Raw genomic sequence first — 129,941 nt, forward strand, 5'->3', positions numbered from 1 at the left:
ATATTACCAAAGAGGGTAGAGAACTCAGGCTTAGAATTCTCATTTCCAAGGTGAACTTATTCCAGCATTTCTCATAGCTCAACAAAAGGCCTGGCTGTGCATTTTAGAACATAAGCCTGGACAATACAGAAGTATCTCTAAAAACTCAGTTGGCAAGCTGCAGTTGTATTTTATTGTTTGATTCAGCAGCATTGCAAAATTGCTTAAACAAATTTAAGGTAAAGAGCTTCAGAATTTCTCCTTTCAAGGTTCAGCAGGACTGGAGAAAGAAGTATTGAAAATAGTAGCGTCTCTGTATGGCTATAGAGCTGATCCCAGTCAACTCTGTGCCTTTCGGGGGTTACTGCCATCAGAAAAAGGCCATGACTGCTTGTCAAGATTCCTTTTATCTCCAGGTGCTCACCAACATCTAGTAGAATGAGATCTCACCACAGTTTATTAGTGATCATCCACATCTGTGTATTTTTTTCCATCACTGAGTCCAAGGTAGAAATATCTGAATCTATAAATGGTCAGATTAACCCCCGTGAATGCCTCCAATAGTAATGATTTCAGTAGAATTGTATTGTTATGATGAACACTTTTACACACAGAAATCCCAAATGATCTAAAATGATCTTTCTGTAGAGTTTAACACTAATGATTCCTTTCATGTGGCCTTCATGATTTTTTTTACTCTGAGTAGCACTGTAAAGGGAAAAACACAACAATTAAAACTGCTTTGAGATCCATGTTAGAAATAAATGGAATGTGTTTCTTTGTGACTATAATACCTAATAAGAATTAGCTGCACATTTTTCATTCTTTTGGAAAAAATGGTTTCCCTGTGGTGCCCAGCACAAGGGCAAGAGGCGATGGGCACAAACTAAAACACAAGAGCTGCCGTCTGAACATCAGGAAGCACTTTTTCACCATGATGGTGCCCAAGCAGTGGCACGGGTTGCCCAGAGTGGTTGTGGAGGCTCCATCCCTGGAGATAACTCAAAAGTACCTGGGCATGTGAGGTGGGTTGACCCTGGCTGAGGGCCAGGTGCCCACCAGAGCTGCTCTATCACTCCCCTCTTTCATTAGACAGGGGAGAAAAGGTACAATGAAAAAAAACCTTACGGGTCGAGATAAGGACAGGGAAAGATCATTCTCTAATTATCATCATGAGCAAAACAGACCGAACTTAAGAGAGGGAATTCATCTTATTTATTACTGAGCAAAACAGAGTAGAGGAATGAGAAATAAAACCAAATCTTAAAACCCCTCCCCCCACCCCTCCCATCTTCCCGGGCTCAACTTCACTCCCGGCTTCAACCTCCACCCCCCCTCAGCGGCACAGGGGGACGGGGAGTGGGGGTTATGGTCAGTTCATCACGCGGTGTTTCTGCCGCTTCTTCATCCTCAGGAGGAGGACTCCTCTCATCGTTCCCCTGCTCCAGCATGGAGTCCCTCTCATGGGAGACAGTCCTTCACGAACTGCTCCAGCGTGGGGTCCCTCTCACGGGAGACAGTCCTTCACGACCTTCTCCAACGTGAGTCTCCTCCATGGGGTGCAGACCTTCAGGAGAAAACTGCTCCAGCGTGGGTCCCCCACGGGGTCACAAGTCCTGCCAGCAAACCTGCTCTGGCGTGGGCTCCTCTCTCCACGGATCCACAGGTCCTGCCAGGAGCTTGCTCCAGCGCAGGCTTCCCACGGGGTCACAGCCTCCTTCAGGTGCCTCCACCTGCTCCGGCGTGGGGTCCTCCACGGGCTGCAGGTGGAATCTCTGCACCCCCTCATCCTCCCTCCATGGGCTGCAGGGGGACAGCCTGCTTCACCATGGTCTTCACCACGGGCTGCAGGGGGATCTTGCTCCGGCGCCTGGAGCACCTCCTCCCCCTCCTTCTGCACTGACCTTGGTGTCTGCAGATGTTCTTACATCTTCTCACTCCTCTCTCTGGCTGCAAAAGCGCTCTCTAACTGTTTTTTTTTTCTCTTTCTTAAATATGTTATCACAGAGGCGCTGATGGTCTCGGCCTTGGCCAGCGGCGGGTCCGTCTTGGTGTCGGCTGGCATTGGCTCTGTCAGACACAGGGGAAGCTTCGAGCTTCGAAGCCACCCCTGTAGCCCCCGCCCCACTACCAAAACCTTGCCACGCAAAACCAACACAGCATGGTCCTGGGCAGCAGGGGGGTTGGACCAGCTGACCTCCAGAGGTCCTTCCAACCTCAACCTTTCTGTGATGCTGTGATAAAGAGGCTTTTCCAAAAGCGTATGTAGACACGGCTGAAGCCACCTGTTGCCCATTATCCGATGCATGCCTGCCTATGAAGAGGAAAATTGGATTTTAAAAATGAGAAGTGCTAATGCCTCCAGTAGTTAAATGCCATTCAAGTCCAAAAGATCTCAAGATGTGCTTCTGAATTTATTTTATGCAAATTTTTGTGGGCCTCTCCGTAATGAACCAGGAAACACAGATCCCATGTCTGTGATGTGTGTTTAAGACTGACGTTGGTATGTTCTCCGATTTGGGGTATGCAGTTCATGCTATAGTGTCATAATGACCTTTTCTAGTCTTAAAATTCTGATTTCTTGAACTAGTACTTATGAAGGTGATGGACAATTCATAGCTGCTGAATGATCACAGGCTGCTTTAAAGAATTCTCCGTGAAGTTGTCTGTAACGTTGAAGAGGGTAAGCAGCAACAGAAGCAAGCCGGAAGAATCCATGTTTTCTCTTTTCCTCTGCATGCTGCTGGTAGACTACTTTTACGTTGAGCAAGATAATTTATGCATGCATATCAGATGGGAGGGAATTGCATACACCTGGGAGGGGATTTTTTGATTGTGCAGTGGATAGATGGAGGCGGTTGATAATTTTTGATTGCAGAAGGGTGTTGCAGACAGGGACGATGATGAAAAACGTAGCAAAGCAGCAAGAACGCAGCACAAATTTGTAACTTTCCTCCTGAGCTGGTGGCAGAAAAAGGGGAAGGGCAGGATGGTCAGAGACTGACCACATAGCTAAGCTTCCAGGTTTTGCCTAGGGGGTTCTGTATGTAAGGGCCACCCGTAAAACATTTTGGTAGAGGTTGATAGGGGAGCTGGGGAACAGACAGGAAGCTGCGGTGGATCTCGGGGTAGAGAGACTGTTGCTCGTCAGATGGTGCCTGGGGTGCCCAGACTTCTGCCTAGCTCCAGCTTCCACATTTACTTCTTTTCAAAGTGCGGTTGGCCTAAAATGATGTGTCCGTTAACCTTGCCAGCTGTTCCTGCAAGTACACAGAGGTGGCCAAGAGATTAGGGACGTGTTGTCTCTGGTTCCTAAATTGATTCTTCGTAGTGCTCGAGAGCACTTGCTCTACAGTTATTTCAGTAGAATCGTATTGTTATGATGAACACTTTTACACAGTGAAAGAGAATAGGACACAGTTATTAAAGATGAGCAACAAACCCGGACATTTTAGTCACTCAGGTTTGCCATAGGGAATTGAGGACAGGAGTTACAGCAGCCTTTGATCTACCTGAAGTTGTGAAACCGAGCAATTTCAAGTGAGTTTGTCCTTCCCTGTGGAAATGCAGCACTGATCACAAAGCAAGGTTAGGAGTTTCACATTTCCGTCCCCAAAAAAGTGGGTCAGTGAGGATGTGGGCGGTTTGGATGAACCCTACAGATCTCCGGCTGAGACTATGGACGCTGGCAAAATGGCAGCCTGTGTGTTCTGCAGTGAGTGTGAGTGTAGAGGTTAAGGTGAGCGTGCATGTTGATTTGAAGTGATTTATTTCCAAAGAAAACAGGGCTGTCTTTTTTTTAGCCGTAGGTGATGTTAGGAGGTGCAGGTGAGCACATTTATTTACTTTAGGAACCTTGATCTTTTCTAGCCCAGTTGTGCTGTTGCAGGCACCTGAGCTACCTCTTTCTCAAGGTTGCTCATGGATTTTACGTGAGCTTTTGTTTACAGTGCAGATGGAGTTGACAGTGAACAGGAAGAGGAAGGCAGGAGGTGGAATTTGAATAATGAAGGGATGGAGCCTTGATCCTAGGGTAACTTTATCGAGCACAATGAGCACAGTCACAACAGGCTCTGTCTTGCTTAACCCGTAGTCAGATGTCTCAGGTTTATTTACAGTAACCACCTGACTTTGGCATAACTCTGACGTGCCCAGAATGAGAACTTAGTGAGACTAAGGACTGTTCAAACACTCACACAGGTGATGGTCCAAGTGAAAAGACTTGTCTTGGAGAAACTACAGAAATGCTGCAGCTTGCTAACCGAAGGTGAGACTTTTCTCTAAAACTGAGATTTGCGGAGAATTTGTATAGTCTTGGGATAGAAAAACACCCTTGTGTGCTATAGTGAGACGTAGGTACGTGGCAGCTACGAAATGTCATAAAAGCAAGTCCAGCAAATAGTCTTCTTGCAGTCCTCCTGGAAGCTCCGGTGAACCTTTATTTATGTTGGTTCACAATAATCACGGTGATTGTCCAGCTACATTATCCATCAGAAATAATGAGGCTTTTTCATACGTTTTTGGATCCATTTTCAAGGATCACTTCCTCTGAGCTGAAGAATGATCCGTTCCAATGAGCAGGAAGCCAAGCAAAGGTAGGAGGAGGCCTACATGGATGAACGAGGAACTCCGGACAAAAAATCAAGCATAAAAAAAGCAAGTGTGCAACTATGGTGGAAGAAGCAACAGGTGACCCAGGAGGAACAGAGACATACTGCCAGAGAGCGCAGGGATGTTTTTATGGAAGCCAAGGCCCGCCCGGACTTGAATTTAGAGAGGGACGTGAAGGGCAACAAGAAAGGTTTCTACGGGTAAATCAGCAGCAGTAGCATGACAGGGGAAAACATGGGCGCACTGCTGACTAGCAGGGTTCCTGGTGACCAAGGACATGGAAAAAAGCTGAGGTACCCAATGCCGCCTTTGCCTCAGTCTTTACTGGCAATACTTGCCTTCAGGAATCCCAGGCACCTAATCTCATTCAACATATAAATTCACATGTAATGCTGACCTAGTTTAACACTTTGAGCTCTCAGCCCTTACTGGAGCTTAAGGCGGGTAAACTAAGTCTCTGATAGGCCCTAGCTAAATCCTATTTCCTATTATATGTCTTAACATGCTTGATAGTCCAAACAAAATCCCAAGGTGATTTCTTACCAAAATTCTCTAATCAAGACGTTAGGTGTTTGGACTGGAAAAAAACAAGCAACGTTATACTTGAAATACTCAACTAAATTATTAATTTGTCACTTCTATGTTTTATTCCCTGGACAGGCACATGCCAAATAATAGGCATTCATTATCTTACTGAATAGATAGATAGGATTCATTATCTTACTGAATTCCGCTATCTGAAAGGCATCTAGTCTCAACTAATTAGTTTAATAATTACTAGTTAAGAATTATTTAATAGTAACCAGAATTTCCTGAGAGGCATAGCATATTCTAACATTACAATGGTTGACCATGAGCTAGAAAAATACTAGGTTTTGTGGGGTTTGGGGTTTTTTTTAATTTCTGCCTTGTTTGATCTGCTGACAGGGAACGCCTAGGTCAGAGTGCTGTGCTGTCAGTTCCTCTCAGCCTGCGGCCCCACGAGTCACCGATTGCAGTGCCAAGGGACACAAGGATGGGAAGCCGATGCAGACTGCATACTGCAGTGGTTACCAGACTGCAGAAACTTGCACAGTGGGCTGCGCAAGTTTAACTCCTCTTTCTTTGAGGGGTGGATGGGACCAAAACTACTCTGTCAGAGCGGAGAGCCCACTGAGATGACAATGGCATTGAGGTATTTCCAGGTTAAAAGATGGTAGTGGTGAATCCACAGGCATTGCGTGTCTGCCATAGGTGATAAGTGTCAGAGAAACAGTCGGTAACGCTAAAAGCACCAGCGCAACTGCCAAGAAAAATCCTGGTATGACATGGAAGTGGTTTGGTGTCAAGAACTAAAATACAATTGGAAGAAGGCAGACAGGATGGATACATGAGCACATACCTTAAGTGCAGCGTGAGTCCCAGGCCTCACAGAGACTGCGGGCGAGATAAACTGACATTTTTTTAAGGGCTTTAAAAAAATGAACCAAAATTAATAATAAAAACTATCCTGACATACAAGTAGGACAAGGGAACAAATGCCAGGATGAGTTAATGAAGCGTGTGCGTGCAATCAGGCCCATTGAGGACATGGAGTGTGCTGTAACTAATACACCAGCTTGTTGGCGGGAGGTGAAGGCCAGGGACAGAGCTCTGTGTACTCATGAGGTTAAAACGATTCTCCATTCTTGAGTACCTGTGGCACAAGAAGAAAGTCTGAAAGGACATACAGACTGTCAGTCGAAGAGGAAAAAAAACATGTGTGAAACATAACATAGCTTTTGAATAACAAGTCAGAAATACCTTTCTTTGATTTTTCTTACCTGTCCTGTTGTCCAAGTTGCATTAGCAAACCTACCTACATTGAGGTGGTTTGGAGAAGATGCTGCCCTCCACAGGAGTTGTTTTTCATCCACTGAGGTCTACAACACTGGTCCTCCTCTGCTGATCCCACTGTGATGATTTTTGGGGTTGTTTTTTATCCATGCCCCCACTCCCCCAAACACTGTAGCCTGTGGCTTGTTGCCTTGGTTCTGCAGCCTGCTCAGCCCATGTTTCCCCAAAGAGCCCTGGCTGCTGTGCCCTCAGGCATGGTGATCTTGCCTTGCAGATGTTCTTCCTCCCTGTGCCAGGGAAATCACTTCCATGGAACTGACTGAGAGGCGTTGTTCCTTTTCTTCTATTCATAGTTGTCTTAAGGACACCGCTGTTGCTTTATTTGTACTTATGTTGTGTTTGTTATGCTTGCTCAGTAGTTTTTTAGCTCATCAATTCTTCATTCTGTTCAAACTAGTCAAAGGCCAACACAAATAACTCAATGCACTGGCTGAGTTTAAGTTACAATAACAATTAGAGCGATATGACAGTCATTACAACAAGGTGTTGCTAACAACGGCGTTGAGTGTCTTTCTCGAGAATTTATCCAGAATTTCCTTACTGTTCCTTTATGATCTTGTTGTATGTTTAGCAAGTCATTTTCCAACTTCATGGTATCTCAGAAATTCTCTGGAACTTCACTGTTTCTGATGGTTTTGCAGGGACAAAGACAACGCGTTTCACTATTATTACCCTTTCCACATGTAACAACACGAGAAAGTGAGAAACAGGAGTGGTGCGTTGTCGGATGTGCTGTTTCCCTTTCTCTTGCCCTGCCTTCTTGAGCCAAACTTATTTGCTGTATCCAGGGAAATAAGATCTTCCTGAAGAACTGCAATAAAAGCAACGTTGTTAAATTCAAGTTCCCTTCTAACTTTCTGAGAAGTAAAACCTACTTACAAGTTTAGCGAGGCAGGCAGGAATCACATGAGAGTGCCAATTAACACAACATGCGTTCTTAGCTGCTTACAGTATCCAACAGGGTCAGAGCCTTACACAGCATCAAAGACAGCCTCAAATGTGCAACCAGGTATTCTGGGGATGTTCACAATTCCTTATTTCTTTGAGGGTTAGAAAGAACCATCTTAACCTTCACAGGAGCCCTTAAAGCACTGTACTTTAAAAACGGCCTGGGTTCTAGATCGGCTGGAGCTCTTAAAAATTACGTTTAATTGTAACTGTTAAGGTGCTCGCTACAGTCCTCAATAGTGGATGTGTCTAGTTGGAATTCAATCCTTTTTTTATTAGTTGATATTTAACTAGCCACTGACACAATTCAGAGTTGCATAAATAAAAGACGAGAGCCATTGTTGGTGGATCCCCATATTCTTCTATCAGACAACACAGGAACCTGGACCACATGGTCCAGATTCCTGTACATTGCCCCACCCCTGCTTGAATCAAGAAAATTCATGCCTTGCATCTTTTTTTCCTGACACTAAATGTAGAAAACCACATTGCAGCCACTCCTTTGTAGTGTAGGTCTACTTAATTTCCCTTAGCCTCTAAGTTTCTTTATAACAACTACAAGAGAACAAGACAATGTCAAAGGTCATTTTTGTGTAAATGCCTGCTAGCGCTAACAGCCTCTCCAGCCCAAAAGTTCCTTTTTATTCCAATTCCTTAAATCACTAATCCAAAAAAAGATAAAATATACAACACATCCTTTATTGACCCCCAGCAGTAAATAAAATAAGAGAACTGAAGATTGTGTCCAGTACCTCAGGATACTTGGCAATCTTGGCCAAGTCTCCTACTGTCACATTACATGAATCAAGCAGTGGTGTGTATTCTGGGATTGCATAGATAATCCTTCTTGTGTTTAGAGAGACTATAAAGAACAAAATTAGATAATAAAAATTTTTTCTATTTTAAACTATAGCCCTTTTACTACTACTGCTTCTTACAGCAGGTAATGTCATAATCTCCCTATGTTTCAGAACAGTTTGTGGTAGCTTTTCATTTACTTCAGAAAAAACTACTTCAGATTATATTAAAACTAGTTATTGAAATGATTCTGAACTGGGAAAACTTTTATCAAAAGGTACCCAGCTAAAGTTGACTGTACATCAATATTTAGCATGAGGTAAATCAAGTATTATGTAATACCATGCTAGAGGGTCTAAATTAAGTATAACTGGATTTATAGTTGTCGACCAATCACATGAGACAATATTGTCTTAGCAGAAAAACACAGAGGAAAAAAAGGACTCTCGGTTCAAATAAATTGAAAAAAACATACCTTGAAATCTGACAGCAATAAAATTAAGGCAAAACCTTACATTTTAATATGAAAATAATAGCCATAGCATCACAAAATTCCGAGTTGAACTTGCTATCTTGCATGTACACGTACAGGAAGTATGCAAGAAGTCCTGTCCATTCTGATTCTAGTCTGTGATAGGAGGGTTTACAACATATTATTACAAAACGTCCATCTCTAAAAGTGTTTTGCTATCATTCATATACTTCAGCTGAAAGCATCCATTTACCAAGTGTGAAAATCTTACTTCTAGAAGCACTCGTGTATTCTCTGGAATCTCACAAGTATCGCAGACTGTGCTTCCCTGTGTAGATTCCTTATCCTGTAGCACTGGCATCCTATGGGGATGTATTAGCTAATGTATTAGTTCCAGTAACTAATCTAATTTTAGGATTTGCTATCAGCAGCAATCACTTTGGGTTTTCCTCAGTGTATTTTCTATATCATTATCTTCTACTTCATAAATAAAATCCAAGAAATATCTACTCCTTAGAGAACATGTAAAATAGTTAAAGTGTGCCTGTTTAATTCCCAGCTTAACCAGTGATTGCTATGTGATAGCTATCCAGACCGAGTAAAACTAGTTCAAGAGAGACCTAACATTTTAAACTAGAGAAAGCAGAGGAACCCCCTACAGCTATTTTCTGTGATCTCTGAAATGTGTGCTGTGGAAGATACTGTCCATATCAAGAATTCTATTAAGATCTTACCTACTTTCCCATCTTAAATGTGGCCTTTCTATCCTTATTAAAAAGATAGACCAGAAAAGCCCCTGAGATATATATGCATCCTCTGTGCTGTTCATTTACTGATTTTGCAGCCTAGATCTTCACTACTAACAGACAAAAAAAAAAAAAAAAGCTTTGTAAACGTTTAAATATTGCTGACAGCTGTACCATTCCTTTTTTTTAAACACAAGTATCCAGGGAGAAAGTTACCCTGGGTGTTATTATTCTCTGTTTAGGAAGAAAATAAAATGAGAGAAGTGAAAGATTTACAAATCCTCCATGGAGTGTATGAAGACCAGATACAGGAGAGAAAAAGAAAACCGTAACAGTAGTGTGTTTGTGGAGCACCTGGGGCTCATCACTCTGACCAGCAAGGAGAGAGGAGACAAGTTTCATAAGCATTGCATGGAAAGGACGTGAACTCATCCAACCATGAGAGAAGAGGTTTTGATTGCAGTTTTTGGAGGAGAAAGCAGTCTCTGCATTTTTTGGAAGGTAAGAGGAAATGGATACCTGCATTTGGAGCATACTCTTTAACTCTCTCCTTCCCCTGAACCAAGTGACATCCCCACTGCTCTCTGTCCCCAGATGACTCACTGAGAGGGAGGCACTTGCTTGGGAGAAGGAGTGAAGGACATAACCCTTCAGGAAGACATGGTGTGTGCAACTCATCCTCTCCCCACTCACTTCAACCTGCTTGCAGGCTCACCACCTCAATGGAGAGCCCCACAGTGAGCATCAGTACCCCTTTACTGAGCACCAGCACCTAAGGTCTGCTCTCTGCCCCTTTGGAAGAAGCCCCAGGGGGCCCCACTGGCTCAAGAAAGAGCCAAGAGCTCATCCCCATGCCAAGAAACAGCTGCCACGACCATGGGTTCACCATGCATTTGCCAAGGGGGAATCATGCTTGACAAATCTGATACCCTTCTATGATGCATGACTGGATGAAGGGAGAGCAGTGGATGTTGTCTACCTCGACCTCAGCAAGGCTTTTGACACTGTCCCCCATAACATTCTCATAGGTAAGCTTAGAAAGCGTGAGTTAGATGAGTGGACAGTGAGGTGGGTTGAGAACTGGCTGAATGGCAGAGCTCAGAGGATTGTGATAAGCGGCGCAGAGTCTAGTTGGAGGCCTGTAGCCAGCGGTGTGCTCCAGGGTCAGTACTGAGTCCAGTCTTATTCAACGTATTCATCAGTGACCGGGATGAAGGGACAGAGTGTAACCTCAGCAAGTTTGCTGCTGATACAAAACTGGGAGGAGTGGCCAACAGACCAGAAGGCTGCGCTGCCATTCCGTGAGACCCGGACAGGCTGGAGAGTTGGGTAGAGAGGAACCTAATGAAGTTCAACAAAGGCAAGTGTAGGGTCCTGCACCTGGGGAGGAATAACCCCAATCACCAGTACACGTTAGGAGCTGACCAGCTGGGAAGCAGCTCTGCAGACAAGGACCTGGGAGTCCTGGTGGACAACAAGCTCTCCATGAGCCAGCAGTGTGCCCTCGTGGCCAAGAAGGCCAATGGTATCCTGGGGTGCAATAAGAAGAGTGTGACCAGCAGGTTGAAGGAGGTTATCCTCCCCCTTTACTCTGCCCTGGTGAGGTCACATCAGAAGTTCTGTACCCAGTTCTGGGCTCCCCAGGTCAAGAAAGACAGGGAACTACTGGAGAGAGTCCAGCAGAAGGCTACAAAGATGATGAGGGGACTGGAGCATCTCTCATATGAGGAAAGGCTGAGAGAGCTGGGTCTGTTTAGCCTGGAGAAGACTGAGAGGGACTCTGATGAATACTTACAAATATCTAACAGGCAGGTGACAAGAGGATGGGGCCAGACTCTTTTCAGTGGTGCCCAGTGAACTTAATTAGTTCAGCAGTTTCAAGGACAAACCCACATATCTCCAGAACTACGGTTCTAAATTTATCCAGACAGCCTTCACTTAAATGCAGATGGGGAAAGGGGAGCCTAAGTATTTCTTATTCAATAAAATAAAAATGGGGAGGGGGGGACCCTGAAAATCTAACTATTGGTTGCATTCTTTCCCAAGACTATACAAATTGTCCGCAAATCTCAGTTTTAGAGAATAGTCTCACCTTCGGTGAGAATTTTCTTGATTCAAGCAGGGGTGGGGCAATGTACAGGAATCTGGACCATGTGGTCCAGGTTCCTGTGTTATCTGATAGAAGAATATAGGGATCCACCAACAATGGCTCTCGTCTTTTATTTATGCAACTCTGAATTGTGTCAGTTTAGCAAATCCTAAAATTAGATTAGTTACTGGAACTAATACATTAGCTAATACATCCCCATAGGATGCCAGTGCTACAGGATAAGGAATCTACACAGGGAAGCACAGTCTGCGATACTTGTGAGATTCCAGAGAATACACGAGTGCTTCTAGAAGTAAGATTTTCACACTTGGTAAATGGATGCTTTCAGCTGAAGTATATGAATGATAGCAAAACACTTTTAGAGATGGACGTTTTGTAATAATATGTTGTAAACCCTCCTATCACAGACTAGAATCAGAATGGACAGGACTTCTTGCATACTTCCTGTACGTGTACATGCAAGATAGCAAGTTCAACTCGGAATTTTGTGATGCTATGGCTATTATTTTCATATTAAAATGTAAGGTTTTGCCTTAATTTTATTGCTGTCAGATTTCAAGGTATGTTTTTTTCAATTTATTTGAACCGAGAGTCCTTTTTTTCCTCTGTGTTTTTCTGCTAAGACAATATTGTCTCATGTGATTGGTCGACAACTATAAATCCAGTTATACTTAATTTAGACCCTCTAGCATGGTATTACATAATACTTGATTTACCTCATGCTAAATATTGATGTACAGTCAACTTTAGCTGGGTACCTTTTGATAAAAGTTTTCCCAGTTCAGAATCATTTCAATAACTAGTTTTAATATAATCTGAAGTAGTTTTTTCTGAAGTAAATGAAAAGCTACCACAAACTGTTCTGAAACATAGGGAGATTATGACATTACCTGCTGTAAGAAGCAGTAGTAGTAAAAGGGCTATAGTTTAAAATAGAAAAAAATTTTATTATCTAATTTTGTTCTTTATAGTCTCTCTAAACACAAGAAGGATTATCTATGCAATCCCAGAATACACACCACTGCTTGATTCATGTAATGTGACAGTAGGAGACTTGGCCAAGATTGCCAAGTATCCTGAGGTACTGGACACAATCTTCAGTTCTCTTATTTTATTTACTGCTGGGGGTCAATAAAGGATGTGTTGTATATTTTATCTTTTTTTGGATTAGTGATTTAAGGAATTGGAATAAAAAGGAACTTTTGGGCTGGAGAGGCTGTTAGCGCTAGCAGGCATTTACACAAAAATGACCTTTGACATTGTCTTGTTCTCTTGTAGTTGTTATAAAGAAACTTAGAGGCTAAGGGAAATTAAGTAGACCTACACTACAAAGGAGTGGCTGCAATGTGGTTTTCTACATTTAGTGTCAGGAAAAAAAGATGCAAGGCATGAATTTTCTTGATTCAAGCAGGGGTGGGGCAATGTACAGGAATCTGGACCATGTGGTTCAGGTTCCTGTGTTGTCTGATAGAAGAATATGGGGATCCACCAACAATGGCTCTCGTCTTTTATTTATGCAACTCTGAATTGTGTCAGTGGCTAGTTAAATATCAACTAATAAAAAAAGGATTGAATTCCAACTAGACACATCCACTATTGAGGACTGTAGCGAGCACCTTAACAGTTACAATTAAACGTAATTTTTAAGAGCTCCAGCCGATCTAGAACCCAGGCCGTTTTTAAAGTACAGTGCTTTAAGGGCTCCTGTGAAGGTTAAGATGGTTCTTTCTAACCCTCAAAGAAATAAGGAATTGTGAACATCCCCAGAATACCTGGTTGCACATTTGAGGCTGTCTTTGATGCTGTGTAAGGCTCTGACCCTGTTGGATACTGTAAGCAGCTAAGAACGCATGTTGTGTTAATTGGCACTCTCATGTGATTCCTGCCTGCCTCGCTAAACTTGTAAGTAGGTTTTACTTCTCAGAAAGTTAGAAGGGAACTTGAATTTAACAACGTTGCTTTTATTGCAGTTCTTCAGGAAGATCTTATTTCCCTGGATACAGCAAATAAGTTTGGCTCAAGAAGGCAGGGCAAGAGAAAGGGAAACAGCACATCCGACAACGCACCACTCCTGTTTCTCACTTTCTCGTGTTGTTACATGTGGAAAGGGTAATAATAGTGAAACGCGTTGTCTTTGTCCCTGCAAAACCATCAGAAACAGTGAAGTTCCAGAGAATTTCTGAGATACCATGAAGTTGGAAAATGACTTGCTAAACATACAACAAGATCATAAAGGAACAGTAAGGAAATTCTGGATAAATTCTCGAGAAAGACACTCAACGCCGTTGTTAGCAACACCTTGTTGTAATGACTGTCATATCGCTCTAATTGTTATTGTAACTTAAACTCAGCCAGTGCATTGAGTTATTTGTGTTGGCCTTTGACTAGTTTGAACAGAATGAAGAATTGATGAGCTAAAAAACTACTGAGCAAGCATAACAAACACAACATAAGTACAAATAAAGCAACAGCGGTGTCCTTAAGACAACTATGAATAGAAGAAAAGGAACAACGCCTCTCAGTCAGTTCCATGGAAGTGATTTCCCTGGCACAGGGAGGAAGAACATCTGCAAGGCAAGATCACCATGCCTGAGGGCACAGCAGCCAGGGCTCTTTGGGGAAACATGGGCTGAGCAGGCTGCAGAACCAAGGCAACAAGCCACAGGCTACAGTGTTTGGGGGAGTGGGGGCATGGATAAAAAACAACCCCAAAAATCATCACAGTGGGATCAGCAGAGGAGGACCAGTGTTGTAGACCTCAGTGGATGAAAAACAACTCCTGTGGAGGGCAGCATCTTCTCCAAACCACCTCAATGTAGGTAGGTTTGCTAATGCAACTTGGACAACAGGACAGGTAAGAAAAATCAAAGAAAGGTATTTCTGACTTGTTATTCAAAAGCTATGTTATGTTTCACACATGTTTTTTTTCCTCTTCGACTGACAGTCTGTATGTCCTTTCAGACTTTCTTCTTGTGCCACAGGTACTCAAGAATGGAGAATCGTTTTAACCTCATGAGTACACAGAGCTCTGTCCCTGGCCTTCACCTCCCGCCAACAAGCTGGTGTATTAGTTACAGCACACTCCATGTCCTCAATGGGCCTGATTGCACGCACACGCTTCATTAACTCATCCTGGCATTTGTTCCCTTGTCCTACTTGTATGTCAGGATAGTTTTTATTATTAATTTTGGTTCATTTTTTTAAAGCCCTTAAAAAAATGTCAGTTTATCTCGCCCGCAGTCTCTGTGAGGCCTGGGACTCACGCTGCACTTAAGGTATGTGCTCATGTATCCATCCTGTCTGCCTTCTTCCAATTGTATTTTAGTTCTTGACACCAAACCACTTCCATGTCATACCAGGATTTTTCTTGGCAGTTGCGCTGGTGCTTTTAGCGTTACCGACTGTTTCTCTGACACTTATCACCTATGGCAGACACGCAATGCCTGTGGATTCACCACTACCATCTTTTAACCTGGAAATACCTCAATGCCATTGTCATCTCAGTGGGCTCTCCGCTCTGACAGAGTAGTTTTGGTCCCATCCACCCCTCAAAGAAAGAGGAGTTAAACTTGCGCAGCCCACTGTGCAAGTTTCTGCAGTCTGGTAACCACTGCAGTATGCAGTCTGCATCGGCTTCCCATCCTTGTGTCCCTTGGCACTGCAATCGGTGACTCGTGGGGCCGCAGGCTGAGAGGAACTGACAGCACAGCACTCTGACCTAGGCGTTCCCTGTCAGCAGATCAAACAAGGCAGAAATTAAAAAAAACCCCAAACCCCACAAAACCTAGTATTTTTCTAGCTCATGGTCAACCATTGTAATGTTAGAATATGCTATGCCTCTCAGGAAATTCTGGTTACTATTAAATAATTCTTAACTAGTAATTATTAAACTAATTAGTTGAGACTAGATGCCTTTCAGATAGCGGAATTCAGTAAGATAATGAATCCTATCTATCTATTCAGTAAGATAATGAATGCCTATTATTTGGCATGTGCCTGTCCAGGGAATAAAACATAGAAGTGACAAATTAATAATTTAGTTGAGTATTTCAAGTATAACGTTGCTTGTTTTTTTCCAGTCCAAACACCTAACGTCTTGATTAGAGAATTTTGGTAAGAAATCACCTTGGGATTTTGTTTGGACTATCAAGCATGTTAAGACATATAATAGGAAATAGGATTTAGCTAGGGCCTATCAGAGACTTAGTTTACCCGCCTTAAGCTCCAGTAAGGGCTGAGAGCTCAAAGTGTTAAACTAGGTCAGCATTACATGTGAATTTATATGTTGAATGAGATTAGGTGCCTGGGATTCCTGAAGGCAAGTATTGCCAGTAAAGACTGAGGCAAAGGCGGCATTGGGTACCTCAGCTTTTTTCCATGTCCTTGGTCACCAGGAACCCTGCTAGTCAGCAGTGCGCCCATGTTTTCCCCTGTCATGCTACTGCTGCTGATTTACCCGTAGAAACCTTTCTTGTTGCCCTTCACGTCCCTCTCTAAATTCAAGTCCGGGCGGGCCTTGGCTTCCATAAAAACATCCCTGCGCTCTCTGGCAGTATGTCTCTGTTCCTCCTGGGTCACCTGTTGCTTCTTCCACCATAGTTGCACACTTGCTTTTTTTATGCTTGATTTTTTGTCCGGAGTTCCTTGTTCATCCATGTAGGCCTCCTCCTACCTTTGCTTGGCTTCCTGCTCATTGGAACGGATCATTCTTCAGCTCAGAGGAAGTGATCCTTGAAAATGGATCCAAAAACGTATGAAAAAGCCTCATTATTTCTGATGGATAATGTAGCTGGACAATCACCGTGATTATTGTGAACCAACATAAATAAAGGTTCACCGGAGCTTCCAGGAGGACTGCAAGAAGACTATTTGCTGGACTTGCTTTTATGACATTTCGTAGCTGCCACGTACCTACGTCTCACTATAGCACACAAGGGTGTTTTTCTATCCCAAGACTATACAAATTCTCCGCAAATCTCAGTTTTAGAGAAAAGTCTCACCTTCGGTTAGCAAGCTGCAGCATTTCTGTAGTTTCTCCAAGACAAGTCTTTTCACTTGGACCATCACCTGTGTGAGTGTTTGAACAGTCCTTAGTCTCACTAAGTTCTCATTCTGGGCACGTCAGAGTTATGCCAAAGTCAGGTGGTTACTGTAAATAAACCTGAGACATCTGACTACGGGTTAAGCAAGACAGAGCCTGTTGTGACTGTGCTCATTGTGCTCGATAAAGTTACCCTAGGATCAAGGCTCCATCCCTTCATTATTCAAATTCCACCTCCTGCCTTCCTCTTCCTGTTCACTGTCAACTCCATCTGCACTGTAAACAAAAGCTCACGTAAAATCCATGAGCAACCTTGAGAAAGAGGTAGCTCAGGTGCCTGCAACAGCACAACTGGGCTAGAAAAGATCAAGGTTCCTAAAGTAAATAAATGTGCTCACCTGCACCTCCTAACATCACCTACGGCTAAAAAAAAGACAGCCCTGTTTTCTTTGGAAATAAATCACTTCAAATCAACATGCACGCTCACCTTAACCTCTACACTCACACTCACTGCAGAACACACAGGCTGCCATTTTGCCAGCGTCCATAGTCTCAGCCGGAGATCTGTAGGGTTCATCCAAACCGCCCACATCCTCACTGACCCACTTTTTTGGGGACGGAAATGTGAAACTCCTAACCTTGCTTTGTGATCAGTGCTGCATTTCCACAGGGAAGGACAAACTCACTTGAAATTGCTCGGTTTCACAACTTCAGGTAGATCAAAGGCTGCTGTAACTCCTGTCCTCAATTCCCTATGGCAAACCTGAGTGACTAAAATGTCCGGGTTTGTTGCTCATCTTTAATAACTGTGTCCTATTCTCTTTCACTGTGTAAAAGTGTTCATCATAACAATACGATTCTACTGAAATAACTGTAGAGCAAGTGCTCTCGAGCACTACGAAGAATCAATTTAGGAACCAGAGACAACACGTCCCTAATCTCTTGGCCACCTCTGTGTACTTGCAGGAACAGCTGGCAAGGTTAACGGACACATCATTTTAGGCCAACCGCACTTTGAAAAGAAGTAAATGTGGAAGCTGGAGCTAGGCAGAAGTCTGGGCACCCCAGGCACCATCTGACGAGCAACAGTCTCTCTACCCCGAGATCCACCGCAGCTTCCTGTCTGTTCCCCAGCTCCCCTATCAACCTCTACCAAAATGTTTTACGGGTGGCCCTTACATACAGAACCCCCTAGGCAAAACCTGGAAGCTTAGCTATGTGGTCAGTCTCTGACCATCCTGCCCTTCCCCTTTTTCTGCCACCAGCTCAGGAGGAAAGTTACAAATTTGTGCTGCGTTCTTGCTGCTTTGCTACGTTTTTCATCATCGTCCCTGTCTGCAACACCCTTCTGCAATCAAAAATTATCAACCGCCTCCATCTATCCACTGCACAATCAAAAAATCCCCTCCCAGGTGTATGCAATTCCCTCCCATCTGATATGCATGCATAAATTATCTTGCTCAACGTAAAAGTAGTCTACCAGCAGCATGCAGAGGAAAAGAGAAAACATGGATTCTTCCGGCTTGCTTCTGTTGCTGCTTACCCTCTTCAACGTTACAGACAACTTCACGGAGAATTCTTTAAAGCAGCCTGTGATCATTCAGCAGCTATGAATTGTCCATCACCTTCATAAGTACTAGTTCAAGAAATCAGAATTTTAAGACTAGAAAAGGTCATTATGACACTATAGCATGAACTGCATACCCCAAATCGGAGAACATACCAACGTCAGTCTTAAACACACATCACAGACATGGGATCTGTGTTTCCTGGTTCATTACGGAGAGGCCCACAAAAATTTGCATAAAATAAATTCAGAAGCACATCTTGAGATCTTTTGGACTTGAATGGCATTTAACTACTGGAGGCATTAGCACTTCTCATTTTTAAAATCCAATTTTCCTCTTCATAGGCAGGCATGCATCGGATAATGGGCAACAGGTGGCTTCAGCCGTGTCTACATACGCTTTTGGAAAAGCCTCTTTATCACAGCATCACAGAAAGGTTGAGGTTGGAAGGACCTCTGGAGGTCAGCTGGTCCAACCCCCCTGCTGCCCAGGACCATGCTGTGTTGGTTTTGCGTGGCAAGGTTTTGGTAGTGGGGCGGGGGCTACAGGGGTGGCTTCGAAGCTCGAAGCTTCCCCTGTGTCTGACAGAGCCAATGCCAGCCGACACCAAGACGGACCCGCCGCTGGCCAAGGCCGAGACCATCAGCGCCTCTGTGATAACATATTTAAGAAAGAGAAAAAAAAACCAGTTAGAGAGCGCTTTTGCAGCCAGAGAGAGGAGTGAGAAGATGTAAGAACATCTGCAGACACCAAGGTCAGTGCAGAAGGAGGGGGAGGAGGTGCTCCAGGCGCCGGAGCAAGATCCCCCTGCAGCCCGTGGTGAAGACCATGGTGAAGCAGGCTGTCCCCCTGCAGCCCATGGAGGGAGGATGAGGGGGTGCAGAGATTCCACCTGCAGCCCGTGGAGGACCCCACGCCGGAGCAGGTGGAGGCACCTGAAGGAGGCTGTGACCCCGTGGGAAGCCCGCGCTGGAGCAAGCTCCTGGCAGGACCTGTGGATCCGTGGAGAGAGGAGCCCACGCCAGAGCAGGTTTGCTGGCAGGACTTGTGACCCCGTGGGGGACCCACGCTGGAGCAGTTTTCTCCTGAAGGTCTGCACCCCATGGAGGAGACTCACGTTGGAGAAGGTCGTGAAGGACTGTCTCCCGTGAGAGGGACCCCACGCTGGAGCAGTTCGTGAAGGACTGTCTCCCATGAGAGGGACTCCATGCTGGAGCAGGGGAACGATGAGAGGAGTCCTCCTCCTGAGGATGAAGAAGTGGCAGAAACACCGCGTGATGAACTGACCATAACCCCCACTCCCCGTCCCCCTGTGCCGCTGAGGGGGGGTGGAGGTTGAAGCCGGGAGTGAAGTTGAGCCCGGGAAGATGGGAGGGGTGGGGGGAGGGGTTTTAAGATTTGGTTTTATTTCTCATTCCTCTACTCTGTTTTGCTCAGTAATAAATAAGATGAATTCCCTCTCTTAAGTTCGGTCTGTTTTGCTCATGATGATAATTAGAGAATGATCTTTCCCTGTCCTTATCTCGACCCGTAAGGTTTTTTTTCATTGTACCTTTTCTCCCCTGTCTAATGAAAGAGGGGAGTGATAGAGCAGCTCTGGTGGGCACCTGGCCCTCAGCCAGGGTCAACCCACCTCACATGCCCAAGTACTTTTGAGTTATCTCCAGGGATGGAGCCTCCACAACCACTCTGGGCAACCCGTGCCACTGCTTGGGCACCATCATGGTGAAAAAGTGCTTCCTGATGTTCAGACGGCAGCTCTTGTGTTTTAGTTTGTGCCCATCGCCTCTTGCCCTTGTGCTGGGCACCACAGGGAAACCATTTTTTCCAAAAGAATGAAAAATGTGCAGCTAATTCTTATTAGGTATTATAGTCACAAAGAAACACATTCCATTTATTTCTAACATGGATCTCAAAGCAGTTTTAATTGTTGTGTTTTTCCCTTTACAGTGCTACTCAGAGTAAAAAAAATCATGAAGGCCACATGAAAGGAATCATTAGTGTTAAACTCTACAGAAAGATCATTTTAGATCATTTGGGATTTCTGTGTGTAAAAGTGTTCATCATAACAATACAATTCTACTGAAATCATTACTATTGGAGGCATTCACGGGGGTTAATCTGACCATTTATAGATTCAGATATTTCTACCTTGGACTCAGTGATGGAAAAAAATACACAGATGTGGATGATCACTAATAAACTGTGGTGAGATCTCATTCTACTAGATGTTGGTGAGCACCTGGAGATAAAAGGAATCTTGACAAGCAGTCATGGCCTTTTTCTGATGGCAGTAACCCCTGAAAGGCACAGAGTTGACTGGGATCAGCTCTATAGCCATACAGAGACGCTACTATTTTCAATACTTCTTTCTCCAGTCCTGCTGAACCTTGAAAGGAGAAATTCTGAAGCTCTTTACCTTAAATTTGTTTAAGCAATTTTGCAATGCTGCTGAATCAAACACTAAAATACAACTGCAGCTTTTTAAATTTTAGTACTACATTTTCATCTGGCAATAAATAACATTTCCCAGAAAGGCTAACTTGTAAGATGTTCTGTTTCCTCCAAGGATAATCTCTCATGTATCACGTCTGCAGGCTTATTACGTACCCAGGACAAAACTGGGACCTCTTAAGAATTAATACAGAGTTCTCATCAGTTGACCAGTGGCAGGTTTGGGGTTATTGGACTGTGGGGGAGTTGGCATTATGTACTCCTCTCATCATGAGGACAAGAGTAGAAACCTTTCAGTTTTATTAGGACATGAGCCATTGCAGAGTACCTCTTCTTTACTGAATGCATTACCACAGGATGCAGTAGACCTACAAAGGGGAATAAGCAGCACATCAGTAACTCTCACCAGATGGCAGCACACGCACATGAACACACTGGGATGCAGTAGCCAGAGAATTTAAAAAATAAATAAATAAAAAAAAGGAAAATATGTTCTATTCCTCTCACCTCTCAGTTTCAGCGCTGCTTATGAGGAATCACATGCATTGTTTCTATCATGCCTTTTGCTATTACCACGTTACCTTTTCCTACAGAAATTCCCATCATTAAAGCAAAGATTTGGCATTCTGCCTGTTTCATCTGCCCCCAAAGGTGTTTCACTGCAACACTTCATTTACATACTCAGCTGAGAAATACTGCTAAGCCACTTGAGATGGAATTTTTCTATTAAGCCTATCTCACTAAGTATAATGTTTTATAGTTCACAAGGATTAATAAAGTGGGTCTAAGGAAGTATTGCTTGTAATAAGCCACCGAAATTGCCTATTACACAGTTGCCCCTCTGTTTAAGTACAGCTTAAAATAATTTTTTAGTTTAAGCATCCCCTTATTTTCCCCAAATCTGCCACTTTTTTATGGCTACAATTGATTGTCTGTTCTTCAGAGGATGACTGGATATTACATGATCTTCAAATCACTGAGTGAATAGTGAAAAGATTAATACTTTTCCATATACTGCTTTTGTATTCATGTATTTCATGAATGCAATCACATACCATTAAAAGCTAAATTAGTTATTATTAAGCATGACCGCACGACAGAAGAGACAAATACATTTTATTTCATTTCTGCATTTATTCTGAAACCACTGACCTCATTTTTAGGACTAAAGATCTCACAGGTAAAAATAAGAGGAAAGGATGAAACACAGGTGCCATAAATCAGTAATTCAAAAGCATTCTTCTGCCACACAGCGAAAGAAACCATATATTATATTTTGCTGTATGAAAAATTAATGAAGAAATTGTATCCAGGATATGAAGTTATATTTTGGATCAGAACACAATCTAGATCATCAGTTTCCTTTGATCTCTAGTTTTTGGTTAAGAAAAACCCCAAAGACCTTTCTTGTACGGCTTTTTGAAAAACTAATGACAAAAACCAGGAAAATGCAACTTGCAGTTAAAGACAAAAAATTATGTCCCATGGCTTAGGAGATTTTAAACAGAAAATGACCAAACCTACATTTGCTTTGTGTTTCATGTACCTTGTGATAAACCTGCTCAGAAGTATTATTAAAATGAAATTTTCATCCTGCTTTAAGTCAGTTTGTTTTATGAATAAACTCGTCTGCTCTAGGTCAAACCTTTAGCTTTTTACAAAAACATTAACATATTCCAAACTGTGTTTTAGTACACTTACACTAATCTTACAGTGTTGCAAAACAAACATCTGAGGGTTATCTAGAAGACAAAAGTAATTTTTAGACTAGTTGTAATACCTCTTCCTCTGCAAGACTTCTAGAAATACTTAAACATTCAACACAACGAACTTATGTAGCTGATAAAGACCATCTCCTCTTTCATGCTGCTTTTCAGACTGGTCAATGATCTGCTGAGAATCCACCTAATAAAAGAAGCAACATGAAAGTCAGAAGGCATTCTTAATACTGTTTTCCCATATCACATAGTTAAAGAAGAGTTCTGAAGAGTTTTGCCAGTTTCAAACCATACAGGCATTTCAGTTCTAGAGGAAAAATCCTGATCCAAGGCCCATACATTAACTTCTTATAAAAAGCCAAACACCAATATAACTGAATAGGAAATTACCTTCATAATACCAAGGATAACTGAATTTGGAATATGAAGACACTTTGGCTTAAGGCACTCTAACCCTGCAGTGAATGTGTACTAGAAATACGTGCCCTTGGTGCTCATTCACTGTTCTCATCTTTTCCAGAAGAGAGACCTAAATCTCTCATTTATGTGCCTCAGGGTGGGAGAGGCACAGGGAGGGCATGTGTAGAAATCTTACTGCTGCACTCAGTAATTCCTTGCCTCCTTTTAATTAAGAAAAGGCACTTGTTCGTCAGGAAATGTAGCAGACTGCAGAAGCCCTTACAGAAAGAAGGGTAAGATTTCTAACAGAGTAGGAAGCTAAGCTTTTCAGCTTTTGCAAAACCCTCCTGGATTTCCAGAAAACTGCCCTTTTATCCGATCCCACCACATTCATTCCAAAGCAAGCCACGTTTCTGTCTGCTTAAAAGGAAAAGCACAGCACCACCTAAAAGCACAGCAACCCAAACCAAAACTAAAATGTACTGCATTCAGATAAACCCTAAACAAGAAAAGTGTATCAATCTTTATTTTAGGCCACAACTGCTTAATAAAAAGAATACAAAATTTTAACTTCCAACAAATGTAAAGCTGCCTTCACAATCTCAACTTAAAAATCATGCAGTGTTCTGTTTGTAAAGGCTAAATATTTGTATAAACAAAATTAAAAAAGAAAACACCCAAAAAACTAAATAAACTCTACAAAAATAGGGTATCAATGGAGGCTGAACACAGCAGTTCTTATGCCTTAAATTTGACTCCTTCTAGTGCTTTCAGTATCTTTGAATTTTTTTTTTTTTTTTTTAAATTTTTCTCCCCAGGCTCCAAAAAGACATCCTTCCAAATGAAATTCTCCCTTTGACCCTTCTTAACTAACTGTACTGGGGTACTCTAAGTAGTCTTTTTAAGAAGAAAACCCCTGTCTTTATACCCTTACCTGATTCCATGCATATGGCTTCTCATACCAAGTAGGAACAATTATATCTCGAGGTTTTGATTTGCAGATTAAACTGAAATTACATAAAAATAACCTTAATAAATACACTTGTATTTGATTAACTATAAATACAAAGGAATTTGTATATTTGATATAACTGGGCATTTACAAGCTGTCTGTGCTGAAGGAAATCTTGAATTTCCTTGTTAATCTCCTCTGATTTGTTCATGTCTCTGTATTTTGCCTTGCTAGTATATGTGAAGTGTATTAGAATGTACTTTCTTTTAAAGAAAATACTGTTTGAGGTTTGGGTTTTTTTATTTACAAAGAACTAGAATTTGTAACTGTCATTTATTCCGTAAGTTTTATGTATGCTTATTCATTAGAACGTATAATACAGCTATTTTTAGGGTATTTGGTTTTGCATGATAACTCCATTACGATAGATTGTCTGTCTGCTCCAGTTATTTCCTCAAGCTACGCAAAAGTACAACAGTAGTAGACTTTAATTAATTCTGTCGAGATGTGTTTTTCAAACACACATTTTAGTCTTAAGTAGTGGTGACATGTTGTAAATACAATTAGCTTTCAAAAAATGGAAAAAAGTTATGAAAGACTGTTCAGGCTAAATTTTTACATATTTACTCTTATTAATAAAAGGTTAGTGGTTTTTTCGAAGACATAAACCAAAGTAGAATCAGAAAAAACATATTCAAAATGAAGAACGATTTTATACAAAAGACGACATCACAACAATAACCAGATGATAAAAGAGATTGTCTCTTCCTTCAAAAAGGTTTAAAAAAGAAAAAGGCCTAGCTTCAGGGACTTCAGAAAAAGAATCCAGAATAAAAATACAGAATAATTACTGAATTTGGTTTCTTGATAGCATAACCCTGTGTGTCTCTACTGCAGAAAGATACAAACTCCTGAAGAACAAAAATCCTGGAAGGCTGACGAGAATGACTGAGTCAGGCAGTCAGGACTGACCGAGCTGGGGAAGACTGCAACACTGAGAACCTGCGCCAAGGGGCTGCTCCTTCCCTTCCTGTCTGGACAATCAGCCCAAAAAAGGGTCCTGAAACAGTAGCAAGTATTCACATGTCTAAAAAAAATAGTTGTGACATTTTTGTGTCTTGAATTTAGCACGTAAGTGGTAGTGTCCAAGTCTGAGCTCCTGTTACTGTCACAGTCACCTCCAGAGAGGTTTTGTGGTTTTGCTTCTTTCTGCCTATCCACTTTTCTTGACTTCTCCCTACACTTAATACCACACGAATCACACAAGCCATCTTCGTTCAGCTTTGAAGTCTAAGCAGGGTACTACATGGCAGCGTCCAAAGGCAGTGCAGACACCAACTGGCCTGAGGTACTTGGACACAAACAGGGAATTAAATACTGCATTGGCAGTGTGCTCAACAGCTGGTATTTCACCAAGATTTTTGCAGACGTGAAGCACAAACAGCTTGCTGTCAGCCTGCACTGGTGCTCCTTGAGTTGAAAGCGCAAGCAGCGTGCATCTCTGCGGTAGAGCCTTTGTGAAGCTGTACCACCACCTTCTGGAGGCACACACAAACCACTGCAACAGCTGGCTCCAGGCTGCCCTGTCTCAGAGAACAGCAGCTGACCCACTGGTGGCATGCGCAGCGTAGCATCCAAACCAAAAACAATCACCTTGCTCCCTTGTCACATCCAACATGTCTGCTGGTCAGCTAACATATAAAAGGTATCGCCACATCTTCTGGCAATTGCCTCTGCTCTTCTAATTTCATTTCTGGGTAAGGCTGACCCTCCCCACACTTGTTAATTTATTATAAAATGCACCACACTAAATTTTGTTTCTCAGGTTTTGGAAATAAGAAGTATGGGCACTTGCTTTCAACAGAAGGCATTATAATAGGTTTTTCACAGCTGGGAAAAAAAGATAATCAACTGAGCTGGTACATTCAAAAACATGCTTAACACCTGAAAACTCAGCATAAATAGCTGTTCTGATATTAATTTTGATAACCTAGGGTAAGGACAGTTACGCTTAAAAGCTTCTGATCTTTATCAGCATGAAAAATTGCCTCACTTTGGCTTACAGTTACTTTAGAAAAGCTCTACTTGCTAAAAGGTCCCATTTCCTAGAGATACTAAAGAACATAACATAGCTCTTATTCATAGCTGAGCCAGAGCTCTTTCTGAAATTGACTCAGTACAGAGCTGGGTAAGGATGAGAAAAGCCTAGTGATGACACAGACAGCACCGAGATGCACACTACATTTACAAACAAGGGAAGTTTTTTCACAGCACGCTCAGCAGTGGCAGGCATCACGAGGAGCTGTTACAGGGATACTTCATTGAACTGGGTCCCCCAAACACTTCCCACACACTGCAAGCTAAAAAAATTCTCGAGACTGCCTGTGCTGACTCACAAAAGCCTTTTCAGAACCACTGCTTCAGTCAGGAGAAGCAGGGAGGGCTCCTGGAAAAAAAATGCAGGTGTCCTTACTTCAATTCCTACATTAACCTGGGACTTTCCAGCAATGAACTTGGCCAACACCTACCCTACACGGGTCTACTGAGGGAGGAAAGGCAGCACAGACAATTCAAATTTAATCAATAGGGAGAAAGAATTCTAAATCCTTCTGCACTCTTATGCCACTCTTATACTCTTTATTAGCTTTGTCCTGGGTGCACAAAGCAAAGGTACATCAGAACTGGTATCCTGCAGAACAGGTTTTACAGTCTAGGTTTTATGACTCTTGAGCAATCAGGCTTCCCTGAAGAACCAGTGCTTCCACAAGACGTATAAAGTTGTTGAATACACTGCTTTATAAATAAACAAAGTAAATGAAATGCATCATTAAATGAGAACATATATTATTCCCCCAAAGCCTAATCTGAGCTATGCTTCAAGCAATCATTTATATTTATTTTGGTTTTTTGCTAGAGACTATGAAACAGAAGATCTTATTTCTACAAATTTATTACCATAGAAGTTTCTGACGAACGTTTTCCTGCAGCTGCATCATTCTCTCTTGTCCAGAACACAGTGCACATTCACAGAGCAGCTTATTAATGGCTGTCCTTAGGATGTTTATCTGTAAAAATACCAGTGACCGAATATAAAGCACTCCAGCACTAGTTGTGTATTATATTATACTGACATGAAGGTGGTCATGGCACCCATACCAAACTTCAACTGGAGTATTATTAACATGAGCAAAACCATCTGAAGCTTTAGAAACACTTCTTCCTTCAGATGCATTTCTGCTGGTCAAAGACATTGACGTTTAGCCACTTTGATATCACAGTCTTTAAGGTTACTCAGATATGCCAGAAAACATACAGGCTATCACTTGCCTGCATTTTTTCCAACACAGAATTCCTTCTGTAAAAGTTTTAAGGATTTTCTCTGTCTGTCCATAATTTTCACATGCATAACAGCTTGGTGTTACCATTCTGGCTAAGGTACCATGAATACAGACATCACACACACCAAGTCGGTGCTTTTGGAAAAAGAATAGCTCACAAATATGTGCCCCAGCATGTCCACTGTGTCCTTAAAAAGCCTCTGGAAACCACTGGTCATCATCTAATGTACCTGCTCTACACAGAACTAACCAGGGCATGTGAGGTCCTTCACAGTCTAAAGCATATGTCAAATCCAAAGCACAGGTCAAATACAGCTTACTGTTCTGTGTAACAGAGTATATGTACATACTTCCCTCTGATAGATCTCTGCCTACAAGTTGCAAAAAAAGCTGTCATGAGGAATACAAGGGGTTTTATTGGTTGGTTGGTCGGTCTGCTCTGGGAGAAGTAGCTTGATACAGGCAATTTATCAGAGCTGTAAAATCAAACTGAAGATTGCAAAGCAGTAACGCTAGGCAGATCAGGAAAACCCACAGTAATCCTAAAAACTAACAAGTATTTACATCTGATTACTGCATAATTGATGCTTCTGTTTTAAAAAGAGTACAATGTATTGTTCTATAATATTTTATTTTGTTCAAAGTGTATGGAGGGGGTAACTGGTTTTTTTCTGATAAGAATCCAATGTTATAAACAGGTAGTACACTAAAAAAAAAATCCTAAAACCACAGCTTAAAACAAGTTTTCTTATTAACTCTAAGAATTAACAAGCTCTGATACACTGAATTCTACTTAATTCCTACTATAGCAAAAATTCTTCTGCATGTTTTACCTCTGATATGTCTTCCACTCCAAAATGGACATCAAATGTCAGCTCCATGTCATTTTCTGGAAGCAGTGGAGCCCCACAAGTCTGACTCCAACCCAAACCACACAGAACACCAGTAAAATACTTCCCACTTTTATCAGCCCTATACAAAAAAGAAAGAAAACAGTCTTGCCTAGAGATGAAGAAACTAAACTCACATGAAGGCAGGCTGAAATGAATTTGTCTAAGCCATGCCAAGCAAGATACAGGTGTTTTAAAGAAGCTAAAATAGTTGAGAGGCATTCACACCTTGTCATACTGTTTTTTAAATATAGTGATGAAACAAAACTCAAGTTGTGGTTAGGAAAACATATAAAACTTAAAAAGAAAATCATACATATATAAAATGAAACTTTAATTACAGAAAGCTAGCTTCACTATGTTGAAATGACATACAGATGCAACAATGTACAGATACAAGAATTTAAACAACACACAACAGTAATGCAACTATCAGAACTCAGCTTTTACAAAAATCATGCAAGTTCCTCTCCTCACATAGATTTAAAACTTGCCCAGTTGTACAGTTCATCTTCCTAGGCTTCCAGCATGATTGTCAGCAACTGTACTGCATTATCGTGAGGGAAGAGCCTGCAGCACCAATTCCTAACTACATGAAATAAGTTATCTTAGATACATACTGATAAAAGATACCAGAATCACATGAGCAGGTAGAGAACATGATAAATGCTGAAAGCACAAAAACACCCAAACAAACAAAAAAATCTGTGACCAATTTGTGAGGGTCCTAAAAACCATAAAAGAACCATCACTTTTAAAAACACATGAATACCTGAGTTCTATAGTGGGAGCAAACAGCATACTGAGGAGCGCAAACAGGCCAGGAATAGGAGGCATCAAAGATGTTTCCTCTAAAATCACAGCAGATCCTGTCACCAAATTAAAAAAGAAATTAAAAAAAATAAAATCAATAGAGCATCTAATGAAAATGAAACCTCAAAAAGGTGTAATGTACGACTACAGTGATATATTTATGTCTAGAACTATTCACACAGAAACAAAAATCTAGAGAAATTGTCCAAACATTTTTATTCATAGAATCACAGAATGGTTTGGGTTGGGAGGGACCTCAAAGACCATCTAGTTCCAACCCCCCTGCCATGGGCAGGGACACCCTCCACTAGACCAGGTTGCCCAAAGCTCCATCCAACCTGGCCTTGAACGCTTCCAGGGATGGGGCATCCACAGCTTCTCTGGGCAACCTGTTCCAGTGCCTCACCACCCTCATAGAGAAGAATTACTTTATTCTTTATTAAGCATTACCAGTTGCATTCGCTGATAAAGAAGCAGCAACCAACAATTGCTGAAAGCGATCTTCTGGAGCATCATGGACAACAACAGAGTTTATGCTTTCCTTTTGAATAATAGCATTTCTGGGGAGGAAATAAGAAATATTTTCAACAATAAAAAACCAAACCCCATACAAACACGTAAAAAAAGACTTCTTTTAAATTCATAGTGCAACCTCAATGCATAGCAGTTACTGAGATTACCTGAATACCATTTAGCAGATGCATATAATGGTTAATAAATAATCTCACTGTAAGAAATTAAAGCACCTTTAAAATTTCACGTAGCAAGAGTATGCATATTAATGCAATTCAGGTCTGACTACTTCAGTCCTTTAAATGAATAAAAATTCTGTAAAAATCTGTAGAGTAACTAGTATGTTTTTTGTCTATTTATCAAAAATAACAGCTGAGAACACACCTACATTTCACAGTAAAAGCCTTCTCATACCTGAACTGGGTTACTCTAGTCATACTATAGCATTTCACCTCATAAGGACAGAACGGGCCAGAAACTGTTACCTTCAAAAAGAGAGAGAACAAATGATATTCTAGTTAGCCAGCACTCAGATCTCTCCAAATGAAAATCCTTTATAAATGAAAGCCAAAACGCATTTCAGCATGTATTGAGTAACACTGAATTGATAAACTGATAAACAACATTTTCATTTCTAAATTAAACTTTGCTTGTTGAGGCACCTAAACAAAAATAATGTATTTTCACAGGCGCTGGGGATTCACAACTTTCCTCTGGCTTAAAAACCACAAGTTCAGACTTCACAGAGCACCTAACAAAATCAGGTCATGTTTGTTTACATGAGCAGGTCTTTAATCTTGACTATATCTCACTTTTTCATAAAGTGAGTAGTTAAACAGGATTACTCCTCTGGGTAAACTGAGCACGATTAGGTGCTTGAAAGCCTGAAATTTTGTGAGGTCTGAAATGGGAAAAGAATTACAATGTAGACAAGACTTAACTCCTAATCAGAATGCAGAACAGGACACACCTTCTTGTGTTTTATATTCCAGCTTAGTAATGACTAGATACCTCAAAATTCGTAAGTAAGAATAAATTCTGAGTTTTGAAAACATACTGTTTCATTATTATCAGTTATTGGAGTGCTGTTTAAATTTTCTGAAAAACTGATAGGGTTGTAATCTTGCTTTTTGCTGTAGTGTATATAACAAAGAGTATCACATACGGAAATACAGTGTTTGGTTCTTCAATTTTATCTTTGTTCTGCTGCAGTTCGAAGTTCTGCCTTGGAGTGTGTTAGAAGAGTTGGCTCACTTGGCTCTTAGGCTACACTTCAAAACTTTGATAATAGCTGCAATAGACTCATCTGCAATTGTGGTCACATTATGGCTTTCTACCAACAGAAGGTAGAATGCACTATGGAAGGCAGCAAGTGTAGTTTGGATATTAAAGGTACTTTCAGTTTTCATCTCCATTCTAACAAAGTGGAAGCAGGGTCATGTAACGACATGACAAAACTGACTCTCCAATTACCTTATGGGTTGGTGCACCAGATTTATTGTCAGAAAACAACTTTAACAATCTTTCAATGAGATACTTCTCCTCTCTTGAAGATACAGGCATTTTGTCATCTTTCTTTACTTCGTCCAAAAATAATCCCTTCAGCAAATCATGGTTTTGCTACATAATAATGGAAGAGTGTTAAAACCATGAAACAGCTATGTTTTTCAAAAATTTTACAAAAAAAGCCTCCTACACAAAGAACATGCATACTCGCATACAAATACAAAAACCAATGTTCTTACCACCTTTCAGATTATATAAAACATAAAAATGGAAGACAGTTAAACCTACGAAACAGTTATGTTTTTTAAGTTTCAAAAAACAGTGGAGCAGCTCAATTGATGCCATCTCCTGGGAAACACCTCTTTAAAAAGTGTCTCAAAGCAGCAATGCTTTTGGCCAACAGGTCAATATGAATTATGCACACACATAAAAATATATTGTCCCATTCAAGTATTAACCTTGCCTAATCCTATAGCATTAGTCAAGACTTCAGCTCAACTTCTGTCATGACTGAAGTCAGGACTTCAGACAGCCTGAGCCAAAATAAATTAGTATAAAAAAAAGTAGAAGCTACTTAATCAATACATACTTGTGATTCATATGATTCTTCTGCTAGTTCAGCATAACATTCTTCAATAAGAACATCACGAATATTCACAAGCTCTTTGCACCTCGAGTAACGGAAAACATCTACATGCAGAACACCATGCACAAGTGAATACACCTCCACGAGAAGAGTATAGCCATTTACTAGTGAAGCAAATCTCTGGGTAGCACTGTAACTCCACCATTCCCCACATATAAGAGATTTTGCAGATGGACGCATCTTGCACATCTTGAATTCTAAAGCCTAGAGCAAAAACATTGAAAACAACACTTGCCTGACTACAGAATCAGCATGAAAATCTTTCATCTTCTCAACAAACTGTTTGAATTTATAAATGACTTCCTAATTATCACAGTGGCTTATGTAAATTCCCAGGACAGCTGTAAAGCTACTGGCATAATTCCTATTCCGTCGTTGCCAACTCAGCTACACATTACATCTCATATCACTTCAGTATTGTACATAGTTGCTAATGAATCATAGCAAACAGAGCATAAATAAAAGATAATTAGGTATTAATTCACCATCCACAATGAAATCTTAGGAGTGTAGCGATGTCTACTCTGGAAAAAAACTTTACAATCCGCAGGTCTTTTCAACTAGGGTAACAGAAAACTTGGCAAGACCACTGCAGCTATTCTATCCCTGGCAGGCAAGGGTAATTAAGTTCTCATTTAACCCCTTTCCACAATCACTATCTGTGATTGTGTCTTTGAATGAATTTACAATAGAAACCCTGTGGGTTCTTCTAGCCGGTTATTAAAGGATTAGGCCTGAAGCGGAAATACATTTCTCTCTAATACAACTGAAGAAAAAACAAAAAAGGATGCTTCTTGCCAAAATTAATTCTACTTATTTTCTTAAAATCAATTATGAAAGAAAAACAAACAAAATTAACCCTGTCAAGATCTAATACTAAGAAGAGATAAATAAAATAAAACCATACTTCTGCTGGTTCATTTCTCATTTTCATCATTAAACACTTCAAGGTATACAAGTTAGTATGATGCACCTGTTTCAATTACCTTCAAAATATCTGAATGAAGACTGAAAAGCTGAATTTCAGGTGAAGTCTCTAGTTATTTTATTTGTTACTATAACATATCTCAAGAAAAGAAATATACCTCAGGAGAAGAGGATTTTAAACTAAAGTTGCCAGGGGAGAGGAACCTCAATCCATCCCCCTCCTGCCAGCTTGATGCCAGTGCCAGCAACAGAAGCCCAGAGCCAGGAGAAGGATCACAGGTCAGCAGGAGAGCACCTGAAGTGCAGCACAAAGGAACACCAGCCACTCCAGCCAGCCAGTCAGCTTCATCGGGGGCCCAACTTCAATGCCTCTATGCAAACACACGTGGCATGGGGAATAAACAAGAGGAGTTAGAGATGGGCACACACCTGCGGTGCTATGATCTCACTGGCATCACAGAGATGTGGTGGGATGGCTCCTATGACTGGAGTGTTGGGATGGAAGGGTACAGGTTCTATAGGAAGGACAGGCAGAGGAGACAAGGAGAGGGTGTCACCCTCTACATCAATGACCAGCTGGAGGGCATGGAGGTCCACCTGGGGACAGAGGAGGAGCCCACCGAGAGCCTATGGGTCAGGATTAATGGGAGCACTGGGGCAGGGGACATCATAGCAGGGGTCTGCTACAGGCCACCTGACCAGGGAGACCGAGCAGATGAAGCCCTCTATAGGCAGATAGGAGCAGCCTCACGCTCACAAGCCCTGGTCCTTATGGGGGACTTCAACCACCCTGACATCTGCTGGAGGGACAACACAGCTGAGCGCAAGCAATCCAGGAAGTTCCTGGAATGTGTCGATGACAACTGTCTCCTCCAAGTGATGGAGGAGCCCATGAGGAGAGGTGCCATGCTGGACCTTGTTCTCACCAATAAGGAGCGGCCTGGTAGGGGACGTCAAGCTCAAGGGCAGCCTTGGCTGCAGTGACCACGAAATGGTGGAGTTCAAGATCCTCAGGGCAGTGAGGAGGGCACACAGCAAGCTCACTACCCTGGACGCCACAAGAGCAGGCTCTGGCCTCTTCAGGGATCTGCTTGGTAGAGTGCCATGGGACAAAGCCCTGGTGGGAAGAGGGGCCCAAGACAGCTGGTTAGTATTCAAGGGTCACCTCCTCCAAGCTCAGGAGCGATGCATCCCAACAAAGAGGAAGTCAGGCAAAAACACCAGGAGGCCTGCATGGCTGAACAAGGAGCTCCTGGACAAACTCAAACACAAAAAGGAAGCCTACAGAGGGTGGAAGCAAGGGCAGGTAGCCTGGGAGAAATACAGAGAAACTGTCTGAGCAGCCAGGGATCAGGTTAGGAAAGCCAAAGCCCTGATCAAAATTAGTCTGGCCATGGATGTCAAGGGCAACAAGAAAAGCTTCTATAGGCATGTTAGTCATAAAAAGAGGACGAGGGAAAATGGGGGTCCCCTCCAGAATGAAACAGGCAACCTGGTTACCCAGGATATGGAGAAGGCTCATATCCTTTTTTTTTGCCTCAGTCTTCACTGGCAAATGCTTGAGCCACACTGCCCAGGTTGCAGAACACAAAGGCAGGGACTGGGAGAATGAAGAACCACCCACTGTAGAAGACCAGGCTCAAGGCCATCTAAGGAACCTGAAGGTGCACAAGGCCATGGGATCTGATGAGTTGCATCCACAGGTCCTGAGGGAACTGGAACTGGCAGATGAAGTTGCTAAGCCACTCTCCATCATATCTGAGAAGTCCTGGCAGTCCAGTGAAGTTCCCATTGACTGGAAGAAGGGAAACATAACCCCCATTTTTAAGAAGGGAAAAAAGGAAGACCCAGGGAACTACAGGCTGGTCAGTCTCACCTCCGTGCCTGGCAAGATTATGGAGCAGACCCTCCTGGAAACTATGCTGAGGTACATGGAAAATAAGGAGGTGGTATGTGACAGCCAACACGGCTTCACTAAGGGCAAATTGTGCCTGACAAATTTGGCGGCCTTCTATGATGGGGTTACAGCGTTGGTGGATAAGGGAAGCGTGACTGACATCATCTACCTGGAATTGTGTGAAGCATTTGACACTGTCCCACGTGACATCCTTGTGTCTAAATTGGAGAGCCATGGATTCAATGGATAGACCACTCAGTGGATAAGGAATTGGCTGGATGGTCGCACTCTAAGTGTTGTGGTCAATGGCTCAACGTGCAAGTGGAGAACAGTGATGAGTGGTGTTCCTCAGGGGTCGGTATTGGGACCGGCACTGTTCAACATCTTTGTCAGTGACATGGACAGTGGGATTGAGTCCACCCTCAGCAAGTTTGCTGATGACATCAAGCTGGAGAGAAGGGATGCCATCCAGAGGAATCTTGACAGGCTGGACAGGTGGGCCCATGAGAACCGCATGAAGTTCAACAAGGCCAAGTGCATGCAGGTTGGCGCAATCTGAAGCACAACTACAGGCTGGGCGGAGAATGACTTGAAAGCAGCCCTGAGGAGATGGACTTGGGTGTGTTGGTTGATGAAAGGCTCAATATGAACTGGAAATGTGTGCTTGCAGCTCAGAAAGCCAACCGCGTCCTGGGCTGCATCAAAAGAAGTGTGACCAGCAGGTCGAGGGAGGGGATTCTGCTCCTCTACTCTGCTCTTGTGAGACCCCATATGGAGTACTGCATCCAGCTCCGGGGTCCCCAGTACAACAGAGACATGGAGCTGTTGGAGCGAGTCCAGAAGAGGGCCACGAAGATGATCAGAGGGCTGGAGCACCTCTCTTATGAAGACAGACTGAGAGAGCTGGGGTTGTTCAGCCTGGAGAAGGTTTCACGGAGACATTATAACAGCCTTCCAGTACCTAAAAGGGCCTACAAGAAAGCTGGAGAGGGACTATTTATAAGGGCATGGAGTGATAGGACAAGGGGTAATGGGTTTAAGATGAAGGAGGGGAGATTTAGATCAGATGTTAGGAAGAAATTCTTTACTGTGAGGGTAGCGAGGAACAGGTTGCCCAGAGAGGTCGTAGATGCCCCATCCCTGGAAGTGTTTCAGGCCAGGTTGGATAGGGCTTTGGGCAACCTGGTCTGGTGGAGGGTGTCCCTGCCCATGGCAGGGGGGTTGGAACTAGACGACCTTTAAGGTCCCTTCCAACCCAAACCATTCTATGATTCTATGATCTCCTATGTATTTGTCCTGTAAATTATAGCATAGCAGAGCAGGAGCTTTGATGGTAACTGTACACAAGATATCTGTCACTGCATGCACACTTGTGCCATGCAAATGAGATACTATGCTGCCACTTACCTGTTGTGGGAGCAGCTAAGTTTAAGCAGAGAACAACAGATTAAACTAGTCATTGATAGTTTCTCCTCTCTGGTTTGTTTTCTACGCTGTATAAACTGCTTCATTTGCTCAGAGGTTCTTCAGACTAAAGCAAAGCTTATCTACTGCTCAGCCTGTTAGTCCTGAGCTTTGAGTATATAAGCAGGTAATAGAAGAACCAGAACAAGAATCTCCTTCTAGAGAGAAGTTCTACTTCTCATAGAGCTGATGGACAGCAAAGAAACTGATAACCAGAAACAACAAGCAGCAAAAGGCAGCTGTTAAGAGCTATTTCCTCTCTCCTTCCTCTGTTCCTGTGATTACAGGTAGAAAATAGATCCCACTGTGCTGTCCCCACAGAAACATGACTAGTTCAAACATTCAGTTAAAAAAAAATGAATACAACAATGTTTTTTACATCCAGTCATCAGCAAGTTCAGCCTTTTTTTTTTTTTTTTTTTCCCCTCCCTTTCCTCTCTCTAGCAAATCCCCCTAAAAGAAAAAAGGCTGGGTAACATTGCTCTACAAGCAAATACAATGCAATTCAGTTACACACAAGAATTACTGCTCTGTGCATACACATCTGTGGAAAACACTTATCCACCTGTTAGTGAAGGCAGTTTGTAAGTATCCACATTAGCAAAATACGTATTACTTCATTACTATTCTAAAAAAGCATTATGATTTGAAGTACACTTCTGTTCGCCAGATCAGACATGAAAATATCTATTAAGTAACAGCAAACAGCATCACCCCTACCTGGAAAGGAAGCTCTCTAACACAGCTTGGAATCTCTTTTAATTTCTTTAAAGGCACTTTTGATCTATTGCCATAATCCACAAAAAAAACCTGGAAAAAGAATCAAGAGCATCTGCAGAGATTCCACAACATTAAAAGTGCTACTTCTAGTGGCAAAGAAAGTGGCAACCGAAGTTTAATTATTAAAGTACAACACAATCTTATCAAGTGAAACGCAAACAAATTCAGAGTCTGGAAAACATGCAAATGAAGTCATGTGAAAAATAATAGGTCAAATTTTATCATGTCTATTATTTGATCCCTTGGCTTAAACATCCGTTGGTCATGCAAATAATCTACATCTAGAAGAGGCAAATTTCTCTGAAAGGCTCTAATTCTCTAAATCTGTATAAGCTTACTTCTTAACAGTGAGTGATACTACCTAATAATTGCTTTTAGATATTCAACTGCTAACATGGATTGGGTGACTGTTTATAAACGCAAAACAAAAATGATGATATTAGCACTGTTATTCACTACTTCTCCATGACTTTAAACAGATGACAATGTTAAATATTCACTCTATAGTGGTGACACCCAGCTATATTAAGAAATCAAGAAATTCAAAGGAGGAAAGGGCAGTGTAAAGGCCAATCTTACAAAAATAAAAAGCGTCCTTAACGGCTGAAAAAAAAAAGTATTGGACTGAAAAATGAATACCAATCTCAAACTGTAACACTAAATTCCATTACTGACCTTGGCACAAAAAGCCAAAATGTTCTGATAAATTTGCTGATGATATAGAACTCAGCAACATAAACACCAATACCAAAAAAGATCACACTGAATGGATGTGAGAACTCAACAGGAAGGAGAAAAACAAATGGTATTAAGTAAAAGATCATATCCTTTAGAATTTTTAAAAATCTCTGCTATAAACGCTCCATTATTATTTATAGATTCTAATTAGTTGTAAATTACCAAGGAGACAGAACTAAGTATAAGATGACAAGAGACAAGAGGTGGCCCATGCAAAAAAAGCTATGAAAAGGCAAATGTGGCATGTGCCACACAAAATATTTTTGAATGCAGAGGAGAAACCCTGTGTTGAAAGAGGAATACTAGCATCATTACATAAGCAAAGGCAGAACTGTAAGTATGGGAGCATACATAATTCTGCTTCAGAAAACTGAGGTCAAAACAAAATAGAGCGAGATGGAGACCAGGTGAACAGAGAGTCAATGTAGTATGTGAAGAGATGAAAATGAGTGCAGCTTGCTTCCTTTAGCAAAACAAAGTCCAGGAAGAAACAGACAGACAAACTGTAGGGGAGGGGAAAGAGGAGGAAAAGAAGAAAATTTTGTAAACCACGGGAAGGAACAGTGGCAGAACTAGAATCTTCGACGAATTGGCCATGAATGACTGAAAACTGCTAATACAGTGGGGGCAAGAAACTTACTTTCCAGATGGGTCTCAATACATTGATGAGGAGGAAGTGATGGGGTTGCTGCCAGCAATGCAGTACTGGACTCTGATCTAGGCACTCCTTACCACATTTTCAAAATTACTGGAGGTTTTAGCCTTTATTTTGCTTCGCTCTGCTTCAGCACACAAGACACTTTAGTGTATCAACAACAGCCTCTCAATTTAATACTAAAATATTCCTGTGTTCTGAAAAACAACTAATTCATCTATTCTGGCCACATTCTATTAAGGTTTTATTTTAGTTCTATAGATTTGTTTACTGGAATATTTATAATTATCATGAACAACAGTGCTTTAGCTCCCAAGATTGTTAACCCAATTACATCCTACCAATTCAGTATGACATAACATATTACTGTACCTCAGCAAAATCTCCACAAACATACAGAATACGAGCTCTATAGTATCCTCTGTTTTCCAGCTGAGTGAATGGTGCCAGACAAACCAACTCTGGATGTGGAGACACTGGCAAATCCATCAGGTTCTGGTAGTTAATTTCAGCAGTTAGAGCCTGGAGTACAGTTCTATTTTTTTCATCTATCCTGTAACCCCAGAAGTGTCCAACTTCTACTATCTGAAAGTAAAAAAAATTAGACAATATCAGATTTCATATTGTTTTATTCTTCTACATCAAATACAAACCAGATCTGAACAAAATAAATGAAAGCACCCCTACTCCTGACACACACATGGAAATGTTCCCATTCTGCAATAATTCAGTGAAGCATTTTTCACTCATAATTAGATGTTATTTTAAAATGTTTATTTGCTGTGCAACTGCAATATACTTTCCATCCAGATAGACCCTGATATAAGCATTATTAAAATACAGAAAATTAAGAAAAGACTGCTTCCATTTTTCTAAACCAAATTATCACACAGAAAATACAAGCGATACAGTTGTTTAGACAGATACATACAGATATGGTGCACTTTTCTTATTAGTGAAAGAATACCAGTTAGCTACATCTATCAGCAAGTCGGCACTGTTACTGTTATGATTAGCCAACCTTTAAAGAAACTGAAAAGAACACACCACTATTTAAATCAAACCAGATAAAATAAGTCATCTTTTCAAATGGATTACTGAACTTATACTATTTCTGACCTTATTACTGAATGCTCATGATAAAAAAGAATCTTTATTTACAATATATACAATCATTAAAGCTGATGTATTAAACAGAACTGGCATAGCTAGCTAAGTGATTAGAATGCGTCCGATCAAATCCATGAACAGTTTTGATCCAAGAGACTTAGCTGAATTAAATGAAGAAATACTCTCTTCTGCACTTGCAAAACACGTCACTACAATGAAGATCTGTTTTAGTACTTCAGCCTATAATTTCCACTAGCTCAGTAGTTTGGATTTTTTTGATTACTATTTTTATTTCAGCAGCATATATATTGCTTGCTATTACTCAATTTGTTGAGAAGATGATAGTTAACACAAGATTTAAAAATTCTCAGCTTCAGAATTCAGAAATATTTATATGTACATATAATCTTCCCCTAACACTATCTTTTATGCATGCAATATTTTTGCAAATGAGCATGCAATACCATTAATTCATCTCATTTCTCACAATACGGCTTCTGAAGAAAACTGCCAGTTGATAATAACCAGGTAAATGGACCAAATACCTACTGATTCTCATTTCTATAGCGTACGCAAATATTCTACCTCTCCCATTAATCCTCTTTACATTTATGCCTACTTCCAGCTAACATTTACTGTCAGTGAATCCCACAAATGTTGTCAAGTTTCGATGTTTGAGATTTATTTGCAACATGCAAGTACTGTTTAACAAAGAACTACTAAAAATTAGACCAAGAATATTCTCCATATCTCTTATGGATACCTCTTTTCTAGAAACATTATTAGTGACCATTCTTTTAATTTAAGGCTTGTCAGGTATTCATCTCTCCAAAATTACCTAGGTACCGATTTATTAGATATGACCTACTTCAGATGTAGTACACTCATACCTCTGTTATCTTGATTGACAGAAGGCGATTTGGGATCATCTTTGACTGGTGTAAAGTACCAAATGAGATTTCCACAGGCTCCACTGTCTGCTTCTGACAATCCACATTTACTCTGAAAAGTTTATAGAATAAAGATGACAAATACTCCACTCACAAGCATTAACTCAAGAGTTCAAATCTTTTAGCTTTCATTTCCTTCCCAGGTTGTCCCTAAGGCATGCTTATGTACTTAATGACTTTTATTTAGAAAAATATTAATTCAATTAGAACATAAAACGACCACGCAGAAACAAAATACTACAGAGAAACTGTTTGGATTCCATTGTGACAAAACACAGGAAGATACATACCAAGAAGCAACATCAATTTATTAGAAATCCAAAGAATTAAGGTTAAATAGTGAGGCTTTTTGCTATGCCATGCCTTCTAAGCTTATTTTTTTTTCCAGCCTAGGAGACTTCTTTCTTGAGTTCCTCAAGAATTAATTTTCACAAAGATCTTAAATGCTGTTTTGGGCACAGTGAAACTGCTAAAACGTTTTATTAAAAACTAAAGTACAATCAAGTGGAAGTGAAGTATTCACCTGCACTTTAACCTTTCCAGTTTATTCCTGCTGTCCTATTTTGGATTTCTTATTTTAAAATATTTAATGGCTGCAAATCAAGTCAGGAGCTAGGCAGATTACCATTTTAGCAAGTTGCTTATATGACCTGAAGCTGAGAATCACATACGGCATATAACAACACTGAAACCCACGTGCCAGATTTTTCTGGCAAAAGCGGATGTGGACCAAAGAGACTCACTACATCGCATTCCTCATCAGTATTTTCTATTATGCCTCCCCACCCTGTGTTGCCAGATTTCCCCCCAATTTCTGTTGTTATACTCCTCCTCCTCCCTCCCTTTCTTTTATGCTCCCAAATGCCACTTATTTTGGTTCTAGCAAACCCACATTGACTCTAACATGAATAGAAATTACTGCGTACATCCATATTTCTATATGCCAAAGGCAAATGGACTAGAACCTTAAAATAAAAATATATATATATATATTCCAAGTGTATACTTGGAATTCTCTTAAACAGCAAAACACCTTGAACTATAAAGAAATATTTAATTTCTAGTCCTGCAAAAACATTCTGCTTATACAAAGTTTACACTTTTTTTTTTCCTTTAACCTAACACATCTTCCTTGGTGACACTTCCAAGGAAATTCTCACTGAATGCTGCAAACCTTATTGCAACTTCACACTGCAAAGACACCCATTTTCCATATGCAATACAATTACCTTAGAGATTCCACACCTGCAGCTCTCACATCTTGCAATTGCCTTTCAATATCATCTGGATAATAAACATTCAGCTCAAGAGGAATTTTCAGCTGTGACATCTTGATTGACAGGTACACTGCAGGAAGAATCTTAAAGCCCTCCATTGGATTACGGGAGAACTCCACAAAAGCCCTATTAAAAAAAAAAAAAAAACAACCACCAAATAAAATTGCAATAAATACTTCATGAGGAATCAAAACCCCACAAAAACCCCATGAAAGCCATTGTTTCTTCTCCCTGTCGCTATCTGAGCAGGCCAGCAACCAGTAAAAAGTAGGTTCTTCACAGGCTTTGCCTATTGCTGTTATGTACCTTAAAACTTTAATTATGATGATGGTTATAAGAAAACTTTCTAACATTCTCACAAGCACATACCAAGTCTACTGAGCATATTGAATACAGATAGAAAGGATGTGAAAATATACGTGAATAAGACTTAAAAATTGGCAAACGCGTAAGAAGGGCTACATAAATTCACCTTTGGGCAGTTACAAGGTGAATTGCAAGGTTAGCCAGAAGATTAGCTATAACAGCATTTTGTGCAAAGCCATCTGACTGTACAAATGAGCTAAATTTAGCATACAAGTTAGAATAAATACAGGCAGATTGGCTGCAGTTAAGGTCCACAGTTAAACAACAGAAGAGACAAAAAGAGAAGGCTGTCTCTAACTCAGCTAGTTTATCTAATGTTATTCCAACCAATGCATATCAAACTTCAAAACCACCTTTCTTACTCTAGCCAATACATTAACAATAAATTACTGATTCCAAAGAGATGAGAAGAAATAAACTCATTTTGTCAGTGCACCATTGACAAAGAAAGAAATTGATTACTAGATTCATAACTGAGAACATGAGAAAGGCAGGATTTTATACTTACTTTGATCCATCATAGGCAATAGATTTTACCTGGCCACACTGTCTAAACAGTGACTGCAACTGTTTATGGTATAGATATCCATAGGGAGGAACATTCTTCAGCTATTAAGAAAAAGTTAAACATTCAATTATTTTAATGCATTATTAAGTTCACCTAAATAGTTAACTTCTTCCTTCACCTGAGCTGCAATAGTGATATATAATCTAAATCCCAAATTCCAGAAATGCTATATATTAAGTTAAAAAAAAAAAAATCTCAAAAGGCAATAAGAGTTTTGCTGCTAATGTTGCCCTACTGCCTCAAATCAGTAGATGTATGTTTTCCTTAACTACAAATGAAACAGCTTCATTTGTAATTATATGTATGTATTTGATAATTTTTCCTAGAAGCTGTCTAGCATCCATCTTTCTGCTTGTAACAGAAAAGCAATGAATTGCTATGTTTCCTTGTCCACCATTGGGAACCTACATCCTTCTTAGGGATGACAAAGAGCAACCTTCTGGTCTTTCCTGTGTGGAGGAGTAGCTCAAATGTTAGGTGCTCTCACATGGAGAAGACAATGGGACCAGCTCTTGCAGGTCAGGATAGGAGAAGAGGTCAGTAAGGGTAACACTGAGGTACAAATTTGTAACAGAGCATCAGTCGAGATGAAGCAGATAATCTTTCGGCAACTTGCAGAAGTCTCCAGATCACAGACCCTGTATCTTAGAGGGAGTCAATAAGCTCCCTGCTAACCAGCTAGAAGGGCAGGGCACAAGCTCCTAGACTTCTGAAGGGTGTTGAAAGTAACTTCTTAACACTGGTCACAAGCCAAACAGGGCTCTTCTGGATCTGCTATTGGCAAACAATGTAGAACTTGTTATGGAAGCGATCATCAACAGCAGCCTGGGCCACAGCAACCAGGAAAGAGGGGAGCTCAAGATCCTGAGGAGAATGAGGAAGACAAGTAGCAGAACACACATCCTGAAGTCTAGGATAGCACAGTTTGGTTTATTCAGGGAACTGGTAGGTGGGATCCCATGGGAAGTTGCAGAATCTCCATCCCCAGAGGGTTTTTTTCCAAAACAAAGTGGATGAAGGCCTAAGCAACATGGTCTGAATTCACTGTTAATCCTGCTTTGACCTTATGACCAGACTAGATGACTTCATGGGGTCTCTCCCACATTGAATTATTAAATGATTTCACTATTATTCTTGGGTTTTAATCCTGAAACTACTACAAATTGCTGAAGTTACTGGAGTTGTGTTTTCAAAGGTATTCTGTTAAGAATAACATTCTAGTTAAGTATATTGGATTGCATATTGTTTAGTATAGTGGATTCTATCAATCGTATATAGTTAAGTATAACTATAGACTTCACCATTTATGACCAAGGCAACGAGAGAGAGAGAGAGAGAGGCAACGAGAGAGATAATCATGCATTTTACAAATTCTGTGAGACAAACTAGCCTGAAAACTAACTCTGCAAAGCAACAGAATAGCTTTCTCCTACTTTAAACACCTGGCTCACTCAAGAGGCAGATGAGATCCAACATAAGAAAGGGGCACGTGTAGTCAAAAGCACAGCAAGACTCCAGAAGCACTAATTTACATCAGTTTAAGTCTGTAGTTACACAACTATTCATATGCCACTGTAGCCAGATATCCAATTCTCTGTTTCCTACTCAGTCATCTCTCACAGGAGATCTTGCTTTAATACTGAATCACCAAACTCCTAACTAGCAAGTTCAAACTTCCGGAACTTGGAACTATTTTTCAGGCTATACAACTGTCTATTCTTCTCTTTGGTTGTTACAATCTTAGACAGGACAGAACAGATTATTTTTAGAAAAATCTTCATATGCCTTGAAGTTACAGTACTAAGATCAGCTGCTGGTCAAAAACATGGTCTAGGTCAGACAGCAGAAACTGCCTCAAGACAAGATGATTTAGAGAAACCAAAGAATGGAAGAATAATTGCCTTTTATATCTTTGGCACATACCACGAGGAGCATCATACATCTATAAGAAGACTCTCTCAAACTGAAAGGTTGAGGAACTTGCAGCACTTGTGCCCAGGAAAATCATTTACACTGATGAAGACGCAGTAGCTACTTCTTCCTTCAGTTGATACACAAGCAGATAAAGAGTTACATACATTAAAGCAAATAGCTCCTTAGATCTAACAATTTAATCTTAATGTTGCTGTGCAAGAATAAACTTGTCTTTATTCCACTAGATTAAGTCTAGTCTGTTAAACAGGACTTTTTAATTTTTTTCTTAAATATCCTGAAATAATATGTTGAAAACTTCAAAAACATACACAAATGTGTGCGTGCACATATACTGCCATGCCAGCATCTCCTTCAGTATAGAACTAGCCTCTCTTCTTGGGTAAGCAGTAAAGCACGAAAAAATTCCTTGTCAGTTAGCTTTTATGAGTTTGTCTTGTATCTTGTCATCTATTTTCTCTTGTGTCAATACAAGTTTATCCTTTGAGGCTCACTGGTTTGTAGGTTTGTTCTCTTTAAGCATAGGTCATGGTTATTTTACAGCGTTATACCTCGTTCAGATACACCAAACATTTTCCTAGTTTAGATTGTGTACCATTTTGCAAAATCAACAGTCATTTCAAACTTGCACTTATTCAATCAGATAAAAAAATATTTCTGAAAGAAGATAAAAAGAAAGCAGAGTGCAATACTTGAGTAACCTTAAAGCAACAAGCATGTATGCGATGCACTACCGAGTAGGAGGCTACAAAAAGTAAAATTAAAGTTGCAACAACACATTTCATAAATACTCACTAAAACATACACTTGGTAGTCCCATTCTATTTTTCAAATCTTTTATTAGTTTTATGAAAGTTATTTGCCTGTTCAAGACTTGCAATCAAATGCATAGAGGCAGTTGTCAGTAGGAATTCTTTTAAAATTGCCCACCCACACAATGTTTTTTATATTGGGAGAAGGGAAGATGGGAGAGAAGACAACTTACCACGTGAGGATCAAAGTAGATAATTATTTCTGTCCTTGCCCAAGACAGAATGAAAGTTGAAAATACCACCCAAACACTACATATTTTTATTACTCGATTCTTTATTGCCATTCACCTTCCTAACATACCATTATAGTGGTTTTTGGATCTTTGCCAGCAAGGTCTCTCACAGCAATTTCTTCATCATATTTTCCAAAAGTAAAGTAGTTTGGATAGAAAGCACCAGCTATTACAACCTGAAATCAAGAAAATATTTTGTAAAACACAGCAGATGATACTCAGTTTCTTCAAAAGAGATACACTAGTAACAAAGAGATATAAACAGATCTTCATATGAAGATTTTTTTCCTCTTTCCAGGAATTACTGTAATTTTGGACTAAACATTAACTCATGCGAATCCTTATAAACATACTTTCATGAAAAGATTTCAACTTCTGGAACAATTTTACAACATTTTAATATTTTTGTATGCAGGCTTGCTCTATGAAAACTGTAATTGCTAGCCCTGATTTAAATAAGAGCCTCAATTTTAAATAAATTCACATAAAATAGCTACATGAAACTTGTTCAGTTTTCATGTTACATCTTACAGTATTTAACAATTCAGCTCTGAAAAGTTCACTGCTTACAGTTAAACCAATTGCCACTGAAACAATAAATAGGTCTGTGACAAGAAAATCAATGTTAATCAGTTCAAATAAGACAAGAAATTTAACTGGAAATTTGACAAAGTTACAATAGCTGAAAGACATCCAATTCCCCCCCCCCCGCCCCCCCCAATAACTAACCAAGCCACTGGTGGTCCAACAGAGCATTCAAAACAAGTGACAACATCATTTTCAAAACTGTTAGTTCTTACCCTTCCATCACAAACCATCCTTCTTTAGAGTATTTTTATGACTTTAACCAAGATTAGTCTTGATGCCCAGTTTAATTCATCTCATATGACTTGGTTTTATTTTGATGAACTGTCAGAAGTGAAGAGACAACCAGAGGACCACCTTACTGTGAATTCTGAACCATTAAAAGTAACATTAGTTGTCCCTCTAATTGGTCAAAAACCCCCTTTTTTTTTCTAGCTGCAATCTCAAAATCTAGAGAATTTTGAAACACAAGTGTAATACTAGTTCATCAATACTAGTATATAAAAATCCAGTTGTGAATTTTGTAAATACATCTCTTCCCTGAAGAGTCAATAAAGCATTACCTGCAAAATGAAGCGTTGTTTGTATATACATTCCTGATCCATTGCAGATGGTTGAGCATTAACACACATGTTAAATGCTCTAACTCGCTTTTTCAGGTTGTGAAATAACTCTGCCACCTGAAATTTGAACTCCCAGTTACATATTCAACAGATCAAAACCATCCACAAATTAAAATACAATCTGTTAGAAGTCATCAAAATAAGTAAGGAAACTCCATTTCCTTTTTAGGTGATAATAGTACACATTTCACCTAATATACTGCTTAGGATCTCTACTTCAGAAAATAATTTCAGTACTGTGACTCAAGCAGTTTCCTTGACATCTCTTTATAAAGTAAAATTTTGTAGTCACAAAGCATATTATGCATATATGATATACAATAAAAATAGTAAAGGAACTGAAATAACCTTTTACAAGATGATATACTGATTTCTCCATTGAAATAATTTTGGGTTTATATCTTAAAAGATATCCTAAAACATGCTAACACCAACCTTGAGCACCTAACTGTAGCAGTGATCACATGTGCTGCACCCTCAGTTCAGATGACAACTGTCATGACTTTAAGTGAGATCAAAAACTTACACCCTACAGCAGAACACGCTCAGTTGAGCTTTCAATCCTAAGCATTTCCAAGAAGCTTCCATAAGCAGCCACTGGTCCTCTGACCACACAGTGAACGCCTTCATTGTCCCAACTGATTTTGGAGCAAATGTAGAAAAGTACAGTCCCCTCAACTGCTTCATATCTACATTTTCCTTTCTGCTGCTGGCAGTTTTAGGATACTAAGGCTCCTGTTATTGTCCTCATAGAGGAACTACCATAATTGAAAACTAGTCTCTATGACTGCCTCAGTTCTGCAAATCCACTTCCACACAAGGATTATAAAATTAGTATCTGAAAGTGTGGCAAGTAAACCCAAATCATCTTAATAAGCTTTACTGTAGGTGTCTATTCTAAACTCCTGAACCACGTCATGCGCAACCTCCTCCTGAATTATCTGAAATTGGGACAAGACAACACCCACTACCCAGGAGGCTATCATATAAGACTGATCTTTCACCTCTCCAGTTTTACAAAAATTTGCTTTTTTCCCTTGATATCAGATATACAAGCCAAAAAAAACCCCAACACCCACTACTGGCATTTCTTATCCAGATGCTTACTATGCGTCCTGGTTTCAGCAGGGATAGAGTTAATTTTCTTCCTAGCAGCTGTTATAATGCTGTGCTTTGGATTTAGGATGAGAATAATGCTGATAACACCCTGATGTTTTTAGTTGTTGCCAAGCAGTCAAGGACTTTTCAGCTTCTCATACTGCCCTGCCAATTAGAAGGTTGGGGGCACCCAAGAAGCTGGGAGGGGGCACAGCCAAGGCAGCTGACCCAGACTGGCCAAAGGGATATTCCATACCGTATGATGGCATGTTCTGTATGTAACTGGGGGGTTGGCCAGGAGGCAGGGCAGCTTGGCAACTTGCCGAGCATTGGCTTTAGGTGATGAGAAATTGTGCTGTTCATCATTTATTTTGTACACTATTATTATCTTTCTTCTCTGTCCTATTAAACTGTCTTTATCTCAACCCATGAGTTGTACTTTTTTTTTTTTTTTCATTTTCAATTCTCTTCCCCCATCCTAATGGGAGGGAGGGGTGAGTGAACAGCTGCTAGGTTGTTTTAGCTGCCATCAGGTTAAACCACAAAGCTATGAAAAGCTGCTTTTTTTTTTCCCCTGTGCTTTTTGAACACAGGCCCTACGTTGCTCATGCCAAAGGTACGACCCGCTGGAATAATGGGCAAGGCCATGCTCCACCAATCACACTTATTCAGGAGTTTTACTTACTCCCCCTCTCAACGTATCACATTAAGCTTGAAGCCCTTTGTTGATGCAGAGTTTTCATTAATTGCTGCAGTAATGTTAGCAACAAAGCCCCACAAATTTTCAAGTCCACTCCTCATTATAGAACTGTATTTGCTTAAAATTATCCTAACTATAAGACAACAGTTATGTAACAACAGACAGGAGTCACACCACAACCAGTGTATCTGTGGGACCTATAAAATTAGCAAATAATATTGGAGGTCTCAAAGATATTAAAAATATGTCAAACATTTAATAATTTAACACCACTTTGTGATGGAAAATTATTAATATTTAAGATTGGAGAGGTCTGGCTAAGAAGTTTATCCTAACAAAAGGAAAATTCCTTTCATCTAAAACCTAGCAGCCTGTGACTGTTTCCAACCCACACCTGTGAACTAAGGTAATACTGGATGTGCCACTCCTACAGGCTCCACCAAGAGCCACAGTGTCTACCATGGCAGTTCACAAGCTTTTTTTTTCCAGAGTCCATCCTTCCCAGGCATGGGTATTTGGCCTTATGAACACATAAATTATTATCTGAAGCCCATTGCACACTGGGCTTTGTTAACACCTCAATGATTTTTCTCCCTTCTTTCCCGTCTTTGAAATCATATATAAATGAGGCCTCTGCAACCACTTGAGAGAAGATAGAGCAGGGGGCTGCCCAAAGGTTTACTCACTGTGACCATAGTTAATAAAGCTTCTGTCTGATCTGTCAAATTGTACTTGGAGTCCCAACATTCTCTGACAACTTTAAATAGTACCATCTCTCCTCCCCCAAAGAAACAAAACCTAAAAATTCACAGTTTATTTAAAGAAAATATACATCTATGTATATATATTGATAGATACATAATAAAACAGTAGGCGCATCTAAGATCTTAACATTTGTAGAAAACAAGGGAAGTTAAGTCCTTCTGCTTATAAAAATTATCTATTTCATCTTACCTCTCTGACTTTCTTGATATGAATACAATTTGATCGACCCCACTCAAGCTCTTCCTGGAAAAGAAAGTGAAAAATGTGAACACAAAAATTGTTAGAAACTTGTTTCTTCTACTGCTAGTAAGCTTTCTCTCATATACAGCGATGGAGGAATCTGATCTGATTTCACAGCTTTCTTCGCACCCATATCAATCGAGTATTATGACATGCATGAAAATGTAAGACAATTATGTATTTGACTAATAAACTATACTTTCGTTACCACCAGCGCAGCTGTGGGTCATCTAAATTTTTCCTATAAACCCACAAGTCCAACTCCTCTGTGTTGCTACTGCAGAATCTACTTTAAAATAGACACTCCTTCCAAAACCACAGAACTTCTTTATCTGGATGTGTAACTTTACCAGACAGATTCTGGCCATCTTGGCTACTCACTATAACTCAGTGTATGTTAAGTACTGGTATTAAGTGTATTATGCTCTAAAAGAAGCAAACAAATAAAAAAGGCTTTATCTTATACATACAAAAGAAAGACTGGAGGCAGTTATTGCGTGCATACTAAGGGGTTTTTTTCTGTAACTGATGTACATAAAGATCTTCCATCTTTCAAGGGTTTTTTTTGGAGGGGAGGAGGAGGATTTGTGCATTTCTTTTAAAAAAAGAGATACTTATGTGTATTAAAAATATTTCTTTCAACTACAGCTCAATTTCCCTTTTGAGCTTGGATTTCAAACCCTCTGGCCACTGTTGATCCATCTGTGAAAGGGACTACATAAGGGATTGCCTTCAGATACTCAGCACTGGATTCAAAGACTCATGTTCTCTCAAAGCCTATGCTTCTATTTACTTATGAAAAGTCATAACTATTATAAAGGAGGATTGCTAGCCAAACCTCCTTACTAAGAATATAAAATACTCCAGCACTGAAGTCACCAACCTTGAACAGAAAAGAAGAAATAAAGTTTAACTAACCTTGGGATGTCTCAACTCCCCTTTTTCTCTGCAGGCCTGCCATGCCTAAGAAAGAAGTGGTGTAGTGTTCAGGCACAAACTGTAGTGCTTTAGTAGTACTTATTACAAATATTAATGTGACATTTAAAACTATGAAGTTTTTTTCATACCTGTACTGAAGATAATTTTTAACACCAATTTAAAAAAACAGAGATGACCTTGGGTTAACACAGACTACAAATATTTAAGCACAAAAGAGTATAAGCAAATCTGAATCACAGTAATTTAGGTTGGATGAGACGTCCCACACAGCAGGGCCAACTTAGATCAGGTTTTTGTGGATCTTGTCTATAACCCCCTGAGTAACCTTGACTGACCTCATGGCCGAACCTGCTCTGAGCAGGAGACTGGACTACAGACCTTCTGAGGTTCTTTCCAGACTTAACTATTTAATGATTCTATCTATCTAATATGATGCTTGCCCAGTTGGTTCCTAAGCAGATATAAATATTTCTCACTCTTATGAACAGTCTTACTCTATTTTCTTGAGGGTGGGCAAGAATTCTGGGTCTCCCTTTGCTCATCTGTGAGCACAGAAAGTGGTGTCGCTGCAAAATGCAATTTTAAGAATGCATTACCAGAGGGCTGAAAGTGCGGCAGGGTTATAAACGTTGTACTATGACATGCTAAAGAACAAGAATTGCTGTAGGAAGACACTGTTCTGCCTTCAAGTCAGCTTAGAGGTCACAGCATACAGTGCTGCATCTACAGACTGAAAAGGAGTTTAAGCACTATTGGATGAATGGCAATTACATATACTGCCTCGAACTTGCCATCAGGTCCTGCAACTAAATTGGAAACATAGCATTTAGGTCACTGAATTTCTGTGATTCCTAAAGATTCTGTGACCTCAAGATTCTGAATCTTGGTGCACTCCAAAAGCAGACCGAGCATGTTCTGTTCCAATACTCCAAAGGAGTAAGTCCCGATTGGTGTTGGGAGAGGTACAATAGCTACCTGGTAACACAGCAACATACAACAGGCTATCCACCTAGTTTTCTGAGAGGAGACAGACTGAGTATTAAAGCACATGCAAATCTTCATAAACAAACAGAACAACTTGCATGCTTTGATGTGATGCACTAATAAAGCAAGCTACTTTCAAAACCTTTTTTCCTTGCTTTGAGACAAAAGTAAGTGAACTGACTCATTTAGATACAATTCTGACATGGAAATCTCCTAGAGAACAGGGCTGGAAGAAAAATTAACATACCTAGGATATTAATGAAAATAATTTTGTTACTAGGCAGCAAATCTATGACAGATGTCTGCAGAATCCATTTCTTCTAGTTTGACAGCACGCCACCTCATAGTACAGTTTTCCTGTGGAAAACTGACTATTAGCATAGTTGAATAGCCAGACTGCATTTCCCTACCTTGATTGAGGCTGTCTGATGCACTGATTTTATATAATGCTTTTGACACCCACCATTTCTATACCCAAGCCTTCTAACATGTCAGAAAAATAAACTCCACTTATTTGACATGATTTTTTTTCTTTTAAAAATGGTCTCTTTTTTAAATTATACCACACAAACAAGACTGATTAGCCTTTACTTCCCTGGATTCTCCTCTTTTTGCTACCAAAGCTTTTGACCTTTTCTAATTCACTGAAACCTTTTCATAAGCAAGGGCTTAAAAAAGATATGCTAATGACACACACAACTTCAGCCTACCCTGGAAGAAATCTAATGTGAACCAAGTTCTTTCCCAATACTCAGCTACTCAAAACAAAGCTTTCACATCACTCACATATAGAGATACTGCACAGGAAGCTCTATTTGAATGCTTCCATTTATTCTCAGGACAACATACTGGTTTATAGAAATATCACCTTCATATTAACAGGACAGGAGGGAAATATAGTATACAGCAGAATAAGACAAATTCAGAAAAGCTAATGCTTGAGCCTCAGGTTCAGTGGGTACATGCAGTATAGATGCCTCTGTGCACTTCACAAAATTCTGACTGCAGAGTACAGAAAAACAAGTCAGCTCTCAAAGTGTAAAAAGACCAACATACACAAAATGGAATAAATTAAACCTGCAGCTGAAGATTTTGGAGTCTCCAGAAGATTACAGAACATGTCAGACCATCCATAATGTAAAAGGTTGGATTTTGATCAGTAAGTTCCTCTAGCAGAAGTCTTTCCCATGCTGTACCAGCTCCGCTTCTAACTGTGGGGATCGACCTCTGTCCATGGTACTGCGCTACCCAACAGCCAAGCGTATAGAAAAATCACACTTGGACAGAGTAAAGTATTACAAAGTCAAAGCTATGAAGTCTGGAGGAAGGACACCAAACTCTTTCTGTACTAGAATTTACCAGTCCAAACTGCCCTTAGTTACAAGGGAGCTACCAATATCACCACGCCACTAGCATTTTATATTTGGTTATTACAACAGAGAGAGAAATGCCACAAAAGAGTAGTAAATTTTTCAGCCCTGAATAAAATGCATTTATGATAAACCATAATTTCCTGTGATTATTAGTGGATTGCCTGCACAAAAGCACAGTAGCAGCAAAACTACAGTAATTCTCAAAAAGATAAAGAGTGATCAGCATATTAACATTCATGGCCTGAGACAAAACACCTCAGTCCTGCTTTAAGCTGGTACTAGCATTCATTTACAAACACTGCAAGCCTACATAGATAATAAGCTGACCTGAAGCAACACAGTACAGATAAGAAAAGAGAAGCACAAGAAGGCACAGTACTACTAAGTGTTACAGTTAGAAAACTTCAATCCTATAACAAGATTTGTAACAGCTGCAGTGGGATCCTCAGTAGCACACAGAGAGCAGATATGCTGCATTAGAAACTTGTTAAACACCTGAAGTTATTAATTCCAGAAACTTCACCATTTGTTCTGTTGGAGACTGATACGTCAATTTTATAGTAGTTGGAAGGACACAATTAAAACTTCCTGGGTTGGAAAGAATCTGCCTCCCCATGTAAAACTGCTCCTTTATTGAAAGGAGCACAGGGAGTCAAGAGAACCCGAGCCTCTGGTCCCCATCTTGTTCAAAACCTGCTCCTACTTCTAGCAAGCAGAAGATGGAGATAAGCAGCATGCTGTCGCTTTCTCCACTCTTCGTGCTGTTTTCCATCTGCTTAGTAGAACAAATACCTCAAAAGCCATAGGAGACTGAAAAATAGGGAATATACCCAGAAGCCAAGCCTTGCAATCCATTTTTTTTTACCTATTTCTTGCCACCTTTGGTGCAAACTTGTGCAGCTCCTTCACAGTGGTAAAAATTAACTCATCAAAACTAGTAGTGTTATACAGTAGGACACAGCCTTCAAAAAGTATCACTAAGTAGCTAGGAGTAATGTGAAGGTTTTAACAACTTTTAACAACTTCAAAGCACAAATGCTGTATTGATCCTACAAAGATGAGAAGCTCCATCTTGGTCTATCAGATTTCACTGGAGGATAAGCCGGAAAAAAAGACTTACTTTAAATGCATTCACAATTGCAATACAGTCACTCTTACTATTCCCAGCAAAAAACATTTTGTTCCTGGAAATACAAAAAGAATTATCAGCAATATATTTTTTCAATTATCAAATGTATTATACAGCTCAAAATGCTACACTATTAACACTTTCCAGGTCTTCAATAAACAAGGTCAATACATTTATTGTACGTATTTGTCCTTATTCACATCTCCTTGCTGAAGGTAAACTGTGTGAGCAGGATAGCAAGGATTATTATTTAAAAAAAAAACAAAACAATACATTTTAATAGACACTGCCACATGTTCACATGTTCAGGCAAAGCTGAAGTATCAGGTCTTGTACTCAGAAAAGGATGAGTTAGCTCTGTGATACTAATTAGTTGACATAGAAATAGATTTCAGTATCTCGGATGCCCTGGAACAGCTTCTTTTTGCACTGCTTGGGACTTTGACAGAAAATTAGACTCATGACATGAAAAATTGTATTTAGTGGTCAGCTTAGTCCTCTGCCCCTAAATGTAGTCAGGAAGTTGTAAAATGTCTAGGGTAATACCTGTATCCATCGACATGCTGTTTGAAAGGTACTGCAAAAAAATTCCGCAAAGAGAGTGCTGCAGCTACAACAAAAACAAATCAAAATTAAAACCTGCAAATCACTTGCTTCTGCAGAAATGTTCTCACATTTCTTCTTTGAGTTACCTATGATAAGGCATTCTTCTAAGCACCCAAAGACATGCCCAAGGACTATCAATTTTCCAAGATGCAGATCCACTGGCAACTGTGCCAATATCCTTCCTAAGAAAGTCAGCTCACCATCATATGGATTTTCTTCTCTTTGCACACAAGTTGTCAGTGCTCCCAGCTAGAGAAATAAAAATTTATTCACTTGTAGAAGTAAGAAAACAAGACAAGAAGGAAGCAATTATCTCAAAGCAACATCAATTAGTATCAAAACTATAATTAAGCTGAATTTCGGAAATCAATTTCAAGCCTAGGATTTTGAAACCAAAGCTTCTACTACGTATACTGGATATAAAAGTAAGCTACTGTATACAAATATAATTTCTTACACACTTTGGAAAAGAAAAAGTTTAATGCAATGAATGTTCTACTGCCTCAACTTTATAATTGAAAAGCAAAATCACAAACTTCCTTGTACAGGTCAGAAGGGGATCTTCAGACTGACCCCTATACATCGTAAGGTCTAGGAGTGTTATTTTGCTACTTATTAACAAACAATTCCACTTAAAGAGTTCAAGCTCTCTGGTGAGAAAGAATAGGAAAAAAGTCACAGATGCTAGTTCACAAACAGTAACATTACACGCTGATGAAATTATAATCTGTTTTAATGAAGAAAGTACAGAAATTATGCTGAAGAGCACAGTAACCAAACAGTCTGTAGACACAGTTCCTATTTCAGGTTCCAATTAAAGCTACTACTACTACCACCTTAAATACTAAGAAAAACACTTCTACAGTACATTTTTATTACTGTGATTTTAACAACATTAAAACAATGCCTACCTCTTTCAGCTGAAGTATTGTACGTTCAATGTCACCTACACTAGGTGGAGAAAGAGCTGTTGCCAGCAAGGATTTTGGTTCCCCCATATCAAGCTTTTTTATTTTTAAGACTGTAGTTCCCAATGGACAACGCTGAAGGGAAGACAATGTTATTGTTACTTTCCCTGCCGTGGGAAGTGCGACAAAGTGTTTTATAGGAAAAGTTAAAGTTCACAATTTAGTAAAGCCTGAAATTAATTTTGTGTAAATAAGGATAGTTTTCTTTTGAACAGACTGCTTATTTCTGAAAGCTGGGGAGGGACTTTTTAAAAGGGCATGGAGTGATAAGACAAGGGGTAATGGGTTTAAACTGAAGGAGGGGAGATTTAGATTAGATGTTAGAAAGAAATTCTTTCCTGTGAGGCTGGTGAGGCACTGGAACAGGTTGCCCAGAGAAGCTGCGGATGCCCCATCCCTGGAAGTGTTCAAGGCCAGGTTGGATGGAGCTTTGGGCAACCTGGTCTAGTGGAGGGTGTCCCTGCCTGCAGCAGGGGGGTTGGAACTAGACGATCTTTGAGGTGCCTTCCAACCCATACTATTCTACGATTGTAATCCACATCCATTTTACTGCTATAATGCACCTCCTTCTATGAAGGAAACTATGTGGAATGCTCTTTGTCAATTATTTATCAACCTGAATTCTATTCAGTGTTACAGTTAGTAATAACTATTCAAATCATACAATGTATTGAGGAAAAGTAAAGCAAAACTACTTTTTATTGTCTCTGCTATGACCACATATGTTTAAAAAGTCCTTAAAGTTCCCCAAAAGTCTTACCAGTATCTCAGGTACTGATTTCTCTGGAATAAAGTCGGTCCAGAAGTCCTTGTGTACAAGCCTATAACAATACCCTTTGGAAACACGTCCAGCACGGCCTTTACATAAAAGAACAAATCACCAATTTGTAAACTGCCCAAGTTTCAGGCTGTTCAAAACCCATCCATCTACAAGCTTTTTGGGCAGCTGAGCAGCACGTGACAGCTGATGCTGCAGGCTGACCAGTATTTTGCTCTCTTGCAGCAGACAGGCCCAGTGGAGACAGTCTATCCTTTCCTACGTAAGTATCAGATGAAATCATTTTGTTCTCATAGCAGCAGTAACTAAGAAAAGAGTTACTTAAGTATTTCACCCAAATACCTCTTTCATATAACTGCCCTCAAATCAGTATTCATTTCTCAGTTGGAAAGACATGACAAATCCTGGACTAACATACATTTCCTCGAAACTAGGAAAAGGCAAGTCCTACCAAATCTAAATTCAATATAGATAAATGTCAATGCAAGTTTTAGCATACCCTCAAACTGAAGATTCTATATGCAGAGTAAATATGTTTTGTTTGTATTTCTTTACACAATGACTATACTCAGATTTCCTATTTGACTCTATAGCTAGCAGAGATCTTCTATATAAACAACTTTTTAACATATCACCACAAATAGCAAAACATCTTTATGATCAACTATTTATAGAAAACACACTGATTCAGAAAGTTTACCTTCACAAATCCAAATACCATTCACTTCAACAAACTAAACGGCACTCCACTCAGTGGGATACTCTACTGAAGAATCAGGCCATATTTTTAAGTCATATGCATAACAAGTCCAATTCTTCTACACAAAATACCGGTTGTATATTGACTGGTTGTCATAAACTACACTGACCCAGAACCAAATGGAAATAAAGTTGTAATTGTGAAGTCCTCATAATATTTAAAAAAATTTTAATATTTTTATATGTAAATAAATATATATATATTTATATCTAAAGATGTCATTGTTATTAATTTATTTGGTACTTTTTTTATTAAATATCAAAATCTTTTGGTTTCAAGAGTATTGTCCTACTAGAAGAGCTGATATGAGATCTTATTTAACCTTGTGCTACAAACACTGGTCTACACTAGAACCCTTGCTGTGGGTATTTCAACTGATTTAAGAGTGACAAATAGACATCAAAGTTTCTTTTACTTCTGAAACTCACAGGTAGTTAATAAATACCTAACAGTATTTTTTAAAAATGGCCCATGATAAAAAACCCCACCAAACTATTAAATAACACAGAATCCTCATAAGTTTTATGGTCCATGAATTTTAATATTTTTCAATAAAATACAAAGCATTCCTCTGGAAAAATACTTGAACAAAATAAAACACTCAGGCATAGTTCTTTAATCATATTTTAATATCTTGAGATGGCAAGATTTTTTGTATAAACTACTCATGGCAAAAATATTCTGTGCTTTTTACTGTTAATAAAATGAAAAGTAACGCAGAATTCTCCATGAAGGTTGGCTTCTAAAATTTCTTTCCATTACCTATTGTCGTCTTACCTTTTCTTTGATTACAGTTCATTTTAGATGCCCAGCACAGTCTCAAACTTTGGTAATTTGTTTCCTCATCACAAACCAAAGTTCTAGTTAAGCAGAAATCTATCACTGCAATTAAGAAAAAAAAATCTAGTATTATTACAAAACAATTTATCCTCATGGCAGTGGAAAAAAATACTGCTTGATTTTGTGTTATCAGAAATGGAAAGTTTGATTATTTGAAAACCAATAAGGAGAACATTAGATTTATAAGCAACCAGACCCAGGATATTCTGAATACTAACAGAACTGCAAATAGATTGTAACATAAATATAATAAACAGTTAATGCAGATGACAAGTATGAAAAGGCAATCATTTCTGTCTTTAGACATTCTACATCAGAATTTGCTTAATCTGATGCAATTATTTCAAAATATAGTCAGAATGCGAATACAAAGCTTAGGGTACTAATGACATGAGGTATGATTCTGCTTGTTACTGCATTTAAAATTATCTTTTTCTACCTTCCTGTAAAGATTAAAATCAGCACACCAACTCAGTAGCTCTATTGTTTGTTCATATATTCAGATTTAAAGTTGTTTCCTGTTGTGAAAGAAAGAATTCAACAACTGTCAAAATTAAACTCCAAGAGCAATGCTTTGTGAAACAGTGACACGTTAACGGAGATTTAGGCTAGCACAAGTAAGGAAAACAGTCCAAATCCAGCAAATACACAACTACAGGATTAAGATGACTTACCGTACTTAACGTCAGGAACTGTTACAGAGCTCTCAGCTATGTTTGTAGATAGAATAACCTGAGTTTTGAAGCAAAAAATTCAGCAATGAATGCATAAAGAAAAAATTAGTCACATTAGTTAACTCATTTGTTCAACATACTCATCAACGACCTGGATGAAGGGACAGAGTGTAACCTCAGCAAGTTTGCTGCTGATACAAAACTGGGAGGAGTGGCCAACAGACCAGAAGGCTGCGCTGCCATTCCGTGAGACCCGGACAGGCTGGAGAGTTGGGTAGAGAGGAACCTAATGAAGTTCAACAAAGGCAAGTGTAGGGTCCTGCACCTGGGGAGGAATAACCCCAATCACCAGTACACGTTAGGAGCTGACCAGCTGGGAAGCAGCTCTGCAGACAAGGACCTGGGAGTCCTGGTGGACAACAAGCTCTCCATGAGCCAGCAGTGTGCCCTCGTGGCCAAGAAGGCCAATGGTATCCTGGGGTGCAATAAGAAGAGTGTGACCAGCAGGTTGAAGGAGGTTATCCTCCCCCTTTACTCTGCCCTGGTGAGGTCACATCAGAAGTTCTGTACCCAGTTCTGGGCTCCCCAGGTCAAGAAAGACAGGGAACTACTGGAGAGAGTCCAGCAGAAGGCTACAAAGATGATGAGGGGACTGGAGCATCTCTCATATGAGGAAAGGCTGAGAGAGCTGGGTCTGTTTAGCCTGGAGAAGAGAAGACTGAGAGGGGATCTTATCAATACTTACAAATATCTAACAGGCAGGTGACAAGAGGTTTGTGCCAGACTGTTTTCAGTGGTGCCCGGTGACGGGACAAGGGGCAACGGGCACAAACTGAAACACAGGAAGTTCCACCTGAACATGAGGAAACACTTCTTTACTTTGAGGGTGACCCAAGGACTGGAACAGGCTGCCCAGAGAGGTTGTCAAGTCTCCTCCTCTGGAGATACTCAAAATCCACCTGGACGCAATCCTGTGCGACCTGCTCTAGGTGATCCTGCTTTAGCAGGGGGGTTGGACTAGATGATCTCCAGAGGTCCCTTCCAACCCCTACCATTCTGGGATTCTATAATGTTTCTACATGAAAAATCCAATTTGCTATGAAGAAATATATATGTAATGGCAACATAGTATGCTCTGTGTATAAAAAAAAGCAGTACAACACAAGAAAACTAGTATTTTCTTTTCCCAAGATTAGAAAAGCATAATAAAGTTGTATAGTATACAGAGGGAGAATGGAACTATTTCCTTATGCTTTTGTCATAACAAAACATCACACTATTAGCAGTGATAAAGAAAACCAAGACACTAGCCAAAATGAGGAGCACAAAGCAGGCAAGAGAACTCCATATCAGGCAAGTAATTTTCTGTGCAGTGCCACCAGCAGCATACTGTCGTGCAGGTGCAAGAATTGACATGCACAAACTATTTTGAAGGATAAGAACAGGTCACACGATAATTTAAGGATAACTTCCTGTTATTTCATTTCTCTTGAGGTTTAAACACCAGTTAAAACAACAGCTTAGTAAGAAAGGCAATCCATTTACATTTTGAAAAAAAAAAACAAAACTACTTTACCCTCATACAATGGTTTGAGTTGGCACAGCTAATATTAATTTATACACATTATTATCTGCTATTATTACTCTAGCAAAAGGTTTCACACATTTAAAAAAAAGTAACGATTCAACAATATTTACTTTTCTGTAGCCAGGAACTGTAGTCAAAAATACATGACTTTGTTCCTCTAATGTCACACGTGAGTGAAGTGGGTACACTTGCCACCTAAAGAAAATACATTAGTGAAATATTTACTCATGCAAGAATATAAAAATTAATTACAATTCTGTGCTAAATCATATTATGCATTTAGAACTCATACAGCTGAAGGATTCATTTTCAAGTTTAATTGAACTGAAACAAACGTGGTGTAACTTACCTTTTGTTAAACATACTTGAGAGACGTGAGTGCATGTAGCTTATTTCACTCAAACCTAGGGAACAAGTAATCAAGAGTTTGTTTTCTTTTTAGTAATCACTAACGACTGTAAAACCAATTCTCGTGTCTACTTAAATTCTTAATTGACTTCCGTTATTACCTCCTTTTCATCATACAATAAAACAGCAGAAGAGTTAAACAGTAAATGTAATAATGAGTCACTGAAACACTGAGTCATTAATTTTTCAAGAGTGATTTGGCATATTTTTACACTTACTAAAGTGGCAATATCAGATATAAGGGCCATCTGCCAGTGTCCCATTATTAGTCCTTGCTTCAGTTCCTTACAACCAACAACGCTTACCACATACTGAATGTCTGGTCTAGGATAAATTTGGGTATTTCAACCAAAACAAGCTATTTCCAAAAGCAGGGCTAAGGAAAAAAAAAATTTTAAAAAAATTAGCTATTTCTGCCTTAATTGTCTTACCTTTGGCAGTTCTAGTGCCCATTCTCTGTGGCATGGATTTCACATATGCCAGGGGAAGTCTTACAATTAAGGGATTTCTGCTGTCTTCCTGAATACCTCCACAGGCATAAACCTGTCTGAGAAGCCTAGTTTACTTCTCATTGAGACTTCATTTCCAAAAGCCTCATTCACAGAAATCTGTCCAACACTGGACTTCCCCAGTTGGATATTAAAATGAAATTATTCTCTGACTGCAGAACAGGATTGCTGCATTTTTCAGTGAGGATAAATGCAGTTTGAGCACATAGATGCAAAAGTTCTTGTGCTCTTTAGATGACTGTTACTTAACTTCAGAAGTGAGGAGGAAGACAAACGCAAGTGGAGGAAGAGAGATATTTTCAGGAAAGATAAGAGAGAAGAATAACTTCAATGAGAAGAAAGAAGGATATGTGATGGGCTGGAAATTGTGATCGAGTTACAGTAAGCAAGGAAAAAAAAGCCAGAAAGCAAGTAACTGGGGCAAGACAAGTAGAAACAGATTCAACAAGAAACCAACGTGGTGAATATAAGGTTGGCTGGGAAAAGAAATTGCAGGAGAACATGGAGATTAGTCACCTACTGGAGTCAGAAAGACTGAAACCAGAAAACAAAGGGAAGTGACTCTAGGTAAGGGAGATAAAAGTAGTCAAGGTTGAGGGGAAAACAGGTGAGCTGGAGGAGGAAAATATGGTGGTAGTGGGGCAATCAAGGGAAATATAAAAGCTTCAGAGAGATGCTTTGTGTGAGGCTACTACAGGGGAAAGAAACGTCATTAGAACCTGAAAAAGACAGTCAGGAAGCCTAATTTACATCACAACTCAAATGAAGTTTTGAGTTGAAACTTTGAAATTCTCAGAGTACTTGAGAATGCAAATAACTGGCCAAACAATAAAAAAAAAAAAAAGATTAGCACAATAATGAAACAATTAACAAAGTTCTAAGCAAAACACTTTCAGCACTGTAGAGAAAAACATGCAGACTGAGAAATACAAAAACAGTACCACTTTTTAAGATTATTATAATACAGAAAAAAAATTGTTCATGAACTAGAGCATGTAATTAAAGATATAGAGAAAGCACAAGAACACCATGATATGGTCTGTTTGGATACAGCCTGCCAGACCTACTCAATCCCACTAGGTACTGCTCGACTATCTTGCTGTCTAATGCTTCCTACTTGCCATACTGCCTGGTTACATATCTGAGTAAGACATCAAGGCTTGAACCCAATTTATGTTTAAAAACAATTAAAAGAAGCTTGACTGGTAGAAGCAGACTCTGCATAACCAATCTTAATAGTAATTATTAATCAGTCTAGTAATTACTGACTAGACACAGGAGGCAGTATCTGCTGCCCAGTTCTGGAAGTCAAAGGCCTTCCAGAAGTCCAGATAGATGATATCCATAGCTCTTCCCTTGTCCACTGATGTAGTCACTCCATCATAGAAGGCCACTAGGTTGGTCAGGCAGAACTTGTCCTTGGTGAAGCCATACTAGCTGTCTCAAATCACCTCCCTGTTCTCGATGTGCCTTAGCATAGCTTCTAGGAGGATCTTTTCCATGATCTTCCCTGGCACAGAAGTGAGGCTGTCAGCTCATTAGTTCCCAGGGTCCTCCTTTCTACCCTTTTTAAAAATGGGTGCAATGCTTCCCTTCTTCCAGTCACCAGGGACTTCACCTGCCTGCCATGACTTTTCAAATATCGAGAGTGGCTTGGCAACTGCATCAGCCAATTCCCTCAGGACTCTGGGATGCATCTTGTCAGGTCCCATAGACTTACAGATGTCCAGGTTCCTCAGGTGGTCACAAACCTGATCTCTTACTGAGGGATTTTGCTCCCTCAGTCCCTGTCTTGCAGTTCATCCACTCAAGAGGTGCGGAAAGAGAGGTTGCCAGTGAAGACTGAGGCAAAAAAGTTGTCGAGTACCTCAGCCTTCTTGTCCATTGTTACTGGTCTTGTTCATCAGGGGGGTATGTTTTCTTTGACCTTCCTTTTCTGGCTAACATACCTATAGAAGCCCTTCTTATTATTCTTTGCATCCCTTGCCAAGTTCAGCTCCAGCCATGCCTTGGCTTTCCTGACCCCAACCTTACACAACCAGCCCTTATACTCTTTCCAGGATACCTGGCCCTGCTTCCACTGCCTGTGCGCTTCCGTCTTGCCCTTTAGTTTGACCAGCAGGTCTTGACTCAGCCATGCTGATCTCCTGCCTTCCTTTCCTGATTTCTAAAACCTGGGGATCGAGAGCTCTTGCACTCTATGGAAAGTGTCCTGAAAGATCTGCCAGCTCTGTTCTGCCTCCCTGTTCCTGAGGGCAGTTTGCCAGGGGGTCTTATTGACTAAATCCTTGAAGAGCACATTTTTTTCTGTAAAGAATCAGACTCAGTAACGTTAAAAAAAAAATAAATAATTAAGCACTGAACAAGACAGGCAATTACAACAGGAAGGGAAAACATAGCATCCTACTCAAGACAGCTGCAGCTGCTCTATGGAAGCAGATTCTGCCCCAAAACTGAGTTCCACAAAGAGAGTGGGCAAAAATCACTTAACGGTACTCAGCACAGCACTGCTCCTTCTGGCTCCTGATGCCTACTCAGCTTGAAATGTCAATGGGAGTGTTATTTTGAATGTACAAAATGCTATGTAATTGTAAGCACTCAAAAAATCTAGGCATCTCAAATCAGTGTCCTAAATGTGGAGGTTATTTTTACCCAAATCTCTGTCTCAGCTGCCCTCTTGTAAACTGAGAGCTCTCTTCCCCTTTTCTCCAGTTCTGTATAAAGATTATTTGTGAAGAAAATTTCGAGAGCTATTTGCTAATCCTGTGTTCACGATCAGTCTTGAGTATCCAGTTATAAAACAGGCCAAGGTCAAACACTGAACAACAACAATAAAAACAAACCTGAGTACCAGCTAATTCAGGAAGCACTATCTACACAGGTTTTCATAAATTTACCAAATGTATTTAAACAAAAATTTTCCTTTTATCACTTGTAGTTATAAGCCATCAGGGATAGCAGCACAGCAAAAAACCCCCAAAAAACAAAAACCAAACCCAAAGCAAAAACGTCAGAGTGAAAGACAGAAAGATTTGGGAATTGAAAGTGCTAAAGAGTAATTTCAGCCTGAAACAAAGACTCAGAGGGCCTGAGGACGTCTGAAAGCACACCAGACAAACACCAATATGAGAAGCCAGAGGCAACAGAGATGGTCTCCATACTTTATTAATGGCAAACTGGAACGGACCCTACATTCACCCTAATTCCTTCTACTCTTTGATTTCATAGAGAAGGTAACTAAGAAAGGCAGCTCTGATGCCTTTTAGCTGGCAGGGAGCACCCACCACTGAAAGCTATTCTGCAAGTGCAGTGTATTTTTGTGTTGGTGTGCTATATTTTCAGCCCCAGCGCTAGCATGTCTACTGCTAAGCTCAAGACAGCAGGGAAATGACATTCATAAAGATTTTACAGAGATTTAGAAACTGCTGGTAGGATAGACCTCACTACGCCCAAGGAAACAGCTTCTCCTGACTCTGAGGTGACTCTTCACTAGAACATGCCCAAGCCTTTTCAAAGTTTTCAACTAGCAAACTTTCACATCCATGAGGTAAAACAGTATGCAAAGCACCAGGTAACAGGTTTGTGATGCTCAAGAAACCTCGGCTGCAGCCTAGTTACACAAAAATTATTTCATGCTTTTGTTTTGGTAGCCATTCTTACTTGAATCCCTTAGCTAGACTTTAGAGGCAGTGTAAGATAACCTAGGTTTACTGCTTAAATAGGACTAAAACTATATATAACTAGTTCTCTGATCGTTATATGCTATGTAGCTTTGTGTGCTTTTGAGTGTTCCTACTACACCAACCAATGTACAAAGAAAGAAAAAAGTTAATTTTAACTTTTACTACAATAATCTAAATAAAATCCAGGGAAGAGCCCACACTACACACAAGTAAGAAAACATCTCAAAGAATCCTAGGAAATTCATACAATATTTAATAACTAATCTAAAAAATTGAGCAACTGAATTTCTGTGGATTAACAGTAGAATTAATTTTATTACTGTAACTTAATTTCTAAAACATAAAAAGTCTTAATTTTTGACTCACTGCTCTTCCAATTATTGCCATATTTAAACAGGTTTGCAAGAAAAATACCCAAATAGACCAACAAACCCCAGGTTAAATATGTGTTTAGTAAATCCTTAGAAGAAGCACCAGAAGAAAGCTTATTAGATGACAAATAAGGAAAAAGAAAATACTTGAGACGTATACTCACCTGGTAAAAATACTAGCACACTTCCACGTTCTGATGTAACACTCAAGTTTTTTTTCTCCCTAACAAGAATATGCAGGTTCATTAGTTTTACAACCTCAGTCTAATTTATTACTCCGAGATATTTTATTTTGAAAGAACAAGCAGAACTGCACACTTTCTGTAACATGTATTATGTAAACTTCCTGAAGAAATTTAAACACTATTTGCAACTACACTTTCTCAAAAACATGGTGTATAAAAATTGGAATTAGATCATTAAGTTTACTTTGTCTTCAAAATCATGTCAAAACAGAAACATTCTTGTTTACCGATGAAATTAATCAAAATTAGGTTACCAAAGATCTTAAAATGAAAAGGCAGTATACTACAGCACATTTCTATGCAAACTTATTCAGTAATTTCTCAAGTATATATACTACTCTTGTAATCTAAAAATATCACTAGACACCTTTAATAAAAGCCTAGTATGTAAGAAAACTAACCATTATCAAGAACTATAGGTCACAACATTAATTGAAGATGTCTCCCTCTCAGTTTACCTGTTATGAGTGAAGAAGCTAAAAATCACCTTAACATAATGCAGAACTCATATTTTTGGTTGTAATCATTCCTAATACAAATTTTTTTCATGCATCTTGAAAATCTCTACTCTTGAACTATATAATGAATGGAAAGTATAATTTTCAATGCAAGGTTCATAACAATGGATGCTCGTAATAGCTCTTTTGGTATTTGAAAGCTGAAATGCTAATGCCTTCATGTTTGCCTATAATAGATAGCTTATTAGTAAAAGGTATTTTAAAGTGGCTACTCTAAACTACAGTAAAACAGCTTAATTGAAAAGATCAAAAGCAATAATCAACAAAAAAATCTCAGAAGTCATTATATATTGTAAAAAAGTGCCAAATTTATTACATTTATGTACCTCCATCAACACTTGTTCAGTGGTTCACTTGATAACTTTTCAGGTGAGCTTAAGTAATGCTTTCTTAAAATTTCAAACTTTACACCATACTGAATTTGAAAATAAATTAAGCTTACAAAACCAAATTATTTCTTCAGCATACATTTATAAATTATTAGAATACATGGGAACAAAAACAGTTCCTAAAGTAAATACACACTCAGTGATAGACCAAAACTGTAGAAGCAACTTTACTACATTTTCAGATACTAAACATCAATGTAGAAAACACAGACAGTAACACAAATTAATATTTACTTATTTCAAAAGACAGTAAGGCATTAGCTAAACAGCCAGTGAAAATGAGTGCCTAGTTTGTATTTGTTTTTCATGGTTTATTGTATGTTTTAATTTACAATACAAAACAGTATCTCTGGTTTTATTCTTCATATAAATAATGTTCAGCCCTGGTCTGCAGCAAAGAATTTAGTTGCCATATGACATGGCTGGCTTGAATGGTCCCTTACACTCCACAGCATGAAGTGTATTTCAAGAACACAGGGCATTCAGCAAGATCTACAAGCAGTCTTATTATGACTAACCTGAGTATAAATCACATGAATATATAAAATAAAAGCAGAGATTCATAGAAAATTAAGTTACCACTACTATCTATAATACATGGGCTGCTGCTTTTCCTCAATTAGTGTTTCGTTTCTGCAAAGAACCACTGATTCCAGATCTTGAACTGTATCTTACCTATTGCTCTTCATCTCCAACTCATCAAATGACTGAATCAAAGACACTGCTACTTCATACATTTCCCTTACTATCACTGGTTCCTCAATTCTTTGAGGAGGAAGCTGTGTGGAGAAGAAAGTATAGAGGTTAACACAATACAAGAGGCTAAAAGACTGTAGATCACATTCGTGTGTCAATCGGTCAAGTGCTTTTCAATTAAAGCTGATCCCACACAGAAGGTGTACAAAGTAGCAGCTTAATCTGGAGCGCTCATTACCTTCTTTCAGACATTTTCCTTCAAACATCCTACCAGTCTAATGCTGAAGAAATACTTCTGATATTTACCTACTTCAGAGAAGTACCTAAGATGAGTTAAGACATGCTGTTTTCTAGGATTCTGTCACAAACTCAGGGCTTTAATATTTAAGAACAAAAACCATCAAGTCTTCAGAGCAAAGACAATAATTTAAACATATTTCAGTTTTAAAAAGAAAATGCTTAATGAACAAGAAATACTCTGGGAACGGTCTATAGCATTACACATTTTTTTCCTTGTAGGGAAAATGGCTTTTGATCATTGCTCACCTTTCATTCTCAGGATTTCTCCTCATTCTAGTGGAAACTCTTTACTGGAGTAACTGCTGCCTCTAAATTTTCTAGCATTGTATTACAATGCAATCTGCCCTCTACATACTTCAGGTGATTAGAAATCCTACAGTCAAACTGCACTTCTCTCCCTCATATTACACCTTTGAAGTTCTTTTCTCTTCCCTCCCTCCACCTGCAAGTGAAATATTTTGTTTTATTTTTATGCTGAAATCTAAGAGTTTCCCAAGAAAAACAATAGGTTGAAGTGATCAGCCTCTAGAGTCTTTCTCTGCAGGTTGTGTGTGTATGCTTTAAGAAGTCACGTATTTTCTCACTAGCTAACAAACCTCCATTTTTACATTTATGCTCAACCAAATATTTCTCCTAGCCTATCAGTCATCTTCACTTGCTGCTTGATACACTACAACAGTATTTTAACATTCAAATACATCTTCAAAAGTAAAAATGAGGAGTCGAAGCCTAAATAAAGAATGGTACTATAACTGAAGTGACAGTGAAAACAGAGCATTTGTGCTTTAAGCATAACACTCCGTAAGAACTAGACTGCATGATAACAATAAAAATGCAGTAGTCAGTGGTAATTGGTGAATACATGCAGATAAATATCACCATAAGATAAAATGCAGCTGTAGCCAGGGACATTTAACAAGGATATAAAGTTTAAGGAAAATGCCTCTCCTGGAAAGAAATTCAAAATGGAAGCTGAATGACCAAGAGTAATACTTAAAGGTTTCTATACACAAAACTAAGATATTCCAGGTTTCCCTGTAAAGTAAGCAGAAGATATTTACCAGTTGTCCACACTTCACAGGGCTTTGATTTTAATCAAGTACAAAATTAGAATTACACATTTATTCCAATTCAGTTACAATATAAGCAAAAGAAGATTCTGCACAAGTTCTCAATAAGCAAAAAAAAGCAATTGAAAGATATACTGCTACAGCTGGAATGCATCATATGTTTATTGATAAGACTATAATTCGTCTAATGTGTCTTCCAGTTGTCTGAAGTGAGACAAAGTCCAATAAGATAATGTAAATCTATTTACACTAGAGTAAATACAGCTGAGTTTACAAATTTTGGACACAAGCAGATGGTGCATTGGTTGAAAAATAGAGAACCACTTGGACCAGCTACGGTTGCCAAAAGAAAATAGTATCTTCCAATGTAATGCTGCTGAATGAAAGGCAAACAGGACCCTAGGATGTATCGGGAAAGATTATTCTAAGGGTGCAATGTGTTAGTGACACTGTACAAAACTGCCCCTTGCTTTGAAGGGACCCAAGTCTTGTCAAAGTTTTCAGCCAGCATACTTGTCAGCCCTTGAAGTAAAAGAACTCTTGAAGACAACAGGTACTTGGCTTGTGATGCTGGCAAAACTGATGGGGACTGACAATACATCTGCAATTCCCACCAGGTTTTAAGGGGATCAGCCAAAACTTGAACAGATACAAATTATGGCTAATTCAATGACCAGAAGAATGAAGAGACCATCTTGTAAAAGGAGAATAGCAAAGCCTTACCTTATCTAACAAAGCAAAATGAAAGCCAGAAAGAGGTATTACTGCTACCTGTAAACCCATCCAAGAGTAAATAAGAATGTGGGAATGAATATAGTTATTTTAAGCTAAAAAACAAACCAACCAACCCTCAGTGTTGGCTCTAATCAATCTGTCACAGTCTCTCAAGGTGTTCTTGGGAGAAAAGACAGTAGGAAGCAGAAGTACCCATTCACTTGCTCCTTTCCCAGCTCCAGCACTAGGACTGCATACCCACATCAAGTTCAAGGTTCAGTGCCAATACTGTTGTAACCTGATCCGAAATCCTTTGCCTGCAACTGTACACATTTCACCTAGTAGAGATGCCACAGAAAACTGAACTATTAAAATGAAGGTAATCAGTTTTCTACCAGTTTCCCTTTCTGAAGCAGCTCATGGTGGAATCACAAAAGCACCACTGCTAACATTAATTGGGCAATAATTATTTAGCTCAGCTTTTGCTACTGCAATCTCAGTCCTTGGTTTTCCAACCCTAGGTTGCCTTGATGTCTGCAGAAAGACTCCTTTCTGAAAACCCTGAGAAAACTATCCTACTTTGTTCTGGTAGACAATGGATCAGAGGATCAAAAAAGCCATCTGTAAGAACTTGACAATACTCCTTCCACTTCTCTGATCCCCTGGAACCAGCCAGCCAGGGAGATTTTTCAGGTGTACAACTCTGTCAGTCCCAGAGCTTCTCAACTGCATTTTACACCCACTATAGTAACACCTTTCCAATGAAGCTTGATTAGTCCATGAAAACCCACAGATGTTCCTGTAGTTTTGGTTAGTTGTACTGTTTTTTCCAATACATGTGATAAGCTAAGGAATTTCTCTTTTCTGGACTGCTTGAACATAAGATTTTTGTCTTTAGATTGTCCCTGCTTAAGTAACTGTCAAATTTGTCTTTTCAATTTTGCTATCAATTGTAATATTAGTATTCTTTAACATGACAAGGCTGCCACATCACTCCTAATAAAAGGTAAAGATGTGACAAATAGCAAGTCCAAAAGCCCAGTCAGAGCTGACTGAAATAATACAACATAGTCAGAATAGCTTTTGGCAGCAGTTCACTACCTTTCATCTGGACTCTGACTTCAGTTCTAGGGATAAGAAGGAGTTTTCACATTTGCAAGCCAAAAATGGGACTTTTTTGCCTTAGCTAAGCAGTAGAGACATGGGATTTCACAGACCTACTGCAAAAGACTAACATCTAGACCCCCCAGTTACTTACATTCTTTAAATCTGCTCACAGAATTAAACAATGATCCGGTTGAATATTCAGAACAATGTGCTTACAAAGGCCATTATGCCAAAAGAAAAATACTTTTTATAAACCTATACTCAAAAATTAAACAGTGGCACCTATAAATGACCCAGTATCTGGGCAAGGGTAAGCCAGTGCTACACTGAAGGGTGTTTTCTCCCTTCCTCCCCCTCTTTTTTTTTTATTCTTTCCTACAAATGAAGCAATTCAAGTGGAATGCTTTGATTCAGCTAGATGTCTATCCAGCCATAGCAAAAGATTTACTGCAAACAGGCATACAGAAAAAGAAAAAATAATGACTGGCATTTCTATTTATCTTCCAAATCACAACTGATACCAGTGAATTCCCAAATTATCCAAGTCAGAACTGCTCAAAGAAAATTTTTATTTTCAAGCATATTTTTAAAACATTATCACCTACAGAAGTGAGTGACATATTCAAGCCAAGAGCTCTGAAAGATTCATAAAAGAATACTATATTTATACAGTAGCATTCAATTATTTTAAGATTTTTTGAAAAAGGACAAAGGTTCATACCTCACAGCAAACAAGACAGTTACAAAGGACTAAACTGATTCCAATCAAGATGCTTTAAGGAATGAGTTACGATTTATGTCATCTGATTTTATAGTTATTAGTTTTAAAATCAAAAGGAAACTTGGAAAAAAATCTGTTTATCTAAAAAGCAAAGACTTTTTTTCTTTTAACTTCTGTTTTCTTTTATATGAATTTTACAGGCTTTTATAGGCAAAAATAAAATATTAAGAACTAAAGCCTGAAGCCTGTACCTCAGGCAGCTAACTGGTTTTGATTTTAGCATGATGAAAAACATGCCCCTGCTTCCATATGGCAGCGTTAACTCATTAACTGCCTTAACACTCAGGTTCTGCTTTCTTTTTTTCTTAGGATGTTACATAAATCTTCTTAGACCTTCAATGTTTTAAAGTATTTCTTAAATACAACTACTATTCAGAGAAAATCTCCATGCATAGCACCATAAGAAACAAGATGCGAGAACAAACGTCAGTTGCTTTCTAATTCAATTTCTTCTTCTTCTTTTCAAACATATTAAAAAAAACCAACAAAAACCCTGCCCAAAAAGAAAGTCAACAGCACTAACACGCTTCTGTTGTTGCCCTAAGGTACAAATAACTTTTTGGACAATCACACTCCTCTTCTACAAGAAGAGCAAAATGGCTATAGCTAGGACAACACAAAAGATGAAAACTTAAAAAAAATAATAATCAAAGCTAAATGCTCATATACACAGAGAAAATAAAAAATATAAAAAGGCATAAGCACTGAAAGCAGTTCCTTTTGTTCCTGATCTTTGAGGTGAAAGGTGTGGCAGCTGACATTCAGCTCAAAGTGCAGCTATGACAAATGCAGCTTGACTGAAGTAGAGTTCTTACTGAACGTCTTGGTTATCTTTTTGTTGTCATCTATTATAAAAAATATTTTACAAAAATTACATGATCTCCTCCATATGATCTGAGCTGCCATACTAATGTATAAAAACTGAGGGGTCACCTGCTATATGCATTCAGTTTATTTTCTTGGCTGCATTAACACTTCAACAGCCTTTTCTTTTAGCTTTCCTATGTTCAGGCATAACCAATGCCTGTGCTGTGTACAGCATAAGCAATTATTTTCTTCTGGGTTTCCCATAAACTACATGTTTATTTTATTTCTCCAATTTAGTTTCTGCAGAATTGAGGGATGAAACCTAAAGAATAAAAGTATGTTCACATACTGCTACTTTTAAAGTGCATCCTGTTTTCTTCATTGTATTAACATTGTAACAGTGTTCTGAATTATCAAAATTGGCCAATAATTACTCTCCTGCCCCAGTTATTTTTAGAGTGGCTGTCACTATTAAAACCTTAGTGCATTTGTTCTACTTTGCTTTAACCTGTTTATTTTGCCTCAGACCATAATACTGAAAGAGTTCAGACACTCAAGTGAATTCCTACACAGCTGTTTTTCAACTGTAAACCAAACTCTTATTATAAAACCACAGATACTAGATTAATTCAAACTTACATTTATTCCTTCATTATCTGTTGCCAATGCAGATACATGCTATACAATAGCATGTCAGGAGTTCTACAAATATACTGTGCAGTTTATAAGCTAAAGATGGAAACAGCAAATGAATCTTCAGCCATTGCTACCCTCCTTAGGCATTAGAGCAGCAATTCTCCAGTGCAGCCATAGAGGCTGTTAAGTGGCCACCAAGGATTTGGTGAATATCTACTATTCTAACGTATTTTCATTACTCAAAATTACGTATTTGCCAAGGTGGCCTATGTGGCTACAACAGAAATATGTTCAAAGTTACTGCAGAATAGTTCTGGGACTATTGAAAGAAAAACCAAACAAGAAAAGAAAAAATAGAAAGCACATGAGCCTCAGCTGGTCAAGAAGCCAACTCAATAACATCAAACTTCTAATTATAAATGCTTCTCTTCTGATGACATTCTTAATTTCCTAGCTCTTTCTGCCTTTGATTCATAACAGGAACATGAACCAACCAAGGAAATATTCCCTGAGTTTGTTAGCTGTATTCGAAGAAATCTATAAGCCCTCATGTGTTACTTTCTGCACAGACTTTTACATTGCTCATCTTGGATTCAAACTACTGAACAAAATGCCACATATTACTTAAAATTACCAGCCCTTTTCATTCCATTTTTGTTATATGAAAGAAAAACTAGGCTGTTGTTTTATCATCATATGTTAATACTCCTCTAGAACTGTAATGTAAAATTGGTTATTTGCAATGTTATTACATAGCTTTCAATTGACTATTTCAATTTCTTTCTTACTATGCCTAAAGAAATAAAGTTATATTTACAATACCTTGAAATGAACAGTGTGCTTCAAATCATCAAGATAATATTCTTCAATTGTATAAGGTTTGCCTTCCACCTTAAATACATAGGCGGGATTCAGACCGTCATGAACCGGAAGTGCAAAGTAATCAGCAAATTCTTTACAGTTGATGGAAGCAGACATCAATATTATCTGTTAAAAAATTGCACACAAATGTAAAACATTAATTTTAACACAAAATGCCATGCCACGCCACGCTGGAATCTCCACTTATTCTTTATGCTAAAATGGTCTGATTTTGGTTACTACAGGTACGCAACCTAGGCATGTTTAAGACAAAGCTAAATGCTAAAGATTCCTTAGGCAGGAAGTGGAGAAAGGCAAGCAGCACCTGTAAGAGAACAGATCAGGACAGATGCCTAGGGCAGACAACATGAAAAAGTTTTTCCTGTGGTAAACATTCAGCCTAAAAGCATACAGTACTCTTCCTTTACTAAACACTCAGCTTGGCTATCAGTGCCTTTAACTTCATCAAAAGATGGCCCATCTTATTCCTATAATAGCAATAACTATAATGATAATCCAGCCTTAAAGTTACTACAATGATTGTGAAACATGTCAAAGTAAGTTTTCTCTCAGTTTCAATTCATTTATGCAACTTAAAACTCTCAAGGATCACAGGAAGCTCCTTGCTCTGTTTGCTGACTGTCAAGATTCTTAATCTGTATTCACCTAAACACAAAAGCAGAAGTCACATTTGCTCCCTGGTGAAGCCTTTTCTTTCAATTATTATGAAATTCAGAATGTACAGCTTTGTTTTCTCTCTGGTTAGATAGTAGGATATGTGCAGAACGGAGGAGGGGAGAAGAATGAACTAAATGAGTGGCTATGGCTCTTTACCCTCTAACCCCTGTATTTGGAATGTGCTCCCACTGCTCAGCACAGCCAGCTGCAATATACTAGACAGCTTCAACATGAAAAAGGATGAAGAGCCAAGGAGCTATAATGAACTGTGTAGTGTCCAGCTGCTTTATCTTCAGGGCTCCTGAGCCACTCTAAGCAGCACTTGTAAACTGGGACACGGTCAGTCCTCTTTTGCTTTCCTGACACCTTGCATGAATTAAAAAATAGAATGAAATAAAAAACCATCAACAACACACACATCTCCCAAAAAAAGGGAATTAAACACAAGAGCATCCCCCTTATGAAGTGACAGGCAGGCAAGCTAATGAAGTGGGCATTGTACCACTGTGCTCAGCTCCAAAGCATATGGGAAGGCACAAGAAATATGTGCAGGAGGCAGGCTAAATCATAAAGTCATTTAACATGATCCTGAAAGGAGGAGAAATCTGAAAGGATGTAATTCTGCAAATACTATATGAAACCTGTTCCACTACAGCATGAACTGCCTCATGGCTCAATAGTTAGTAGCTCACCTATGCAAGGAAAATAGGCTAAATGTAACCTTGCCTGATGGTTAATGAAACAAAATCCAATCTAAATTATCCTAACTGCAGTTACAGGCAAGGAATATTAAATTACCTCTTCTTCTAGAAAATCTGTGTAATTTGCACTCTAATCTGCACGGAGTCATTTCAAACTAGAAGGAAAACCATAGGTTCCTAACAAAGTACCTGAAGGATCACATTCCTAAACTAGTTTGATCTACTCCCAAAGCAGAAATTCAACAAGCACATATCACTAATGCGGCAGGGAAGTACTTTGGAATAGAGGGTAATCGAAGCAGATAGTTCTTCAAGATCAAGCACTCAAAACCAGCATGGACGTATCTAAAGCTCCACCATATAATGGCAAAAAGATACACAACGAGAACAACCTCTCAATTCAGGTTCTAGCAAACTGCATTCAGGGACAACTGGAAATAGTCCTATCTTTATCCTGCTCTTACTTCCCTCCTAAGTAGCCGTTGCTATTCACTACTGCAAATGACACTGGTTGGTCTGATCCAATCAAGCCATTCTTACAGTAGCAGGCTTTCTTGCAACAACCTCATCTCAGCAAGACCAACCCTAGATCTGCTCTGTGATCTAAAAGCAATAATCTGCACCAGTCATCTGCCAGAAAACTCAGCATAGTTGGTAGGTGAACCACAACAGGTAGATCTTGTTCTCCATATGTGAGGATCACTCTTGCCGTCCTGTTAGTTGATGCAATATTGAATTAACTATTACTTCTGTGGTCTGCAATGTTCAGATTAGGAGATAAACACCTCATGTGTATTTCGTATCACCCTGAATTACAGATTATTCCCCCCCCCCCCCCCCCTTAAACAGGCCTCCTTGCACCTTTCATTTCATGAATCCAGGGGGGCTGAGAGGAGAATCTTGCATTTTCTAAATGAATTTGCCACGTGATCAATGCTCCCTTCCTTTACAGTTTTTCAAAAGGGGCTGAAAAGGGATGAAATAGGAGACACTAGGCTTAGTGTATGAATTCAAACTGAATTACACCTCTTCCACTCTGCAATTAAGATCAAGAGATCCCTTTGCCACCATAAAAAATTCAGACACACACACACGCTCCCACAAATGTAAGGTTGTCTCCAACTTACACAACATGAAACTGTCATCTGAAAAAACAACTGCAGAGAAAGATATAAAGGAGATAAAGCTTTCCAGTGACAATTTCGAGAGATTTAATTAGAATTACAGAGGAGGGGAAAAAAACTCTTTCAGGAACCTATAAAAGAAAAATGTTTTCTAACAGAAAAGATGATGGGACTTGTAGGGATTCCTGCCATTCAAAACCACCAGATAATCAGCATCAAGGGCAAACTTTCACAAACTGAGTATGATCAAATTATTTGGTATTCTTGGTAGGCAGAGCCAAGCGCTAAGAAAGGCTCAATACCTTCACACCACTGTGTCTGAATTTAAAGACAAGTGAGTTTTCTCATTAACAAGAAAAGAGATAAAAAGTAAGAGATGTGAAGTACATAGACATGCCCTATGCCAACTGGAAGGGTACTTACAGTGAGTGAGAGCATACTTGCAAGATCTAAAGACCAAGTTATCCGAGTTTGAATCGATGTGGTAGATTGTACAGAAGAAAACAAATTCCCTTCCCATAGCAACAAAAATAGCCAATGTACATCTGTTTTGAAGTAAGTGAAGCACTTAAGGGTTATGTACAGTCTCAAAGTTTTTGCAGTCCCAAATAGCTGCACAGAAATATACCTAGTTAGCCTAACTCTATCACCTGTATTTAATTTCTTGTCATTCGTTATTAATTTCAAAGTCCATTACTTTGAGAGCACAAAGACTAAATATGTCACACAATCTCTGCAAACTGCTTTAGTACAAAGCACAATTATCAAACATGCAGAGAAAAATCTCAACCATGTTTTACTAACAGTTCTGCCTTGAAATTACAATACGGTATTTCTGGCTTTTGCTGTTTTTCCAAATGTGTTGTCCCATTTTAAAAAAAGCCCAGTATTTCCAAGAGTGAATGCCACCATATTTAACCAAGGATAAGCACAGCCCTCAATACCCAATACATAATTCTAGTCAAATATCCATCTTGCATTTTTTAGCCTTAAGCAGACTTTAGAAACTAATGCATTCTAACATGAGGGAAAAAAAGTCTCTCAGAACACATTATAGCAGCCAGGAAAAGAATGCCCTTTAGCTTGCTTGCTTATGAAGAACAGCAAACTAAATAATATTTTCGTAAAAAATAATGATGCGTTTTAAGGTAAGTTCTTTAAAACATGCCCTTTGTAGATCAAAAACATGCAAAAATTTATTCTTGCAAAAAAAAGTAACAGAACATACTTTGAACCTACCTTCACGGATTGTGAATTTGTACGCAACAGTTTACGAATCACCAAAAGCAAAAAATCCATTTCTTCTGTACGCTCATGTACCTGGAAAACATTATCCACAATGTAATTTTCATTAATTCATGGTCTTCTTTTTGACAATCCCTTCCTTTGCTACTCAATTTCAAGCTTTATTTTCATAACTTGGAACAATACATTTTCATAGAAGAAAACACACCTTTTAAGACTATGCATATTACATTTTAAAATCCCAACACAGCTTTTCAAATTATTACAGTGCCCTTTGTGAAAATCATATGCCACTACTAAGTCATGAAATTTGTAGAATGACTAATGACAAAGATGATGAGGGGACTGGGGCATCTCTCATATGAGGAAAGGCTGAGAGAACTGGGTCTGTTTAGCCTGGAGAAGAGAAGACTGAGAGGGGATCTTATCAATACTTATAAATATCTAACAGGCAGGTGACAAGAGGTTTGTGCCAGACTGTTTTCAGTGATGCCCAGTGACGGGACAAGGGGCAACAACAAACTGAAACACAGGAAGTTCCATCTGAACACAAGGAAAAAATTCTTTACTTTGAGGGTGACCAAGCACTGGAACAGACTGCCCAGAGAAGTTGTTGAGTCTCCTCCTCTGGAGATATTCAAAACCTGCCCGGACATGATTCTGTGCAACCTGCTTTAGGTGATCCTGCTTTAGCAGGGGGGTTGGACTAGATGATCTCTAGAGGTCCTTTCCAACTCCTTCCAATCTGTGAAACTGTGAATCTGTGTCTAGAAAACCAATTGTGAGCTCTAGCCACTAGTTCTACTAGAGCTGACAATAACAGCTGAAGCAATACTGCAGATGGGTAATTGAATCGTACTGGTAAGACCACAAATGATCCAGATGGGGCCTAAGTCTGCTTGTGTAACAGCTAAGCAAACTGAATCAACTCCCTGTGTTCCCAATGGCTTCTAGCTACGACCAAAATACACAACTACTTTCTAAAACATCATTTTCCACCCAAGTCTTTATATATCCTAGCATCTGACTTTTCTGGTTGCTCCTTGCAGTTCAATAAATACTTCCCAACATTATTGATGATGATCATATCCCTTTCTTGAATTATTACAGTTGAAATATATTAAGTGCAGCAGCTTTTTCCAGAGCTTAACCTTCAAAGGTCAACATTCATCACCTGTAAGGTAATTAGCATATTCTAACATAATATAACATAAGATATATTTATATTCAATATTGCCCCATCACAAAAAAAATTTAGCTGAGGCAGTTTTCAGGCTAACAGCAAGCTCTTGCTGTGAAAAGTCATGATCTTCAGACTTAGGTTTGCTTAGTTATGTTCCTAAACACCTGCAGTACTCTAACAGGGCTGAGACCTGCAATTAAGTGGAGAGTATCCACTTTCTAAAATCATGAAATCATAGAATGGTTTGGGTTGGAAGGGACCTTTAAAGGTCATCAAGTCCAACCCCCCTGCAATGAGCAGGGACATCTTCAAAAAAATGGTTACTATTGGGTCAAGATCATAATCTGAGATAAACGTGGGGGGAAAAAAGCAGATGGGCAACAGGAAGCACTGGAACTTTGGCTGGAGAAGCAAAACCACATACAGTCTTGAAAGCTAGGAGCTGCTCAAAGAAGTGGTATAACCTGATATCATCAGTTTGAATTACAGCACCGAAGCAAACAAGATTTTTCAAGCCTCTGCATAAATCTGTTCTCCTGTATAAGGGGCCAGAAAACTTTACTCATTAATTTTCACACCTAATAAAGGAATGACCTAACATTTCTCTACATAAGGAGCTTCAACTATTAAACTCTTGCATCTTACATCTAATCTACATTTCCTTATCTTAGGCTTAAAAGCGTTAAGGTTTGCAAGACACTGATAATATATTAGAGTGGTCTTAAATCTTTTCCATAAAGACCAACTGGTACAATTCCTTAGGATTTGGGGGTTTTTGGTTATTTTTCTCTGTCCTTAAGTTCTTCATACAAAACTGTAACTATTTGCTTAATTTTTTCCAGTTTTTCAAGGTGCCATCTCAAGTGCAGTCACGACAGCCTTATTCTGTAATGGGCTAATGGTATACCAAGTACTGTCTCCCTGCTCCTCAAATATCTAAGAATCAAAGTAATTCTCAGCTACAACATCATAACGGAATAAAAATGAAAACCAGCATAAAAAAGTCCTCTTCCGTGCCACCACATCCCAAGATTTAGTCATACACCTTACATGTGATTTACATTCATGGTTTGTGAAAGCACAATTTCACATCTGATGATATTTAACAGTCAAATACTGTTTACCTCAGGAAAATAAGCACAAAACCACATAAAAACATACAAATTTCAAGAAATCCTACAAGCATATTTTCTGTAGCTTTTTAGTGAAGTGACTGCAATAATGATGATTCCCCATGAGTGGGCTGTAGATCCAGTCAGAAGACAGAGAATTTTCAGAGGGTTATTTCATTTTTCAGGACATCTGTGAAGAGTAGAGACTCTTTAAGGGCAGTAATTGCCAAGAGAGTAAAAACTAGCTGCCTCCTCCTCACAGACCTAGCCAGAAACGTTCTTGGAATGCAGGCAGTGGATTTCAGAAAACATTTCAAGGCTTTCATATCAAAAGCTAAGCACACCCAAACGTCCCCCTCACATTCTCAGTTGTAAACTTCATTGCTCAAAGGAACACTGAAACAAGCCCATTTAAAGAAGTGTTATCTGGGACAACTTACACAAAGCATCTTTACCAGTAGATATCTGCATTTTTCTTTCTCTAGCATGGTAAGAGAGACAAAAAAGAAGAACTTCTTAATATGAAATTTAAATTTATTTCCACCAACTTACTTCATCAATGAAAATGTGTGTGAATTCAGCTAGGCTTTTGGCACAAACTACTTTCTGAAGAAGAACTCCAGTTGTCATGTACAGCAACCTTGTCTCCTTTGTGGAAACGTTCTCTAAACTTACCTAACACAATATAAAAACACATAGATGTGAACAGATAGTTAATGTGTTTACAGGAATTACGCATCTGAAAGAACTAAAAAATGAAATATAGTGTAAACCCATGAGAATTATTCATTCAAACTTTTAAGAGCCTCTGTACAAATGTGTTTTTAAAGCCCAGAATCAGTTAACTCAAGAAGCAAAGACTTTATTTCTGAGAAATTAAAAAACCCAGAAGTTTATAAAATAAAGGATCAAAATTTCTTGCAGGGGCTATAGCCTCAGAAGAATTCTTTGGAGGTTTTTAAAGGTACACACATGGATCTTTCCACTACAAGAAAAAGATTTTGCCAAAAGGTAATTTGCTCAATGGACAGGAGAAAAGGAAAAAGAGGTATAAGACTAGGCAACTCATTCTTGAAAGGAAAGTTCTACCACCCTATGTTAAACAACAGATTTACGATTTCTAAAATACACCTGTAACTTTAGCTATCTCAAGTGCTGCCCACCCAGGCAGGTAGGCAGAGCCGTGACCATCTTTTCACTTTCCACTTTTAAATCAGCCTAGAGCAGACAAGTTTACACTCAACTGCTCTTCTATTTCCATTTCTGCTCAGTTCATGCAAGTACTTGTAAAACAAGCACAGCACATCCACATACACTGTCCTGACAACAGTTTGGAAGCACACTACCGTTTAACATTTTTAAGACTCATTAATGAATCAAGTTTGCAATTTTATGACTATTTAATTCAAGGTATCAAGTCATATAAAACACTTTGTTTAGATACTACTTTGTAAAAAACAACATATATAACCCACAGTAGTTGTACAAAGCAGTAACTAGAGGTTATTAAGACTGGCTTAGTTAAGATTTGAGATAATGTCAGATCATAATTCCCACGTACTTATCTAGAATGTTCACCTCTCAGAACTGAAATTTCTTTAGTAATTGATTTACCATAAAGAATATTTTTACTCCATCTTCCAACCTACCTGTGGAAAAATTAAACTTGAGAGTAGTGTTAAGAAAAAAAGGCAAAAATAATTTTTCCTACTACAGCACTTGTAGAAGTTTTTTTTGACATGTCTAAGATTTGATACTTAGAGAACAGTATTCAGTAGGGATGACAATAAAGATGCTTTTGATGCAAAAATGAAGCTGATGTATCTGTGTAGCCCTGTAATATGGTATCGCTATTACTAGTAACAGGCCGTAAGCTTTCACAGAGTGGTTTGGGTTGGAAGGGACCTTAAAGATCGTCTAGTTCCAACCCCCCCTGTCATGGGCAGGGACACCCTCCACTAGACCAGGTTACCCAAAGCCTCATCCAACCTGGTCTTGAACACTTCCAGGGATGGGGCATCCACAACCTCTCTGGGCAACCTGTTCCAGTACCTCACCACCCTCACAGTAAAGAATTTCTTCCTGACATCTAATCTAAATTGACCCTCCTTCAGCTTGAACCCATTACCCCTTGTCCTGTCACTACACTCCCTGATAAACAGTCCCTCACCATCTTTCCTGTAGGCCCCCTTCAGGTACTGGAAGGCCGCAATTAGATCTCCCTGGAGCCGCCTTTTCTCCAGGCTGAACAATCCCAACTCTCTCAGCCTGTCCTCACAGGAGAGGTGCTCCAGCCCTCTGATCAACTTCGTGGCCTCCTCTGGACTCACTCCAACAGCTCGATGTCTCTCCTGTACTGGTGCCTCCAGAGCTGGACGTGGTACTCCAGGTGGGGTCTCACAAGAGCAGAGTAGAGGGGCAGGATCACCTCCCTGGACCTGCTGGTCACACCTCTTTTGATGCAGCCCAGGACACGGTTGGCTTTCTGAGCTGCAAGCACACATTGCTGGCTCATGTTGAGCTTCCCATCAATCAATACCACCAAGTCCCCCTCCTCAGGGCTGCTCTCAATCCATTCCTCGCCCAGCCTATAGTTGTGCTTGGGATTGCCCCGACCCACATGCAGGACCTTGCACTTGGCCTTGTTGAACTTCATGCGGTTCGCATGGGCCCACCTCTCCAGCCTGTCAAGGTCCCTCTGGATGGCATCCCTTCCCTCCAGCGTGTTGACCCCACCACACAGCTTGGTGTCATCGGCAACCTTGTTGAGGGTGCACTTGATCCCAATGTCCATGTCGCCAAAGATGTTGAACAGTGCTGGTCCCAGTACCGACCCCTGAGGAACACCACTCATCACTGTTCTCCACTTGCACGTTGAGCCATTGACCACAACACTTAGAGTGCGACCATCCAGCCAATTCCTTATCCACTGAGTGGTCTATCCATTGAATCCATGGCTCTCCAATTTAGACACAAGGATGTCACGTGGGACAGTGTCAAATGCTTCACACAATTCCAGGTAGATGACGTCAGTCATGCTTCCCTTATCCACCAACGCTGTAACCCCATCGCAGAAGGCCACCAAATTTGTCAGGCACAATTTGCCCTTAGTGAAGCCGTGTTGGCTCACATACCACCTCCTTATTTTCCATGTACCTCAGCATAGTTTCCAGGAGGGTCTGCTCCATAATCTTGCCAGGCACAGAGGTGAGACTGACCGGCCTGTAGTTCCCTAGGTCTTCCTTTTTTCCCTTCTTAAAAATGGGGGTTATGTTTCCCTTCTTCCAGTCAATGGGAACTTCACTGGACTGCCAGGACTTCTCAGATATGGAGAGTGGCCTGGCCACTTCATCCGCCAGTTCCCTCAGGACCTGTGGATGCAACCCATCAGGTCCCATGGACTTGTGCACCTTTAGGTTCCTTAGATATTCTTGGACCTGATCTTCTCCTACAGTGGGCGGTTCTGCGTTCTCCCAGTCCCTGCCTTCTGTGACCTGGGCAGTGTGGCTCAAGCATTTGCCAGTGAAGACTGAGGCAAAAAAAGTCACTGAGTACCTCAGCCTTCTCCATATCCTGGGTAACCAGGTCTCCTGTTTCCTTCTGGAGAGGGCTTACATTTACCCTTGTCTTCCTTGTATCACTGACATACCTATAGAAGCTTTTCCTGTTGCCCTTGACATCCATGGCCAGACTAATTTCGATCAGGGCTTTGGCTTTCCTAACCTGATCCCTGGCTGCTCAGACAGTTTCTCTGTATTCCTCCCAGGCTACCTGCCCTTGCTTCCACCCTCTGTAGGCTTCCTTTTTGTGTTTGAGTTTGTCCAGGAGCTCCTTGTTCAGCCATGCAGGCCTCCTGGTGTTTTTGCCTGACTTCCTCTTTGTTGGGATGCATCGCTCCTGAGCTTGGAGGAGGTGACCCTTGAATACTAACCAGCTGTCTTGGGCCCCTCTTCCCACCAGGGCTTTGTCCCATGGCACTCTACCAAGCAGATCCCTGAAGAGGCCAGAGCCTGCTCTTGTGGCGTCCAGGGTAGTGAGCTTGCTGTGTGCCCTCCTCACTGCCCTGAGGATCTTGAACTCCACCATTTCGTGGTCACTGCAGCCAAGGCTGCCCTTGAGCTTGATGTCCCCTACCAGGCCGCTCCTTATTGGTGAGAACAAGGTCCAGCATGGCACCTCTCCTCATGGGCTCCTCTATCACTTGGAGGAGACAGTTGTCATCGACACATTCCAGGAACTTCCTGGATTGCTTGCGCTCAGCTGCGTTGTCCCTCCAGCAGATGTCAGGGTGGTTGAAGTCCCCCATAAGGACCAGGGCTTGTGAGCGTGAGGCTGCTCCTATCTGCCTATAGAGGGCTTCATCTTCTTTGTACTGAGTCTGCAAGGCCTCAGGACTAAGGCACGTCAGGCCTGCTCTCTCCGAACTTTTCTTGATCTGCCTCTATCTTTACTTTTCTTGGTCTAGCTGTGACAGCAATTTAGTATAGTGCAGAGATATACAGGCCTGGTACAGTAGCAGAGACAGTGGAAGTGGAGACAGGATATGGAACAGAAGAAAGCAGACAGGGGATAACAGATGAGGGAGACACTTGGCACTGTAGACCCCATGCTATAAACAACTGTGCAATGGTCGGTTAAAAATAAAAACCCCTCAGACCTGGAACTGGACAAAATTGGGTTTATGGGTAACAAAGAGAAAGCATCTAACATACATAAATGGCACAATATGTAGCACATTTGGATGCGCCCTGGAGCTGCAGACCAATGAAGAAAAATAAAGATGTAAACACATGTTAGCAAACATAAATAAATGTGACCCTAAGTGGAAGAAAGAAAGGAAGAATCAACAAGAATGGAGAGGAAGAAGAAACCAACATGTACTGCTCCCAGCAAAGGATTCCAGAAGCAGAAAACTGCCCATAAACATCCTCCCACCACCAACCCCAGCGTGAACCCAGCGGCCTCAGGCCCCAGAGAAGCCAGTCCAGAGACAGCTATTGTCAAAGGACCAGTGAAACAATGATCACAGCAGTTTATTGTGGTTACTGACAAAGAGCTGATTACTGCACCAGTATGTGTCAAAAGATCAAAGCAGCATCAAGTTTATAAAATGGAGGGATCGAACTGAGTCTGAAGCTGAGTTTGACAAAACAAAAGGATTTAAGAGGAAAAACTAGCTCAAGTTTTTCACATATTAAGAAGAAACGACAGGACATTCAGGTAATACTCTGACCATAAACCCATGAAAGTTTTGACATAGCTGACAGCTAAGTGTAATAAAGTCAAACAAATCAAGTATGTTAACTCAGTAGTTTAAAGGGAAAGTGACAGAATATAGTTCTGCAACAATTTCAATTATTAGTAATATAGATGTGTCCAATTATCAGAATGAAGACAATTAAATATTTTTGTTGGAGTCTCCCTAGCATTTACAATTGTTCAACTTCAAAACCTTAAACACTTAATTATGAACATATAACAGGAGACAGGAGAAACCTGCAAATCCACTTTAAAAGCAGATTCTCTAACATTTCTTCAGTATGCTAGACATGCTGAAAAGTAATCAAGAAAGAAGATGCATTACTTTTTAATGTATTTTTAAATACAATTTGAAATTTTCTTATACCTGGTATCCTACAAATCCACCTAGTGTCCACGATCGTTCCTTGCTAATCCACCTGGCAATGCTGCTGGCACCAATTTTCCGAGGCTGGGTAACAGCAATGTTGCAGTAGATAGATTGCTGAATGCAATAATCCAAAATATACTGTGGAATCTGTGTACTCTTACCACTGCCAGTTGCTCCTTGTACAATCACAACTGAATTGCTTTCTATCAGAGACACTATCTGAAACAATTTTTCAAGAAAACTCATAAGTCCACAAAACAACTCAAAACAGATTTCAGAAAGATTTGAAGTATCAATAGCTTCCAGGCCACATATCAAATCTCTGTAAAACATTGTGCTGTATTTTCTATCATCTCCTAGGCATCTGTAGTTAACTGAACTCCTAAAACCCATTAGAAGAACACAGAAAAGAACGTGGGCAGGCACTTGGTTACATTTTTTACATAAATATCTATAAACAGAAAGTATAACAGAAATATTTCTTCCTCTAAGAATTTTTAGACAATGGTTTTGCACAATGAACAAAGGTTTTGTATAATGCTTGAAACAGGAACAGAAGTTTCCTTCTGAAAAACAAAACAAACCACAAAAAACCAACAACTAAGCGAAACGTGATTTTCAGCTTTATTCCATAATGAGAAAAAATACAATGAAATTACCTCTTCCCTGTGTTTGGCTATAGGCATATCCACACATTTATGGTTAGTTATTGGTATAGAAGTCAAATCACTTGATTCACACTGAGACAATGAAGTATCTAGGCGTGAAAATAATCAAAAGTAAGTTATTTCAATAGAGAAAGGGAAAGACCAACAGGAAAATATGATCATAGCATTTGGAAACCTAACTTCTACCAAATTTGAATCACATACTTATGAGTATTAATTCAATTAATACTTTTTAATATAATATATAGATGAGATATTCTGTGTTTATGCAATTGCTGTTTTACTGCCGGCAGCTCTGAAAGCCATTACTTCTGCTTATAAGCCACTGTCACTGTCAAGGATGTATAAAATTCTGTAATTCTATATGCTTTTCTCTTAATTAAAAAAAAAAGTATTTTTGCATAGTTTGCATTACAACTGCCAAATCTACCCCTGTTCCCAAGAACTTTTTTGACAATACTGAAAAAAATATACCTTATTCATGTATCCATGTGTTGTCTCCCTTGAAGCCTGTTGGATCCACAGTACAAAATAACCCATACTTTTGTATCAAAGACCACTACATTTCTACCACTGCATTTAAAACATGTCTGGTAAGTATCATGATGATCTTTCAATGCAATAATAGTACATTCTACAGGACAAAAACCTTAGAGTGCTACCATGAATTTCTGCTGAGCAGAAATTCTGCTGTCAGTTTGACCATGAAAACAAAAAAAGTGACTGAGCAGGTGTGGAGGGGGTGAGCGTAGAAGGAGAAAACCAGGACAAGACTTTGGTACCGACAATTTTGCAAGTTACAATTAAACTATTTGGCTAAAACACCCCACTATACTGAAATCAGAAGTGGAAATGCTTTCTATTTCAAATGGGTTTCACCGGGTACTATGGTGAAATTTACTTACTTATTTGCATGCAAATACTAAAAACCTTAAGAAATACATACAGTATTGAGAAAGAAATCTAGTGTTCTTTTTACAAAGGAAATATTTACTGTAAAATAAAGGCTATAAACTAAATAATAGACTACACAATGTAGTTTCCTTTCTTCGGAAGGGTTACTAACAACCTCACACAGCAGTGATGCAGAAGCAGGCAGAACAACTTCTGCCTCTGTACCATACGTGAATGTGCTCCAACCCCTAAATTGTCTTCCAAGTGTCAAGGAATACAAAATGAGTTATTCCCACATTAAAACAAACTCCTAAAAGCTGGAGAGTTCATTAAGACAGTTTCATAAAGCACTTTAAAAAAGAGACTTCTCCTGAAGCCACTCTCCAACAAGAAAGGTTCTTTGCCTAGATTCTGTGTAATGCAACAGTTACAGGTGATCACTGAACAGTGATTTACTTAGCACTACTAAACGCATAAAAACCAGATCTTAATATCAGCGTCTCTGGAAAATATTAACTGTCCTCTTTAAAATACTTTTGGCCAAGTTTCTAAATATATTTCCCAGGAAAATTCACATATAGCATTCTGTCACAGCAACACTGTACAAGGTCTGACTGGCTTCCCTCTGGCCCAAACATGTCACTACTGAGACATCAGTAACTCTGCGTGGTTTGACCAACGCTGGAAGAAATCTCAAGTTGCTTGGGAAAAGATCCCAGTGTCAGCATATTCTTGCTAAAGCAACACAGCCTTCCTACCTCCATCACGTTTTTCATGTAACAGCTGCAATTTTGAAAAATGTGTTAGAAGTATACAACAGGAGATAGCAGCAGTTCTATAACAGTGCTTCTAAAAAAAGAAGGGAGGGACAAAAAAAGTTAAGTGGTAGGATTTACATTGTAAGCTTCTCTAACTCAGTGAAAACCCAGTGTATTTATAAGAAATTATTAACCTAAAATTCAATTAAGAATTTTATTTTAAAAATACAAAGGAACAAACCAGAAACAAGTAGACCCAACAGTATTCATGTACCTGCTGAAGAATCAGCTCAATTTAATCTGTTTCATGCATCTCTTTTTCATTGATGAAACATAACTTTTTTTTACATTGCTTTTTATATGACAGCTCTATGACAGCAATATCTTACCTGCTCCTAAGCACAGAATTTTGGAAAAAAATTCTACCAAAAGCAAACGGTGATCCAATGTTAGCCACCATTAATATGCAGAGTTTGAGAACTGGCAGCCATACAACCATGTAGTAGGTGCTGCAATACTAAAAATGGTATGGTTTGTTTTCTTCTCTTCAAGACACATATTCTGTGCTTAAACTGAAAGAAACATTCTTGAGTTTGCCTGGGGAACTAATACCATGACAACTGTGAGACCTTTATCTAGAGCAGACAGTACAACTTCAGATGAATGCTGATGTGACCCAAGCAGCCATCAAGAGGCCCACACTAACAAACTGACGATTCAAACTTTTTCTGAAATCCAATATGCTCATTAGTGAAAAAACAAAACTGCGATTAGGAATTTGGGTAACCATCTTAGAAGACATTCAACTTTCACCTTTCTTTTTTTTTTAAATGAAAGGTGTTTTCAACAATGAAGACTCGCTGCAGAATAGAAATACTTGAATATACACTGCTATGAAAGGTCCAAGGTTATTCTACTCACTTAAATAACCATTAAACCATGGACTCTATACCACCGTGTAATTACCTTCAACTGTTTTTTCTTTGGTTTTGGGGTTTTTCTACATCTATATGTAATAAATTCCAAAACGAACTGACCTTTAGAAAAACAGATCACTTCTGCAAATAGAGGCATCTACAGATTAAAGAAGCTACAGGAGTACAGACTTATCAGCAAGAAAGGCATAAAGTTTCACTTTTTCAACTGCTTTAACTTTCTGGGAAACATCATTAAGACAGCGACAACAAACCAGCCGGTGCACACCTCTAAGACATCATGCTCAAACACGCACCTTGAATTCTGACATACAGAGAATGCAGGACACTTCCAACCTGAAAATAGGGTCTAATAAATCCCCAGAAGAGATCCATTTAATGATGTGAAAATAATGAAAACAGAAAAGGCAAATAACCTGTCATCCACAAGGCTGCATGAAAACAATGATATAGGCATCCTTTAAAAGAAAAAAAAAATCATTAAAGAATTCATTAAGGATTTTAGAAGCTTTCTTAAGAGTAAAGCTCTTAGTGCACACATTTTAGAACACCCAGATTTGAGGCCGGGGGGCGGGGGGGGAAATCTGTTTTCCATAGGATGCTTAAAATAGGCAAGTATACACATAGCTCTGGAAGGTTTCCCTCTGCACAACGTCCTGTGACCTTACTGAATGAAAGGTGTCTGTAAGTCTGATTCTGAAACACCCAGTACCAACTGTGAAACTAGCCCAACGGGCCAGGGAAGAACTGCTCATGCTCTACTTGTTTTGGCTAACAGTTGTGACAAAGTATTTTCTCTCATTTTGTTTAATCACTTCAACTTCCTTTTCACAGCAGTATCATTTCTACCATGTTCTGTAGAAGCCAGAACTTTTAAGTGCAGTTCCCTAATGATCTCAGTTTTCTCGACAAAGCAGCAGGTTAGGCATTTATATTTGTCCTCTCAGTAAAAACATACGCTCTTGTGGAAAGCACAAAAGTTAATCTCAACAGAACTTCATAAAACACCAAGGTACAAGCAAACACCACAACAGTTTCAGTAACTCTGCAAGATTTAAAATAGGTTGTCAATTTATACAGAAGGTATCATCTACAGTCTGAACAGCAATTCAAAAAGAAAGAAGCTACAGAAGGGGTACCAACTCTGAAACCTTCAGGGCAAATTAGCTTCTCATTTCCATGTTGTGCTGCTTATTTCTTGACTACATTTCTACTCAACATAGCTAGAGTGGTATGGTAGAGAGGGTAGAGGATAGATAAATCCTTGATCATTTATGACAATTTTTCATGTTCTTAAATAGAACATGCAACTCCAGATTGATATAGCTGATAGTTACACGTGGGTCGTGGAGCTCTTCAAATCTGCATGATTAACTCGTTACCATTTGAGAAGAGCAGTCTCATTAACAACATACACATTTATAATCCATAAAATTAACATTACAAATATCATGCTCACTCACTGAGCTTATCAGATTCAGGAATATTACGTTAGCATAACATGTCTCTAAGTCAAAGTTGATAGCAACAAGAACCAGAATTTTCTCAAGTTTTTGTGTTATTCTACACTTAAGTGGGATCTGGCAGCTTGGTCTCAGAATGCTGCAGGAATCTCCCAGTCTGCTCAGAGTCCCCCCCACTGGATGGCATCAGCTGGGAGCAGAGCGCTGACTGGAGGATGCAGCAGCAGCACACCATGGAACAGCTCCTGAAGCAACTGAGACTCCAGACAAGGACACAAAGAGTAGGAAGGGGAGGGGGAAAGGGATAGAGTAAAACATCTAATAGATTAATAATAAGAGAGTATGCATATGCTAATATGTTAGTAATTTTTCAAGGTTGTTTGCTAGCTAGATGCTGTTTAAGTTACAACTGGAAGGTAAGAATAAGTATTAGAAGGTATAATTTTCAAGGATAAACATTTTAGGGTAGACCAAGAAAAGAAATAGGCATTTATAAAATAAGTACCAGGATGACTATGTAGAAATATTTCCTAACAAGCCGAAGTTATAACCCTGTTTCTTTTACAGGGGGAACATTGCTAGCATTAGTTCCATTCAAAATTAAGCCGGCCACCAGTGCTGCTAAATTAAGTTGCTAGCCTACCTTAGGCAGAGTTCTGATTTAATAGCTGAAGTACATTAAATTTTACAGTATTTCCTTGAATTAATCAATACCACAATACTTTTAAAAGAAATATCTAAGGAACTTATGCTTATTCAGCTACTCATTGCTGTCCTTCCTTCACTAGTAAAGCACATGAAAAACTAGGGAACACCAAATTCCTGAACCACAACATTTGAAGCTTCTTCCAGTCCCTTCATTCCCCCATTTTCACTTTTCAATACCTCCTCCTCTACCACAAATTTTGTGTAATGTCAAGTGAACAAGAGACGGTATTTTGTGGTTAGGACCAATGGTCAGATGCGCTGCACATGCTGGACAGGCGAACTGCACCCACTGCCTCTCAGCTGATGATAGACCAAAAAAATGGCTTCATCACCTACCTGAGTTCCAGAGGTCATACAATTTGCCAAAGCATTGAAGGACAGTAATTTCTAGAAAATTTCTTAATTTGTCAAATTTTGATGTATCAGCAAAGGGATGCAAAAAGTATTACATGCAGAACAGACAAAACACATAAATGTCCTTTTCTTGGGAAATCAGCTACATTAACAAATTTAGAAATTAAGAGGCACAGTAAGAGTTTGAAGCTGAGCTGTCTTGACAAGTGAGTCAGCCTCACACTGCTTTTACCAGAGGTCCTAGGAAAGAAGTGCAATCAAATTTCTCTCTAAAGGCAGTTCAAAGCAACAATCAAGTATACACAGAAATAACATGGATAAAAAAATGGGAAAACAGACTAAAGGCAAGAATCCAATTAATGTAATCTTTTCTTTGCAAATATATTTCAATCATTTATCTACATTTAGGAATGCAATAAACCAGATGTATGCACATATATCTATGCAATAGCATTATACATTCTGGTTTCCAGAAAATAAGGTGCTTATTTTTTAATACCATGCCTTATACGAAACAAATGCACATATAGCATTAAAGAAACAAGAAATACACAGTAAGGTTTCATAGTTTTGTTTAGAGAAGGAGATGGGAGGAAAGACTGCAGGGAGGAAAAGGACAGCTATATCTCAGTTTGTAATAGGAACCAAATACATATATTTTTTACCTGGTTTATAGACAAGCTGATCATTTTCAACTATATCTAGCTCTTGTGCCTCTGCTCGTCTGTATTTTTCAGCATATTCAGTTCCAACACTCTCGGTGATAGGCTGCCTGAAAAGGAAAGAAATGATAAATCAATAAATGCTTCCTAATCTAATAATCATGGATATCTCTGGGAATAACAGCATTACGCAGTAAGTTCAGTCTCCACGTCATGCAGGAACTACTTCAATGAACAAACTTCAGAAATAAATTTTGTCTCCACGGTTAGACACTAGCCTGAGGAAAGTGCCACATTAAATCTTTCTGTTTAGATTTAAAAAAAAATTGAGCTCCCAAAATATCATCCTTTAAGTTTTTAATACCAAGGAATTTCTCTCCTAATGAAAGTCTATGAATTCTTCTGAACGAAGATGAAATAGCTCTATTTCACCAATTCTTGACACAGTACAATTAAGAAAATACATGTAATTCTTGTGTGATTCTCTGGAGGCAGGGGAAGTAGACAGGAGTAAACGCAATTGTCTCACTGCTTTAAGGAAAGAACTTTTGTCTTTAAATCAACAAATGATGGTGACCAGGGGAAAAAGAAACAAAAAAAACCTCAATCACCCGATCAGTGAATTTTATGGAAATTTATTACACACAAGACAAAGTCTATCCATGACATAAATAGAATGAAATGGGATTCAAAAAATTCTCTTCTACATAAACAGTATGAAAAAACCCCCATGGATTTCACTAAAGAATAAAGTAGCCAAGTAGCATATATACAATTATTGTATGACTATTAAATCATAAACTAAGTCAAATGTATAAGTTTTGGACACATGAAAAGCTCCCTCTTTTTATCTTTTTTTTTTTTTTCCCAACCAAAATACAAACTAGAAGTCAAAACTATGGGTTTCCACGTTAATTTAAGCTCTGGGACCAGTACAAGCTTTAGCAAAACTGTTTCTCAGTAGCTATGTCTTTGAGACATTTTATAAAAGGATATTGCTGAACTATCTATTCCTTGACTCAAATACAAGCAACACTGACTCCAAAAACAATTAAGCTGAAAACAAGAAGAGATTTTTTAATATCACACTGTATCATACAGTTCTCATTATAGAGTAATTCACAGTATCTTGATGCCACAGAGTACCCACCTTCTCTAATAAGGCAAAACCTGTGCCAGCTCAGCTCTGCTACAGACTACTCATTCAGATCAGTCATTACTTCCTCCTACAGTAAACACCCAGTATTTATCACCTACTGCTGTCAACAAAACAAGAAATGGCTCCTTATCCTATTTTAACAATATTTTAGGCATAGAGCTAAGGCAATTTTTCCCTGGGTCTCAAGTATCTCTTAATGCAGGATGCAATGGGATTGCACACATCTGCACATGTGAGCAACAGCTGCCTCCTTCCAGCAAGCAAACTACACCACTTTCATCACTTGGAGCCTTCTGAAACAGCTGGGACAGGGAACACTCAACGATAAGCCTGAATCCAAGGTACAACTTGGAAAAGTTCATGCACATCATGTCAGACTGCTTCTTAAGTACGTTATTCCACTGAATGTATATTTAACACAAGTAAAACTCAAAAATATGATGAAGGTATCGAAGTCAACCATTCAGTAGTTGAACATAATAAAGCTTGGCTGCACAATCTCAATTTGGCAGCAGTGTATGCATATACTATACAGGTTTTAGTGATACAACCAATTGTTTTTCATTTCCATAAGACCGCAGCCTCACTGAGTGCATGGACAGACATCATCTGACAACAAGACCTGGTTATGCAGTAAATACAACTTGTTCTTCAGTCCTCCACAAGAAAAAAAAAACCCCATCTGATTAAGACAGTGAATGCTGTCAGGGAGAAGCAGGTATTACTAGACTGTCAGAGCCCTGAGCAATAGCAAGCAAATCACTTCAACAAAAATCTTCCTCTGAGGGGTAGGGGCTAGGGGCGAGAAAGGTAGGACCGTGCTCTTCATTTGCCATAAAGACTTTGCAGAAGCATCAGTATTTAAGCAGCAGCTGAAGTCAGCTATGAAACAGTTTTATATAATATCGGATATATTCGATTAAATGCTCCTGAAGATGGAGTATTAAGCATTTCAAAATGAGCTCACAGAAGCATGTATGTGCTTTTGACCTTTGCCTGTACAGTTCCAGGAAAACAAGGACGGTATGACCTCAGTGATTTGTGAGAATACATTAATTCTTATTGCTTAGATAGCTGGATATTTTCTTTCAGAAATTAGGTTTTCTGTTTTCAGAAAACAGCACGCAGTAAATAAACCTCAGGCTACGCAATGAATAAAGAAAATATTTAATAGCCAGTCATTAAGAATGAACATTGCTCACTCGATGCACTGAATTACACTACAGTCTTGGGGAAAAATCACATGCAATTGGAAAATTGCACATGGGCATATGAAATGAACAAACAACCTTCATTACATCATTTCTCAATGTTTTAATGCTGAACTTTGCAGCCTTAATAAAATTAAAAGCTTAAAGAAAAATGTTTGGGGTTTTGGTTTTTGGGTTGGTTTTTTTTAGCAAAATGGAAAAAAATCATTATGAAGACCTCTGGCAGTCTCCTAACTCATCAGAATGATACAATCCTTTCAAGTAATCATTAAGCTGGAGGTATCATCCTATATATACCTAGACAAACAAGAAAGGAACATTTTTCTAATGAGTTTCAACAAACATTTGCTGACAGCAGAGGAAAGATAAGATTCAGAAAATTTAAATCCATTCTAAGCTAGGAAAGGACACCACTAATGAAGCGACTTTTCTGGATTCTACTTATGAAGCGTGTGTCTGTCTGATACAGTTCTCTCTTTGCCATTTCTATTCCCTCTGACACAGTGAAACCCCACATTTCAGTACACCTGCCCTGTCACAGCATATATTCCTTAGGCTTTCCAGATTCCAGTCTTGGTGCTCACCTACTTTTAGACTCCTCAGGGTCTTCTGAAACCCCAAATACATTACATCATCAGAAACAACAACTTTTCAGCTGCACATATGAAACATTCAGAATTTTACCAAATTAAGAGGCAGTAAAAAGCATTTTTGTGACTCTTAACACAATTACTGAAAATTTAAAGTCATCAATTTAAGGATGAGCAGGAGACTTTAGGTATTCTGGTTTTTTTCTTCCTTCACTGTCGTTTAGAAAAGAAAGTGAGAGTTTGATCTTATTCCAATCAAGGGCACATTTCATCCTCAAAAGCAGCCAGATTTCTGTGATGGAACCTGCAAACATATGACAACCTGCAAACAAAATTACAAAGCTCTGAGAACACGATCAATCAGTACTGTCATTCAACAACAAGTAACTCCTGGTATGCCCTAGCATCTGTAAAACGTAGCACGTCTGCTACCTATGAAGGTGTACGCATCTCAAGACCTATTTCGGAAAATACTCTCAGAAGTAGCAGACATGGGAACTTCGAGCCTGACAAGTAGTGGCCCGTAGGATGCTTTCTATACAGGCAAAAAGGTAGTACACACCTCTTTTTGGAAGAGAATTAACACTGTTTCTTATGAGATAACAGGATATTTTCCTTATTCCTTATCATGCGGTTTAACAACTGTAACATTTTTCTGAAGTGTGACTGATCTTGGTATATATAACTACTTAAACTGATTTTGAGCTTATGATTGGGACAAAATCTTTTAAAATATTTCTTATTTGGGTTCAAAGGAAAATTAATTGTCATAAACATAAAATTAAATACAGCTGCCACTTCAAGGGAATTACTAGAAGGGAGACACAGTTTAACACCAGAAATTGTTGACACATCCAATTGTAAATGCTCTCAAAGACACTGAGGGTGCCTTTCTTTAAATAAATTCAGCTAGAGAAAGGTCTTCCTTTTCTTCAAGCTATAGAATGACCTCTAATAGGTCAACAAGGCCATCATAACAGAGTACACTTGGTAAATTTTTGTATTTGAGCATCTGAAATATTAACCAAAGCATTTTTGCATACACTTAGTTATGAAAAATAGAATCAATTGCCCAATCTTAGCCATAACTGTGACAGGTTACTGGGCTCTTTTCAGTGACATATACAACAATGCCAATACATACACTGAGCACAATTAATGTCTCTAGAAGCGACGCTTAGGAAAAGGCTTATTAAATAAACAGTCTTATTCCCTGAAAAAGATAACACTGCTTTATGCAGCAAACCTGACAGCATAAAGAAAATATCCAAGTATGTAATGACATTCCAAGGATTAAGATGCTTGCTTATTGAATTTCAGATAATTTTCTAATAACTATTTAATTTTGGGGGAGAAGCTCCTATTCAAGGCCATATAACTTCAAGAACATTTCCATCTTAGAGACAAACAACTGAAAAATCAAAGTGTTCTAGGGCTGTGTTTTTAAAAATTCTTATAGCTGTACTGTTTGCTTATTTATGTTCTGCCTCATTTGACACAAAAAAAAATTCCTGTTCACATGGGACTGGGAGTTGAACATAAAACTAGTGTCATTCATTTCACAGATCACAAGAGAAGGACTTCCCTAAGTCATGGCTTCTATCACACACACAAACTGTCCACCTACTTAGAGATCTTTGGCACAGAATCACTTGAAAAACCACTTAGCCTTATAGCATACAGAGCAATATTTTGCTGTACAATTTTAGTATGATATATACAGTAGACTGTTTCAAAGCCTCTTTTCTGAAACTAAAATAATGTGACACTTTACATAACTGAACATTTGCCATGACAGCAAATAACCTTCCACTGGGTTTACTGAAGGACATACTAAAAATTACTTTCCTTTTAACTGGCAGTTGGCATTCCATACTTTTAGAAGACTGGTCTTACCTGCAGAAATACACTAACTTTAAAGAACTAATGTACTGTCATTCAAAAACCATAATGTTTCAGTCACAAAAATAGAAGATTATTATAGAATTCAGAATAAGTGAAATCTATTAAACATTAAAATACAGATTTTTACAAAGTGACTTACAGATTATTTTAAGAATCTAAGAAACAGTGAGGTGCGTGCTTTTTTCCACTCAAGAGAGGTGTTCTGAAAAGGTCATTAGCTAGATTTAGTGACAAAGTCTTCATATATAGGAATCTTAAAGGCTGGCATCGCTCTTCCTCACAGCAGTTATTCAGAGCTCCTGTTTTAAAATCTTAACTAGCTGGGGAGAGGGAACGCACTAAAACCACTTTGCAAAATCCTGAAGAACTCAAATGCAAACATTTGGATTTGGATAGACAATGTAAACTCAACATCTCAGCAATACTTCCTCCATGTCAAACTAACAGCACTGTAAGGCCTTACATCTTCTACCTCACCCACAGTTAAAATCCAAGAAAAATAACAACCACAAATACCAGGATGAAACAGCCCAAATCCCCAAATTTACCACCTACTGCTCTGGGATTTCATGACAGTAGGGACAGTGGGATGAACTGCTGGGCTTCAAAGAACTGGATTCTTCTTGGAGATGAGCTGTTGATGAGCTCCTTTTTCTGCAGCCATAGCTCAAACAGGGATGTCTGGAAGAGGGCAGCTACTACCTGTGGCAGATGGTGACAAGCCACACAGCAACTACCTCTCTACCACACATGAAACTGTTAATTTTGTAAATTAGTATTGTTATAATTAGTTATTAATTAGAAGTTAGATGGGTGCTCATACTTACTAACTTAAACTAAAAGCACAGTTTCTCTATCAAGCATTGTTTCTGATCCTTTAGCAACATTCACAAAGAATCCACAATCCTTAAAACTTCATCCTTTCCCTGTAACCACAAAGGCAAGGAACTCGGCCAAATAGCAAACAAACAAAAAAAACCTAAACCAAACCACCAACCAAAAACCCCAACCCCATAACAAGAAAATTAAACCAAAAGCATTTATTATTAACTTGGTAAAATCCAGTTTAAACAAATCTCTGAATAAAATACAATGCAAGTAATAGACTGCACCAAATTAAAAAAGCCTGTGAAGACTAGTATCAAATGCAAGATCCCCTCAGTTTCAAACAGATGCCTGCAACTCCCCTGCCTATTAGTGAAGTGTCACCAACACCAGAGACATTAACACTACAGACAGTCCAACTGGAAGAAATCAGCTTCAAACATGTCCTGATTTTATTCATCACAGCAACAGGAGTAAAATGATAGCTTATACAACTTTCTGTCAGTTAACACTGTTAAAAGGGAATTATTACCGTTGTTAGCTGTCACAGCAAAGGACCAAACAAGGAGTCTTACCAAGAGGCCTTGCGAAGGCTCATGGCAAGTTTTGTTCATAGTTGTTAAAAAAGCAAAAGCAGTAGTGAACCGCTGTCTGAAGTGATCAGAGGAGGTAGACTCACCATCTGTCTGCAGCCCGAAACAGCTACAGTGAGTTGTTCTGTCAAATCAAAACACACTGCAAAGTTGATCTATAAATCCAAAGAGTGGGGCTGTGTTTATAAATGGAAGCAAACCATCTGACCTGCTAGTTATGGATGGCTATAAAAATGAAATCTCTCCTTTCTCAGACGACTGGTAGCATCAGTAACCTTTCTACATAACTATGTTCTGGGCCTGGCTGGGATAGAGTTTATTTTCTTCGTAGCAGCTCGATGACACTGTGGTTTAGATTTGCGACCAAAACACTCTTAACACATGAATGTTTTACTTATTGCTGAACAGTGTTTGCACAGCATCAAGGCCTCCTCCCTTTCTCACACTGCCTGCACACACACACCCCACCTCCCCAGCCCAGCAAATAGAATGGGGGATGCACAAGAGGCGACACAACCAGGCAGATAACCCCAACTAACCAAAGAGATATTCCATGCCATACAACTTCATGCTCAGCAATAAGAAGGGAAAAAAAGAGGGGTTTCAGGTAGATTGGTCATGTATTGCTTGGGAACTGGATAGGCATTGGTCTAACCACGGGAGGTAGTATATGACTGCCTTTGCATCACTTGTTCTGTTTTCTTTCTCTCTTCTTCCACTTCTTCACTTACTAAACAGCTTTTATCTCAACCCCAAGTTTTCTTGCCTTTACTCTTCCATTTCTCTTCCCCATCCCACTAGGGGTGAGCGGGGAGTGAGGGGCTGTGTGGTGCTTAGCTGCCTACCAGGCTTAACCCACCACAATAAAGTATCAGCCCTTCAGACAAAATCTGAGGCAGCAAACCATAGTATGTGACTATTACCCACAGATGCTAACAAAGAAACATGGAACATACACCACTATGCCAATATGTTTATGAATCTCATTCACAGAGATATACTTCTTGCCTCTTTCAACTGCAAGAGTAAGTAACATCTCAGATGGTACAGATGCCACAAAATCTTCCAAAGTAAAGAATAAGAAGCTTTCCCTCCACCTGTTCTCACCATTTGTCACCTTGTTGCTCATATCAATGCAATGTTTGGTTAAATGGAAGTGGTTTTGAAAGGTTTGTTTCATTTTTACCTACAATCACTTCAGTGAGGCAGTTCAAAAGCACAACCCCATGGCAAAACAAAACAGGAGAATTAACTGCTGTGCAGCACCAACAACTTCCCAAACTGGCTTTTTGTCAAAAAAAGTGTGTTGTCCAACAGAACACTTAATCAGCAAAAATATGTATTGAATTTGTAGTTCTTGCAGATAGGTATAGTAGTAGCTCCAGGTTTAACTAGACTGCTTCTTTACTATAGGACCTGGTTGCCAGTTTAGGAAGTTCCTTTGCATATGTGAAGTTAAGACACATATGTAAAGGCTAAAGTCTTCTTGCTGTACTCAGAGCTGACTTCAATCTGCAGCTTTTTTCTCCCAGAATACAGTTACAGAACAATACTTGTTCTCAAAAAAACACTACACTGGAAAAACAGCTGATCCCTAGAGAACTTTTATTCTTCGTGAGAATTTCAGATTTTGCAAGAATAAGTCTGTTTCAAGAATATGCCTTCTGGATTACAGCAAATTACTTATTAGTGTTGAAAAGTCACAATCGGAAGCTAAAACTTAATTAACCACACATCATGCAAGTATCTGTTTCCTGGGCTAGAGATATTATCTTAGATTTATTTTATTTTTAAAAAGCTTTCAAGAGATTTCAGAAAGCATCAGACAGGATAAAATAAACATCTTCCATCACCTCTTTTTAGCTAAGAAATACTACCTTGCCATAAACAGTCCTGTCTTCTAAAGAGCTGATATTAAGGTTATGATGATTTTCAAGTAAGAATCAACTTTTCTCTAATGCTACCGCGTATGCTAGAGGAAGCTTCCTATAAACATCCACAAAAATATCTGTAATTCATCAAGTACTCCTTAGAGTTATGCTTTGCCATTGTATCAACAAAGCTAAAATCCAGGTATATTCAGCACCCTCAGAACACACATCCGACCTTGACTCATTGTATCCCTGTGTGATGTTTCAACTATTTAGATCTGTATGTTGTCTGTTTACCTACACTTGTGATCTAAGTACAATATTCTTACTCTGTAGTTGTACTACGCCTTCAACAGAGTCGAGGGCTCCTAGTTGGTAACATACAAAGCTGTAAAAGTATTGACAAGGAGAGATTCAGAGGTTTTAACTCTGAAGAACTATAAAAGCTAGCAATACTTCTATTTAAGTGAATGCTAACTCTTTGCAGCCTCACACCAGTTATTTGATTCCAGAATATCTTAATCGTCAAGTTCCCCCTCACAATTGTGATGTCAAATAAAGAGGTAAAAGAGGAATTCCTAGAACAGATGAGACACTTTGAGTACCAGACATTTTCACATTAAATATTAGAGCCATGAACTGGACTTCCACACCTTCACACCAAGCCACACACGTGGCTGAACAAAAACACTTTGAAAACGGGGATTCTCACAGCACATGTCAGGTTTAGATGCATCTCTCCAGTATAAAACATATCCAGAACGTAACTGCCACCACAGATGCAGTGCTGTCTGAGGAATTCTTTAAAGATCACACGTACTAATACCACACCAGATTGACACTCCTTTCCCCTCGGTCACGTAAGAACTAGTAACAGACTCCCTAAATATGCCTCCTACTAACCACAATGAATCAAGCAGTAAATGGAATGGCACCTCATATTTGATTTATTTTAAGGGTGAAAGTAAATAATAGAATAAATAGAGCACATGGCCCCAGTAGGAACTGTTCTGCTGCATGCACCAGGGCACACTCATTACTCTGACTGGTGATCCACAGAGTCAGTCATTACGAAGATCACCACCTAAATCAGAGGCTGTGTCTATGTTTACTGAAGCCAGTAGGGAAAAACCCCCACACCCTTCCATATTAATCCATTCTAGAATAATTTCATGTAAGTTATTCTTACTTTGTGTACTCACATAACTATGGGAATGTAACTTAAGCTACCTCAATGATTCCTTACTTCTGTATTTGTAAGCCAAATGTCACAAAACCAGCACACCTAAAAACCATGGGGAAACCACATATATCCACCATAATCCATAAGAAATCCTCACCACAACAAAGCACAATCACTATTGCAGAGATGTATTTAGATTGTTTCATCGCTTCAAGTGTGGTTGCCTTCACTCACCTGTATTGACACAGAAGTTTAACAAGCCTCGGCCATGCAAACCTCTTTTAGACTGCCTAGCTCTACTCAATCACTCTTAAGGTGAAGCATTTATTCTTCAAATGGTCTAAAGGCACAGGAGACAAGTCAATACAGGTAGCTGCATAGCCATGCAATCAGAGCTTCTCCACAGGTAACCATTTCTACTGCTATTTTAGAAAAAGGCTTCTGAGAAGTACTTAAGTATTTAACTTCTATAGCTAGAGTAATGTGGAGTGGCAACCATACACACAGTGCAATACAATCATTTAGTTATTGCTTATGGAATTGCAAGAAAAATTATTTTGTACTCTCTTAAGAGGAAATATGAGATGTTCCTTTTTTCTCCTCCCCTCATCTAACATCACAAGCCAGGTCACAAAGTTTCCTAGCCAACCACCTAAGTGAAAAACATCTTTGTAAACTCATAGAATTGACAACTGCTTCAAAAAGTAAGAACTGTTTGATGTGAACCTTCCGTTTACTCAAGATTGAGCGGAGAATAATAAGTATAGGAGAAAGAGGAAGACATTGACACTTTGGAATACTCTTTTTTGGTACCAAGAAGTCCATAGGAAAAAAAAAAGTCTAGTACATAGTTCTGTACAGAGCCATTGTAAGATAGAAAGAACGAACTTACATCTTACACAGGGATGCAGGAAAGAGATACCATTTTATCCATTGGCTGCCACTCTTATTTCTTTATTTAACCAATCAATTTTCAATTAGCATGTGCTCTTGAAAGGCTATTGTTCTTGGAATAAGGCTCTTTGCTGATGAACGTGGACCTGCCATAGCAAGAAAGGAAATATCACTAAAACTGTCTGAATTGATTTATGAAAGGAAATCTGCACTTTGGCTCCAGCAAGTTTTACTGCTCCCTCAGTTCAATTTGAGAACAGCATCAGAAAACAAGACTAAAATATGCTACAGAAAAAGGAATCATTATCTTCAGAGAGAGCATAAGAAATGCTTATGTGAAAAGACACTCTTTCTGATTTATCTACATAAGAGGAGATATCATTCACTGCAGTTCAAAGAAAATTATTGTTATAGAAACAACAGATGCTTTCGGAATTCATTACATTCCTTGCCAGGAAAACAAAGCAAAAGAAGGAAGTTGAAGGAAAGTTTAAAAGAGTTCAAAGAATCTTCAATTTCATTTTATATTATATACACAATTATGGTTAATTTACAGGGAAAAATAATCAAAACAACTGCTCTGCTGCAGTGGCAGAATAAATTATGGCTTATTAAAAAAGACAAAAATCACTCATCGTTATACAACTAATGTTAGGGTCTCACCCAAGTATTATAATGTGGTTTAAGTCACTAATATCAACAAAGAAAAAATCAGAAAAGGGAAATTAAAACTATAAAAATATTGGTTTCGTATGCTACAGTAAGAAAGCAAAAGTGCTAGAACTGAAACTTTTAGAAAATTTACAGAAGCGATGAGATGAAGTGCCAAAGACAAAAGAGATTCAGAAGCTTAATACCATAAATCGCTTTTAAAAACACAGCATCTCTGAGTTATCTAAATTTACAGACTGAAGGAAAGTCCAAGATTGCTAGATGAACATTAAGGAGACCAAAAACTTTTTCCACAATAATGAGAGAATCAAAGAACATGCAAAAAAACCCAACCCAAAACAAAACCCCCATGAAACCTAAAGGTAAATAGTAAAGACTTCACACTATTTGTAATTTTATTACTGTAATTTTAGGAACTGCCTAAAAATTAATGAGAGGAATAAAAATATAGCCTTCCCCCCCCCAGGTTAAATCATAACAGTACCTGTAGTTACTAGTAAAGACAAACTCAGTAATGCCTTCAGGGAACAGACCCACTATCAGCCAAAGTCAAGCCAAAACTTCCATCCCAACACAGCACTGCAGAACCAGAATCTGAAATGCATACAAAAGTAGGAGCAATACAAATTTTCAGCTTTAATGTTCTCCTACCCATGGAAAAATAAATATCATTCTCAGTATCTTGCCTCACAAAATTTGATGATGCAATCAAAGGTTTTTTAAAAAATCCCCAAACAAAAGATAACTGTTGTTGGGTCCTCAATTAATTTGCACACCTTCCAGTACACATCTCCTTAATTTGCAAAGACATTACAATGGTTTCACACCGTACAACGGTTTACCTTCTGATTTGATACAGTTGAAAAAAAAAAAATGGTGCCACGTTAACTGTGCTGTAAAGGAGGTGGCAAGGAGCATTTTAATTTCATCTGAAAATCTGTTAGGACAGTTCTGTCATCATAAACCTAGCTCCCTTCCTTTTTGTACCACATACAATGCAATGTGAAAACCTTCCAGTTGAAGAGGATTAATACTGACATTTGAATTTTTCCAACGTATAAGTAATATCAGCTTTAATAACAGCCATACACATCATCCTTTATGTTATATGACATCTAGAACAAATTTACAGAATCCTTGTTCTCCCAACAGTTCAACACACCAGTGTAGGCAAAAAAGTAGGAATGAAAAACACAGGAGCAAAGACAGTCATTAGAACAAGAAAGAGCAGAAGAGAGTGTATTTCGTATACCATGCCTACTGTTTAAATTAATAGGAATAGACCAGATAACTGGGATGGAAAATGGCTGCTTCAGCGACCTTTAGTGTGCACAATGCCATCCCTGAGAATGAATCTTAAAAATGGATACGCTCAGAGTACTCATCAAGGAAAGAGGGAGCAGGCAACTGACAGCCAGTCGAGAGAGAAGCAAAGTCCATGGTAAGACTTACAATTCTGGGATTTTACATCAGTTTGACCTCAATTTGCATCTCCTTATCATCCTATTCTTTTAATTAGATTAACGTGTCTTTCATGGCACACCGTAGGTGTTACAGACTGGGTTCTTTACATTTGAAATGCTAATTAAAAATGGTAACAGCTATGCATAGTAATGAAAAAGTGTAGTACCACGAGATTGATGAAATTCATCTGGAAGAAGTATTTAATATAGCAACAAAATCCTGAGCAATTGTCAAATAGCTCTTTTCTGTCAACACTCACTTAACAAAGGCTTTAAATTATCTTTACTAGAGAAAGACTATTCTTAGCTGTTTAAAAATGACAGTAGAACAGCCTGATCCCCCTCTAATGGGAGAAAAGTCTTCCAGCATCTCAATGGCCTGAAAGTTTAGTTTGATGATAAAAGCAACATAGTTATTTTTAGCACTCTACAGGCATAAAAATACAGCTCTAAACTATGACCTAGAGCTATGCACAGGCAAGCATCACATCATACGACAGCCTTAACTTTAGCTAGAAGTACGTCTGTAGTTGCTTCAGACTATCATTATTCATCTCACTACCAACAATACCTTTGGATGGATTTAACAACAAGCATTTGAAATTGTTACCATCTTTTTTTAAATTGCTGCCATCAGCAGAACTCAATTCAAAGGTAGGAGATCTTAATGGACTTTGTAGAAAGTATTTGAGAGAACAGGTTAGGTTAAATGGATTACTACTTCTCTCTGGTACAGACATTGAGAAAGAACCTTAAAAGCAGAAAAACTTAAACTGTCATATTCAGTGCAGAAAGTCATTTTTCTAAGCACAGTCTGAGTAAATGAAAAGGAAAAAAAAAAGAGAGGGGAAAAAAGGAAAAAAGAGAAAAAACCTTGTTTTCTTCCAGTAGTAACAGCCTGGAAACAGGATATGCTAGAGTAAGAGACCTTCAAGCAAACTCACCTGAAACAACACTGTTCACACACAGCTGCAAAGGTAACATTATTTTATTCCAATGAGCATGCTTGTGTCTGCGTGATTTGTAACAAACTGCAATTTAAAAGCCTATTCCACCAGATTTCTGTTTCCAGGTTATGTAAACAAGAATTTATTTAAAAATTGATATAGAAGTTTTAAGAACAGATCACGTAGAGTTCCAGCACTTATTTCATCACTTTTAAAATGTACAGGATATTTCAAATTTTGGAGGTTTGGAGTTTTGTGTTTTGTTGGGGAATTTTGTTGTCATTTTGGTTTTGGAGCAGTTTCTTATTTGGTTGGGGTTTTTTTTTGGGGGGAGGGGGTTGGTGGAGGTTTTTGGGGTTTTTTGGGGGGGTTTGTTTTGGTTTTTTTTTTTTTTTTAAAAAACACATATATACTACCAGGATAAAAAAGAAAGAGAAATATTCCCAAGATGATAGATATGCACTTTTAAATGCTGAAAACTTCACACAGTTGTGTTAACTCAGAAAACAGACGGAAAATATTGTAAAGTGTAAGCCTTGTCAGATTTAATTATGGCTCAGCAATTGTTATCACTACTTATATGCTATTGCAAAATATTTTAGAATCATTAATAAAGTTTCCTTTAAACATTCAGCTGCTACGAAGGAAATCTGCAGGTATAAATACTATTAGTTAGACAGAAATAATCAAAATTTATTTTTCTTCTTTCCCCTCAGAGCTTAAAAATGCCACTTTTTGGCTGGATGAAATGGTCAAAAAATGATTCCTACAAACACACAAGATATCCTGGATCAGAAGTAGTTACAAAAACCCTACTGAGGGAATTGAAATGGCACCTGAAAGAGCGTGAAAGGTTAGTGCAAGAGATTGAAAGTGAACAAAAAGTCCAGAAGACTGGCATGGATTACAACTGGCTGAAGAACTACCAAAACCCTCAAGCAACAATTCCAGCTACTGAGCAACGGCAGCTCGAATTTCTGTGTTCACAAATCCAGCCTTGCCAAACAGGAACTGTTCTCAGCAGGTAATTGTTTCATATTTCTCTATCTTTGAAAACTGATCATAAATAAGATTTTTCTTCTACCTAATCTTAAAAGCTTGTATTTGGTTCTGATCTTTCTTCCCAATTAACAATGACCAGCAACTGGAACACATTTTTACAGGTGTTTTAGAAATTACATCTGTAATATATTGTACTTGAAGGAAGTTTTTAATCAGGATTTTCCTAGTCTAATCCAAAACAAGGGAAGTCTTACATGCTTAAATGTGACCTCTCAATACTTCCAGGTTTTTCCCTGTTATTTATCCCTGATATTTATTAAATAGTAACTTAATAGCCAAAAATCAAATTAAAGCACTAGTGCAATGCACTGTTACGGAGAAATCCAGCCTCACTGTCCAAAATACTTGAGAGTTTATAAAACCAGCAAATCAGTGGCAAAAAAAAAATTTAAAATTTCCTTTTTTTAAAAGACAAAGAAGCCCCCCCATGTTTAACAAAGAAAAATTCTCCTATGCCTGTATTTTAAATAGATTTTCTGCGAACACATAGAAATGACAGAACAAGCCTATGTGCCTTTTAAAGCCCTGAATATACCTAAGGGCGAAGTCAGTTTAAATCAAGTTACCCAGATCGGCCAAAGGAAAAAAAAAAGCATACCCAATAACAATAGCTTTCCATCCTCATAAGAGCTGGACCACATCCAGTCCATTGTTAGAGCTTTTCCTCTTAGAATCTTTTGGGGGAGGTCTGTGGGGAAACGTGGCAACAAATTACAGCAGAATACAGTCATTTCCTTCTCCTTCCCCTCCCCTCAAAAGAGCAGAGGGGAAACAGAAGAGTTTTCAACGCTGATGATTAGATTTCAGTTTTTGTTTGTTTCTAGATTTCGTGAAGTTTTGGCAGAAAATGATGTTTTACCTTGGGAAATAGTCTACATATTCAAGCAAGTTTTAAAAGATTTTCTTACCACCATTGAGAGAGAAAACCAACAAGACCAACTGGTAGATGCATGGAATACAAATTGCTCTGAACATTTCAGCCTGCATGGAGACAGTTCTAACAAATCGGACAAAGATGAAATCCCCACGGTTTCAAGTTATGTTGACAAAAACACACGAAGCATGTTTCCTACCTTCTCTCATAGAATCTGGAATCTACCCTATTACTACCCATCAAGTTAAGATAGTTTGTGTTTCTTTCAAAAAGCTATGTAGCTGTTTGCATTCCTTTCTTGTGATTGCCATCCACAAACATAGCAGTAAATGTGACATGCTCCCCTCTTTTTCAAGTTCAGAAATTAAAATGCTTGATTATAGCTAGTATGTAGTATACAAACTTTAAATATGAACTCTCCTTTTATCTTTATAGTACCTTAAAGATGTTGTGTTTGAAGGCACTTTTTAACCAAACCCATAGATGTTTCTGAAAAAAACTGAAGCATTTTAGCTTTTAGCCATTTACAGCTAGATGTACTTAAACAAGAAAAGACTGCTTTCCATATTTTGAAATAGCATCAATCCATAAAGTTTTTGCCTAAAACTTCTGTATTTATCACATACCTTTTAGGCTCTATGGGAACTTTATACTGTGCAAGATAAATGGTTTAATATAATATACCAAATAAACCGATAAATACTTTTTGGAGCTGAACAGTTATTTCTTAACTTCAAGAATAAGTTCTAAAATGAATACAATGTCAAAAGTTTTAACACGCTGCATGTACTGTTTCTACATTTTTTCCAAACTGCATTCTGCACATGCTGAAATACTGTTAAGACAGACAACTACATGAAAATATTGGATATTTAAACTTCAAGAATAAGTTCTAAAATGAATACAATGTCAAAAGTTTTAACACGCTGCATGTACTGTTTCTACATTTTTTCCAAACTGCATTCTGCACATGCTGAAATACTGTTAAGACAGACAACTACATGAAAATATTGGATATTTAAAGGCATTTAAGAACTAGCTCTCTCTTAAGAAGTTAATGCATTATGTTATTTCAAATAGTTGTACTTTTTCATTTGACTTATTGGAAGTTATCCTGAAACCCAGACTCTGCATTAAACGTAAAGGTTTTGATCAAATCAGACAGTACTTTTCTAGAATAGCAAGAGAGTCAACAGATTGTTTCCAAAGCACGAGGTGATCTTTTTAAATTTAGGTAAAACAAAATTCCATGGTTTTCAGTTGCCATCATCTACCACTGTGGGTTCATAATAAAGTTTTACAAGACTGATTGGATACGTAGCAGTTACAGCAGACAATTAGAGCAGAAAATCAATGAAAACATATGCCAGAACTCAGCTTGCTGTATTTCCAATTGGGCTCCAATTTGTACGTAACAAATTTTTACATGATTTATGTAACCTCTTCATCTCCAGATTTCCTTTTAACCTGTCTGCCACATCATAAAAAAAATGGGTGAGACTCACATGGCCCAATTCACAAAATGCTCTATTTTGCAAAGAAAACTGCTTCCTCTGATATTTTCTTCAAACATATTCAAGATGACATTCAGATTTCCTCACACTGGTAACATCCTCATGCTCCGCCCAAGAAAGAATTTATTAATAATGCAACATAAATTTGGTGAAACAAATAGGACAACATTTTCATAAAAGATAAAAACACTACTTTATAAGCTTTCCAAAGGATTTTTAATCTAGAGAACATTTCACGCAAAGAGTGGAAAATCATATACACAGAAGGTGAAACAATCAGAACTCTTGCATACACCTAACTGGCAAAGCACTAGAGGACTAGAGTAAATCAGTTCCTACAGGTCCCTCCACTTTCCATAAACTAAATACACAAAATGTCACAAACACATGCAAACTCATTACTGATTTGCACTCAGAGCTGCTATACTCTTTGTCCTCCTTCTGTGCAGTTGTCAGTTTGTGGATCAATAACGAGGTGATCTCAACTTACTCTGTCCTACTGATGCAGAAGAAAGAATATCAGATTATTTTCATAAAGTTCTAAACAATCCAGATATGAATCCCTGCATGAGGGCAGGATGGTTTGAAAGAAAGTTTTTCCTCAGTGACAAAGCTCCTCAAAGAGTTAAACTTCAAGTACCTTTTCCACAGGAAAGAAGGTAACAGGTACAGAGTATCTAAAAGGCATTAGCAGAATTAATATTAAATTGAGAATTAACATCCACAATGCTGATTTCAGAAAAAAAATTTATTTTGTCAAACATGCAAGATTCCTACAATGGTAATTCACATAAATTAATTTCTTAATACAGACAGTACCTTCATAGCTTTCTTTTAGAAAACAGGTTAAAAAAAATCACTAAAAATTTAGCTTCCAAATTTTAGTTTATGAAAAATGGTAGGCCAGTAAATATGCAAGGTCCACTTACCTTTGTGATCATGAAAAACAGGTGGTGGTGGGGAAAACCAAAAAACAAAACCACCCTACTTAACCATTCTTCATAAATTTCACTTCAATTTCACTTTAATATAAACAAATTCAGTCTTCCAAGTCCAGAAACAAGGACCATCAACTACAACATAAACTACAAGGCAGTCACTGAGTAACAGTTAAAAAACGTATCTAGGCATCATAGACAATTCAATGTTAAATCCCGATGCAATGCTAAGGAAACGCACAAAATAAGCTTATCTGCTTTTATATGTGTGTTTTATTGATGAAACTGATACTAGACTACTGCATCCAGTTCTAGGGTCCATACCTGGGAAGAAAGGAGAGGGAGAAACCATACTGGGAACTGGAGAGGATACGGGGGGGGGGGAAAAATTATCCAAAGGCTGAGAAAATGCCATCTGCTAAGACCTCACTTTCGCCATGTCTTCAAAAACAGAAACGAGAGTTAAACTTTACAGAATATGAGCACTTTCATCCCATGAAAGTATTACGTACTCTCTCTCTCTCTACTTAAAAAGCAGAGAAAAGCATAGAAAAAACAAAGGTTTAAGAGCAATAAGACAAACTAAAAAAAGTTAAATATGTTTTAAACAGATCTGCTAGGTTTACCGCAACACACTACAAAAAGAATCTGTACCTCAGTCTGCCAGCAGATGAGCTATTTTCTGGAATTCAGCTTACGCTGAGATTTCAGCTATAGCAGATAGCACTAACATGGCTGTAAGCCAGTCATTTCCCTGCTGAAGATTTCTGAGAACTCAACTGATTCTTTAAGCACTTTTTATTTATGGCCTAGACGATTTGCATAAGGTGATCTGAAACAATCTTGTTCCTTACACTAACTCAGCTGATATTTCTGACACAGGCAGGCAGCTGACACAAACCACTCCAGTGACAGAAAGGCGAGTCGTAATAACTTTAAAGGGCAGCAATAGCTCCCACCTGGACGGGTGTCAGGCAGAACAAAGAGCACGCAATGTTTTTACCCAAATAAACTGGCTATAAAAAAGGGCTAACTTGGTGAAAACTACTTCTATGAAATGCAAGAAATCAAAGAGAGAATAATCACTTTTTCCACACTTAAGCCTTTAAGTGTTTTAATGTGACCACAACTGTTTTGATAACAAGGAAGGATTTAAGTGTCTAAATTTCTTTTCATTCAGTTAAACTTGATCAGAGGAATTAAAAAGTTAATCAACGAGCTATTTAAGTATCAAACTTCCAACCACAGTTTCTGAGAACTATTATCTTTCCCTAACAAGCTCAATTACTAATACTGCTATTCTGGAGGTAGTTTAGATAACAAGATAATCTTAAAAGCCTTGGAAAATGAGGCATCACTGGCAAAGGAAGAGAATGCATTCTACATCTTTTGAAGGGAGACATGAGGCTTTCAGATCCCACTAAACAGTCTCAGTAACATTTTTGTGAAATACTAGTTATTACACACACTTGTGTGCAATAACACACCTGTTATTTATTACCATTACCAATTTAGTATTAATCCTACACATTCTTACATACAAATTTAGACAAAAGAAGTAGGAAGCCAGTCTCCATCAATAATCATGTATCCAGCTTGAAATAAAAATAAATAAGTATTTTAAAAACTTGAAATAACTTTGGGTTTGATTTTCTCAAGAAACAAACTAAGAGTTTTGAAGGAAATATTAAAATAGACTATTATGCGACAAGCAGCCTCAACAAAAGGCGAGAAGTTATTTTGTTTTCAGCTCTTCAAACTGTTTCTTAAGAAGCCAATGAATAGAATCTAAGCATTTCCTACTTCAATTTAAACCTTCTCAAGATTCTTCAAGTTTTGCAAAAGCTCTCTAAATGTAAGCACATTCCCAGAACTGTGAAACAGAAGTGTATATGGAAACAAGACACAGCTGAGCAAATACACCTTCTTATAGCAGTTCTTTCCATTTTGCAGCAGCATGCATATGCACCTATCATCTATGCTCAAAGATTTCATACATCTCTAACGACAAGCAAATTCTGTCTACACTTACATAAATGGCTATTTAGGATGCATATCCCCCCTCCCTTTCTCAGAAAGAAAAAAATAAAGAAAAAAATAAACCTGTAAAAATAACTTATCTCTGGTAACACAACTGTCAAACCCCACAATTAAGTTATCTGCTAAGGGCTTTGAGTGGAAGGAGGTATCTGTCTAACCAAAGATAAAGATTTGCCTCTGCCTAGGCACACAAGGCTTGATGAATCTTGCTAATTTTTTTACTTAGTAGATTTCAGTGGCTTAATGCTCAGCTGGATTCAAGAATCTCTTGTCAAACATTTCTCAAGTACTACAGAAATGTTATTGGCACCTAAATAAAGACAGAGAAGTACCAGGCATCTCATATATACTGGGTTTAGGAATCACATTCGCAGTAAATAACCATAAAAAAACCTATAAAATTCTGTCTGGTCACTTCTGGAAAACTTTAACTACTTGCATAAAACCCAATAGCTTTCAGTCAGAGATTCAGAGCTTGCTAATGGCAGCACTTTTACATTGAAGGATAAGAGGGGATAGATATTTTGATGTGCCAGTTTTATCCTTTCCTTGAAGCAAAGATAGAAACCGATAGCCTGAACAGTCTCTGCTGAACTGTCAGAATAACTGCTGTTAAGATGTTAGGGAAAAGGTTCATTCTTTCTCAGTAGCCAATGTACACCCTTTAAGAGAGTTTCTGAAACACAGCGACCCATACTGCTGTACATCACACAGGAACAGACACTCACTCTAGATTGTATCTGCAGCTAATTTTGAAAAAGACTTTAGTATATGAAAGTACATACAAAACACTTTTCTATAGCCACCATGAATACATTAACCAAACCTGATCTAAAAATTAAGATTATCATGCACTGCCACACCACTTTCCAGTTTAGGCAGCATCCAGGGAAAAGTCCTTTCTGCCCGTCCGTCCCCAATATCCAGGTACTAGTAAAAACCAAGTGTACCTGGCTGCTATGCAAATATACATACAGTTCTCCTTGACTTTAAACTCTACCACCTGCGAATAAAGCACATCCAAGGAATGACAAGCCAATATACCTTGAACTCACTTTATCCTGGTAACTTAAATGCTTCAGATAGGTCAGAAGAACAATGAACATACACAATTTAGTTAAAAAACACACAGCAGTCTATTCAGAAAAACAGATTGTTAATTGCTGCTCAGAGAAAACAAAAAGTTCCCATAGGGAAGCAAACAAAGATTCAGTTTGAAATAACTGAGAACATCTGCTGTAGGTGACATTAGTATCTTAACTGCTGAAAAATTGCTGGCTGGAGAGGAACAATAGAGGAAAGAAGGAGAACAGCTAAGAAATGTCACATTTTCACAAATTTGTAGCATAACAAATTAAACTTAGCAACAAAGTTATAGGGTAGGTAACACCTACTCATTATTAAGAATATTTGCTTATGAACTTTGGCATAAACAAAGAATGAATCAACTCAAAAGTGCTTAGTTACATATAATGTATGAAACACTACTGGTCAAAAAAATTATGCACTCTAAAATAATTATTTGACGTTCAAGGATCAGCCACTGAAAATAACGTGATAAAAGCCAGTAACACTTTTAAGGGACTATGAGGGGAAAAAAAGATCAGCTCAAATCAGCAGTGTTACTCATTGATTTAGTAAACACATAAAAAAAATACTCAGTGAGAATATTATTCCCCATTGAACAAGTAAGTTTACTCCTGAATCTCATTTTATTTATCACTTGCCACTGCCAAAATTCCCAAGCTACACACCTTAATCAGAACAAACCAGGTCTTTTCTAACTGTTCTACAGTTTTTCAACAGCACTTGCTGCAATTGCACAACAGTGCTAAAACACTTCAGAGAAAGCAAGTCCCACACATACCATGCCTAGTGATGATTGAGACAATAGAGGTAAGTAGCAAATCAGAAAATAACTGAAGTGTTAAACCCACAGAAACACACCTATCCACACCTGGACTACAGCCACAAACACCACCGAGAACATTAGGCTGGAACCCAACAACCACACCACTGAGCCCACAGGGAGCAGGGGAGCCACAAGAGGTAATCCAGACCCCAGAGAAATGCCCTGCACACCCAGGGCCACCGGCACACCGGTACCCTCACAGACAGCCCTTCACCCCGGGCACGAGGAGCATCTCCCAGCCACCAAGAGCGGAGGCCCAACACCCTGCACTCACCTCGCAGCTGTTAAGGCCTCCCGTGCACCGAGAGGGCCTGGGGGGCGGCAGAGAGAACTGCACGTGGCACCTGACTGCGCCTCCTGACCCAAGAACTCGACAGCGGTCACGGCTTTGCCGATGGTGAACCAGTCGCTGATCTGCTCTCCGGTGAGCTTCCGCAGCATGATGGCGGCCACACGGGGCTCAACGTCCGCGCCTCGCACCACAGCTCCCGCCACGCGCGCCTGCCTGCACCGCCCCCTTCCCGCCTTCGGCCCGGCCACGCCCCTGGCACGTGACCCAGGCGCCAGGCACTTGACTTTGCAGCCGCCGCGAGGCTGTTGTGGTGGTTGCTAAGGTGCGTTCCGAGCTCAGTAGCGCGGCCTCCCGTCCCGCTGGGTCCCTCCCTTCTCAGCCACGGGAGGCGCAGGGCAGTCAGTTCCCCCCGTACACCCACAGAACGGCCGAGAGCTGCTCAAGAATCCCAATCGGCCTGTCCTTCCCATCGCCTGGAGGAAGTGGCCCACAGGCACGTAGATGCCTCAGCCCTCCTGAATCTGACCCAGCAGGTGCCTCCCCGTCCTCCAGGAGAAGCGATTCTCCTAAGCGGCACGCTACCTAGAGACGCGACAGGGCCTTCCCAGCATTGTCCTTGCACAGGACACTTGCTGTGTTCCCTCCAGAAGTAGGAGTGAGGCGCAGACCGGGCAAAACCCCGTGGTGAGAGGGACCCTGGGACTGCGTGTGGGTTTCTACAGCGACAGGAACTCTGTGAGGGCCGGGCAAGGCCCTGGAGCGGCTGAGGGGAGCGCCGGGACGTGGCGGAACTCAGACATTGAGCCAGGCCGCTTACCCCGCGCACTGCGGGCCGTGAGGAGCGGTAGCGGCGCCGGGTGGAGGCGCAGCCGTACGGGGTCCGGGCTGGCCGGTCGCAGGCGGGGTGCGCGCGGCGTTTCCGTCCTCCACAGCAGTAGGGGGCGCTGCGCGGCGGCGGCGGCGCCTTTGTTGGTCCGATGTCTTCGCTCGTTGGCACGTCCTTTCCCAGCATCCCTGGCGGCGGTAGCGGAGCCCGTCCCCGTTCGGTGACCTTCGCTGCCAGCCCGCGCGCTCCCGGCTCTAACGGTGGGTTTCGGCCCAAGCGAGCGCTGCCAGGTGTTGGCGGGCATCGCTCAGGGCTGTCTCGGGAGGCAGTTGTGGTTCACCTGGGGAAAGGGAGGGGACGCGGCTAGCGGCGCTCCAGCTCTGCCCTTACCCAGCACCACCCCCCCCCTCCCGTGCGGAAGAAGCCGTGTGGGTCAGGCCTCGGGCGGGCGGTACCGCGGGCTGCGGGGCGTCCCGGCGGGGAGGGCAGTGAGAAGGGCAGTTCAGCGCCGTTCCGGATAGATTTCAGAAAAAAGGCCTGAGCAATGTCTCGACAACGAGGCGTTGGGGAAAGGTTTCTGCCGGGTTTTAGCAGGGTGTTAATTGGAAATAGCGTTGCTTATTGTCTGGGTTTTTTATAGTGATGGGATAATCCTTCGTATTCAGTCTCCTTGTTAGTATGTCTTGATATTCTGCTATAGCAGAATTACTGCTATTCTGGCACTATTCTTTTGAAACTACAAATACTGGAAACTTTGGGGGAGGTGCAGTGTTCTTAATAGTATTGGAGAAAGCACAATGCTGTTTCAGGAAATCTGTCCACAGTAATAAATTCGATTGAAGTGTCTGTCCATAAAGAGGTAAACATAAATGTGGGTTTGTCTATAATTATACCTTAATTATCATGAAGATGCTTTCGTTCTTTAAGAAGCACCTAGATTTTTCCAGTTGTTTTGACATTGGCTACCCTTGCATTCTTTTTGATGCTTGCCAAAGGATGCTTTACATTTAGTAATGGTAAATACATAAGCATTACCTCATAAAAGTTTAAATCTGATTTTCTTTCCTGGGACTCTGGTTTACCATATACTGGTCATATGTGTATATAGCTGACTTAATTGTGTTGTAATAAGTGTAAATAGTGACTTTATTGGGGTGAAGTGCTGTATGTAAGACAGTAGAACACATAGTATTTCAGTGCAATGTGGTGCAAATGTGAGTTAGGGTAAGCTTTATTTTAAAATATCTTACAGTTTTCTGTTTGTCTAACAAAGCTGCATAGAAAGGAAAAAACCCCCAGCAATAGGCTTCTTGCTCCTGGGGCATATTTTGAAAGTAAAATATTCCTGATAAATCAGCATCATTTATTTTGCTATAAAATTCAGATTCAGTAGCTCAGCATCATTTATTTTGCTATTTTGAGTAGAAATTACCATATTGGGAGAGACAACTGTGGGGGATGGAGGGAAACTAACTTGGTACTGTAAGGCAGGAGCCTCTCTAGCTTGTCCAGAAGGAGCCTTTCCTCCTGAGAGAATCTGGAAACATTAAAAAAAGCTGTCACTGATAGGGAGAGAGGAGCCTAGCTATTGCTACTCTGTAAATGCTCTATTGAGTCATCTTTGAACCCTCTAATCAGCTGTAATTTATTATTTTTTATTGTCTTAGCCCATAAATTGTAACCTTAACTCTGAAGTTTCATTGCTTTGCTTTGGAGTAAGTACTTCTGCATGTTTGGGGATATTTTTTTTAACCTGTAAACTGCTGCTGATATATATCAGGAGTGTGTATATATAAAAATATATGTATATATATTAAAAATACAGCAGGTAAGAATACAGTTGCAAAACTCACCATGGCAGCACTTCCTATAATTTTCAGATGGTGCAGACTATGCTTCCAAAGTCATTGAGAGCCATGAAATTCTACTTCACTACTGTGTATCAAGAAATATGGGTTGGTGTAGCATTAACAGCTTATGTCTACTACAAAATTTCATATGGTGGTAAGTTACACATTATAGTCTTCATTAGCTGTTACTTTATAGATAAGCTTTATAGATGAGAATATCCTTAACAGTTAGAAATCAGTAATTGAAAACATCCAGCAAAGAAATTAATACTCAATTACTTAAAGCCAGGTCTTTGCCATAAAAATTTAGAAGTTTTTAACATGCTCAGTGTAGAAGTTTATACTAACAAAAATACTCAGATACTACATTATGAAGGTAACATAAGAACTGGTTTTAAAAACACGCATCTAACTTGCAACATATAGCCAGAGGCTTCTCCTGTAGATTTATCCTGAAGAGGAATGTAAGATTGTTCTGAACTAAAACTTACTTTGGTTAGAATTATTTTTATTTTTTTTTTAGAATTAGTTGTTAAGTTTTTGCTCAAGATCTGCAAAAAAAATAGTTTTTAAAAGGTTTTCCCATGTGAACTTGTGAAAGTTAAAGCACTTCATTTATTTTGGGCCGATGCACCTCAAAATGTGAGGTACGTTGTTGCAGATTAAAATGTGTGTTACTTGGTGATATTGGATCACTTTCTCAGAGGATGAAACAGAACATCTAACATAAAAATAATAAATTTGAGTGGGCCAGGTCCCTCAAAGTAGAAGGGTACAATAGATTATGGTGTCTTAAAGGTCCTGTTCTTCAGTTTAGGCTATACTGAAAAAAATCCAAGTCAAACCCTTTGCTAGCTGTCATGAACAATGAAACGTTATTAACTGTAGACAAACTTGACAGGGAAAGGAACCCCTCGCTGTGAGCGCAGCCGAGTGATGTTACCTCAACATTTCTCTAGCTTTGTCCAAATAACTTGTAGCATGTCCAGAACTGTTGCACTACATTTACAAGCAGAAGTAAACATAAGTAGTTGAACAGCCTGGTGGGGGGAGTTTAACTTTTGCTTTAACTCGTTTAATTTCAAGGAGAATTCAAAATTGAGAGACTGTTTCAAGTTTGTGTTCATGTCATGCTACTTTTATTTTCATTTATGATTTAGATAATAGATGTGGTGGTGTAGGGTTTTGAGGGCCAAAACCTTGATAAGGGGCAACTGTATGCTCTGTATACTAAGCATTATTTTAAAGTGAAAATAGCTGTTAATAGCTGTAGCCGTTTCCGCAGTTTGGGGAACAGTTTTGCAAATAAAAATAATACATTTATTTATAGAAGTGTATGTTGTAGAATAACTTAGTTTGGAAGGGACCTCTTGAGCTCACCTGGTCCAAACCACTGCTTAAAGTAGTTAGATCAAGTTGCTCATGGCTTTATTCATAATTCAAATTACTATTTCCAAGGCATGACTTCTTATGACTGTCTTCCTTATGAAGAACTTTTTCCATCTATTTTTGCCTGATCACTGTGAATCACTATTTTAGAAGAAGAATTACAATGGGAATGTAAGATAAGCTATTTTACTTACAAAGGAAGATTTTAAAGCAAACTGTATTCTTATCACTTCAGTTTACATCTGTATGTTGTGTGTGTATATATATCCATATCTTATGTAAAATAGTACCATTATGAATACGTTTATTTTGAACTACAGTAGTCATCTTAATGGCTACAATATCTAAATGCATGGAGTCTTGGTTAATTAAAAACAACTTTTAAAAAAAAATCAATATAACGTTTACTGACATGAACAATAGCAAGTATGCATTGTACACTTTTTAAATCTTGTTCAAGGTAAATTAGCAAATCACAAGTAGTATAATATAATTGAAGTTTATCTGCGAAAAACAAATGGGAAGTATTTTTTTGAACTGTCATTGTTCAGCTTGGTTTTTTCTTTTTTTTTCCAGGCAAAAAAGCAGTGGCAGATAGTAAGTATTAAACATCTAATACCCTGTTGTATTTTTTAAATGAGTGCAGTAAAAATTAGCTGAGTGTATTTTACGTAAACTTGCGGGTTAAGTTATGGATTTAGAAAATGTTTAAAGACTACTTCAAAATACCTAGTTTTGTTTCTATTGATGGTTGGTTTTATAACCTAGAAGCATCTGTGAATCTGCACGGATGCTACCTCTGTCTTAACTTGTCCTTTGCATAGGTTTTAGGAGTAGAAATGAAGTTGTATGCCTTGACTGGTTGCGGGGAGGAATTCTTTTAAATAATAGTAACAACCATTTAATGTAATTACTTAAATCAGGACAATCTCAAGAGTAGCTGCTATTTTAGCTGTCCAGAAACTAAGAAGTTTGAACTTGTATTTTGAACGTGTATTTTTATATCTTCTATAAAGTAGTCTTTACGTATTCATGGACAGTTTCTTCTGACATCACATTGGAATTTAATTTTTCATGAGCTGCTATATCTCAGTTAACTTTCTGCAGCATGATAGATAGCCTATTTGCTCCCAGTTGAATTTGTATATGCAAAACATTATTTCCATTTTTAAATGTGTAATTAGTGAAAATACTGCCCAGTAAACTTAAGGATAACAGCATAAATAAACTTTAATTTAGAAAGAACCATACCAAAACTGAGGAAAAATGGAAGTTTGTCTGCAATAGTGCTTTAAAATTTGTGAAAGAGGATTTTTAGTATTGGCCAAGTTTATGTATGTAGTTTGAAGGTTTTGCTTTATTTGACAGGGCAGTTGAATCTGCCAATTCTTGTACTCAAATGTAGATACAGTTGTCTGTTTTAGGTTCTGAACTACGTTCCTGAATTGATTTGCTCTGCTGTTTGAACAGTCTAACTCGTGTCTTTGTTTCAGAGTCCTCTGGTGCTGGCCATCATTAAAGACCTCTTCTGGGAGTATGAATTTGGTGGTTTGTCTTCTTTACTGTAAATGAAGCAAGTTACAACCATAGGGAAGTTAATTCTAAAACTGTACCTGATCCATCTGTTGTAATTAGAAAACTAATAAATCCATTGAGCAAGAAGGAATTAAACATGTTGGACAAAGTATACTGGAGTCTGTCAACCTAATTTTTAGAATAAGCATTTTTTTAATACAAATTCCATGTTAAACTTTTTCAGTAGTACATTGAATAAGACCAAATTTCTACAACTAAACTTCTTAATAGAATTAGCCAACATTTCTTATAATGGCATTAAGCCTTTTTTTTTTCTCCCCCTAATGATATCTTTTTTTGGCTAGAACTTTTTAAATACCCCATCTGCTTTTAAAATGTCATTTAATACTGCGCCAAGTATGAGGACTTAATTCTCTTCAGCTTTTTGTCAACTTGTGGTGCAATAATTAAGAGTACAAAAAGTTCTTTTTAGAACCTTGCATTTTTAAAGAGTTCTTAGTTCTACAAGGTTTTATAACAAAAGCTTTATTGTTATTAAAACACCATGCAAAATGTTTACAGACTTTTCAGAAAGTACATTATTGGCAACTATCTTTTATTGTCCTTCATATTCAGTAGACCTATGGAATTATTATGAAAGGCTGTTCCTTTAGTCACAAATTTTGCAAAGGAGTAAGTAATAACGTACTCATATCATACGAGAAAATTTATATTACATGGGCCCTCATCTGCCATTTGAGCTTATGAAAATCTCAGAAGTTAAAGGGAATAATGAAATCACTTACAGTGGCAGCAGTTAATATGAGTATAAACAAACATTTAACTGACTTCAAAGAGTCTTTCTTTTTCCTGAAAATTTAGAAGTAATATATGTGTTACTAGGATGGGTCATTAGTGGTTTTTGCAGATAGCTGTTAAAGTAACTCCATAGCTAGTATTATATTTTGGAGACTCTAGGAACCTGTACTATCTTAACAAAAATCAGTTTTCAGAACTGTATGTACTGAGTTCTGTACCAAGGATACATAGTGTATAAAACCAAAATTGGAGTTCATGTAATGTTTTGTTTAAATTTAGCCTAACCTGCTTTTGAGAAGATTAAGAGGCTTAAGTCATTTTAATGACTTAATGCTTATGTACATCTTTTTAACTACTTCATTGAAACATCTTAAATCTTTCAGCTTGATTAAAGTTTTGCTTTTCAATCTCTCTGACTGCAGTATCTGGCCATAATTTAAATATTTTGTATTTGAATATTCAGGAGCTTGATAACCTTACCTGCTGATGGTAAACATTTTAAACAGTCCAAACACTGTGTTGCCTTTAATTTCTTCAAAATTTATACTTCTGCTTAAGCTTAATAGCTATACCTACTATGAGTAGAGTAAAATTACCAGTCATATTTCTCTGAAAGCTTCTTTTTTTTAAAAGGCAGGTATAGCATTACTCAATTTCAAATGAATGAGAAGTAAAGAAACAAATAGTGAGTTCTTCCTACATAAAACCAAAAGCACCCTTAAGAAGGGAATAGAGAATAAAAACTAGAAGAAAATGGAGCTTCAAATGAACAGATATTTGGCCAGTGGTGATTACAGGGTGGGTCAGAGTTGTGGTATAGTTAATAAGTGGTTCAGATTGATAATTTATGCCAGGTAAGGAGCTATATAGCCATTTGTAATGCAAATTTATGATCACTAAGTTATAGTTCCTAAGATACTACACATACTTCAAATGACTTGCTTTAGCAATTTTCAATTACAGAGCTGAGGAAAACAAGCTAGAGAAAAAAACATTAATCACTGCAGGACTTGCTTCACCTTAGCTAGAACCTAGCACGCTGGGACTGAGCCACATCAGCAGGCTGTCTGATCTACAGGTTAATTGAAAAGCAAGAGGACCTTCTGCTAACCTGCCTGTGGAGCACAGTTAACTGCACTTGTAGGTAAACTTAACCTACTCCAACTCCTAATGCTTCTTGGTATCTGACTTGCTTGATTTTCTAGTAGGGAAAGAAGGTACGTATGGGCAACCGTGTCTGGAAACTACAATTTCTACTGAAATAATGCTGTCTGCAACTGGTTCTTCCATTAGTGCATCTAATTTCTGTGAAGGTTGCAGAATATTCCTTCCTGTTTGTGATAATCTTAACGCACAAATCTCTGCAAAAGATAAGGGAAGTAAAACTGGTATGTGTGTTTAAATATTTTTTTTTTAATTGAGTAGGATACAGGAGGAGGAAATTAATTTTCAGTTAGTAGTTTGACTCGAAAGCAGAAATCAACATGCCCATAATGTGTAACAGCTCTAGTACTATCTATATACTCTCTGCTCCTCCATGCTGAAGCATACCGGATAGTATAAAAGACAATAGAGGAAAGTTAGCTAAGGCATTGTAAGTGCCATTTCTTATTTACAGTGAGGTGTGGGAGAAGCAATCAGTTTTCTTTGCAGCACTAGCACCTGGAGCATAGCCCTAGGTAGAGAAGCATTGCAAAGGAGTACCCTGGAAGTGAATACTCTTAGAATATGTACCTTTTTTTCTAATTTAGCTAAGGTGATATCTAAAGCTAACTTAAAAAAGTTTTCTTGGTCCAGGTAGGTGTCCATATAGACAAGCCTCAGCTCCTGAACAAACCCATTTTCGATGCAAATGACTATTTAAGATCAGGACTTTAATCCATGGAGGTAATATGGTAATATTCATCATGATTCACAATTAAACACTAGTAGGGGAAATGCTTACTGCTCATTGACAAATAATGTTGTTTCCATTTAGCTGCTACCTCTTTATATTGCTGACATTTCTAAACCAAGAGGATTACATTTAAACTTTGTGTAATAAAATAGTTCAGCAACTGTGTTTTTCATTTGTTGCCTGAGATAAGCCATCAGCAGTGACAAAAACTGTTTACCACCTTTGTAATTGGTTAGTGGAACAACAAACCTCTATAGGGGTTGAAAAGCCTCATCCAATTGCCGTAGTGCCATCTTGACCAAGTCTTGCTGTGGCACTGGTAATTTATTTTTTTTTTAAAATCAATACAGAACATGAAAGCTCAGCAGTAGGGAGCTGAATTAGTAATGACAATGCTCATGCAAGATGTGGTCTTGTTACAGTACAAGCACTTCTGTATTTGCCCCTTCATGCAAAGGGCAGAGGCCAGAATTTCTCATTGTGGAGCTCTGAGATTTCTAGAACATTTTCAAGTGTTGTCCTACAATTAGGAATCTTGGAGTATGCCCTGCATGCTAATGAAGTATTATGGAATACTCTAGGGAGGCAGCAAAATACAGTCAGAGCCAAGGAAGCATTAGTCACGGAGCCCAACCTACTTAACCTCTTTAATGGCTAACTTGGAAAAAACCCCAAATGTGTATTCATGTTAATTGGGAAGATGAGTAAAGTTGCAGGAAATGATCTAAAGTAACTAAAACAGCTGAACTAGTCTCCTATTTATCTGAATCATGATAGCAAACCACTGTTTGTAGTACAAATGCAGCCTGATACAGAGCTGGTATGTATATGTGTATTGTATTTTCAGTCCCCAAGGAAGGAAAACTATCGGATGCTTGTTAGACGCAGGTGATTATATGTGACATCACCACCAGATGGCTGAAATGAAACTAACTGAGGAAATCAACACGTGACATCTCTATTGTTTCATTCACGGAAATCTGTAAAGTGACTAGGAAAGAAAGAATAGTAAGACGGAGATTTCCCTGAGGCGTTAAATAGTACGTTGGTTAACGATTCGTTAAATGGAGGAACAAGAAGTGACAAGGTAGTGCCTGAACAACAAGCTCTTCATACTATAATTCCATGACCTTTAGCAACTAACATCTAGCAGCTAATATTCTCTTTAAGAATACAAAGCCATGTGACTCTGATTTGGTAATTTATGAAGAACTCATAAACAAGAAATTCCTGTAGTCTATTCCACTGCTGCAGGCAAACTACTTGGAAACGATTACTCTCCCCTAACTCAAAATGAACTGACCACCACAAGAATGGATTATTTGGAAGTTTTAATTAAATTCTGCTAAGGTTACTGGGATTTCTTTGGTTGTGGTTTAACAGTATGAGTACTCTGGTAGCTACACCAGCTCGTGGAGTTTCCACCCTTATACCACAGTGCCTTGCTCCTCATAGTTGTACCAATATTTGTGAATCGGATCAGGCAGTTTTTCATAATTTTAGGGGTTTTTTCCCCTCTACAATAACAAAACAAGCACTCACAGGTTTTTTTTCTTTTTTAATTTGGCTCCATCTGATCCCATTTACAGCAAAGCTGCTTTATAACTTGCATTACAGTACAACAGCATTTTTAAATTTTTTTATTTTTCTCAGAAAAGGGGCAGAAGAATCAGAATTTCTAGTTTCCCATTCACTCACCCAGCTTTCCTAAGTCATTGTGTCCCTTACAATAATTCAATGCAAGTTTCCTCCTCATACCCAGCTACCCACGTGATCAAAGCACTGTCTCTCCTATAAGAACTGTCATCACTGTCAACACTCACAGGAATAAAAAGAATGCAGAACTCCACCCGGTATACAAATCAGGAATGTCAGCTTGTGCTTCAGCAAAAGGCAGAACCTTGCGTCCTTCCTCCGTGACAGCACATCGATTTCTCAAGTTTATAGTGTCACTTTAATTAATTGGGAAAAACGAACAAACAAGTAGGGAACAGGTAGAACAATCGTACCACAATATCCTAATGCTCAACACTTGCAGGAGGAATACTTTTAGTAATAAAGGATAAATTTGGAAGTTGTTCTTCAATTTATATTATTGGTTGTCATCAAATGTAAATACACTTTTTAATTATTATGACCTTCAAAAACCTAAAGTTACTTTTTTTTAATTGACATGACCTTTTATACCCATATCATCACAGTAACTTCACTTCAGCTATCTGCTGGAACAGACAATAGAGATTTCTTCAGAGCTAATGAAGTGTGTTTGCTAGGAAATGATAATAGGGATTCTGTGGGTGGTAAAACTAACAGCAGTATACTGAATGAATCCCATCTGTTTCTGCCTACACAGATTTTTCCTGCAGTATCAGTTGTAGTCTTCATTTCTTGTTTTAACCTGTTATGTTTAGCATGCTTTTGATAATATTAAGAGTTGCTGCAATTAAGGGGGAATTATTTAGGGACGAAGTAGAAACTGTTGTGAGGTATTTCATATGGAATGCTATATAAACAAGCAAAATGGCAACAACTAAACTGTGAGTACAACCAGAGTGTTATGGGAGGAAAAGGGAGGAATTAATAAAATGGCATTTGATACAAGACCAAAAATACAGGGAAGGATGCCCTTTTTTGGGGGTCTAACCAAAAGCATTTCCACTTTTATAATTAACTCCATTATTTATCTTGAGGATATATATATCGCAGTCTCAAATCTCTTTTTTGCAGCACTGTTATTGACTCTTTACTCTTGAGGCTTCAGGTATACTTTTAATTTAGTGTACTTGTACAGAAAAATAGCCTCGTTTAAATTCTCTTCTACTTCACATTACAGTTCTCACCTTACGTTGTATTCCACATATCATATCACATACAGCTTGAAAAGAAAATTCTTTTGGTCCCAGTTAGGAACTCAAGACGCTTCTTTAAAATAATTAGCAAAAATTTAAATTATGCATTTCTTTCAGTAAGCTAAGAATTGGAGACATACCAATTTTAACAAAGGATCCGACTCTTGTTTCAGTAAACACCGAGACATAAATACTTTTCAGCATACTTTGATTTAGTTAATTCTTTTGGAGTAATGCAACTAGAAAAGGAATCTTGCCAAAAATATTTTTACTTTGCTTTGAAATTATGTATTCTTATTAATGCTAACTATTACACCTCTTTTTAAATTAAGGCTACTAATTTAAACATGTACAGAAACAGAAGGCAAGAAAAAAAAATTCTGTAGAACTTTCACACAGCAATTGGAAGAAAAAAGAGGAAAGATGCAAGTAACTTTACCTTGTGCTGTAGCTTGTCCGTTTAGTAAAACAGAAATACTGGTTTTGAATTTGAGACATAAGGAACAGACAAACCTTTAAAGTAGCATCTAATCATCCCAAACAAGTGGGTTGTTATTGTACGTACTCCTCCATGATGAACACACTCCTTTCCAGTCTTTCAAATCTTCAGCTGCATATTATGATATCCTCTTTGAATAAATCAACCTAAAATAGATTCTAAACACATACCAGTGATACATTTTCTACTGTCACTATTTCTTGGGCTCTTCATGGAATCATTTTCAATAGGGTTCCATCAATGCTGCATACAATTCACCTCCCTTTACGACTGACACTCTTCTGTTTATGCAGCTAAGAATTGTAGTAAACCTTGTTGTAGGATCACAACAGTAAAAATAAAAATTATTCAGAAATATATTTCTGGAAGATTACAAACCAAGGCACTTGGGCAAAATCAGCCTGTCTCATTAATGTTCCCAGGAATAGAACATCATGCCTTTATCTCGAAAAGCAATTTTTTTTTTTTTTTTTTTAAGTATATATATGTGAAATATATATATAGCACAGGAATGTTTTCCATAGAGGTGTATCTTAAATCATAACCATATCTTGTTTCACAACTGTAATGGTGTTTTATTTAAACAGATTCAATGCTCTGTATTGTATTTTTAGAGGAAACTTACCTTGTGTATTCTGATCTGTAAAATCTGTGATGAGTACACACACACAAAAGGTACCGAAGGTTTTTCCAGTAGCATAGTCTTACTAAGGTAGCTGTTTAAATACTAAGGATAAACAGATTACTATTTTTTTAAAAATACACACTTAATGTGGTTTATAATTTCTTTCTCCTACTATATGTCAGTGTTGTTCCACTCAGAGACATGTTTTTCTCTCCAAGCCTCCTTTGCACATCTCCTTGTCTCAGTAATTGCTGAAAAACACCTTCCAGTAGATCCCAGAGTTCAGAATCAAGCAGAGGACTTTGCTAATCTCCCCTTCCAAGCTGTAACCCTTTGAGTTCACCCATTACCAGGTACCACAGCAGGAAGCACGAGCTCCATTACATTATACCCTCTGCATGGTTTTTTCTTATTAGATCTACTTACCTCAAGTAAACTAACCAAGAAAAAGACATATTCTAGCAGAAAATACACATTTCAAATTAGGAATTACTCAGTTTGAATATGGGAAGAATACAAATTTAACATGAAAACAAACCTGCATCTGATCCAGCAGTAAACATAAGAAAAACAAGCAGATTGTTTTCAATTACAGTAACTAGTTGCCCATCTTAAACAAGGAAGTGATGGTTAATAGAAAAGTTGAAGATTAGCTGCCCATCATTTTTGCAGCATGGGGTAAAAATTAATCACGTATCACTGAATTCTGCATTAGGCCTTTAGCTGAGAGAGGAAATATTTGAAATCCCTTCATACAGAAATTGTCAAAAACACTTGAGACTTGAATCACTGAATCATGGCTGAGATACCCAGGAACAATTTTAGACTTACAATAACAAATGAAATGGCTGGACTCAATCTTAAAACATGACCCATCCTTTTTCCTCTCAAACTTCAGTGAAGTGACACACCCAAAATAAGGTGGCATATAAAAAGAAAGCAGTAAAGAGTGAAGGATTGCCTGGTTACTTTATCCCCTCACTAATTAGTATTTCAACTAATAAGCCATCAGCTAGCTAGTCACAGATACTTCCACTCATAATGGGAATACTGAAAATTTAAGAAAACGGATTTTTGTAAAGAAACATCTTGAGAGCCTAAATGGTTATAAGCCAAAAAGCATAGGCAGAGAGAACCTCTCCCAGGACATTTACGTTTTTGTTTTCTCTACCCCTTCAAATATAGTTAATAGTTTCATCATTATAAATTACAGGGGAACAGAACAAGATTTTCCATCTGTAAAAATGATGGCGTGTAATCTGTCTTACAGAGCTGTAGCTTCTGTAGCTACAACATAAAAAATTAACAATACCTATTAGTGCAAGAGTTTTATGAGAGTGCATAGCAACACATTCCCAATGAGGCCACAGCATTCTCCACTAAGTATGCTCTTTTTGCATCATGTGTATTGGATTAAGCATACAATTTATGTTATTGTTTAAAGAAATTACATCTCTAATCCACCAAACGCAGGGCTGAAACACATGCCGTATCAGACACTCAAATCCCCAGGAAGTGCACGCAGCTGTGCTACATATAGATCATATGGCTTCACTCCTGCTTTAATTATTATACTCCTTTTCAGAATGATGCGCCGAGTGGATTGTGCTATGGAAACTTTAGAACATTAGTCATCTAGTCCAGCATACATTACTTTAAAATATTACAAGGTAGTGATGAAAAAGTATCTTTCTCCTGTTCACGTGTCTCAAATACTGTATACAAAACAGACATCAAAGTGTTTCCTTTAGATTATTATTTATAGTTTATCTCTGAACAGGTTTGGTGGGGTTTAAAATGCATTGGCTGTATATGAATTCAATCATGGCGGCATATGACTATCGTTCAGTATGAATTCCTTATTGTTGCAGCCTTAGGAAGTCAGCTTGATTCTGGAATGACAGGTTACCTAAGGCTGTAGCGACAAATTAAAATAGCTTGCCTTTAAATATACACACTTACTTTACACAGTATTTCACTAAAGATTTTAGGCTATATGCTGTGAAACTCTCCTTGACATACTTAGTCTTTTTGTTTGTATCATCTGCTACATAGCACTGCACCTGCAAGTAACTAACTGCCTGGCAAGTCAGAAGTACTTATGTGACTCAACTTCTAAAATTGCTTATGTACTTATGGCCAGTTCCTCCTGCATTACAGCAAATGTAATTTTTCAAAGGAGAGTTGTATTCTGTAATAAAGTTATCCACTCATTCATTTAGAAAGGATACATTAATATTTTTTTATATAATACACATACACAAAAAACCCCAACGCTCCTATCCATGCTCACTCTTTAGAGAATTTATTCTGCCAGTTGTGAGGAAACCCATCCTAACTGTAGCCATCCAAAAGTCTGCTCTCTAATCTGAGCTAGTCATCCAGACTCCATCTTTAATCAATAGAGAGATAGGCACCTTCAAAGACCAAGAGATTTAGATAGCGGGATGAGTATCTCAGGATGGAATGAACTGCCTGCAGACCTGCCTCTCTCCCTTCCCTCCCCATCCCAATTTATCTATAGAAGGAGCCTAGATGACTGATTGAGACTCCGTGCCTAACTTCTAGATTACTAAAGTTGGGTAAGATGGATCCTACCCTAAATGTTTGACCTCTGAGACTGTTTCTTTCTGGCTATAAATAGGACTACCTGTTATTTAAAATAATACCACATGAAAAGAAGAAGTGTTAAATTAATTAAAAATAAACACTTACTTTCCTGTGACACTTCTAAAGCCTGAAAACATTTTCCTGTGCTCCAGAAAAGCATCTTAACAAGTTAATGCAAAACTGAAGAAAATTTAGATCTGAGAAGGTAGGAAAGCTTATTTTCCTCCTTTTGTCTATGCATAAAAAAGAAGTAGGAGAGATTCAGACCTGGTAGTTTTAAAAACTTTAAATAACCAAAAACCTACATTTGAAAAATCTCGCAAGAAGATACTTAAAAAAACACAAGTAGGAATTGGAACTTCATCAGAGCGCTCCTGAAAAATCTCATTAGTCTCCCACCTGTATCTTTGAGTATCTCTGCTTGTCCTAAGAATAATGTTGTGTGTGATTAACAAATAAGAAACCTGCCAATTTATTAACTACAGTTAATATCCCTTTTTTTAATAATCTAGGTTAAATACAAAACATATTTTGATAATTTTTCTCTATGTAACCATAAATTTCAAGTATTTTGGCAAAACACTAAAATGATAGTTTATACAGTTCAATTTCTAGCTAAACACAAGCTCAGCACACATAGCAAAACCTAACCATTCTGTACCTAATAAACAGTAATTCTTCATTTTTTGATGTTGTAAATTGAATAAATTTCTGTTAAGCTATAGTGGCTTCAATTTGTAAAGTTAAATAGCATTGCTCTGTTTTTTAAAAACCAAGAGAAGCCTAAAAGGTATTTGCATAACATGTTTTAATACCTACACCAACAAATAAGCACAAACCCTTTCCTTTCGTAAAAGGCCAACAAAATTAGAGCTCAAAGGCAACGTATTTGGAAGCAAATAATTTGGGTTCTGTATCTCTGGCTTTATCTGCTTCTATAACCAAATTCTCTTACCTTATCTTCCTAGGCATTCCCCAAATCATGAGTGCTTTCACACAGCCTCACTTAGATAAGGCAACTAACTTGCAGATACCACTGGCCCCTTTGGCCAAGCAACATAATTACTACAAAGTCGGACCAGTCATTTGGTACAGAAATGCATGGGCAATGGGGGAAAAAAAAAATCTATATTATTACAAGTGACTGTTCTCACAGTAAACAAAACATTTGTAGATATTTTGTAGAGGTTTTATAATGGCTGCTCTGTCCCTTGACTGGTAAAAGAGTGGTTCCCAAAAAGATTCTTCTGTGGGAGAGGAGATACGAATTTACCACACTGCAGGTAGAGTTTTAAGTCTCTGCTTTGTTAAGATTGGGGTGGGGTTTTGTGTTTCTTTCTTCATTTCTATGGGAAAATGGAGATAGGAAGGGATGAGGCAAGTGTATTTTTTCAAGGGAAGCAGAAATAGGAGTAGGAGCAGACTTGCATATAAAGTACGCACTCTACCTTTTGAAGACATTTCCTCTTAGTCCACAGTATCCAGTCTGTCTGGTTGCTGCATTGGCTGAACCTGCATCTGCCAAAAGCAACGCAAGGCCGACAAACTTTTATACCAGAGGCCATTATTCCAGTAGAGGCATTGCATGGAGGAGTGCCTTCCTTTCCCAGGAGCAATTGTCTGCACCATATTCTCCCACTTCTCATTTTGTCAGCATTCCTGCTGTTGCAATGGAAAACTAATAGTGGGGTAATATTTATAGTATTTTTGGTTTTATTATCAATCACTGAAAATGGAAAAGTCAGCTATAAAGTATCCCTGCAAAGAAATTATAGACCGTCCATTAAGAACTTGTGGCAAAAAAAATCTAACCTGGTTAATGAAAAAGACTTTTTAAAGAACAAGCGTGACAAAGGGCACACAATTCCCGTGTTGCTAAAATTAGAATTTCACCACAAATAGTAAGACAACCAGTAAATTTCTACTCACTTCTATTCTTTTGTTCACTAAAGTTCAGTATGAATTTGATGAAGATAAGCTCCCTTTTTTTTTCCATAAGATACATAACTATGAGCACGTTAGAGCCTGTTTCATTTCGGGTCAGCCTAGTTGCAGAGTTAATACTATTATTCTGAGTAGATCTTGGAGTTCTCTATTGGATCACAAGTATAGTTTTACCTATTTCCAAAGGTGTGTGGGAGGCAGAATCACACTTCACAAGGAACTGCATGA

At 38.8% G+C, this 129,941-nt stretch overlaps 3 protein-coding genes across 3 annotated transcripts; 2 read left to right on the top strand and 1 right to left on the bottom strand.

Moving 5' to 3' along the window:
* Positions 1-22,121: 22,121 nt before the first annotated feature.
* On the bottom strand, positions 22,122-97,233 carry TDRD9 (tudor domain containing 9). Its single transcript, XM_075753007.1, has 35 exons — positions 97,211-97,233; positions 90,949-91,055; positions 85,163-85,260; positions 79,427-79,549; positions 76,574-76,654; positions 72,793-72,957; positions 66,535-66,638; positions 64,872-64,930; positions 60,086-60,140; positions 59,847-59,931; positions 58,149-58,206; positions 57,412-57,516; positions 55,857-55,954; positions 55,040-55,171; positions 54,215-54,377; positions 54,069-54,132; positions 53,514-53,577; positions 50,016-50,060; positions 49,047-49,100; positions 46,235-46,351; positions 45,155-45,262; positions 42,050-42,150; positions 41,128-41,301; positions 39,839-39,950; positions 38,211-38,423; positions 36,386-36,475; positions 31,321-31,581; positions 30,699-30,845; positions 29,640-29,710; positions 29,163-29,272; positions 28,672-28,768; positions 27,843-27,981; positions 26,627-26,736; positions 23,654-23,726; positions 22,122-22,507 (listed from the first exon to the last, which is right to left on the bottom strand). Exons 1-35 carry the CDS (start codon positions 97,231-97,233, stop codon positions 22,412-22,414), a joined length of 3,702 nt encoding a protein of 1,233 aa, XP_075609122.1. The 3' UTR covers positions 22,122-22,411.
* A 6,952-nt stretch (positions 97,234-104,185) lies between these two features.
* RD3L (RD3 like) lies at positions 104,186-106,442 on the top strand. The gene is made up of 3 exons (XM_075753048.1): positions 104,186-104,288; positions 104,975-105,282; positions 106,145-106,442. The coding sequence occupies exons 2-3, from the start codon at positions 104,984-104,986 to the stop codon at positions 106,440-106,442; spliced, it is 597 nt and encodes a 198-aa protein (XP_075609163.1). The 5' UTR covers positions 104,186-104,288; positions 104,975-104,983.
* A 6,768-nt stretch (positions 106,443-113,210) lies between these two features.
* On the top strand, positions 113,211-118,642 carry ATP5MJ (ATP synthase membrane subunit j). The gene is made up of 4 exons (XM_075753442.1): positions 113,211-113,976; positions 115,597-115,720; positions 117,532-117,552; positions 118,449-118,642. Exons 2-4 carry the CDS (start codon positions 115,597-115,599, stop codon positions 118,472-118,474), a joined length of 171 nt encoding a protein of 56 aa, XP_075609557.1. The 5' UTR covers positions 113,211-113,976; the 3' UTR covers positions 118,475-118,642.
* The last annotated feature ends 11,299 nt before the right edge of the window (positions 118,643-129,941 follow it).

This window comes from Balearica regulorum, chromosome 5 (genome assembly GCF_011004875.1).
Source record: "Balearica regulorum gibbericeps isolate bBalReg1 chromosome 5, bBalReg1.pri, whole genome shotgun sequence".
NCBI classification, from domain to species: domain Eukaryota; kingdom Metazoa; phylum Chordata; class Aves; order Gruiformes; family Gruidae; genus Balearica; species Balearica regulorum.

Bases quoted from the DNA above. Each gene is read 5' to 3' on its own strand.
- RD3L (XM_075753048.1), top strand. From the start codon at position 104,984: ATGCCACTTTTTGGCTGGATGAAATGGTCAAAAAATGATTCCTACAAA. The intron at 105,283-106,144 runs GTAATTGTTTCA...GTTTGTTTCTAG, and splicing joins ACAGGAACTGTTCTCAGCAG to ATTTCGTGAAGTTTTGGCAG.
- TDRD9 (XM_075753007.1), bottom strand. From the start codon at position 97,233: ATGAGCCTTCGCAAGGCCTCTTG. The intron at 76,655-79,426 runs GTAAGTTGGTGG...AATGTTTTCCAG, and splicing joins CACACATTTTCATTGATGAA to GTACATGAGCGTACAGAAGA. The intron at 72,958-76,573 runs GTAGGTTCAAAG...ATTTTTTAACAG, and splicing joins CAAATTCACAATCCGTGAAG to ATAATATTGATGTCTGCTTC.
- ATP5MJ (XM_075753442.1), top strand. From the start codon at position 115,597: ATGGTGCAGACTATGCTTCCAAAGTCATTGAGAGCCATGAAATTCTAC. The intron at 115,721-117,531 runs GTAAGTTACACA...TTTTTTTTCCAG, and splicing joins CTACAAAATTTCATATGGTG to GCAAAAAAGCAGTGGCAGAT. The intron at 117,553-118,448 runs GTAAGTATTAAA...TCTTTGTTTCAG, and splicing joins CAAAAAAGCAGTGGCAGATA to AGTCCTCTGGTGCTGGCCAT.